This window comes from Rutidosis leptorrhynchoides, chromosome 1, assembly GCF_046630445.1.
Source record: "Rutidosis leptorrhynchoides isolate AG116_Rl617_1_P2 chromosome 1, CSIRO_AGI_Rlap_v1, whole genome shotgun sequence".
Lineage (NCBI taxonomy): Eukaryota > Viridiplantae > Streptophyta > Magnoliopsida > Asterales > Asteraceae > Rutidosis > Rutidosis leptorrhynchoides.
In genome coordinates, this window is record NC_092333.1 from 692,560,797 (window position 1) to 692,704,975 (window position 144,179).

General features: G+C 33.9%; 1 protein-coding gene and 1 pseudogene across 1 annotated transcript; both read right to left on the reverse strand.

Moving 5' to 3' along the window:
- Positions 1-51,299: 51,299 nt before the first annotated feature.
- LOC139852574 (exocyst complex component EXO84B-like) lies at positions 51,300-104,501 on the reverse strand (annotated as a pseudogene).
- Positions 104,502-137,632: 33,131 nt separating this feature from the next.
- LOC139852592 (uncharacterized) lies at positions 137,633-138,196 on the reverse strand. The gene has a single exon (XM_071841901.1). It carries the CDS (start codon positions 138,194-138,196, stop codon positions 137,633-137,635), a length of 564 nt encoding a protein of 187 aa, XP_071698002.1.
- Positions 138,197-144,179: the final 5,983 nt, after the last annotated feature.

Sequence of the window (144,179 nt, forward strand, 5' to 3'; positions counted from 1 at the left end):
AATTTCAATCAATAATGCATCAATAATAGAGGTTAATTCAGTTCACGGGCTAATTTAGCACAATAAATAAAAAAATATATTTATATAATAATAATAATAATATATTAATAAAAATCAAGAAATATAAACGTGTAAGTATCATTAGCTGTCACCTTTATCTTTTTAATACCTCTCCTGAATATTACTTATTTGTCAACATTATAAAATTTTCAAGATGTTAACAATGCAAATTATATAATCCTACTTTGTAAGGTTGTTTATGAGAATGAGTGTCAAACTGATAGACAAAATAATGAACATTTTACTTCATTTGGGCTTGAAAATTATCAAACGGGTGTTAGACTCCAACTCTCTAAAGTATATTTCAAAAAAAAAAAAAATTTGAAAACATGAGTATCAAATTGTTACATCCTCAAAAACACATTTTACCACTATGTTTATTCTATAAATTTGAATTTAACGTGCTTAAATAACTATCGAATAATGAACAAGTGCTAATATCGTTTACTAGATGAATTTAAGACCAAAAATATTAAATCGTATCAAAAGTTTGATTTAAAATTAGTCGAAATTTTTCGGGTCGTGACACCTGACGAGCCAGCTTTGGTATTTTGATATTTAAAAAGGAGTAGTTTGGTAATTTCACATTGTGGACGACTTTAAGACCCTAGATCAGTTTTGGTGAGCCTCATTACTCCACTTCCATCTACTTTATCTCCCTCCACTAAATTCTAGAGAGAGAGTGTATTTCAAGTGTGAGAAAGCTCAAATCGAAGAGGAAGAAGCTTGTTTCGGGTTATAGCTCGAGCATTAAAGTTTTTCATCTCCTCACTAGCTACGTTTTGATTGTGGTGGTAAGTCCTAAACTTAATTTCCTTAGTTTAATGTGTTTAAGGGTTAGGGTTTGGACTAGTGTTGAACTTAAAACCCATTTGTTAGTGATTTGGGGGTTTTTGGGTAAGTTTGAGTCATAAGGACTCAAAGATGACTAACCTAGGGTTTTGAAATGCTAAATGTGTTTATGAGTCTTAATTTGGTTAATAAACTACTAGCACACCTAGATGTTATGTAAATGGGCTATTTGGGTATGTGGTGACCCGAATGGGTGTGGAAACCTCGAATGGGTAAAACGGGTCTCTTGATGACCTAAGTTGTCTTGTTAGTATGAAAATGAGATAACATTGTGATTAAGTGTGTATTAAGACCAAAAATGGCTAGAGTTAGGGTTTTTGGTAAAGTTAACCCATTATTAGGGTTGAGTGTGCAAATGGGTCGGAATTGCACCATGGGTCAAAGTGACTCTAGGTTGTTAAATAAATTGGTTGACCAACTTGAGTTGTGATTGATAATATGAATAATGTAATAGGTACTTTACATTGAAGGTTCGTAGGCTCGGTTATCTTTCACAAGAGACTTTAAGGTGAGTGGGATAAGTATACATGTACGTATACGATGTGTTTATTTGTACGGATGGATATGTGTTGTCCAAGTTAGCAATATATGTGTTGTACGCTAACAGATTCATGAATGGATATGTGTTGTCAAAGTTAGTGTTATATGTGTTGTACGCTACGGTTTTAAGAGTAGATATGTGTTGTCCAAGTTAGTAATATATGTGTTGTACACTAACGGTATTATGAACGGATATGTGTTGTCCAAGGGGTTAGTGATATATGTGTTGTACACTAACGGTTGTTACGAACACCGATGGGAAATTCGAGTACCATTCCTCTTTACGATTGGTTAACCATGGTTGTGTGAATTGGGTATTAGCATATGTAATTGTGAACCATATGCTATTGTTATCGCTAGCTTATATTGTATTGCGGATATTGTTTTGTGCATGATGGTTGCATAAGTTGTTGAATTGCTAGAATTTGATGTAGTATATAATCGTGACGAGATACTCTGGAAATGAGAGAGAAAATGGTTTCTCGAACAGGTTCGCCGGTAAGTGCTTCAGGTTCATCGTCAAGAGGGCAATTTGGTGGATGGAAGGGATCACCTTCTTCTTGTCTCCAATGATTGAGGAGGCTACGAACCCATCCCCAATCCATCCAAAATAGATGATGACTGATTGGTTGATCCATTCCGATCACACTGCTTTCGGAGCTTGAGTGGTATTCCATATCGGAATCCGAGGGACTTCAACTAGTGACGAGTTCCATTTTGTATGATTGAATAAAGGATTTTTCGATATGAAATGATTTTCCGGCTATCGGGTGGTATTCTAATTATATAGAATATCCACATATATAGAACAAAAGATCTCATAGATTACGGAGGGATTTACGGAATATGTCAGACAAAGTTTACAGTAACAGATACGCGTAGATATGAATTAGCAAATACGCTAAGATATGAATTTTGTCTATACACCATTCATGCAATGAATGCAGTAAGACGCGTTTAGACTTAAGATGATAAGCAGGTAATTTCCTACAGATGATAAGTAGATGATTTTCGACACAAAATGATAAGCAAAATTTTGACATGCAGACACGGTCGAAGTCCAGACTCACTAATGCAACCTAACGACTTATCAGTTAAACACACTAATGCAGACCTGGTTTGCTAAGACCGCCGCTCTGATACCACATGTAACGACCCGACCTAATCCATAGGGACAAATACAATAACATATGATTACATCGCGAGGCATTTGACCTCTATATGATACGTTTTATAAACATTGCATTCTTTTGAAAAGATATACCATAAATGAATATTTAAAATTCAATGTTTTCGACATCTGATGATTTCTACATGTAGACAATCACCGTAAATAACAGTTTACAAGAATACTTCCGTTGACAATGCAGTCAAAATAAATACACGGTGATGATTTTGTGAATGCAATGCTTCCTCGAATAAAACATGTATGACTCCATGCACATGGTTTCTCTAACATATATTCAAACAGCGGAAGACTTCTAGGAACCTGAGAATAAACATGCTTTAAACGTCAACATAAAGTTGGTGAGATATAGGTTTAATGCTAGCAGCGTTATAAATATAGACCACAAGATTTCATATACATAAACGTTTTAATAAAAATATTCTAAGTGGTTGAGCACTTGATAACCATACTTAACATTTAATCAACGTCGCATATTCCCTTTATTATGAAATCTCACTACAATGTACCAAGTGTAGTCACCAAAACGAAGTACTGTGCAACTGTTGAATACTGGTCGTCCAGTCCGGTTGGGGTTGTCAGGCCCGATAGATCTATCAACATGATTCGTGTTTACAATACCACATGTAAATAGTAGTTACCAAGCTACAGGGAAGTATGCCAGTGGTACAACTCAACGTAGAATATATTTTTTTATCACTTGTGTCCATAACGTAAATCATAAAATGCATGTATTCTCATCCCGAAATATTTAGAGTTTAAAAGTGGGACTATATACTCACTTTTGCCTTGAAGGTATTTAACTCGACTTGGTCTTCGATAGATATCACGAACCTAACCACATATATATATATATATATATATAATATATCAACATATTTTTTTTTCAAGTAATCGTTACATATATATATATATATATATATATATATATATATATACATATATATATATATACATATATATATATATATATATATATATATATATATATATACATATATATATATATATATATATATATATATATATATATATATATATATATATATATATATATATATATATATATATACTTATAATACTTTTAATATTTTCTTAGTCCGTAGTTAGCAGTCCGATGTTAGTGGTCCACAATTAGTTGCTCAATAAAATAAATAAAGACCCCATCGTATTCGTATTTATCGGAATTAATCTCGACCCATGGTACCATGTTGTCAAATGACGTGTTGCGTACATAAAGTACCGTGTTGTCAAATGACGTGTTGCGTACAATCATGAGGTCTTATGATTAATCTTCTCGTGTTGTTTACGGGCGGTCCTGAAATATATAAAATCAAATCATAAGTAATTATATATAAAATATCATATTAATTAGAAAAGATATGATTAATTTACTTTATCTCCAAATATTTTCGTAGCTAAACTAGCTTCGGATACCCAATCTTGTTTTAGTCGTAGTTTTTTCATTACAACTCCGTTTTTGTTGGTTCAACTTGCCACTTCCTTGGATCGAGTCAAATTTTAAGAAGATGAACTGAAAATACCTTAGTTTGTATTCGAAATCACAGGTTATAGGTCAAACTTTGGTAAAACTTATGAAAGTGATCATTTTCCATCATAAAAACAACATTTAATGATCATTTTTCTAAAAATACTTACACTTTGAGTTAAACCATGAAATTTTTATGTGTTAACATATTCATAAGAAATATCATTTTTCCAGAACATGAACTTCCAATTCAAATTTCAAGATGGTTTTTAATTATCCAACCCAAAACAGCCCCCGGTTGCACTCCGACGACGTAGATTCAGTTTTTAAGGTGTTCTTTGTAAAACCAAGTTATATCTTGTTAAGTTAGCATATCATTATGATATATTACAGGTCTTGAAGTGTTTTAAAAGTTAAGTTAGAAGGATCTATTTAGTTTGCAAACAAGTTTGAAATCATTCAAACTATGTTCTTGTTGTTAAAATTTTACAACATAAAATAAGATAGCTATATAATTTTGAACCGAACAAGATTATGAACAAGGTTACTACCTCAAGTTACTTGGACAAAGTTACTGTAAGAGATAAGAAAAAATCTTGGAATCAAAGAGTGGTGGAGTTAGATCAAAAGGTTGGAAGTATACTTCTTCAAATGGGTGGTTATTTTGATATGTTCTTGAAAGAGTTTTCTTATGGTGTTTAAGGCTTGTAATTGAAGCTAAATGATGGGGAAAATGCTTGGAGATGATCAAGTATGAAGTTAGGAGTATTTTTAGAGAGAAATGAGGGTGTAGGTATGAGAAAATGGAGTGAAGAAATGGTGTTCATTCATAAAAATGTTTTTAGTTTATAAAGAAAGAAAAGGATTCCTAATTTTGTTTTCTTACTAATAATTCATGCTACTTGACAAATCCTAGTTACCTCATATCTAGGGCAGTAATAATGTTGATTAGGATGTTGATTTGATGTGTATATACCAATAGTAAATACATATAGAAGCTGGGTATGATACGGGTACATATACCCTAGATATACGTATAGAAATCTTGAGGAAACGGAATGAGAATTCAAATATAGCTATCTTTTGTGAATATACTTATATTGTTTTTTGTATTTAAGTCCTTAAAAAGTGATTAAATACATTATATATATGATACATGTATAATCATTATAGGTTATAAGTATATATATCAAAGAATGTTACGTATAGTTATCGTTTTGAAAACTTAAGTTAGTAGTTTCAAAATATACGTATAACTCAATGTCATTAGTACACAATGAGATGTTAAACCATCCTTAGATCATGTTAAATATATATAAATACATATATATATACACAAACGTATAATTATCGTATGTTATATAGTTCGTGATATCATCGGTTAAATTGGACGGTCAAACGTTGTGTAAAACTCTTTTCAAAAACACAAGTCTCAACAATTTGGATTGCTTATCATGTTGGTAAGGTTTAATTTATGTAAATATTAATCTCATAAGTATAAAACGATTGTAAAAATCCAGGTCGTTACAGTACCTACCCGTTAAATAAATTTCGTCCCGAAATTTGAATGGGATGGTCATGGCTGACAATAAGTATGTTTTCATGACGTATACGAGTTGGAAATTAGAGTTTTATTATCATCAAGTAATATTGATAAAGCAATTTGATTTTTGTGAAGAGTACGAGTGAGGCTATCACCAAAGGGTGAAATGAGTAGGTATAGATTCGTCATATCTTTTGACGTAGATAGGATTGATTTCCAAGTTCAAGAGATTTGGAGTAAAATCTTCATAATGAGATTTGATTCTTCGATAATCAAGGAAATTAGAATCCGCTTTAAATGTGATCATCTATTTTGATTACTCTGTCGGATCTTTTACTATAAATCCACCTCCCTTCATTTCCTTACAACTCATACCTTCTATTCTTCCTCCCTCAATTCATACTTTAAAACATTTATCAGTATGCTTCATCCAGTACTGATCCTGGATATACTCTTAACTTTCATCTCTGTCATTCTTCTTTTTCATCTACCTCCGGAGGATTTTATTTATTTCTACTATTACCTTGGGGTTATAGTATTGTTAATTCTCTCGTGCCTTTACGTTGTAATACGTATTGATATACACGGTTTGTAATTTATTTGTTGTTTTCGAGATTTATATTTTCTTTTATATTCAACAGTTCCATACTTCTGTTTCCTCTTCCCGACTTCGAGTCAAGCGAATAATGGTCCGGAATTCGTAGGTATGGATTTTGAAATAAACATAGTTAATGTTCTAAGAAGGAAATAGTAATTGCACGATCTTGATTTGGTAAGTTACCAGAATGTCCGAAAAGATAGAATTATCAAGGAGATATGTTCTTAATATGTTTGGAGATTGGGTAGAATGTAAGAGTTGTGTAACATGGCACATGATGACGTTATGATCTGTGAATCATTATGTTCCATTTAGAAACTCAGCATGAATTACTGTAATATAATCACGTTGATCAAGTGTCATTATATTATACTAATTCATGCTTCAGTTTCCAACACTACTTCAAAACATTCATATTTTAAACTCGAATTTTTCAGAATTTAGAAACTAACACAGTTTCTTTTATGTTGTAACGCAAATATTGTGAAGAGATAAATGATTTTTGATGAGGATAGTTGGGAATATATCTTCAGGAATATCGGAGATATTTATAATGAAAAATACGATGATATCTTAGAATATCTAAGATCAGGGAATGACGCGGAAAATCTGTCTGTGAAGGTTTAGAATAAGGAGTAAGGTTTACTAACGGTTTCAGCAGACACTGAATCATTTGAATCCTTTGAAGGTAGATTTCGTCATTGTGATTTGTCCACGACCTCCTTTATACTTTACTCAATCCGTTTTCCAGTACCAAATTTTTCGTTCGAGCTTTTCCAATCTATTATTCTTTATTGTCAAACTTCTGACCGTAATTGTTGTCTACTGTCTTTACCACTTTATCAGTCTTTTCCAAAACTTAATAGCACTAATTCGTAGACTGGAGCATTTTTCAGAAACTTCACATTTGAAAAATGTAATTCTTGGGGATAGACGTTGTATATATATATATATATATATATATATATATATATATATATATATATATATATAACTGCCGAAATAGAAATGCTGCGAGATTTCAAAATACCAATTGTTGATTCCGCCAAAGCGGTAACGAGTTGCTGGTACATTTGCTGATAATGTCGTGGAATATAAAAGGTTCCCTGGTAACAAAAGGGTAATCGTATGTATTACAGGTTATAATAAGGCTACTTCGAATGGAAAGTCGAGGTTGACTTGCTGAAACTGTGACAAAATTTGCTATTTTGAAAAGGAATCGCAAAGTTATTTTTGCTAATAAATGCTAAAAGATTTAACGCGGATACGTGTTAAATTATGTCCTTGGTTTCGAGAGCTTTTCAGGTGCAAGACTGCGGGTAATGTGTGGTTGGATCATCATCTCGATTGTCCATTATTTGAAGTGTCTTCAGGAATTTCGAAGGGTTTGATCATATATTGTAATCGTTAATATACATATGATGTTTTAGGACTTTGAATGATACAAATATTTTTCTGGGTTCCAAGAATCGAATGATGTTCTAGCATAGTTTTGAAGTCAAAGTATAGTTTTGAAAGATGTAAGAGTCCTAAGAGTGATGTCTTCTGTTAATTCTTGACTTGGATTTCGTTTTGTCGTAATCAAATTTGGATGAGAATGGTTGTTTTGATTTCTATGAAAGAATGTATATTATTGTGAAGGTAGTGAGTATAGTTGATGATTGTTGAATTAGAGTCGAAGAATATAATCATATTAATTGTGAATTTATATATCTCTCGGGTATTACCTACCCGTTAAATAAATTTCACAAGTAATGTTTTGTACCAGAGAATTTTATTACAATCTTTATGAAAATATATGTACATATATATCTTCTTCAGATGTAATCATGAATTTAATAAGTCAATATAATATTAGACTCATTTATCAACATATTTTTTTTTCAAGTAATCGTTACATATATATATATATATATATATATATATATATATATATATATATATATATATATATATATATATATATATATACTTATAATACTTTTAATATTTTCTTAGTCCGTAGTTAGTAGTCCGATGTTAGTGGTCCACAATTAGTTGCTCAATAAAATAAATAAAGACCCCATCGTATTCGTATTTATCGGAATTAATCTCGACCCATGGTACCATGTTGTCAAATGACGTGTTGCGTACATAAAGTACCGTGTTGTCAAATGACGTGTTGCGTACAATCATGAGGTCTTATGATTAATCTTCTCGTGTTGTTTACGGGTGGTCCTGAAATATATAAAATCAAATCATAAGTAATTATATATAAAATATCATATTAATTAGAAAAGATATGATTAATTTACTTTATCTCCAAATATTTTCGTAGCTAAACTAGCTTCGGATACCCAATCTTGTTTTAGTCGTAGTTTCTTCATTACAACTCCGTTTTTGGTGGTTCAACTTGCCACTTCCTTGGATCGAGTCAAATTTTAAGAAGATGAACTGAAAATACCTTAGTTTGTATTCAAAATCACAGGTTATAGGTCAAACTTTGGTAAAACTTATGAAAGTGATCATTTTCCATCATAAAAACAACATTTAATGATCATTTTTCTAAAAATACTTACACTTTGAGTTAAACCATGAAATTTTTATGTGTTAACATATTCATAAGAAATATCATTTTTCCAGAACATGAACTTCCAATTCAAATTTCAAGATGGTTTTTAATTATCCAACCCAAAACAGCCCCCGGTTGCACTCCGACGACGTAGATTCAGTTTTTAAGGTGTTCTTTGTAAAACCAAGTTATATCTTGTTAAGTTAGCATATCATTATGATATATTACAGGTCTTGAAGTGTTTTAAAAGTTAAGTTAGAAGGATCTATTTAGTTTGCAAACAAGTTTGAAATCATTCAAACTATGTTCTTGTTGTTAAAATTTTACAACATAAAATAAGATAGCTATATAATTTTGAACCGAACAAGATTATGAACAAGGTTACTACCTCAAGTTACTTGGACAAAGTTACTGTAAGAGATAAGAAAAAATCTTGGAATCAAAGAGTGGTGGAGTTAGATCAAAAGGTTGGAAGTATACTTCTTCAAATGGGTGGTTATTTTGATATGTTCTTGAAAGAGTTTTCTTATGGTGTTTAAGGCTTGTAATTGAAGCTAAATGATGGGGAAAATGCTTGGAGATGATCAAGTATGAAGTTAGGAGTATTTTTAGAGAGAAATGAGGGTGTAGGTATGAGAAAATGGAGTGAAGAAATGGTGTTCATTCATAAAAATGTTTTTAGTTTATAAAGAAAGAAAAGGATTCCTAATTTTGTTTTCTTACTAATAATTCATGCTACTTGACAAATCCTAGTTACCTCATATCTAGGGCAGTAATAATGTTGATTAGGATGTTGATTTGATGTGTATATACCAATAGTAAATACATATAGAAGCTGGGTATGATACGGGTACATATACCCTAGATATACGTATAGAAATCTTGAGGAAACGGAATGAGAATTCAAATATAGCTATCTTTTGTGAATATACTTATATTGTTTTTTGTATTTAAGTCCTTAAAAAGTGATTAAATACATTATATATATGATACATGTATAATCATTATAGGTTATAAGTATATATATCAAAGAATGTTACGTATAGTTATCGTTTTGAAAACTTAAGTTAGTAGTTTCAAAATATACGTATAACTCAATGTCATTAGTACACAATGAGATGTTAAACCATCCTTAGATCATGTTAAATATATATAAATACATATATATATACACAAACGTATAATTATCGTATGTTATATAGTTCGTGATATCATCGGTTAAATTGGACGGTCAAACGTTGTGTAAAACTCTTTTCAAAAACACAAGTCTCAACAATTTGGATTGCTTATCATGTTGGTAAGGTTTAATTTATGTAAATATTAATCTCATAAGTATAAAACGATTGTAAAAATCCGGGTCGTTACAGTACCTACCCGTTAAATAAATTTCGTCCCGAAATTTGAATGGGATGGTCATGGCTGACAATAAGTATGTTTTCATGACGTATACGAGTTGGAAATTAGAGTTTTATTATCATCAAGTAATATTGATAAAGCAATTTGATTTTTGTGAAGAGTACGAGTGAGGCTATCACCAAAGGGTGAAATGAGTAGGTATAGATTCGTCATATCTTTTGACGTAGATAGGATTGATTTCCAAGTTCAAGAGATTTGGAGTAAAATCTTCATAATGAGATTTGATTCTTCGATAATCAAGGAAATTAGAATCCGCTTTAAATGTGATCATCTATTTTGATTACTCTGTCGGATCTTTTACTATAAATCCACCTCCCTTCATTTCCTTACAACTCATACCTTCTATTCTTCCTCCCTCAATTCATACTTTAAAACATTTATCAGTATGCTTCATCCAGTACTGATCCTGGATATACTCTTAACTTTCATCTCTGTCATTCTTCTTTTTCATCTACCTCCGGAGGATTTTATTTATTTCTACTATTACCTTGGGGTTATAGTATTGTTAATTCTCTCGTGCCTTTACGTTGTAATACGTATTGATATACACGGTTTGTAATTTATTTGTTGTTTTCGAGATTTATATTTTCTTTTATATTCAACAGTTCCATACTTCTGTTTCCTCTTCCCGACTTCGAGTCAAGCGAATAATGGTCCGGAATTCGTAGGTATGGATTTTGAAATAAACATAGTTAATGTTCTAAGAAGGAAATAGTAATTGCACGATCTTGATTTGGTAAGTTACCAGAATGTCCGAAAAGATAGAATTATCAAGGAGATATGTTCTTAATATGTTTGGAGATTGGGTAGAATGTAAGAGTTGTGTAACATGGCACATGATGACGTTATGATCTGTGAATCATTATGTTCCATTTAGAAACTCAGCATGAATTACTGTAATATAATCACGTTGATCAAGTGTCATTATATTATACTAATTCATGCTTCAGTTTCCAACACTGCTTCAAAACATTCATATTTTAAACTCGAATTTTTCAGAATTTAGAAACTAACACAGTTTCTTTTATGTTGTAACGCAAATATTGTGAAGAGATAAATGATTTTTGATGAGGATAGTTGGGAATATATCTTCATGAATATCGGAGATATTTATAATGAAAAATACGATGATATCTTAGAATATCTAAGATCAGGGAATGACGCGGAAAATCTGTCTGTGAAGGTTTAGAATAAGGAGTAAGGTTTACTAACGGTTTCAGCAGACACTGAATCATTTGAATCCTTTGAAGGTAGATTTCGTCATTGTGATTTGTCCACGACCTCCTTTATACTTTACTCAATCCGTTTTCCAGTACCAAATTTTTCGTTCGAGCTTTTCCAATCTATTATTCTTTATTGTCAAACTTCTGACCGTAATTGTTGTCTACTGTCTTTACCACTTTATCAGTCTTTTCTAAAACTTAATAGCACTAATTCGTAGACTGGAGCATTTTTCAGAAACTTCACATTTGAAATATGTAATTCTTGGGGATAGACGTTGTATATATATATATATATATATATATATATATATATATATATATATATATATATATATATATATATATATATATATATATATATATATATATATATATATATATAACTGCCGAAATAGAAATGCTGCGAGATTTCAAAATACCAATTGTTGATTCCGCCAAAGCGGTAACGAGTTGCTGGTACATCTGCTGATAATGTCGTGGAATATAAAAGGTTCCCTGGTAACAAAAGGGTAATCGTATGTATTACAGGTTATAATAAGTCTACTTCGAATGGAAAGTCGAGGTTGACTTGCTGAAACTGTGACAAAATTTGCTATTTTGAAAAGGAATCGCAAAGTTATTTTTGCTAATAAATGCTAAAAGATTTAACGCGGATACGTGTTAAATTATGTCCTTGGTTTCGAGAGCTTTTCAGGTGCAAGACTGTGGGTAATGTGTGGTTGGATCATCATCTCGATTGTCCATTATTTGAAGTGTCTTCAGGAATTTCGAAGGGTTTGATCATATATTGTAATCTTTAATATACATATGATGTTTTAGGACTTTGAATGATACAAATATTTTTCTGGGTTCCAAGAATCGAATGATGTTCTAGCATAGTTTTGAAGTCAAAGTATAGTTTTGAAAGATGTAAGAGTCCTAAGAGTGATGTCTTCTGTTAATTCTTGACTTGGATTTCGTTTTGTCGTAATCAAATTTGGATGAGAATGGTTGTTTTGATTTCTATGAAAGAATGTATATTATTGTGAAGGTAGTGAGTATAGTTGATGATTGTTGAATCAGAGTCGAAGAATATAATCATATTAATTGTGAATTTATATATCTCTCGGGTATTACCTACCCGTTAAATAAATTTCACAAGTAATGTTTTGTACCAGAGAATTTTATTACAATCTTTATGAAAATATATGTACATATATATCTTCTTCAGATGTAATCATGAATTTAACAAGTCAATATAATATTAGACTCATTTGATTTTCGGTTTAAGCTAGAATAAGTAATCTCTAAAACGATTAGGAACCACATATTCTTCACAGAATATTAATGAAGTTATGGATCAATACTTCATTATTTATTCTTATATATATTTCCTTAGTGAATCATGCTGATACTCATTGAACTCTTGCTAACTTCGCAAGATATGAATGTTGTTTCCCAGTAAGCTTCGAGTACATTGAAGATGAAAGTGTAAAATCAAACATATTATTGAATAATACACTTGGTTTATTATAAAACGAAATTCATTGAATTGAAACATGGATTGTAGTTAACGATGATTAAGTTGCTGACGAAGGACGTACATCATTGCATATTTGTAATATGAATTTAAACGAGTAGTATCAACCCTTTTTCAATTCATACTTAATAGCTTAGTACGAAAAGATTTATTTTGGTTTCCGAATTCATATATATAAAATATTTATATAAATTCTTCAGAAGAATGAGTTAATACTTCATAACTCGTTGATGCAATATACGCGTTATTGATGATGTCCACGGTGATTCTTGAACTGGTGGAGCTTGTGATGTTAAAGTTGCTGACGATTCTAACGATGTTGACAGCACTGACTGTGTTGGTGAGGCTAAGGGTACTGCTGATGCTGTTGGTAAAACAAGTTTAGCTTGTACCTTACGCATCATTCTTATCAGGGTTTCTACTCTTCCTTTTATCATTTCTGTCCACTCATCTGATTTATGGTTAAGGCAGAAATAGGTAATCTCTATGTCTTTAGAGATTACATAATCACCATAGAATGTTTCTTTGATGAAGTTATGAATCAATACTTCATCATTTGTTGTTGTTGGTACTTCTTGGTATCTATCGTGCGTGTGACGTTGATATCCGAGGTACGGATGGTGATATTGAGGTGTGTGATGCGGATGTGATTGTTGGTGGTGGTAATGATCCTGTTGATGTTGATGATGGTGATAACGTTGATGCTGGTGATGCTGCTAGTGCTTAGGGTATTGAGGCTTGCGATGTTGATGTTATTGACGGTACTGGTTATGCTGCTGATACTGCTGATGGTGTTTGTAACCTTCGTAGCGTATTCTCCAAAGCCACTACCCGAGTGCGAAGCTCGTTGACTTCTTCTATTACACCGGGGTGATTGTCGGTTCGGACGAGCGGATAAATAAAATCTAGAATTTGATGTAGTATATAATCGTGATGAGATACTCTGGAAATGAGAGAGAAAATGGTTTCTCGAACAGGTTCGCCGGTAAGTGCTTCAGGTTCATCGTCAAGAGGGCAATTTGGTGGATGGAAGGGATCACCTTCTTCTTGTCTCCAATGATTGAGGAGGCTGCGAACCCATCCCCAATCCATCCAAAATACATGATGACTGATTGGTTGATCCATTCCGGTCACACTGCTTTCGGAGCTTGAGTGGTATTCCATATCAGAATCCGAGGGACTTCAACTAGTGACGAGTTCCATTTCGTATGATTGAATAAAGGATTTTTCGATATGAAATGATTTTCTGGCTATCGGGTGGTATTCTAATTATATAGAATATCCACATATATAGAACAAAAGATCTCATAGATTACGGAGGGATTTACGGAATATGTCAGACAAAGTTTACAGTAACAGATACGCGTAGATATGAATTAGCAAATACGCTAAGATATGAATTTTGTCTATACACCATTCATGCAATGAATGCAGTAAGACGCGTTTAGACTTAAGATGATAAGCAGGTAATTTCCTACAGATGATAAGTAGATGATTTTCGACACAAAATGATAAGCAAAATTTTGACATGCAGACACGGTCGAAGTCCAGACTCACTAATGCAACCTAACGACTTATCAGTTAGACACACTAATGCAGACCTGGTTCGCTAAGACCACCACTCTGATACCACATGTAACGACCCGACCCAATCCATAGGGACGAATACAATAACATATGATTACATCACGAGGCATTTGACCTCTATATGATACGTTTTATAAACATTGCATTCTTTTGAAAAGATATACCATAAATGAATATTTAAAATTCAATGTTTTCGACATCTGATGATTTCTACATGTAGACAATCACCCTAAATAACAATTTACAAGAATACTTCCGTTGACAATGCAGTCAAAATAAATACACGGTGATGATTTTGTGAATGCAATGCTTCCTCGAATAAAACATGTATGACTCCATGCACATGGTTTCTCTAACATATATTCAAACAGCGGAAGACTTCTAGGAACCTGAGAATAAACATGCTTTAAACGTCAACATAAAGTTGGTGAGATATAGGTTTAATGCTAGCAGCGTTATAAATATAGACCACAAGATTTCATATACATAAACGTTTTTATAAAAATATTCTAAGTGGTTGAGCACTTGATAACCATACTTAACATTTAATCAACGTCGCATATTCCCTTTATTATGAAATCTCACTACACTGTACCAAGTGTAGTCACCGAAACGAAGTACTGTGCAACCGTTGAATACTGGTCATCCAGTCTGGTTGGGGTTGTCAGGCCCGATAGATCTATCAACAGGATTCGCGTTTACAATACCACATGTAAATAGTAGTTACCAAGCTACAGGGAAGTATGCCAGTGGTACAACTCAACGTAGAATATATTTTTTTATCACTTGTGTCCATAACGTAAATCATAAAATGCATGTATTCTCATCCCGAAATATTTAGAGTTTAAAAGTGGGACTATATACTCACTTTTGCCTTGAAGGTATTTAACTCGACTTGGTCTCCGATAAATATCACGAACCTAACCACATATATATATATATATATAATATATCAACATATTTTCTTTTCAAGTAATCATTATATATATATATATATATATATATATATATATATATATATATATATATATATATATATATATATATATACTTATAATACTTTTAATATTTTCTTAGTCCGTAGTTAGCAGTCCGATGTTAGTGGTCCACAATTAGTTGCTCAATAAAATAAATAAAGACCCCAACGTATTCGTATTAATCAGAATTAATCTCGACCCATGGTACCATGTTGTCAAATGACGTGTTGCGTACATAAAGTACCGTGTTGTCAAATGACGTGTTGCGTACAATCATGAGGTCTTATGATTAATCTTCTCGTGTTGTTTACGGGTGGTCCTGAAATATATAAAATCAAATCACAAGTAATTATATATAAAATATCATATTAATTAGAAAAGATATGATTAATTTACTTTATCTCCAAATATTTTCGTAGCTAAACTAGCTTCGGATACCCAATCTTGTTTTAGTCGTACTCCGACGACGTAGATTCAGTTTTTAAGGTGTTCTTTGTAAAACCAAGTTATATCTTGTTAAGTTAGCATATCATTATAATATATTACAGGTCTTGAAGTGTTTTAAAAGTTAAGTTAGAAGGATCTATTTAGTTTGCAAACAAGTTTGAAATCATTCAAACTATGTTCTTGTTGTTAAAATTTTACAACATAAAATAAGATAGCTATATAATTATGAATCGAACAATATTATGAACAAGGTTACTACCTCAAGTTACTTGGACAAATTTACTGTAAGAGATAAGAAAAAATCTTGGAATCAAAGAGTGGTGGAGTTAGATCAAAAGGTTGGAAGTATACTTCTTCAAATGGGTGGTTATTTTGATATGTTCTTGAAAGAGTTTTCTTATGGTGTTTAAGGCTTGTAATTAAAGCTAAATGATGGGGAAAATGCTTGGAGATGATCAAGTATGAAGTTAGGAGTATTTTGAGAGAGAAATGAGGGTGTAGGTATGAGAAAATGGAGTGAAGAAATGGTGTTCATTCATAAAAACGTTTTTAGTTTATAAAGAAAGAAAAGGATTCCTAATTTTGTTTTCTTACTAATAATTCATGCTACTTGATAAATCCTAGTTACCTCATATCTAGGGCAGTAATAATGTTGATTAGGATGTTGATTTGATGTGTATATACCAATAGTAAATACATATAGAAGCTGGGTATGATACGGGTACATATACCCTAGATATACGTATAGAAATCTTGAGGAAACGGAATGAGAATTCAAATATAGCTATCTTTTGTGAATATACTTATATTGTTTTATGTATTTAAGTCCTTAAAAAGTGATTAAATACATTATATATACGATACATGTATAAGCATTATAGGTTATAAGTATATATATCAAAGAATGTTACGTATAGTTATCGTTTTGAAAACTTAAGTTAGTAGTTTCAAAATATACTTATAACTCATTGTCATTAGTACACAATGAGATGTTAAACCATCCTTAGATCATGTTAAATATATATAAATACATATATATACACAAACGTATAATTATCGTATGTTATATAGTTCGTGATATCATCAGTTAAATTGAACGGTCAAACGTTGTGTAAAACTCTTTTCAAAAACACAAGTCTCAACAATTTGGATTGCTTATCATGTTGGTAAGGTTTAATTTATGTAAATATTAATCTCATAAGTATAAAACGATTGGAAAAATCCGGGTCGTTACACTGTTGCCTCTACTGCTGCTGGCTCTACTAGAGACAATGTGGTTGCTGGTTCCACTGATCTTACTGTTCATGAGGAGGTAGCTACTGCTGATATATCTGCTACTCCTCCTACTGTCTCTGGTATTGCTGCCTCAACCAATGATTCTGAAGTGGTTGATGAGATGATAATGGAACCTCCTCCGGTACTTGAAAAGGTTATTGATAACATTGTTAAGGAGGTTCTTGATATTGATGATGCTGCCACTACCACTGTTACTACAACTGCTGTTACTACTGAAGTGGTTACTAGTGGTGGCTTGCATGCTGTTGATGATTCTTGGCCTTCGTTTCTTCAGGATGTTGGCTATGCTTCCAAAGAGCCAAAGGTGGATACTGCTACTACTAGTGTTATTCTGGATGTTTTTGATCTTCAATCGAGACAATTTATTACTGTAGATTCCACTGGTAATCTACAGGTTTCTGATTCAACACCGGATACTTTCTTTCAAAGTGCTGCAGATGCTGCTTCTTTACCTACTGCACAGTCACCTACTGCTGCTACTGGTTCTACGGAACCCATTATGGATGCTGGTAACTCTCCTACTGCCACTACTGATTCATCTCAGGCTACTGCTTCTGCTGTGCAGCAGCCATATGTGTGCCAGGTACCAGATCCTGATGAAGTTGTACCCAACTTCATCTATAGGGGAGCATCCATCACTCCCAGAGTTGCCTTGCTGGTGGATCAGCTGACTATTGATCCCCAAAGTGCTCTGGTGTCAGCCAGTAAACTACCTAGGGAAGAGCTGACTGAAATGTTGTCTCGGCTTGATCGACCAGCAAGAGAAGAGGTATATGAGAGGCTGGCTACTTTAGAACAGATCAACGAGCAGCCATACTATCACTATTTTGGTATGGCTCCAGATGCTTCCCCATGGCCTGGTACATGGAGGCCTCTCAAGTTCATCAGAGATCCCACTACTGGTAAGTTTATCATGCAACAACTTCCTGATTCGCCAGTACCTTCTGATTCGTCAGCTTCTTCCTCATCATCTTCTTCATCTGAAGGTGATGCTGATAAAGGTACTGGTAAGGAAGAGTCAGTCATTCATGATAAAGTGACTGGCTCCAAAGATAAACCAGTGGATCTCACTGATGATGCTGATAATGATACTGACAAAGATACCAGTGGTTCTAAACCTTCGGGTGAAGGTAAAAATGGTGGTGATCATGGTGACGAGTCAGATTCTGACCTTCCACCTCCACCACCCCACGGAGGTACTCCTGTGTTAGCTGCTAGTAATCACCCCTCAACTAGCTATACTACATTTAATGCTGATGAGGTGGCTGCCATCTCCACTTTGGCTGTCTATAAGACAATGGCTGAAGTCACACCGAATCTACAGAACACTATTCGATCTGCTATTGTTGACAGAGTGTCTAAAGCAGTACACACAGCTGGGGAGGCTACCACTTCTTCTATTGAGAACAAGCTCAAACAATTGTGTGCCTTTGCAGATCTAGCTGTGGAAGCCATTGTCAAACAACATGAAGAGGAGGAGGATTTAAAGAAGCGAATCATCTCTCACAATGAGTATACTGAGGACATTACCCGTCTTCAAGCTGATTTCTGTAGTGACCCGAACTTTTCCATGTTTATATATATTAATTGAGATTGATATTTACATGATTAAATGTTTCCAACATGTTAAGCAATCAAACTTGTTAAGACTTGATTAATTGAAATATGTTTCATATAGACAATTGACCACTCAAGTTGACCGGTGATTCACGAACGTTAAAACTTGTAAAAACTATATGATGACATATATATGGATATATATATATATAGTTAACATTATACTATGATAAGTAAACATATCATTAAGTATATTAACAATGAACTACATATGTAAAAACAAGACTACTAACTTAATGATTTTTAAACGAGACATATATGTAACGATTATCGTTGTAAAGACATTTAATGTATATATATCATATTAAGAGATATTTATACATGATAATATCATGATAATATAATAATTTAAAATCTCATTTGATATTATAAACATTGGGTTAACAACATTTAACAAGATCGTTAACCTAAAGGTTTCAAAACAACACTTACATGTAACGACTAACGTTGACTTAACGACTCAGTTAAAATGTATATACATGTAGTGTTTTAATATGTATTTATACACTTTTGAAAGACTTCAATACACTTATCAAAATACTTCTACTTAACAAAAATGCTTACAATTACATCCTCGTTCAGTTTCATCAACAATTCTACTCGTATGCACCCGTATTCGTACTCGTACAATACACAGCTTTTAGATGTATGTACTATTGGTATATACACTCCAATGATCAGCTCTTAGCAGCCCATGTGAGTCACCTAACATATGTGGGAACCATCATTTGGCAACTAGCATGAAATATCTCATAAAATTACAAAAATATGAGTAATCATTCATGATTTATTTACATGAAAACAAAATTACATATCCTTTATATCTAATCCATACACCAACGACCAAAAACACCTACAAACACTTTCATTCTTCAATTTTCTTCATCTAATTGATCTCTCTCAAGTTCTATCTTCAAGTTCTAAGTGTTCTTCATAAATTCTACAAGTTCTAGTTACATAAAATCAAGAATACTTTCAAGTTTGCTAGCTCACTTCCAATCTTGTAAGGTGATCATCCAACCTCAATAAATCTTTGTTTCTTACAGTAGGTTATCATTCTAATACAAGGTAATAATCATATTCAAACTTTGGTTCAATTTCTATAACTATAACAATCTTATTTCAAGTGATGATCTTACTTGAACTTGTTTTCGTGTCATGATTCTGCTTCAAGAACTTCGAGCCATCCAAGGATCCGTTGAAGCTAGATCCATTTTTCTCTTTTCTAGTAGGTTTATCCAAGGAACTTAAGGTAGTAATGATGTTCATAATATCATTCGATTCATACATATAAAGCTATCTTATTCGAAGGTTTAAACTTGTAATCACTAGAACATAGTTTAGTTAATTCTAAACTTGTTCGCAAATAAAAGTTAATCCTTCTAACTTGACTTTTAAAATCAACTAAACACATGTTCTATATCTATATGATATGCTAACTTAATGATTTAAAACCTGAAAACACGAAAAACACCGTAAAACCGGATTTACGCCGTCGTAGTAACACCGCGGGCTGTTTTGGGTTAGTTAATTAAACACTATGATAAACTTTGATTTAAAAGTTGTTATTCTGAGAAAATGATTTTTATTATGAACATGAAATTATATCCAAAAATTATGGTTAAACTCAAAGTGGAAGTATGTTTTCTAAAATGGTCATCTAGACGTCGTTCTTTCGACTGAAATGACTACCTTTACAAAAACGACTTGTAACTTATTTTTTCGACTATAAACCTATACTTTTTCTATTTAGATTCATAAAATAGAGTTCAATATGAAACCATAGCAATTTGATTCACTCAAAACGGATTTAAAATGAAGAAGTTATGGGTAAAACAAGATTGGATAATTTTTCTCATTTTAGCTACGTGAAAATTGGTAACAAATCTATTCCAACCATTACTTAATCAACTTGTATTGTATATTATGTAATCTTGAGATACCATAGACACGTATACAATGTTTCGACCTATCATGTCGACACATCTATATATATTTCGGAACAACCATAGACACTCTATATGTGAATGTTGGAGTTAGCTATACAGGGTTGAGGTTGATTCCAAAATATATATAGTTTGAGTTGTGATCAATACTGAGATATGTATACCACATATCTCTGGGTCGTGGATTGATTCAAGATAATATTTATCGATTTATTTCTGTACATCTAACTGTGGACAACTAGTTGTAGGTTACTAACGAGGACAGCTGACTTAATAAACTTAAAACATCAAAATATATTAAAAGTGTTGTAAATATATTTTGAACATACTTTGATATATATGTATATATTGTTATAGGTTCGTGAATCAACAGTGGCCAAGTCTTACTTCCCGACGAAGTAAAAATCTGTGAAAGTGAGTTATAGTCCCACTTTTAAAATCTAATATTTTTGGGATGAGAATACATGCAGGTTTTATAAATGATTTACAAAATAGACACAAGTACGTGAAACTACATTCTATGGTTGAATTATCGAAATCGAATATGCCCCTTTTTATTAAGTCTGGTAATCTAAGAATTAGGGAACAGACACCCTAATTGACGCGAATCCTAAAGATAGATCTATTGGGCCTAACAAACCCCATCCAAAGTACTGGATGCTTTAGTACTTCGAAATTTATATCATATCCGAAGGGTGTCCCGGAATGATGGGGATATTCTTATATATGCATCTTATTAATGTCGGTTACCAAGTGTTCACCATATGAATGATTTTTATCTCTATGTATGGGATGTGTATTGAAATATGAAATCTTGTGGTCTATTGTTACGATTTGATATATATAGGTTAAACCTATAACTCACCAACATTTTTGTTGACGTTTAAAGCATGTTTATTCTCAGGTGAATACTAAGAGCTTCCGCTGTTGCATACTAAAATAAGGACAAGATTTGGAGTCCATGTTTGTATGATATTGTGTAAAAACTGCATTCAAGAAACTGATTTCAATGTAACATATTTGTATTGTAAGCCATTATGTAATGGTCGTGTGTAAACAGGATATTTTAGATTATCATTATTTGATAATCTACGTAAAGCTTTTTAAACCTTTATTTATGAAATAAAGGTTATGGTTTGTTTTAAAAATGAATGCAGTCTTTGAAAAACGTCTCATATAGAGGTCAAAACCTCGCAACGAAATCAATTAATATAGAACGTTTTTAATCAATAAGAACGGGACATTTCAGTTGGTATCCGAGCGTTGGTCTTAGAGAACCAGAATTTTGCATTAGTGTGTCTTGTCGAGTTTGTTAGGATGCATTAGTGAGTCTGGACTTCGACCGTGTTTACTTGAAAAATGATTGCTTAACAAATTTTGTTGGAAACTATATATTTTTAACATGTGAATATTATGTGATATATTAATCTCTTAACGCTTTTGATATTATGTGATAGATGTCTACCTCTAGAACAAGTCCCATTGACTCACTTAATAATAATGAAGAGTCAAATGTAAATTGGAATGATTCGTGGACTGATTCACAAGTTCCCGAAGAGGAACCGGAAGAAGAGTCGGAACCGGAAGAAGAATCGGAACCAGAAGAAGAATCGGAACCGGATGAAGAAATAGAACCGGTGGGGGAAATAATAAAACGGTTAAGTAAAAGAAAATCCTTAACCAACCGACCAAGGTTAATTATGGTCAATGGTGTTTCCGCCAAGGAAGCAAAATATTGGGAGGATTACCAATTCTCCGATGAATCGGATTCCGACGAGAATTCCGATGATGTTATAGAAATTACCCCAACTGAATTTAAAAAGGCAAAAGAAAATAATAAGGGAAAGGGCATAAAAATAGAGAAATCTAATTCCAACCCCGATGAACTTTATATGTATCGTCAACCCCCGAAGTCCTTAAGTTGTAACAATGACCCGGGAACCTCTAAACCACCAGGTTTTTCTAAACCAATGTGGAAAACGACGGCTCGTATTAGGGGAACATCATATATCCCTAGAAACTTGGCAAAACGAATCAAAACCGAAGAAGAAGAAACAAGCGAGTCAGAATAAGATAGTTGTATTCGTGTGGTGTAATATATGTAATATAGTGTGCTTATGCTTTATGATATATGTAAAAATTGCTTGTATTAATAAGTATTTTTTTTATGAATCTAACTCTTGTCTATTTTACAGTATAAAAACACAAAATGGATAGACAACCCAATATTTTAAGAGACCTACCCGGAGACATGATTGATGAAATCTTGTCTAGAGTCGGTCAGAATTCTTCGGCACAACTATTTAAGGCGAGATCAGTTTGTAAGACATTCGAAGAACGTTCCAAGAATGCCTTGGTTTATAAAAGGCTTTTGTTCGAAAGATGGGGGATATCACATTGGGAAATCCATAAGTTACGATGTGTTTACTTTGACGCATATATTGCGGGGAACCCAAATGCTATTTTACGCAATGGGTTAAGAAATTATTTTGACTCAATATATCCGAATATTGGACTTCGTGATTTAGAAAAAGCGGCTAACATGCAACATAAAGAAGCATGTTATGCTTATGGATTAGTAATGTTCGCTTCTCACTAAAGTGAGAACAAGAACATCGGGCTACAACTATTAAACAAAACGTTCCCACAAGTGACGGAGTCGGTAATTGGGGTAAGAAATGAGGTTTTTAGATTGTTACGGGACTGTTGGACATTACGTAACCCTCGTCCCTTTGACGACGTTACAACACGCTGTCTTATCAACGGCCATAACGGTTATGTTCCACAAGACCAAGGATGGGAAGTAGTCCTAGTAAAACCAGAATGCATGACTTGTTTCTGGACGTATGAATTACGTGTCTTTATTGCCTTTACTGAACGACTTGTGTACTAGCTAGAATTATCTTCACAACTATCTTGTATCAAAGTTATTGTGTGCTATATTTCATGCTTTATGTAAAATAAGCGGTATTGTAAGTTTGTAAAATATTGTATAAAAGTTTGAACGTGAAATATTATTATAATCAGTTTTTCATATAGAATTGTAGTAGTTGAATTGTATATTAGCTACTAAGTATGAACTTAACGGGTAGGTACTACCCGAATTTAAACTTATAAAACGCTAATATGAAGAAAAAGCTTTTATAAATGAGTTCATATTATGCTACGAAATACTATTAACTACTCTTAATATTCTGTATGATTAATTGTTCCATTTGACTATTTTGAAGGAAATGGCACCGACTACTCGACACACCGTGAATATGAATGAAGAAGAATTCCGTACTTTTGTAGCTTCAAACATAGCCGCAGTACAGGCTGCGCTACATACCAACAATAACCTTGGATCTAGCAGTACAGGAAATCGTGTAGGATGCACCTACAAAGAATTCACTGCCTGCAAACCTTTGGAATTTGATGGAACTGAAGAACCGATCGGATTGAAACGGTGGACCGAGAAGGTCGAATCGGTGTTTGCCATAAGTAAGTGTACTGAAGAGGACAAAGTGAAGTACGCTACGCATACCTTCACAGGTTCTGCGTTAACATGGTGGAATACCTATCTAGAGCAAGTGGGACAAGACGATGCGTACGCACTACCGTGGTCAGCATTCAAGCACTTGATGAACGAGAAGTACCGTCCCAGAACCGAGGTCAATAAGCTCAAGACAGAACTTAGAGGGTTACGAACCCAAGGATTTGATATTACCACGTACGAAAGATGATTCACAGAATTGTGCCTATTGTGTCCGGGAGCATTCGAAGATGAGGAAGAGAAGATCGACGCATTTGTGAAAGGATTACCGGAAAGAATCCAAGAAGATATAAGTTCACACGAGCCCGCCTCCATACAACAGGCATGTGGAATGGCTCACAAACTAGTGAACCAGATTGAAGAAAGAATTAAAGAACAGACTGCTGAAGAGGCCAATGTGAAGCAAGTCAAAATAAAGTGGGAGGAAAACGGTGATAAGAATCACCAATACAACAACAACAGCAATTACAACAATAATCGCAACAATTATCCCAACAATCGCAACTACAACAAACGGCCCAACAACAACAACAACAACAACAACAACAACAACAACAACAACAACAACAACAACAACAACAACAACAACTACAACAATCATCCCAACAACAATAATAACCGCAACAACAACAACAATCAGAAGCAGCTATGCCAAAGGTGTGAAAAGTATCACTCGGGGTTCTGCACCAAATTTTGCAACAAGTGTAAAAGAAATGGTCATAGCGCGGTGAAGTGTGAGGTCTATGGACCAGGGGTTAATAGAACGAAAGGAACAAATGGTGTCGGAATGAGTAATGGCGGAGCAAGTAGTGTCGGAGCAAGTTATGCCAATGTAGTTTGTTATAAATGTGGAAAATCAGGGCCACATTATTAGAAATTGCCCGAACCAGGAGAACACGAATGGACAAGGCCGCAGAAGAGTTTTCAATATTAATGCGGCAGAGGCACAGGAAGAACCGAAGCTTGTTACGGGTACGTTTCTTATTGACAATAAATCTGCTTACGTTTTATTTGATTCGGGTGCGGATAGAAGCTATATGAGTAGAGATTTTTGTGCTAAATTAAGTTGTCCATTGACGCCTTTGGATAGTAAATTTTTACTCGAATTAGCAAATGGTAAATTAATTTCAGCAGATAATATATGTCGGAATCGAGAAATTAAACTGGTTAGCAAAACATTTAAGATTGACTTGATACCCGTAGAGTTAGGGAGTTTTGATGTGATAATCGGTATGGACTGGTTGAAAGAATTGAAAGCAGAGATCGTTTGTTACAAAAATGCAATTCGCATTATACGAGAAAAAGGAAAACCCTTAATGGTGTACGGAGAAAAGGGCAACACGAAGCTACATCTTATTAGTAATTTGAAGGCACAAAAACTAATAAGAAAAGGTTTCTATGTTGTTCTAGCACACGTCGAGAAAGTACAAACTGAAGAAAAGAGCATCAATGATGTTCCCGTCGCAAAAGAATTTCCCGATGTATTTCCGAAAGAATTACCGGGATTACCCCCACATCGATCCGTTGAATTTCAAATAGATCTTGTACCAGGAGCTGCACCAATAGCTCGTGCTCCTTACAGACTCGCACCCAGCGAGATGAAAGAACTGCAAAGCCAATTACAAGAACTTTTAGAGCGTGGTTTCATTCGACCAAGCACATCACCGTGGGGAGCTCCTGTTTTGTTTGTCAAGAAGAAAAATGGTACATTCAGGTTGTGTATCGACTACCGAGAGTTGAACAAACTTACCATCAAGAACCGCTACCCACTACCGAGAATCGACGACTTATTTGATCAACTACAAGGCTCGTCTGTTTATTCAAAGATTGACTTACGTTTCGGGTATCATCAAATGCGGGTGAAAGAAGATGATATTCCAAAGACTGCTTTCAGAACACGTTACGGTCATTACGAGTTTATGGTCATGCCGTTTGGTTTAACTAATGCACCAGCTGTGTTCATGGACCTTATGAACCAAGTGTATGGACCATACCTTGACAAGTTTGTCATTGTTTTCATTGATGACATACTTATTTACTCAAAGAATGACCAAGAACACGGTGAACATTTGAGAAAGGTGTTAGAAGTATTGAGGAAGGAAGAATTGTACGCTAAATTTTCAAAGTGTGCATTTTGGTTGGAAGAAGTTCAATTCCTCGGTCACATAGTGAACAAAAAAGGTATTAAGGTGGATCCGGCAAAGATAGAAACTGTTGAAAAGTGGGAAACCCCGAAAACTCTGAAACACATACGCCATTTTTTAGGACTAGCTGGTTACTACAGAAGGTTCATCCAAGACTTTTCCAGAATAGCAAAACCCTTGACTGCATTAACGCATAAAGGGAAGAAATTTGAATGAAAGGATGAACAAGAGAAAGCGTTTCAGTTATTGAAGAAAAAGCTAACTACGGCACCTATATTGTCATTGCCTGAAGGGAATGATGATTTTGTGATTGCTTATGCGTCTAGACAATTGAAGATTCACGAGCAAAATTATACTACGCATGATTTGGAATTACGCGCGGTTGTTTTTGCATTAAAGACTTGGAGGCACTACTTATATGGGGTCAAAAGTATTATATATACCGACCACAAAAGTCTTCAACACATATTTAATCAGAAACAACTGAATATGAGGCAGCGTAGGTGGATTGAATTGTTGAATGATTACGACTTTGAGATTCGTTACCACCCGGGGAAGGCAAATGTGGTAGCCGATGCCTTGAGCAGGAAGGACAGAGAACCCATTCGAGTAAAATCTATGAATATAATGATTCATAATAACCTTACTACTCAAATAAAGGAGGCGCAACAAGGAGTTTTAAAAGAGAGAAATTTAAAGGATGAAATACCTAAAGGATCGGAGCAGCATCTTAATATTCGGGAAGACGGAACCCGGTATAGGGCTGAAAGGATTTGGGTACCAAAATTTGGAGATATGAGAGAAATGGTACTTAGAGAAGCTCATAAAACCAGATACTCAATACATCCTGGAAAGGGGAAGATGTACAAGGATCTCAAGAAACATTTTTGGTGGCCGGGTATGAAAGCCGATGTTGCTAAATACGTAGGAGAATGTTTGACGTGTTCTAAGGTTAAAGTTGAGCATCAGAAACCATCAGGTCTACTTCAACAACCCGAAATCCCAGAATGGAAATGGGAAAACATTACCATGGATTTCATCACTAAATTGCCAAGGACTGCAAGTGGTTTTGATACTATTTGGTAATAGTTGATCGTCTCACCAAATCAGCATACTTCCTGCCAATAAGAGAAGATGACAATATGGAGAAGTTAGCACGACTGTATTTGAAGGAAGTCGTCTCCAGACATGGAATACCAATCCCTATTATCTCTGATAGGGATGGCAGATTTATTTCTAGATTCTGGCAGACATTACAGCAAGCATTAGGAACTCGTCTAGACATGAGTACTGCCTATCATCCACAAACTGATGGGCAGAGCGAAAGGACGATACAAACGCTTGAAGACATGCTACGAGCATGTGTTATTGATTTCGGAAACAGTTGGGATCGACATCTACCATTAGCAGAATTTTCCTACAACAACAGCTACCATTCAAGCATTAAGATGGTGCCGTTTGAAGCACTTTATGGTAGAAAGTGCAGGTCTCCGATTTGTTGGAGTGAAGTGGGGGATAGAGAGATTACAAGTCCGGAGATTATACAAGAAACTACCGAGAAGATCATCCAAATTCAACAACGGTTGAAAACCGCCCAAAGTCGACAAAAGAGCTACGCTGACATTAAAAGAAAAGATATTGAATTTGAAATTGAAGAGATGGTCATGCTTAAAGTTGCACCTTGGAAAGGCGTTGTTCGATTTGGTAAACGAGGGAAATTAAATCCAAGGTATATTGGACCATTCAAGATTATTGATCGTGTCGGACCAGTAGCTTACCGACTTGAGTTACCTCAACAACTCGCGGCTGTACATAACACTTTCCACGTCTCGAATTTGAAGAAATGTTTTGCTAAAGAAGATCTCACTATTCCATTAGATGAAATCCAAATCAACGAAAAACTCCAATTCATCGAAGAACCCGTCGAAATAATGGATCGTGAGGTTAAAAGACTTAAGCAAAACAAGATACCAATTGTTAAGGTTTAATGGAATGCTCGTAGAGGACCCGAGTTCACCTGGGAGCATGAAGATCAGATGAAGAAGAAATACCCGCATCTATTTCCAGAAGATTCGTCAACACCTTCAACAGCTTAAAATTTCGGGACAAAATTTATTTAACGGGTAGGTACTGTAGTGACCCGAACTTTTCCATGTTTATATATATTAATTGAGATTGATATTTACATGATTAAATGTTTCCAACATGTTAAGCAATCAAACTTGTTAAGACTTGATTAATTGAAATATGTTTCATATAGACAATTGACCACCCAAGTTGACCGGTGATTCACGAACGTTAAAACTTGTAAAAACTATATGATGACATATATATGGATATATATATAGTTAACATGATACTATGATAAGTAAACATATCATTAAGTATATTAACAATGAACTACATATGTAAAAACAAGACTACTAACTTAATGATTTTTAAACGAGACATATATGTAACGATTATCGTTGTAAAGACATTTAATGTATATATATCATATTAAGAGATATTCATACATGATAATATCATGATAATATAATAATTTAAAATCTCATTTGATATTATAAATATTGGGTTAACAACATTTAACAAGATCGTTAACCTAAAGGTTTCAAAACAACACTTACATGTAACGACTAACGATGACTTAACGACTCAGTTAAAATGTATATACATGTAGTGTTTTAATATGTATTTATACACTTTTGAAAGACTTCAATACACTTATCAAAATACTTCTACTTAACAAAAATGCTTACAATTACATCCTCGTTCAGCTTCATCAACAATTCTACTCGTATGCACTCGTATTAGTACTCGTACAATACACAGCTTTTAGATGTATGTACTATTGGTATATACACTCCAATGATCAGCTCTTAGCAGCCCATGTGAGTCACCTAACACATGTGGGAACCATCATTTGGCAACTAGCATGAAATATCTCATAAAATTACAAAAATATGAGTAATCATTCATGACTTATTTACATGAAAACAAAATTACATATCCTTTATATCTAATCCATACACCAACGACCAAAAACACCTACAAACACTTTCATTCTTCAATTTTCTTCATCTAATTGATCTCTCTCAAGTTCTATCTTCAAGTTCTAAGTGTTCTTCATAAATTCTACAAGTTCTAGTTACATAAAATCAAGAATACTTTCAAGTTTGCTAACTCACTTCCAATCTTGTAAGGTGATCATCCAACCTCAAGAAATCTTTGTTTCTTACAGTAGGTTATCATTCTAATACAAGGTAATAATCATATTCAAACTTTGGTTCAATTTCTATAACTATAACAATCTTATTTCAAGTGATGATCTTACTTGAACTTGTTTTCGTGTCATGATTCTGCTTCAAGAACTTCGAGCCATCCAAGGATCCGTTGAAGCTAGATCCATTTTTCTATTTTCCAGTAGGTTTATCCAAGGAACTTAAGGTAGTAATGATGTTCATAACATCATTCGATTCATACATATAAAGCTATCTTATTCGAAGGTTTAAACTTGTAATCTTTAGAACATAGTTTAGTTAATTCTAAACTTGTTCGCAAATAAAAGTTAATCCTTCTAACTTAACTTTTAAAATTAACTAAACACATGTTATATATCTATATTATATGCTAACTTAATGATTTAAAACCTGGAAACACGAAAAACACCGTAAAACCGGATTTACGCCGTCGTAGTAACACCGCGGGCTGTTTTGGGTTAGTTAATTAAAAACTATGATAAACTTTGATTTAAAAGTTGTTATTTTGAGAAAATGATTTTTATTATGAACATGAAACTATATCCAAAAATTATGGTTAAACTCAAAGTGGAAGTATGTTTTCTAAAATGGTCATCTTGACGTCGTTCTTTCGACTGAAATGACTACCTTTACAAAAACGACTTGTAACTTATTTTTCCGACTATAAACCTATACTTTTTCTGTTTAGATTCATAAAATAGAGTTAAATATGAAACCATAGCAATTTGATTCACTCAAAACGGATTTAAAATGAAGAAGTTGTGGGTAAAACAAGATTGGATAATATTTCTCAATTTTAGCTACGTGAAAATTGGTAACAAATCTATTCCAACCATAACTTAATCAACTTGTATTGTATATTATGTAATCTTGAGATACCATAGACACGTATACAATGTTTCGGCCTATCATGTCGACACATCTATATATATTTCGGAACAACCATAGACACTCTATATGTGAATGTTGGAGTTAGCTATACAGGGTTGAGGTTGATTCCAAAATATATATAGTTTGAGTTGTGATCAATACTGAGATACGTATACACTGGGTCGTGGATTGATTCAAGATAATATTTATCAATTTATTTCTGTACATCTAACTGTAGACAACTAGTTGTAGGTTACTAACGAGGACAGCTGACTTAATAAACTTAAAACATCAAAATATATTAAAAGTGTTGTAAATATATTTTGAACATACTTTGATATATATGTATATATTGTTATAGGTTCGTGAATCAACAGTGGCCAAGTCTTACTTCCCGACGAAGTAAAAATCTGTGAAAGTGAGTTATAGTCCCACTTTTAAAATCTAATATTTTTGGGATGAGAATACATGCAGGTTTTATAAATGATTTACAAAATAGACACAAGTACGTGAAACTACATTCTATGGTTGAATTATCGAAATCGAATATGCCCCTTTTTATTAAGTCTGGTAATCTAAGAATTAGGGAACAGACACCCTAATTGACGCGAATCCTAAAGATAGATCTATTGGGCCTAACAAACCCCATCCAAAGTACTGGATGCTTTAGTACTTCGAAATTTATATCATATCCGAAGGGTGTCCCGGAATGATGGGGATATTCTTATATATGCATCTTGTTAATGTCGGTTACCAGGTGTTCACCATATGAATGATTTTTATCTCTATGTATGGGATGTGTATTGAAATATGAAATCTTGTGGTCTATTGTTACGATTTGATATATATAGGTTAAACCTATAACTCACCAATATTTTTGTTGACGTTTAAATCATGTTTATTCTCAGGTGAATACTAAGAGCTTCCGCTGTTGCATACTAAAATAAGGACAAGATTTAGAGTCCATGTTTGTATGATATTGTGTAAAAACTGCATTCAAGAAACTGATTTCGATGTAACATATTTGTATTGTAAACCATTATGTAATGGTCATGTGTAAACAGGATATTTTAGATTATCATTATTTGATAATATACGTAAAGCTTTTTAAACCTTTATTTATGAAATAAAGGTTATGGTTTGTTTTAAAAATGAATGCAGTCTTTGAAAAACGTCTCATATAGAGGTCAAAACCTCGCAACGAAATCAATTAATATGGAACGTTTTTAATCAATAAGAACGGGACATTTCAATTTGGATGCTGCTAATCGCAGAATTCTTTTCCTTGATGAAGAAAACAGGGTATTAGAAGAGAGATTGGATTCGCAGGAACGGCAAATGGCCACTATGGTTCCTGCCTCAACTTATGTTCAAATGGTAGAGGTAATGCAACGCATGGCTGATCTTCAAGCTGGTGTTAGGGCTGATGTCCAAAACATGGCCATGGGTGTTGCTAGAAATGAAGTTCGTACTTCAAACCTCTGCCTAAGACAATATGGCGTTGATCCTGGTGCCCATCTTTCTCCTGCTGATGCTGACTAGAACAATTTTGCTTTCTCTGTTCCTCAGTCGGATAGTGACTTTGATGCACAGGTCTCCCCTGCTCACCCTTCTGCCCCTGATGATGACAAAAAGGGGGAGAAGAAGTCTAAGAAAAAGTCTAAAAAGAGAAAAAAATCTGAGGGGGAGCATGAGCATGAAAAGGCTCCTAAATAGCAAAGGAGAGATGGTGATGATGGTGGTGATGGTACTGGCACTAAGCCCATCAATGCTCATACTGAAGCTAGTGTACAGGCAGCTGGTGAATCTCAGCCCAGTGTGTCTGCCACATCAGTGGATGATATTGGTTCTGGCAGTAAACCCAGTGACGTGTCTGAATTGGCTATTGCTGAATCTTTTGCTGTCTCTCAAACCATTGAACGTAAATTGAAAAGAAAAATGGAGAGACATCAGAAGAGACAGTAGGAATTAGATGCTGCTTTTAACGCTAAGTTTGGGGCCTATGCTACTCTAAAAAGACTTAAAATGGAGCATAGGCGAACCCTCACTCCTGATAAGCGTGAAATTGATGATGATCTGATCAGCATTGAAGAATATAAAAGGGCAACACTGAAAAGAAATGTTAAGTTCATGATCAAGTATGATAAAAAGAAAGCCAAGCTGTATACTGAGCGAGCAGATAGAATAATGAATATGGCTCCTGAAGAGATGAAAGATTACTTAGCTTCTACTGGGTCAGGAGGAGTTAGAGCTGATGTATTTATGAAATGGCTGGATGCAATGTTAGAAACCAGCTCATCTTCTCGACCAATATCATCTACTCAGCCAGCTACACAACAACAGCCAGCAGATGTTGATATTCAGGGGGAGCATCTTGTTATTGTTCCCTACCTGCCACCACAAGAACCAGTATCAACACAAGAACCATCAGCTGAACCCATGCCAATTGACAAACAAAGGGTGAAATCTGCTCCTAGGGATAACCAGCCCCTAAGGAAAGGACCCCTATTTGAGGCAGCTGATGAAGATACTGAGGCAGTTGTGCCAACTGATACTAATCAGTCAGCTGGTACTGAAGACACAGCAAGGAGTGCTGTGAATGAAGACCCAGCTAGTAGTGTGCTGCTGGGTGAAACAAGTGTTGAAGACCCATCAAAGGTGGATGTGCTGGGTGATAATCAAGATGATGATACGGTTAATCCTGCTGACTTTACAGTCTGGGGTAGTGGAGATCACTTATTTGTTCAATCACCTATCTCTCCCCGGACCCTCACTTATTTTAACAGAACACAGGATAATCATGTTAATCAGTTTCAGTGAGTTCATCTAGCATAGGTGAATCAATCATGTATCCTCCATCTTCCCCAAAACATCATGGTAAACACAGAACTTGGGAAGATGATTCAGTTGCCCGTGGTGAGCCAGACTTATTTAAAATGAATCCAGATGAAAGAGATGCTTACAAGCTGGAGATCACTGTTCCAGAATTGCTTGAGCAAAGACAAGCTGCTATTAATGAAAGGATACGCCAAGTTAGATTGCTGCATCATCCTCTTGATCAGCGACTCTACATTACTGCCTTGACTTATGGCATTGAAATTGGTGTATATTTAAACAACAGTGGTCAAAGGCTCTCTACTGATGAGGAGAAAGCTCAATTTCAAGAGGCTCGCCAGCTGGGTTTGGATCTAAGGGAGTATCGAGCTGCCCTTAGAACTGAAGAGGGTAGAAAGATGATTGAAACAGCAAAGACCCTGAAAATTACTGCCGATGATTATTTGTTGGGCTTACAAGCTGAAATTCAAAGAAGGGAGGCTGCTGATGCTGAACTTGCTGAGAGGGTAAGGCTTCAGGAGATAGAATACAAATTGGCTACTGACAGAAAGCTAGAGGTTGAGTCCCTCAAATTAGCTAAAGCCATTGTCAAGGAACAGGATAAGGCCCTTGATGAACTAGAAGCTGCTAAGAAAGCACCTGCTATTGCTCCTATGGAAACTGCCCGTACCACAGAACTATCTGATCATTATTATAGGAGCAAGTATGGTGATGTGATGAATAGAAGATCAAATCCCAGCAAGATTATCAAGGTGCACAGAGGCTCAAAAAGAGCTTTCAATATCAGCAGGGAGAATAAAGTTCAAGAAAGGATAAATTATGATGAGTTGCGATCTTTAGGATTCAGTGAATGGATGGAGATATTGGAGTATTTCATTGGTAAAGCTGAAAGTGGTATTAAAAAGTCATTGAAGCCAGAACTCCAAGATCCCTTCAACAAAGCTACAAAATTTGGGAATGCACCAGTGGTAAACGTAGAATAAGTACTTTCTCAAAAACCTAAAGGAAAGAAATTCACTGGTAAAGGCCCACAAAGAAGAGATCGCATCATTCTACCTCCTCATATTCCTGTATTTGATCCTGATAATATACCTATCCTGTTTCCTGAAGTCTGGAGAATCAAACAAGAGGAGCCATCTGAAGAAGAATTTGATAAAGATAAAGATAGATAGCCCTCTAGTGCTTAAATTGTATATTTTGTTTATTTCATTTTTCATTATGATGTTCCTGTAATTACTGTATATACTCTGTTGTAATGAAAGTGAAATGAGTTTATCTTCAAAATCATATCAAATTATAAGATATGGATAACTCAGCAAAAGATCCCAAAAACAAACTTAAAAAGGGACAAATTTACTGTCAATTCTTCATTAGGTCCCTCGGTGCTGACTTTTGTGTTTTCTCTATATGTCATAGGTTTTGTCATCATCAAATAGGGAGAGATTGTTGAGTCTCCAAAATAATTAAGGATTTAATTATGACAAAACTGTAATTTATTTGCACTAATATGTTATGTGCAGTCAGCACAAGTCTGTTTATGTATAGTCAGCAGATATCGCTGTGTCGAGTGTTTAGTTTGCTGTTCAGTCTACCAGCACAAGGTAGATAGTGTTCTTCAATCAGCACAAGATGTGTACTCAGCAATTCAAGAATATCAAGTGACTCAGCAATGAAGAACCAGTACAGCTGGAATGCAGCTTACTACACAAGACAGCTATGCTCCATTATAAGCATAGTAGTTTTCCCGAGTGGTCTACATCAATGGTACTATTCAACAGAAGTCAAAGACAATGTTGAACAGAAAAGGATAGTCGGCGACTGACAAGTGACCTTACAAGACCACGTGGGAATGCAGAAGTTTAACGCATGTGCAGACATGGGTTATACTTTGTCAACACCTAGGGAACACAACATTCTATTTGTTTAATCAAATAGTGGTGCCAAACCAAATTGGGGTGTTCCTGCAAATAGCTACCAAAGAGGAAAGAGGAGAGCATGCTCTCTGATGTAGTTGTCCCCACAAGTACAGACATCCTATGTACCAGTGGATAATAGAACCATTACACGGTTAATAGGACTACTATAAATTGTTGTATCCACTATTGTAACAACTAGTGGTGTGGGTTTATTTTTCTAGAGTCAAAAACTTGTAATAGCTTTTAGTTCACCTCTTAGCTATAATCTAGGTAATCTCTATCAACCAACTATCATTCCGCCAAGGATAGTTGTGATTCTTTGTGATTCAATCAATAAAGAATAATCATTGATAATTACCTGTGACTCTTTTTACTCCATGTTTGAATACTAATCGAGTTTAACTGTTAAGTTAATTGAAAGAAATTGTATTCACCCCCCCCCCCCACAATACTCCTGTTGTTATTAAGGGACCAACATATATGTATACATATAACTGTTGATGTATAAACACTGCAAGATTCGAAATACTGATTGCTAATTACCGGTAGTTGGTATGGCAATTATTGTTACAAGATGTAGATGAGTACATGATAGGATTTCAATGAATATAATGATTTTTCGAAAAGTCAAAGATCAATGAAGTTGTTGGTAAGTTTACTGCTAATGTGGCGGAATATAAAAGGTTCCCCGGTAATAATGATAGAAAGGGTATTCGTATATATCAGGGTTATAATAGAGTTACTCTGGAGGAAAAGTCGAAGTTGTCTTGCTGGAGCTGTGACAAAATTTGCTACTTTGAAAGAGATTACCAAGTTATTTTGGGTAATAATAATGCTTTACAGAATCTGATACGGATTCGTGTTTACTTAGCTTCCGAAAGTTTTCCAGGTGCATGATTATTGCTTAAATCTTTCTTCTCGTAGATGAGGTGCGGTTGATTCATCCTCTCAATTAGGTGTTTTCAAGAATCATGAAAAGTTTGAACGCAGATTGAAATCGTCAAGATACAAATGAGGTTTAAGATGAAATTAAGTGGCAAACTTGAAGAAATGTTTAGTTTTATATGTTATAATCAATATTTTAATTCATTTTAATTGTCCAATGTTAGTAGTCCACAGTTAGTAGTCCACAGTTAGTAGTTCAATAATTCATATATAGTTTAATATATTATATTCAAATTAATTAATACGTATCGTGACCCATTGTATACATGTCTCAGACTCGATCACAACTCAAAGTATATATATTATTTTAGAATCAACCTCGACCCTTTATATGCTAACTCGAGCATTACCGCGATATAGAGTGACTTACGGTTATTCCAAATAATATATATATATATATATATATATATATATATATATATATATATATATATATATATATATATATATATATATAGATGATGTCGATATGATATGTCAAAACATTGTATGTGTCCCGATTTATCCGACGATATTTAAAGTGCGTAAAATAAATAACAGAAATTAAATGACGATAAATAAAATTGCGAGAATTAAAATTGCGATAAATAAATTGCAATAAATGTAATGAGGAATTAACAGTTAGCTAGGAACAGTTAGCTAGGATTTTGTTAGCGTGGATTCTTAACAGAATTTCTCATAGTTAATTTGTTTGTTTCTAACAAATTTTATTTTATCCAATGTTTTCTTCATTATGCCAATTGGTGGATTCTGATAGGTCAAAATCCAAATATGAAATTCACTGAAAATGGTTATTCTGCGGTGAACGGATATGTATATCTGTAGATTTAAGTATGATAGTAAATGACTTGTTGAATCAGATTCGAAGAATGTACAGTGTAACTTATTAATGAGAAATTTAAATATTCCTCGGGTATTACCTACCCGTTAAAATATTTTCATCATTAACAGTTTATACAAAAGAATTTTCAATTACAATCTTTATGAAAATATATATACATATATATTTTCTTCAGATGTAATCATGGATTTAATGAGTTAATATGATATTAAACTCATGTGATTTACCGTTAGAACAAGAATATATAATCTCTAAAACATTAGAGATTACATAATCGCCATGTCGAACGAAGATAAGTGATATAGAACGTCATGTAGAATGATGATTATGCTTGAGGTATGGATTGTGATGTTGAGGCATGTGATGCGGATGCGATTATTGGCGGTACTGTGCTAATGCTGATGGTGCTGGTACTGGTTGTGATGCCTGCAAATTGTGCATCATACCCTCTAAAGTCACTACTCAAGCGCGAAGCTCGTTGACTTCTTCTATGACTCCGGGATGATTGGCGGTTTGAACAAGCGGATGAATAAGGTTGAGAATTTTGGATATCATATAATCATTGCGAGATATCCTGGAAATGAGGGTGAATATAGTGTTTCGGACAGGTTCGCCGGTAAGTGCTCCAGATTCTTCACCAAGAGGTTAATTCAATTAGTGGAAGGGATCACTTCTTCGCGTCTCCATTGATTAAGTCGACTACGAACCCATCCCCAATTCATCCAGAATAGATGATGGCTAATTGGTTGATTCATTCCGGTCACACTGTTTTCGGAGCTCGAGTGAGTATCCATATCGGAATAGCTGTCGGAATCCGAGGAACTTGTACTAGTGGCGAGTTCCATTTCGTACGGTTGAATAAAGGATTTTTCGATATGAAATAATTTTCGGCTATCATATGGTATTCTAATTACATAGAATATCTATATATATAGAACAAAAGATTTCATAGATTACGGAGGAATTTACGGAATATGTTAGGCAAAGTTTACACTAACAGATACTGTGACGATCGCTCCAAATCCATATGGACGAACACGTCATTCATCGATTTCATTGCGAGGTATTTGACCTCTATATGATACGTTTTGTAAACATTGCATTCTTTTGAAAAGGCACACCATAAATGAATATTTAAATCAAAGGTTTTCGACATCTGATTATTTCTACATATAGACAATCACCGTAAATAATAGTTTACAATAGTACTTCCGTTGACAATGCAGTCAAAATAAGATACATGGTGATGATTTGGTGAATGCAACGTTTCCTTGAAAAATATGCCATGTAAGACTCCATGCACATAGCTTGTATAACATATAAGCAATCAGCGGAAGACTTCTAGGGAACCTGAGAATAAACATGCTAACAAGTGTCAACACAAAGGTTGGTGAGTTCATAGTTTTAATATTTTGCATAATCTGTACATAAAGGTGGATCACAAGATTTCAGTTGTTTCATCCAGAAACGTTTATCAAAATATTCTACAAGATTGAGCACCCTGGTAACTAAACTTAACGTATATATAATTTGTACCCTTTGTATAATCATCTTAATAATACATGCAAACCAACGTGTACGCTTCTCAAATAGCATACGTCCGTTAAAAGGCTAGTGCTCTAGCTCGGACGGGGATATCAAGCCCTATGGATCCATATACTACTACTCGCGCCCACCAGTTCTTATAACTGGCAGTTACTAGTTACCAAAGCTAAGGGATTTTCGGTTCAAACTCAGTGTAGAATTTAGTATGTACTTGTATCCATTGCGTTTAAAATAAAGTGCATGTATTCTCAGCCCAAAATATATATTGCAAAAGCAATTAAAAAGGGAGCAAATGAAACTCACCTTAGCAGCACATAAGGTCATTCATCAAAAAGTGACCGTAACTCGGAATGCAAAATTAACCGTAGATCTCAACCTAGAGAACATATGTTGGTCAATACATGTCTAATAAGCTAGGTTGGGTCATAGTGTATCACAATCCTAATGCTCGAGATCGACATACAAAAGTTATCCAAAGTCGTTTCAAAAAGTCAATTTTGACAAAAGTTTAACAAAACGAGACGTACCTTATATAAGGATTCATTTACTCGGTTGGTAATATTCAAAAATCCAATTTATCAATCTCGTAAACAAGTTGTTTAAATCTTAATTGCAGATTCAAAAGCAATTTCTATTAACGTCAATCATAATTCAGTTGATCATATCTTTTAATCCGTTCATCGAAATTATTCGATATCTAAATGAAAAGTTATTGATTTTTCGATAGCTTTCCAAAAACATGTATATCATATACCTTTTACCAGTAATATATGTATTTAATTCGTGATTCATTATAAACTGTTTAACGATGAAATTTAGCATACAAGCATACATAAACGTATATACTCGAGCACTAGACATGAATACACAGTTAATGTATAAAAGATAAGATATGAATGCTCACGTATCAATATTGTGATTCAATATTGCAGGAAAGTATGTAGACGCAACAGAGATAATAAATACTAGGTTTGACTTGCGAACAATACCCTTGAACATTACCCATAACCTCCATAGCTATAACCCATAATTTCCTTAGCTCTAGCTTGCTCGAAAACTTGTTTTGAAATCATTTGGACATAACCTCGTCGTAGTATTTTATGTATAATACTAATAATAATATAAATACTACTAATAATAATAAGATTAATAATAATATTAATCTTAATAATAATAATAATAATAATAATAATAATAATAATAATAATAATAATAAATAATAAATAATAATAAAATAAATACGGAGTAAAAATGAATTGGAGAAATAGACTGGAACCAGCTCGCCTTTTATAGTATGTGACTTGAAACAGTACCCCATGCGATCGCATGAGTTTTCAGTGTTTTTGTCATGCGATCGCATGGCCGCCTTATCCGTTTTTGTTTGCTAGTTCGTCGACATCAAATAGTGTTTACTGTAGCAAATAGTGTTAATGTAGCAAACAGTGTACTGTAGCAAATAGTGTTTAATGTAGTCGTTTTCACTGTAGCACTGTAGCAAAATACGGTTTCACTGTAGCAAATAGTGTTTACTGTAGCAAATAGTGTTTTACTGTAGCAAAGTCATTTTTAATGTAGCAAATAGCGTTTTACTGTAACAAAGTCATTTTTACTTGTACATATATATATATATACATACATATAATTGTTCATGAATCGTCGAGAACAATCTAAAGGTAATTGAATAGTTCAAGAATTTTGAGATTCAACTTTACAGACTTTGCTTATCGTGTCGGAAACGTTAAATCATTTAAAGATAAAGTTTAAATTTGGTCAAAAATTTCCGGGTTGTCACAGATACGCTAAGATATGAATTAACAGATATGCTAAGATATGAATTAACAGATACGCTAAGATATGAATTTTTGTCTATACACTATTTATGCAATCAATGCAGTAAGATGTGTCTAGACTAAGAACGATAAGAAGGTAATTTCCTAAGGATGATAAGCAGGTAATTTTCGACAAGAAATGATAAGCAAAACTTTTGACATGCAGACACGGTCGAAGTCCAGACTCACTAATGCATCTTAACAACTATCAGTTAGACACACTAATGCAAGACCTGGTTCGCTAAGACCACTGCTCTGATACCACATGAAGCGATCCGTTCTAATCCATAAGGACGAATACAATAACATATGGTACATTACGAGGTATTTGACCTCTATATGATACATTTTACAAACATTGCATTCGTTTTTAAAAGACAACTTTCATTATAACGATAGTTGACAATATGCATATCATTTCCCAATATATCCAAACTATAAATGACTTAATAATAATCTTGATGACTTCAACGACTCGAATGCAACGTCTTTTGAAATATGCCATGAATGACTCCAAGTAATATCTTTAAAATGAGCAAATGCACAGCGGGAGGTTTCTTTAATACCTGAGAATAAACATGCTTTCAAGTGTCAACTAAAATGTTGGTGAGTTCATTAGTTTATCATAATCAATCATTTTCATAATTTTAATAGACCACAAGATTTCATTTTCATAGTTAACTGCAGGAACACTCATCTGCAAAAATCATTCATATGGTGAACACCTGGTAACCGACATTAACAAATGCATCTAGAATATCCCCAAATATACAGGTACACTCATCTGTATATATAAAAATCGAAGTACTAAAGCATCCATAACCTGGATGGGATTTGTTAGGCCAATAGATCTATCTTCAGAATTCGCGTCAATTAGGGTGTCTATTCCCTAATTCTTAGGCTACCAAGCTAAAAGGGTAATATCCGGTATAATGATCCAGCCATAGAATGTAGTTTTAAGTACTTGTGTCTATATCGTCAAACATTTATAAAAACATTGCATGTATTCTCAGCCCAAAAATATATATTGTAAAAGCATTTAAAAAAGGGAGCAAATGAAATTCACGATACCGTATTTTGTAGTAAAAATACATATGACGGCATTGAACAGGATAGGGTTGGCCTCGGATTCACGAACCTATATCAAATATATATTAACACATGTAATTGTAATCGAATAAGTTTTATGTTATTATATATTATTTCAATTATTTATATTTTTATATATGTATACTTTTATATATGTTTTAAATACATATTTTAATAACAAATTCTATTGTAATAATAATAATATTACTAGTATCCTTGAAAATAATAATAATATAGGTATAATAATAATAATAATGATATTGATAATTTTAATAAAAATAACAGTTTTAAATAAAATGTTAATTTTAATAAGATAATAGTTTTAATAAAAATGATAGTTTACTTTAATAATATAATGTAATAGCAGTGTTAATAATAATCGGTTTTATCATAAACTTCGTTTTAAATTTTCTAACCTCATAACTACGGTTCCTATAATTTAAATTAATAAACATATTCATAATTTTACTATATCAACTTTTATTATAAATTTTATACTATAATTGCTATTGACATATTCCAAATCATGTTAATATTAATAACAATAATAATAATAATACAAATAATAATAATAATAATAATAATAATATTAGTAATGATAATACTAATAATTATAGAATGATATTAACACTAATATTTATGAAAATAAATAATAAATTTTATTATTTTCATAATAATAATAATAATAATAATAATAATAATAATAATAATAATAATAATAATAATAATAATAATAATAATAATAATAATAATAATAATAATAATAATAATAATAATAATAATAGCAATCATAATCATAATAATGATAATAATACAACAATGATAACATAATAATAGTAACATTAATAATATTTATAATAATAATAATAATTCTAATAATAATAATAATAATAATAATAATATTAATAATAATAATAATTCATAATGATAATAATAACAAATAGTCATTAATACTTATATTAGTAGTGATCATAATAACAATTATATTGTTAATAATAATAACAATAATAATAATAATAATAATAATTTTAATCAAGAAACTACCTCCAAAAGCTCTCCTAATTTTTTTTTGCCATGAACTGGACTCGAACCCGCAACCTCTCGAATACCCGCAAACACCTCTCACTACTCCTCCGTTTCCTTATTTCTGATTTAATTCATAACCTATTTCTATATAACCTATTTCGTGTGTTAAACTTCTTCTTCTTCTTTTTAACAAGTCGACCAGAGGTAATCAAACAGAGAAAACAACACCTAATCGATGTAAAATTTTCAATAGAAACACAAATAATTATCAATTGGTGTTTGTATAATTCTGAGAAAAAAATATATATATAATAAATGGAAAGAAAACTGATACTGCAGTTCGTGAAAACGAAAAAAAATTAATCGTGATTTCGAGATTAAGGCTGTTTTAATCCACAATTCCTACACAAAATAGTTTGTAAATCAATGTCAGAAACTTTCTAACTCATTAATTGAAACAGAAACATTAAATCGAACTTGGATTTTGCGAAGAACAAACTTGTTGACTTTTGATTTGAAAACTTTGACTCCAAAATTCGTGATCAAAATAAGGAATTGGATTATGAAACTTTGCAGATAGTTTGGTTAGAGGATTTCTAACATAACTGCAATTTTAGATTTTTAAAATTCGTTTGGATTCGAACTTTTGTCAAAATGAAAACGCGTACAGAGGAACTGGGTGTTTCTTCTTTGTTTTAATTTTGTTTTCTTCTTTTATTTTTGAGTTGCAGTATACAAGTGCAATATATAGACGATGATAACATGTGAATCGAATATTTGATGCAGTGAAATCAGTTGTTATTTAGTGACAATGGTCGACCAGGAAATTTTTGATCAAACAAGAAGGACGAATAAAATAAAAATTGATGTTGATAGATAAAAGATTGCAATTATATATATATATCTACTAACATATTAATAAATAAATATAAATATATTAATAATACTATTAATATTAATAATAATATCTAAAATAATAATAATGATAATAATAATTATTAATAATGATGTAAATATTAATAATAACAAGAATATTATTGATAAAGATACTAATAATAATAAATGATAAAAATAATAATATGATAATTTTAATGCTAACAAGAATGATAAAAAAATATAAGTTTAATAGTAATGGTAACTATAATAATAAAAATGATGATTTTTAATGATAATAGTTATAATAATTATAAAAGTAATAATAATAATAATAATGTAACAATTTACATGTAACATCTTTTTATATTAATATATTATAATTTTATTAATATTAATAATACTGATATTAATATTAATCTTAATGTTTATTTTAATGGAAGTATTAATATAATAACCATATTTCAAATTATAAATTCATATATTACAATTTATTAATTATATATTAGTTTAATAATTATTATATAATATATATAATTGAAAATTTATACTTTTTATATATTTTATACTATACACCTAATAATAAATATGTACAGAAATCTTATGTTATATGTATAGATTAATAACAACTTAATTATTATATCGTTTATTATTTTACAATTTAGTTCTTACAATTAATCATATATTATTTCAAATTATTATATATATATATATATATATATATATATATATATATATATATATATATATATATATATATATATATATATATATATATATTACAAACAATTGTTCGTGAATCATTGGGCACAGTCAAAGGTCAAATGGTTTCATGTAAACAGTTCAACATTTTTGAGACTCAACTTTACAGACTTTGCTTATCATGTTGGAAATATAAAAAGATTAAGTTTAAATTTGGTCGGAATTTTCCGGGTCGTCACAATAAGAGGATTATCAGACAAATCCAACCCGATTGAAGATGTGTACGACATAGAACTGTAATTCTTTAAAGAACTACCTTTTCGTTGTAGTATCTTTTCGATATCATGTAATGTAAGGTTCTCTAACATTTATCTGGTTGGTTCAATACCTGGATTATAAATATAAATTAAAAATAGTAAAAAATAAAACATAATTGAATATGAACAAATTGAAGATTCAAAAACATCACATAAGTTAAATGTTAACAACAACATATAATTAGTCGATGAGTTTAACAACATCTCAGCAGCAGTAATTAGTTTGCATGACATCAGTTTAGCAGCTGATCAATAGATTCACGGAGTAGATGTTAAAAGTTTAACATTCTGCATATGTAGAAATGGACCAGTTAACAACAACATTTAAGTCAGTTTAACATCATACAGCACTACAAAGTTTACATTGTGCATTATTAAAATTGATTTAACATTATGAAGCTGTACAAAAGTTTACATTATGCAACATTAAAATCGGTTTAACATTGTGAAGCAGTACTTAGTTTACCTTCATCGCTTTCGATTCAAGTTTAACAACAACATTACAGAAAGTAGACGCACACAATAACATATTTGTGCATAACAGATTAAGAGTGTAAAAAATAACAATATGACATTTAACATTTTTGCAGCATATTAGTATACGTTTAAGAGTTTAACAACATATTAGTAATAGTTTAACAGCATCTCAGAAGCAGTTTTTAGTTAACATCAGATAACAACTTACGAGGATATTAGTAACAATTTAACAACTTAACAACAACATAATTATTAACAATTTAATATAGTAGTTGCAGCTAATGAGTAATAAGTTAACAACAGCAGATGAGTTATTATTTTACAACATCCCATAGCATCACATTCAACACCTGGTTCTTATATGTATATAAGGTAAAAAAATATATAACAATATGTCACATATAATATTAACAATTTAAAGACTAAAGAAAAATAACTCTACCAGATATTCGCTGATGTATAATGTCGACAAACAAGTATTAAAAAGACTTACGAATTTTGGTCTACTTAGACTGTTAAATACAAGTAGCTGCGCAAATAAAGATCAAACAAAATTACCAGAACCCCAACCACTTGCCTCTTTTATACCGTCGATGTATACCTGATCATCTTCTAATAATCCCATTTCGTAGCACGCATCATTGCAAGTAGAACATTACTTGCCACCAACCGTCCGGATATCTTCATTTGAAGTTGGACCTCTAACCTTTTCAACAAAATCCTAAGATAAAAGAGTTTCACCTGCTGAAGGAGTGACGTGATGAATACGGCATACTAAACCGGTAAATTTTTCCTTGAAGTCAAAACTCACTTCTTCGTTTACTTCGTTACATCTCATCCACTCAAGATACTTAGAGGTATTAACTCAAGGCTTATCTAAAACATTTTCAATCAAATCCTCTTCATAAAAAACAATTGAATGCTGATCCTGCAAGTGAAAAGGTAGTCGTATACCAGTAAGATTTTTATGATGTAAATTATAAGTTAGTGTCCTTCATACGGCTCCGTACGATGAGACGTATCCGCGGTCATAATATTCTTAAATTTAACCTGTATCTTCATCACATACACCTGCAATGACCTATCATTCCCTTTGTTGATGTCTTTGGATAAATACCTAATTGCCCCAACTTTGTTACACCACTCCACATTGAGGTGAGGTTGATACTTTTTAAGTATTAAGGGATTGTAAGGTACAATGCTTCTATTATCAAAATCATGTCCCTGTGTATTGACCTTCCTGCCATCGTCTCTTCTTTTATATACGAGATATCCAACTTTATCAACACTTGTTATTGACCTTGCTGAATTGATTAATGTGTTACTAAAATTTGAACTAAACATATTATATAGATTTTTGTTAATGTCAGTCGTTGTTCACTTTTATTACAAAATACTAATCAAAGTAAATCTAGACAATTAAATAATTTTTGTTTTAAATTATTACCCTTGATTTAATTTGATTTAAACTTTTAATGCTTGATTAACTAAACGTAACCTAGCTAATTGATTATATGTGCTTATTAATTATATTAATTGAAATATTAAATACTGGAGAATGTTAAACGTAGCACTCACTCATGAGTAGGTTTAAACATACCATACTTAAATTTTAAAATGATCTTGAATTTACAAAGTATACATCTCTTTTTTTACTATCAACTTTCCTTATATAATTTTAATTTTAATATTAATGTTATTTATGCTAACCATTAATATATGAAGTTAATATATATATATATATATATATATATATATATATATATATATATATATATATATATATATATATATATATATATATATATATATATATATATATATATATATATATATATATATATATATATATAGTATCGTAATGCTTAAACGTAGCCGTTAAAGCTACGTTCATCGTTTTTCTAAAATGTTTTACATTTTAATTCCTTGAATTTGCGATTTATAATCTAGCTTAGTAATAAGAAAATGTGTAATTTGTGCTCTATGAACACAAGTTAAGGTGGATTAAATACATTTAACTTTTTACATATAATTGGTGGCTTCGTGGTAAGATGATTGGAAAGTTCCAAAGAGATCCAGGTTCAATCCTCACCTGCTACGTTTTGGTGGCTTACCTTTCAAAAAAAAAAAAAAAAAAAAAATAGTAAAAAATTATTAATTATTCTAGTTAATTTTTAGTTAACCATCTTCATTAATTATTAGTATAATTTATGTTTTATTTATTGCCTTGTGTCTTTTTTTTTTTTTTTTTTTTTTTTTTTTGTGTGCGCGCGCAAAAAACATAGAATAATATTAATGGCTAAACTCATTACATTACATTACATTACATTACAAGGCACGCTCAAGGTCCATTATAGACATAAACCAGGGGCGAGTTTATGTAGTGACTCGTGAAGTCACTGGACTCCGCTACTTTAAAAATTATTAGTAGAAAATATTCTGTAAATTGTATTGGACACCACTAAATTTAACAGGATGACCCCATATATTTTTCAAATTTATAAATTTTCTTTTAAAATGTATAGGACACTACTATATTTAACTACTCGAACTCAATATATTTTCTAAACTTGTGATTTTTTGAAAGTAAATAACCACTAAAATAGTTAACATCACCACTCACATAAACCAAGGGCCAATATACATTAGAAGAAACATATATAGGCAATTGGTGTGAGTAACAAAGCTTCGCGTTTGTACGTAGTTCATTCGAACGCTTTGTATTTGACCTCCTTCACAAAGCTTCGCCTTGTGTCTTTTCTTAATAATATTTAGCCTTTTAACTTAAAATGAAAATAATTACATTTAATGAATGTCTTAACTACAAATTCTAATATTCTAGTTTAGTACTTGTGATTTCTAACCTTTTAAATTGGTTTTAATTAACAATTTGTCATCTTGAAGAAGCAAATTAAGAATGGTGCAGTGGATTTGGATTGCATTGTTGAATTGTCTATGATGTTGAAATCGACATGTACAACTCACCACCTACTTGACGTTGGTATTTAAAATTTGGAGATAAGTCAAAAATATCAGATAATAATGGGAAACAGGTATGCACAACAGCACAAGTGGATTATGCACGTGAATGGAGGACCCAACATACTAAATACCATAATCAATAGATATCCGAAATTCAAATAAAAACAAATATAAGGAGTTAATCTTGGATCCAGTGAAACGAGGTTGGTGTCGTTGATATGTTTTGGAGACTTTATGACCGTTTTTTATTCGAAACATCATTTTAAATCATCAAACAATATTCCGGTCTTGAACCTTCGAATTGCCTTTACTAAAGTATTGGAATGACTTGATAAAACTCGTACACATAAAATGACAATGAAATGATCTCGAAGAATCCAGGTTCAACAACTTTTAAATGAGAGTTCAAGCCTCCAATTTATAGGTTTTTACATCTATGCAGTCTGCGCAATGATCTTAACAAATCTTGCGAATTGCGAATTAAGAAATCATGTGAATACATTTTATTTAAGCAACCTTTATTAGGCACTATATTGTTGCGCAACGCATGAAATATGTTTCATATGCATGACTATGCATATGATCAAAAAGTGACATTAAAAGTAGAATAATATGTATATTTTAAAGGTAAACTTTACGACTTTAAATTAAGTAATTAGATGTTCTGTAACGAAATTTTTTATAAAAATTGCTCTATTATTTTTTAGACAAAATTGCGCGGATGGCCCATGAACTTTGTAATAAAAAGCAAGGTAAATCGTTATCTTTTTTTTCGACCTAGATGACCTTAAACTATCAACAAATAGCACCGATGGCCCACAACCCAAACTCTGTTACTTTTGACCTCGTTAAGTTACCTCACGTGCCAAACACGTGAGGGCATTTTAGTCCAGTCACTTTATTATTGTTTACAAAACCGTTATTTATGGAAGTTAAATCTCTGTTTCTATCATAGTTGCCAAACCCTACGTACATTCTGGTACGTCTTTAAAAAAAAATAAAAATAAAAAAATCACCTGCTCATTCTGATCGATCATTGTTTCATCGGAGTTGCCAAACCCATCGACTTGGAATACGCCTGTAACAAAATAAAATCAAAAAACACACGATCAAACACAAAAACATGTTGATTGATTCATTCTATTTGATCAGAACTGATCTCATTTGATCAATTGGGTCATAAATGGTGTTATTTGGTAAAAAGAGGTCAATTGGTCATAACATGGCAGTTTTACAAGTAACATGACTTAAAAAGATGTTATTTGGTCATTTGCTCAAATCATTATCCACCATGGTAAAACATATGACAACTCACAATAACAAACTGTTCTCATTTTATCATTTACTCAAACTGTTTGACATTTGCTTTATTTGGCCATTTGGTCATACTCCACCATGTATGTGTAGTTTGTCATTTGCTCAAACTGTTATTTGGCCATTTGGTCATTACTCCACCATGTATGTAAAGTTTGTCATTTGCTCATACCAAAAAAAGTACAACTATAACAAACAACAATAGCTGACAACATTACATCAAATTACGACATCAAACTACAACTATAACAAAATACTACAGCAAATTAAAAAACAAAAGTGCATAAATAACTAGTGGTTTCATTGATCATTTATCACATTACATCAAAAACCTATTACAGAACCAAACTTGCACTAAAGATGATCAAAAGTAGAGTAACTATAGCAAACTTGAACCAATTAATCACAAAAAAAAAAAAAAAAAAAAAAAAAAAAAAAAAAAAAAAAAAAAATTATAATAATAACAAACAAATTCCAACTCATAATCAACACAAACTTCAAATTTCGAGCAAGATTCTCTGTATATTCAGCTTTGTCTTCAATTTCATTCTTTGCATACAATAACCCTAGAATTTATCAGTTTCAAACGTTCGGATCAAACCATCCAACACACCTGAAAGTTGAACCCTGAAATAGACTACATTGCAGGTCCATCACAAACAAACAAAAAAAAAAGTAAAAAACAACCTTATTGTTCGAATTAAATGGCATACCGCAATGGGACAGACATAAAATCGACGACACAAAAAACATATCACTTCCATATGTGCTAGTAGCTTTTGAACTTATCACTTCTTGCACCAAAAAAGATATCAACACACATGACAACCTATGATTCACCTTCATTAATAATGACAGTAGCTTTTGTACTTCCATATGTACTAGGATTCTAACATGTAAACACCTCCTACATTCTACATTCGGAATCGACTACTACGATATAATTCATACCATAAGACAAGAACAAAACCCTGGCAAGCTTTCACACTGACCAAGTGTAGATTCAGCAGGTTTCCATACAGATTGATCGCCAATAAGTGAATTTGAAAGTAGTGTATACATCACCGGTAAGTCAGAAACTGACAGCTCCATCGCACCTGATTCTACACAGAATGTAGACACAAAAAATCTATATAACGAATCAATTAGATGTGATACAAATATTAGAATTTATAATTTATAATTTATGCTAAATAAGAATAATAGAATGATCTTTTAAATGATTAGTTACTTACGTCTGGGGTTTATGGAGCAATTTGAAGAATATCGAATCGATTTAGAGATTGGGACAAAATAGAGAGTCGAGGATGACAAGTTCCAAAAGTAAGGAGTAACATTGGTTGCTTATGCTTGAGCAGTCCATGACGGGTACGCAAGATGATCGATTCGACCACACAAACACAAAACCACCTTAATTTGGATTTTGATTGATCTGCTTCTACTTGCTATGAAAATTAGGGTTTACAGTTTGGGAACTAACGATCGAATGAACTAGAAAATAGTGTGTTTAAAAGGACGTGCCTGGTCCGTGAATATCTCTGCAACTCATATAATGCATGTGACTAATTTGCCCTCATGTGCTTGGCACGTTATGAGTTTTAACGTCAACAAAGTAACATAGTTAAGTGGTTGGGCCATTGGTGCCAAAGCATGATAGTTTAGGGTCATCTACGCCAAAAAAAAAAAGAATAAGGTCTACCATGCTATTTAACACAAACATTATGGACCATTGGTTCAATTTTGTCTATTTTTTATAAACTTCTTATATTTTTATTTTGACTGTTAATTTTTACAGTAATTATCAAAATCGACGACTACTTTTTCTCCCCTTTCTTACATTATATACCGTAAATCTTCATGAATTAGTGGATTTTTCATCAAGGAAAATGACTAGTGACCATTATGCCGTCGTCGTCGTCGCCGCTAAAACCCTCGTCTCAATAGGGGTCTTTTTAGTTGCTTAGATCCCGTTCACTACTCACTAATCTTGGCTTCCTGCTCAAAATCTCTATTATTGCATCTTGAAATATATCAGCAAACCGCTTATCTTTAAGAAGTACACTGCCACAGAATCAATCATTTTCAAATTTCTAATACAATAATTTCAGAGGATCACATAAGCATGATTTAGTGTTGCAATAATCACTAACCTATTAGGATCCACTCCCGTAGCAGAGAAAGTTGCAAGCGCTTTATTAATATTATTGTTCACGACTTGATTCGACAACAAGCGTCGATTTATTGGCGACTTGGCTGACTCTTAGAGCCTAAATTAAATTTCAGGCATGATTTTAAACTCATGGAAATTTGATTTTACCATTTTCATGGCGTCTCAATTTTATTTTTTAAAATTTTTTTCCTATTTATTGGCCGGAGGTCCACTCTGAATCAATCTCTATATCTGTCGTCGAATAGAGAGAGGGATGACTATATCTACTTTTGAGAGTGTTTTCACTCTGGGTGGAGAAATGACTTGTCTTTATTCTCAGATAGTGGAAGGATTGTCTACATCTCACCTCCCTCATACACCACTTATGTGGTATTGGTTTTTGTTGTTGTTGTTGTTGTTCACGACTTGATTCAAATTTCGAGATAAGTAATGCCCTTGGGAAGCAAAGAAGATGACAAACTTCATATCTAAATAAAACTACAAATTCCCAAACTGAAATATGTCAAATGTGATATAGTAATACACTAGCCCAGCAAGAAGAAAGATAAGCCCACGTTTTCTCACATACCTGTTGAAGACCAGGTCCTTTTTTGATACCATCCCAAAAGGTTTGGCCTTCTGAAAGACATAAGATGACAGTTTATGTAAGTCTTATTGCCAACAAACATTTCTGCTGCTATAGCAGACATCCTGTAAAGTTTTGCATACACTTCCTAAAAATCAACAATAACGTTAATGATCTATTTCAACCAATATCAACACATATAATAACGCACATATAACCACTTAGGCAGTGCTCAAGTGGCCACCAAGACTCCGAGTGAAGTTGTAGGTCTCGGGTTCAATCCTTCGCAATGTCCTCTTGAGCTTAATTAAGTATTTACAGTGGAAGGTGCTATTACCTGACATCGGGGTGATGTCTGAGTTCCCGATGTCCGAGGTTTACCTGCTATGGGGGAAACCAATGTGCTCGTTCATAGGAGGGTTACTCGTTTACAAAAAAATAATAATATAATAATGCATATATCTAAAAGTAGAAATATTGGAGAAGGAAACCATTGTACATCTTCAACAAGCCGATCTATGTTTAAGTACATGTAAGCATGAGTTAGATGACTATCGATATCGCCATCTTCTGTAAGAAAGATATCTAGAGCGTGTTGTAGGCAGATGATATCTTTCAATCTATCTAATATGCTCGCAAGACGCCTCTTCCATTCCCTTTGTTGATTTTGTCGATTTCTACAAGGGTCATCCTTGTAAATAGTTTGAACTGTGGGGGTAAGTTTCATGGCTGCACAAGATAATAGTTCATCAGCTAACAAGGTTGCATTTGCAAACAATGCCATTTGATGGGCTTCAGCTTCAGCTATCCTAACTAGTTTATTCACAGAATCCTCATAGTTCACTTCTTCGGCTTCCAAGGAGCCTGGGAGTGCTCTTATGAGCATGCTAACGTACGAATTGTACACGTCAAATAACTCATCCAACATTTTACCTCCCAACTGCATGCTTATTAATAGTGGGTCTACATCCTCAATCAAATCCTACACATTAATTAGCATGCGACATGAGTAACAAACGCAGGTAATTATCAGAGGATATATGCAAGGTACCACGAAAATAAGAAGGATTTAATACAAGTGGTCGGTCGATCACCTAAACCATTGATGATTGTAGCGTGGTGTACGAAATAGTTATATATTTTTAATGCAGAATGCTACAAATTATGACAAGTTTTAATTATTTATTTATCGAGTGGGATATACCAAAACCTTGCTACAACACTATAGGCAGTGTACCTAGTCGCGGAGTAGTATAGTTTTTAGTAAGTCCGGTTCGTTCCACAGGGAGACGGGCTTATGAAACACTTATTTTTATATAAATATTTTTGTACAACAATATAAAAATATATATATAATAATATATAAAAGTGGGGTTTTACCGTTTAATGACCGGTTTGTCGATTTTATATTTTAAGTCACAATTAAAATCTAATACAAAATTTAAATGACGATAATTAAAGTGCGTAAAATAAATAAAATAAAATAATTATTATGCTTATTTAAACTTCCATAATCATGATATTGGCGTACCGATTTTAATTTAGTTCAATGGGTTAATTGTCCTTTGGCCTGGAATTATTTGAAAGCTATCCGGCTTTTGACCAAAATAGTTCATCGGTTATAATTATAAAATGCTCGGCAAATTACTCTCATACCCGAAGTCAAATAATTCCAACTAATTGGGGATTCAAACTGTAACAAGGTCTTAATTCTTTGTTTAATGAATACACCAGGTTAACGACTGCGTGTATTCCAAGGTTTTACTACTTTGTTAACAATTACACCAATTACCCTTGAATGTAATTTCACCCCTGTTTTAATTATTCTAGTGGCTATTAATCCATTCCCGTGTCCGGTTAAATGAACGATTATTCGTACATATAAATACCCCGCCCATCGTGTCCGATCGAGTGTATATGGTAATTTATAGGGACGCCCAATTGTAAATCTTTATATTAACATTAACAAACTATCATTTAGTTAAACAAATATAAAGCCCATTAATAGCCCATAGTCTAATTTCCACAAGTGTCGTTCTTTTGTCCAAACCCCAATTATGGTACAAAGTCCAATTACCCAATTTTAGTAATTAGCCCAACATCATGATTACTTCGTTTTAAATAGGCATAATAATAACTTAGCTACTAGACATTAAAATAAAAAGGAAGTACATAACTTACAGTGGGATTAATCAAAGGAGTGTTACACGGACAGAATTTTAACTTAGAATTCCATAAAACTGATTTTTACATTACCCAATCTAATCTAATATACATCTAATCTATTATTTATTATATATATATATATATTACATCTTGAACAGAGGGAGTAGATATATTTGTATGTGTGTGTTTTTTTTTTCTTCTTTACTCGGCAGAAAATGTTGCAATTTATAGAACCTGGCCTGAAATCTGGAGTCATGCGACTCGCATGGAAATGGCCTTCTGGCCATGCGACTCGCATGAGGACCAGGGACAGCTCACATTGTTTTGGCTCCTAGCTTGTCGACATAATATAAAATAAATATAAATATATAAATAATTAATATAATTATTTATATATTATATTTTATTCTTGTGCATAGTAGACTAGATATTTTTGGTCCGTTGCGTCGGGCGTTTCTTCTTGACTCGGGTCCCGGTTCCGGATTTTCAGACGTCCTTGCGTACTATTTTATATCGTGTACTTTGCGTTCCGCAACTTGTACTCTTGTCATTTTTAGACGTTCTTCATCAATAATTTGAACCTTTTTAATTGTATCTTGTACATTTGAGCATTTTGGACCTTTCCGTCTTCAATTCTTCGTTTTCGCCTTTTGTCTTCGCACTTATTAAATATAAACGAATATTACTTGAATATGGAACAATTACAACTAAAATCCTGTCTTTCTTGGGGGATAATGCTATGAAATATATGTTCCTTTTTAGCCTTATCAATATCCCCACACTTGAACGTTGCTTGTCCTCAAGCAATACAGTCTTGAAATAAAAACATACGAATCACTTCTTTATTCTTCACACTTTGTACATCAGTGATTTTGATAGAGCGGTATAAACAATGATAGTAACGATGTGGTTAAGGTGGGTGTGTCTTTTATAGTTGCCTCGGGTTTAGGTCAACGACACTGGCAATCAAATAGCCGATTTACTTTCGGTTTCCAAAGCAAAGTGCACATTTGAAAGGCGGTTTACAGTCCCACGTGACTATAAAAATTTAGATCCTTAAGGAAATTGGATCTTTATGAAAACATTTGATCTTTTGAAAATTCAAGCTAGATTTTACCCTAGACAAGTTTTCTGATTTGACCCACCATTCGGTGTTGCAAAATATATTTGTGGATCAATATTTTGGCTTAAAACTTTTAGGTTCGTGTAATCCACTGCTATCCCGGTATCGGAAGCACACATCCAGTTTACTTGTTCCGTATATTACCTTTTGGTAAACTACCGTCCGGTTGTAAAGGAAAGCGATGAACAAGAAACTGTTAAGGCAATGTCTAATGACATGCATTTGTTCATGGTCTAATTAACGTGTCGGATGCTAGAACTATCCTTGGTAGGAGCAATAGTAAAGATCATCCTTTGATTTTTCGGTCTGGCACAAGGTCCTGTCTTCGACCATGCTATGCAACCACCGTTCTTACGGTTGACACCTGATTTGGTTCAGGTGACCTAATGAATTCCAGGTGAATTCCTAGGATTTTACGTTCAATGGTAATGAACGCATTGAAAATGGGTTTTCAGAAAACAAATCGGTTTGTAATTTTTATCAAAATATTTTCTCGTTCAAGCTCGAGTTTAGATATCATCGAATTCCATGAGTTTGAATTCTCAATCTTTAAGGTCAATCTCAAGGATTGAGTAATATCAGGCTTAAAACCTGATTTTTGATCTTTAAAGGAGATTATCCTTTCTGGGGATCTGATTCATTAGTCTTATCAAGCTAATTTGCACGGTGCCCCCCATTGTACGAGATAAATCCTTCTCATGGTTAGGATAAATCTGACCACTTGGCGACCCTGTTTGATGCTAAGGTCCGTGGATTTCCAGCTGATTTTAGAGATGACTTTTCTAGATTTTTCGTCAACCTACAGCTGGTCTGGACGACAACTTCATGACCTAAATCAAGAAGCGCGTGTCTTTTTCGGAAGACTTTACTTCCTTTTAATGATGGAATTGATTCATCGTGTAGATCCATCTATTCTTTTTTTTCATCGGGTAAAATAGTTAATTTAGTTCAAAACAAAAACACCTGCAATAACTTTGTACAAACATGTGATAGATAGTTTTTTTAATTGAATAACTTGGTACATTCTCCCCACACTTAGTTTCTTTCTTTGCCTTTTTATTCTCCTTTATTCCATTTTAAATGAATTCAAGCGTTTTAGGTTGTTTCTCAATTTATGTCCTTTTAGAGGTAACGATAATTTCGGTATTAACACCTAATTTTCATCGTTCATAAATATGTATAAACATGATTTTGACTTCATTTAGTTGAAATTTTTTCAAATTTTCACAAAATTTGGCAAATAAACCAAGTGTAAAATCCGAGAGAATTTATAACCCTGTCATTTTTTGACCCCCATTTGAACTGGACCAACAGGTCATGCGACTCGCATGACCCTTCTGCATAAACCCATGCGAGTCGCATGAGGTCTTCTGACAGGCCACCATTCTACCCTAATTTCGCATTTATTACGGATTTTATTATTATTATTATTATTATAAACCCTAATCTATTTATTATTATTATATTTCAGTTTTTAATTAGTTATTATTACTTATAATTAGTTTTATTTTATTTAAAATTAATACTTTTATAATATAAATATAAAAATAATATTCTTATAAAAATATATAATTTTATCAACTTTTTATTTTCCTTTATATTTTGTATCTTTTATCTATTTTTAGCGTAATTTTTGTATTTTTATCATTCGTGCTTAGTTTTAAGTCTAGTTTTTGCCGTAGTTTCATTTTTATTTCTAGAATTTTTAGGCATTGCCGTAAAATCCCTTAAGTGCTTATTCCTTAGACTAAGATTTAGGTGCTTTAGAATTTTGCGACGCCGTTTTTCGCTTTAGTTTTAAATAGATTTTAGTGCCTTTAAGTAATTGCGGATTTCCTATAGAATTGCTTCTAAGCCTTAATACCTTTAGGCACAACTTTTTAGATTTAGTTTTTAGACTTTTAAGTTCCGACGTTTTATTTTCTTATTTTTATTTTTCGACGCCTATTTTTCTACCTTTTTATTTTTCGACACTTTTCGACGCGCAATCTATTTCTTTCTTATTTCTCGACGCTTTAGTTTTCTAGGACTTAGAAATTTTCTCTACTTCTTATCTAATTCTCAAACGGAAAGAAAAATTATTTAAGTGGTTAAATTAATGGACGTTGACATTTTTCTGGTTCGTAGTAATAGTTGGATTTGTTAGTGGCTAGTTGTGGGCTTCCGATTTAAAGGGTCCTGGCTACCTGCTGCATCTTTTGGCTATTCGAAACGTGGGCAAAAATCAGAAAAGTCTATTAATTGGACAACTTAGATAAGTTTTTCTATTTTTTTTATAACTAATAGGATAATTCGTGAATGCACCACATTGTAGCTAAAATTTGGCCATCGCAATAAAATGGAAAAATTTGAAAACAAAGCCTTGGAAACTCTTTTTGAACTCCGAAATCAATTAAATCAATACTCTCAAATGAGTGTTGATGACAATTCGGTCAGTCAATCTTGGATCGCGAACGACGAAACAATAACTGGTTGTGAAATCTGTGGAGATTATCACTCAACATGGGAATGTTACTATTATGTTCCTATGGAAAATTACGTACCCACAGAACCTGAATGGAGCGATTACGAAGAACGCAATTCAAACTGGGATTATTCCCAAGAATTTATCGAAACTCAACAACCAGAAGACGAGGAAAATTACGTGTCCGAAAATTCTTTAGATCATATGAAAATCAAACTCGAAGAACTCGATGCTCAAAATGAACAAATGAGCGAGTTTGTAAACCGGCAAGCTGAAACTCTATCAGACTACACACCTGTTGATCTGAGGAGTATTGTGCAAGAAAATCTCATATCATCGAATTTTGATGAATTCGAGAGCTCCGAAATCACCAACTATCCCGATGATACTTTTTATTCAATCTTACCAATTTCACAATATATCGACACATTAGCCTCTACTGACGAAAGCATCAATCCATCAACCAATAAAGATAAAGTAAGGGTGACAAATTGGTACTCTTGGGAAAACGATAACGTTGAAAATTTTACCCCCAAGGCCAAACCGAAATTCACCATTCCACAACCTTCCAACCCAATATTCTCAATAGACGAGTTATCTACCCAAGATGAACTACGAGCTGTAATAGATAATGACACCTCGGATTTCACCCAATTGGGTAATAGAGGTGAAAACTTTGATCCCGAGAATAAAAGGAAGAAAATATTAGGAATTGTCCGACCTATAGAATGTATGTCGGTGTATATCGATCCATTTGACCAAGAAACAGAAAAGAGACATATCCATTTACTAAAAGCTACACTTAAAAAAGAATTAAGTAGTGACGTTCGGGTGAGTCTAAACTTTAAACCCATTGATATATTATACACCACCCGAGATATAAATAACTGGCTCACTATTTTAATTCGTGGAACTTATTCCACCGACTTCACATATCGTCAGCTAAAGTGTGGGGAAGTCTAACCCCACTTAACGTTAAATTAGGGGTTCGGGTTAGTGCATAACTCGTTAATAAACATGCATGATAACTTAGGGTAAAATACGCATTTTCAAAAATTAGCAAACAGTTCAGAAAAGCAACCATTTTTGAAGAAAAACATGTGTGATAAAACAAGAAGGAATGAACGGTGAGGCGCGCCATCTATCATTCGACGAGCTTTGTAAGTACAAACTAGGTATTCTTAATCACTTTTCTACACTAATCACCCTCATGAATTTATAATTAGAGTCTGATTTCATGCAAATGAGGGCATTGCATGATCTTAAGTGTGGGGAAGGGTTATAAATTCTCTCGGATTTTACACTTGGTTTATTTGCCAAATTTTGTGAAAATTTGAAAAAATTTCAACTAAATGAAGTCAAAATCATGTTTATACATATTTATGAACGATGAAAATTAGGTGTTAATACCGAAATTATCGTTACCTCTAAAAGGACATAAATTGAGAAACAACCTAAAACGCTTGAATTCATTTAAAATGGAATAAAGGAGAATAAAAAGGCAAAGAAAGAAACTAAGTGTGGGGAGAATGTACCAAGTTATTCAATTAAAAAAACTATCTATCACATGTTTGTACAAAGTTATTGCAGGTGTTTTTGTTTTGAACTAAATTAACTATTTTACCCGATGAAAAAAAAGAATAGATGGATCTACACGATGAATCAATTCCATCATTAAAAGGAAGTAAAGTCTTCCGAAAAAGACACGCGCTTCTTGATTTAGGTCATGAAGTTGTCGTCCAGACCAGCTGTAGGTTGACGAAAAATCTAGAAAAGTCATCTCTAAAATCAGCTGGAAATCCACGGACCTCAGCATCAAACAGGGTCGCCAAGTGGTCAGATTTATCCTAACCATGAGAAGGATTTATCTCGTACAATGGGGGGGCACCGTGCAAATTAGCTTGATAAGACTAATGAATCAGATCCCCAGAAAGGATAATCTCCTTTAAAGATCAAAAATCAGCTTTTAAGCCTGATATTACTCAATCCTTGAGATTGACCTTAAAGATTGAGAATTCAAACTCATGGAATTCGATGATATCTAAACTCGAGCTTGAACGAGAAAATATTTTGATAAAAATTACAAACCGATTTGTTTTCTGAAAACCCATTTTCAATGCGTTCATTACCATTGAACGTAAAATCCTAGGAATTCACCTGGAATTCATTAGGTCACCTGAACCAAATCGGGTGTCAACCGTAAGAACGGTGGTTGCATAGCATGGTCGAAGACAGGACCTTGTGCCAGACCGAAAAATCAAAGGATGATCTTTACTATTGCTCCTACCAAGGATAGTTCTAGTATCCGACACGTTAATTAGACCATGAACAAATGCATATCATTAGACATTGCCTTAACAGTTTCTTGTTCATCGCTTTCCTTTACAACCGGACGGTAGTTTACCGAAAGGTAATATACGGAACAAGTAAACTGGATGTGTGCTTCCGATACCGGGATAGCAGTGGATTACACGAACCTAAAAGTTTTAAGCCAAAATATTGATCCACAAATATATTTTGCAGCACCGAATGGTGGGTCAAATCAGAAAACTTGTCTAGGGTAAAATCTAGCTTGAATTTTCAAAAGATCAAATATTTTCATAAAGATCCAATTTCCTTAAGGATCTAAATTTTTATAGTCATGTGGGACTGTAAACCGCCTTTCAAATGTGCACTTTGCTTTGGAAACCGAAAGTAAATCGGCTATTTGATTGCCAGTGTCGTTGACCTAAACCCGAGGCAACTATAAAAGACACACCCACCTTAACCACATCGTTACTATCATTGTTTATACCGCTCTATCAAAATCACTGATGTACAAAGTGTGAAGAATAAAGAAGTGATTCGTATGTTTTTATTTCAAGACTGTATTGCTTGAGGACAAGCAACGTTCAAGTGTGGGGATATTGATAAGGCTGAAAAGGAACATATATTTCATAGCATTATCCCCCAAGAAAGACAGGATTTTAGTTGTAATTGTTCCATATTCAAGTAATATTCGTTTATATTTAATAAGTGCGAAGACAAAAGGCGAAAACAAAGAATTGAAGACGGAAAGGTCCAAAATGCTCAAATGTACAAGATACAATTAAAAAGGTTCAAATTATTGATGAAGAACGTCTAAAAATGACAAGAGTACAAGTGGCGGAACGCAAAGTACACGATATAAAATAGTACGCAAGGACGTCTGAAAATCCGGAACCGGGACCCGAGTCAAGAAGAAACGCCCGACGCAACGGACCAAAAATATCTAGTCTACTATGCACAAGAATAAAATATAATATATAAATAATTATATTAATTATTTATATATTTATATTTATTTTATATTATGTCGACAAGCTAGGAGCCAAAACAATGTGAGCTGTCCCTAGTCCTCATGCGAGTCGCATGGCCAGAAGGCCATTTCCATGCGAGTCGCATGACTCTAGATTTCAGGCCAGGTTCTATAAATTGCAACATTTTCTGCCGAGTAAAGAAGAAAAAAAAAACACACACAAAAATATATATTACTCCCTCTGTTTAGTATAATATATATATATATATATATATATATATATATATATATATATATATATATATATATATATATATATATATATATATATATATATATATATATATATATATATATATATATATATATATATATATATATATATATAATATAGGTTAGTTTTATATTAGATTAGTTTTGGGTTATGCAAAGGTTATTTTACGGGTTTTAAAGTCGGAGCTCTGTCCGTGTAACACTACGCGATAAATAATCAATGTAAGCTATGTTCTCCTTTTTAAATTAATGTCTCGTACTTAAGTTATTATTATGCTTATTTAAGACGAAGTAATCATGATGTTGGGCTAAAAATATTAAAATTGGGTAATTGGGCTTTGTACCATAATTGGGGTTTGGACAAAAGAACGACACTTGTGAAAATTAGACTATGGGCTATTAATGGGCTTTATATTTGTTTAACTAAATGATAGTTTGTTAATTTAATATGAAGATTTACAATTGGATGTACCTATAAATAATCACATACACTCGATCGGACACGATGGGCGGGATATTTATATGTACGAATAATCGTTCATTTAACCGGACACGGGAATGGATTAATAGTCTATGGAATTATTAAAACAGGGGTGAAATTATGTACAAGGACACTTGGCGTAATTGTTAACAAAGCATTAAACCTTGGATTACACGCAGTCGATATCCTGGTGTAATTATTAAACAAAGTATTAAAACCTTGTTACAGTTTAAGTCCCCAATTAGTTGGAATATTTGACTTCGGATATAAGGATAATTTGACGAGGACACTCGCACTTTATATTTATGACTGATGGACTGTTATGGACAAAAACCAGACGGGCATATTAAATAATCCAGGACAAAGAACAATTAACCCATGGGAATAAACTAAAATCAACACGTCAAACATCATGATTACGGAAGTTTAAATAAGCATAATTTCTTTATTTTCATATTTAATTGCACTTTTAATTATCGTACTTTTTAATTATCGCAATTTTATTTATCGCAATTTCATTATCGTTATTTACTTTACGCTTTAAATTAAGTTGTATTTATTTTTAATATTTTACATTAGGTTTTAACTGTGACTAAAGTTTTAAAATCGACAAACCGGTCATTAAATGGTAAACCCCTTTTTTTATTATTATTATATATAAAAATATATATTTTGTACAAATATAGTTGTTTAAAATATAGTGTAAAATAAGTCGTCTCCCTGTGGAACGAACCGGACTTACTAAAAACTATACTACTCTACGATTAGGTACACTGCCTATAGTGTTGTAGCAAGGTTTAGGTATATCACATATTTTTGTACAAACAATTGAAAATACTTTTGTTTTGAACGATAATCAACTGTTTTATCCTATGAAACTATCAAAGAGAGATGGATCTACACGATGAATCAATTCCATCATTAAAAGGAAGTAAAGTCTTCCGAAAAAGACACGCGCTTCTTGATTTAGGTCATGAAGTTGTCGTCCAGACCAGCTGTAGGTTGACGAAAAATCTAGAAAAGTCATCTCTAAAATCAGCAGGAAATCCACGGACCTCAGCATTAAACAGGGTCGCCAAGAGGTCAGATTTATCCTAACCATGAGAAGGATTTATCTCGTACAATGGGGGGCACATGCAAATTAGCTGGATAAGACTAATGAATCAGATCCCCAGAAAGGATAATCTCCTTAAAGATTAAAAATCAGCTTTTAAGACTGATATTACTCAATCCTTGAGATTGACCTTAAAGATTGAGAATTCAAACTCATGGAATTCAATGATATCTAAACTCGAGCTTGAAAGAGAAAATATTTTGATCAAAATTACAAACCAATTTGTTTTCTGAAAATCCATTTTCAATGCGTTCATTACCATTGAACGTAAAATCCTAGGAATTCACCTGGAATTCATTAGGTCACCTGAACCAAATCGGGTGTCAACCGTAAGAACGGTGGTTGCATAGCATGGTCGGAGACAGGACCTTGTGCCAGACCGAAAAATTATAGGATGATCTTTACTATTGCTCCTACCAAGGATAGTTCTAGCATCCGACACGTTAAAAAGACCATAATCATCTGCATGTCACTGGACATTGCCTTAACAGTTTCTTGTTCATCGCTTTCCTTTACAACCGGACGGTAGTTTACCGAAAGGTAATATACGGAACAAGTAAACTGGATGTGTGCTTTCCGATACAGGGATAGCAGTGGATTACACGAGCCTAAAAGTTTTAGCCAAAATATTGATCCACAGATATATTTTGCAACACCGATGATGGATCAAATCAGAAAACTTGTCTAGGGTAAAATCTAGCTTGAATTTTCAAAAGATCAAATGTTTTCATAAAGATCCAATTTCCTTAAGGATCTAAATTTTTATAGTCATGTGGGACTGTAAACCACCTTTCAAATGTGCACTTTGCTTTGGAAACCGAAAGTAAATCGGCTATTTGATTGCAAGTGTCGTTGACCTAAACCCGAGGCAACTATAAAAGACACACCCACCTTTAAACCACATCGTTACTATCATTGTTTATACCGCTGTATTGAAGTCACTTATGTACAAAGTGTGAAGAATAAAGAAGTGATTCAAGTGTTTCAAGACTATATTGCTTGAGGACAAGCAACGCTTAAGTGTGGGAATATTGATAAGGCTAAAAATGAACACATATTTTACAGCATTATTCCCCAAGAAAGACAAAATTTTAGTTGATATTGTTCGATTTACAAGCACTATTCGTTTAAATATTAAAAAGTGAAGATAAAAGGCAGATTCGACAAATTGAAGACGGAAAGGTCCAAAAAGCTAAAAAGTACAAGATTCAATCAAAAAGGTTCAAATTATTGATGAGGAACGTCTCAAAATAACAAGAGTACAAGTTACAAGACGCAAAGTACACGATATAAAATAGTACGCGAGGACGTCCGAAAATCCGGAACCGGGACCTGAGCCAAGAAGAAACGCCCGACGCAACGGACCAAAAATATCTAGTCTACTATGCACAAGAATATAATATAATATATATATAATTATATATAATTATATATTATATATTATTATTATATTACGTCGGCAAGAAGAAAACAAAGCAATTTGGCTGGATCCAGGGTGGCCATGCGACTCGCATGGCCAGAGGCACAAAATCCATGCGAGTCGCATGGAGTGAAAATGCTGGTCAGGTCCTATATAAAGCCAGTTTTCTGCCGAGTTTTAAACACACAAAAAATATATCTCTTTCTCTCAATATATCGTATATATTTATATTTATATTTATAATTTATATTTTAATTTCAATTATAATTCTAATAATAAGGGTATGTTAGCAAATGTTGTAAGGGTGTAAGTCAAAATTCTGTCCGTGTAACGCTACGCTATTTTTAATCATTGTAAGTTATGTTCAACCTTTTTATATTAATGTCTCGTAGCTAAGTTATTATTATGCTTATTTAAAACGAAGTAATCATGATATTGGGCTAATTACTAAAATTGGGTAATTGGGCTTTGTACCATAATTGGGGTTTGGACAAAAGAACGACACTTGTGGAAATTAGACTATGGGCTATTAATGGGATTTATATTTGTTTAACTAAATGAAAGTTTGTTAATGTTAATATAAAGATTTACAATTGGGCGTCCCTATAAATTACCATATACACTCAATCGGACACGATGGGCGGGGTATTTATATGTACGAATAATCGTTCATTTAACCGGACACGGGAATGGATTAATCGCCACTAGAATAATTAAAACAGGGGTGAAATTACATTCAAGGGTAATTGGTGTAATTGTTAACAAAGTAGTAAAACCTTGGTTTACACGCAGTCGATAACCTGGTGTATTCATTAAACAAAGTATTAAAACCTTGTTACAATTCGAATCCCCAATTAGTTGGAATATTTAACTTCGGGTATAATAATAATTTGACGAGGACACTCGCATTTTATATTTATGACTGATGGACTGTTATGGACAAAAACCAGACGGACAGATTAAATAATCCAGGACAAAGGACAATTAACCCATGGGCATAAAACTAAAATCAACACGTCGAACATCATGATTACGGAAGTTTAAATAAGCATAATTCTTTTATTTCATATTTAATTTCCTTTATTTTATATTTAATTGCACTTCTAATTATCGCATTTTTATTGTTAATTTATTTTATCGCATTTTTAATTATCGTACTCTTTAATTATCGCAAGTTTATTTTATCGCACTTTTATTATTCGCAATTTCATTATTGTTATTTACTTTACGCTTTAATTTAAGTCTTTTATTTATTTAATATTTTACATTAGGTTTTAACTGCGACTAAAGTTTTAAAATCGACAAACCGGTCATTAAACGGTAAAAACCCCCTTTTTATAATAATAATATTACTTATATATATATTTGTATTTTTATAAAAGTAAACTAATATAGCGTTGAGCTTTGTTTAAAGATTTCCCTGTGGAACGAACCGGACTTACTAAAAACTACACTACTTTACGATTAGGTACACTGCCTATAAGTGTTGTAGCAAGGTTTAAGTATATCCATTCTATAAATAAATAAATATCTTGTGTAAAATTGTATCGTATTTAATAGTTTTTCCTTGTAAAAATTAATAGTATTTTTCTAATTTTTAAGTTTTCCAGTCGCTGGTATTCTGTCACAATAACACACACAAACACATACGAAAACCTCCCAAACTCTCTCAATTTTTCACCAATTTTCACCAAATTTCTTGCAAAAATTTCACAGTAATCATGCCTAGATTCAGTAGGTTCAACCCCTTCAGGAACACGGTAAAGATTTCACCCCTAATCTCTTTAAATTCGAATTATTGTGTTCTTGAGCTATAAATTTTATATTTTGATTTTGTTAAATTCTAGTGTAATTAGACTTAAATTGTTGTTATATTATGCATGAATATCCTAGATTGAAGCTATTTAACATGGATTGAAGCTAAAAACTTCAAATTTTTAAGAATCTAGGGTTTGTGTTCTTGAGTAATTTGGGGCTTTTTGATATAAACAGGTTATGGCCGATTTTTGTCATTAATTGTTGCTAAATTAAGTAGTGTAACATGTTTAGGTAGTTAATTGATCCAAACTTTGAGCCTAAACATGTTTTTGAGAATTAAAGTAGACTTTTTAAGTCTAAAAAAATTCATGAACTTGGATAATTTGATGTAAAGGCCAATTTAAACTTGTTTAATTGCTAGTAGTGATTAGTTTGGCATATAATTTGAGATGAATGATTAAAAACTTGATGAACATTTTCTTATGTACTTATTTGAAAAAGTGTAGACTTGACGAAATATGAAAATGAACATGAGTTTGATTTGAATGCCATGTAATAAGTGTTTAATTGCTATAATGATTATTGTTGACATGTTTAAGAGTTTAAATGTGATAAAACATTGTATACATTTTCGTATGTAAAAGTGTAGAATTATTATTGTTAGGAAAATATGTATAAAATGTGTTATGAATTGAACATGTCATCATAATTGTTTCAAGTTATTATTTTGCTAACACTAATGCATATTTGGATGCACAATTTTTGTGTTTAATGTGTTTTGCAGAGAAATACAGATACGGACGGTGCATCATCGTCCAGACAACCAGAGCCCGAACCGGAAATGTTTAATGAACAAGAACAACAAGTGCAAGAAGAAGAAGAACAACATGAGGATCAACATATTCCATATCACGATCAAGATCAATTATTCATGAATCAGTTTCGTCAATTCGCTCCACATCAAATGATTCTGAGCTCAGACATTAATGAAGATCAATTACACCCAAATCTGAGATTTGATCGATGTTGGATAGAGTATCCAGATTATCAAAAGAACATGCACATTCTCTACTTTAAGGGTGTTGAAATGCCCAAGGCAATTGACTGGGTACCTTTGGAAACAGTTGACCTTGCCGAACCAATTCGGGAATTATTGGTGCAAAGGTATGGTAATTCTCAGTTTAACGATTGGATGCGCCTATTTTCCATTCGTAGAACCATATATAGGGAATGGTGTATAGAATTACTTAGTACTATTAAGTTAAACAGTGCTGTTAAGAGGTTAGATGATAGAAGCTTTATTAGATTTCTATTAGGTGGACGCATGTACAGAATGTCCATGATAGATTTAGCCAGGGCCTTACAGATTTACACCCCTGCTGAACTTTTGAGCCCAGACTGTAATGGCCTGATTGCCCAAGGAGAAAGGGTAGATAGGGAATTTAATGTTAACGCCGTCTGGAGGCGTATGTCCCATTTTAATGAGTTTCAAGCTGGTGGGGGACATACATACTTAGATATTGATAGAGCTGAACTCCGGGTGATACATCGATTCTTAGCAAACACAATTACACAAAGGGGTAAGAATAAGGAGAAATTGACTTTAAATGATTTATTCTACCTTAAGTGTATTAGAGACCCGAGGAGTTTCGTTAACATTCCCTATTGTGTTGGTTATTATCTATCTAATGTAGTTGGGGGGATGAAATCGGGGAGTATTATAGGTGGTGGTATTTTCATTACTCTCATTGGAGAGTATTTAGGTGTTGACAAGAACCGAGGGGGTCCAATGGTAGAAATAGAGGACGAAGGTGAAACTATAAGTTCACACGTCTATCAGGGTGCAAAGGTTTTATTGATGAGACGTAATCGGGTATATCGATACGAGGGACCTCAGCGACAGGTGGAAAGAGGTTCGGATGACGAAATGGAGGAGGCGAACAACATTATGGAAGTTGTTCGGGAGACTGCTCTTGATTTAGGCGTTCGTATGGAGGAAGAATACATGACGAACGATGATAGGCATATGCAGTACGAGGCGTGGCAACGCCGGAATGATTACGAGCATTCCCGGCAACGAGAGCATCACCGATGGGATTATCATCAGCGCCAAATCATAAGCCGGCTGCAGCCTAATGAGATTTATTATCCGACCCGACCCGCATTCTATCCTGCACACCAGCCAGAAATGAGACCGCCCTATGACTTATATGATTATGACGCAGCATACCAGTTCACCTATCAACAGCCATGGAACCCTGATCCGAACATGAATTGGGATCCCTATCCTAATTATCCTCATAACCCACCTCCTGATCAGTAGAGATAAGTTGGTAATTTATATTTTTATTATTTTAAACACTTAACATTTTAATTACATTTATGTAATGTTTGATATTTCTATTATTATTGTGTACTAATATTTTTCTTATAGTTTGAAAGTGGGATGCCAAAGTTCCATTTCAAATTGCATGTATGATTATATTTGTATTGTATGTATTTTATGTTATGCACAAAACAGAATAAAACAACGCGTTTTCAAAGACTGGCATTAAGTTCAGCAAAAGCAAGTAATTTTGACGACAAGATGCAAAATATATGTGAAATAACAACAAGACGGAATGAACAAATGACGTGCACCATTTATCATTCAACAATCAAACGACAATATGTTTGAAACTTTGGTAAAATTTAATCATTTTTCTACGCTAATAACCCTCAATAATTTAAATAGTTTCTGATTTCTTGCAAATGAGGGCATTGCAAGATCTTAAGTGTGGGAAGGGGTTAAATTCTTTCGGATTTTAAAATTTTTATTTTATACACTTGGTTACCATTAAAAATACTAGTAAAGCAGTAGTTGTATTAGAATCTAGTGCTCTCCGATAACAAGGAACAGCCCTAGTCTTATATACTAACTACCCACTTCTAGTAAATTTTTCAAAATTTTTAACAAAATGAATTCAAAATCATGTTTATACATATTTATGAACGATGAAAACTAGGTCATTGAGCCGAAATTATCGTTACCTCGGAAAGGACATAAATTGAGAAACAACCAAAAATGTTAGAATTCATTTAATAAGAATAGAATAGAAGAGAAAAAGGCAAAGAAAAACATAAATAAAAGCCAAGTGTGGGAAAAGTTTACCAAGTCATTCAAAACATATATCACATATTTTTGTACAAACAATTGAAAATACTTTTGTTTTGAACGATAATCAACTGTTTTATCCAATGAAACTATCAAAGAGAGATGGATCTACACGATGAATCAATTCCATCATTAAAAGGAAGTAAAGTCTTCCGAAAAAGACACGCGCTTCTTGATTTAGGTCCTGAAGTTGTCGTCCAGACCAGCTGTAGGTTGACGAAAAATCTAGAAAAGTCATCTCTAAAATCAGCAGGAAATCCACGGACCTCAGCATTAAACAGGGTCGCCAAGTGGTCAGATTTATCCTAACCATGAGAAGGATTTATCTCGTACAATGGGGGGCACCATGCAAATTAGCTGGATAAGACTAATGAATCAGATCCCCAGAAAGGATAATCTCCTTAAAGATTAAAAATCATCTTTTAAGACTGATATTACTCAATCCTTGAGATTGACCTTAAAGATTGAGAATTCAAACTCATGGAATTCAATGATATCTAAACTCGAGCTTGAACGAGAAAATATTTTGATCAAAATTACAAACCAATTTGTTTTCTGAAAATCCATTTTCAATGCGTTCATTACCATTGAACGTAAAATCCTAGGAATTCACCTGGAATTCATTAGGTCACCTGAACCAAATCGGGTGTCAACCGTAAGAACGGTGGTTGCATAGCATGGTCGGAGACAGGACCTTGTGCCAGACCGAAAAATTATAGGATGATCTTTACTATTGCTCCTACCAAGGATAGTTCTAGCATCCGACACGTTAAAAAGACCATAATCATCTGCATGTCACTGGACATTGCCTTAACAGTTTCTTGTTCATCGCTTTCCTTTACAACCGGACGGTAGTTTACCGAAAGGTAATATACGGAACAAGTAAACTGGATGTGTGCTTTCCGATACAGGGATAGCAGTGGATTACACGAGCCTAAAAGTTTTAGCCAAAATATTGATCCACAGATATATTTTGCAACACCGATGATGGATCAAATCAGAAAACTTGTCTAGGGTAAAATCTAGCTTGAATTTTCAAAAGATCAAATGTTTTCATAAAGATCCAATTTCCTTAAGGATCTAAATTTTTATAGTCATGTGGGACTGTAAACCACCTTTCAAATGTGCACTTTGCTTTGGAAACCGAAAGTAAATCGGCTATTTGATTGCAAGTGTCGTTGACCTAAACCCGAGGCAACTATAAAAGACACACCCACCTTTAAACCACATCGTTACTATCATTGTTTATACCGCTGTATTGAAGTCACTTATGTACAAAGTGTGAAGAATAAAGAAGTGATTCAAGTGTTTCAAGACTATATTGCTTGAGGACAAGCAACGCTTAAGTGTGGGAATATTGATAAGGCTAAAAATGAACACATATTTTACAGCATTATTCCCCAAGAAAGACAAAATTTTAGTTGATATTGTTCGATTTACAAGCACTATTCCTTTAAATATTAAAAAGTGAAGATAAAAGGCAGATTCGACAAATTGAAGACGGAAAGGTCCAAAAAGCTAAAAAGTACAAGATTCAATCAAAAAGGTTCAAATTATTGATGAGGAACGTCTCAAAATAACAAGAGTACAAGTTACAAGACGCAAAGTACACGATATAAAATAGTACGCGAGGACGTCCGAAAATCCGGAACCGGGACCTGAGCCAAGAAGAAACGCCCGACGCAACGGACCAAAAATATCTAGTCTACTATGCACAAGAATATAATATAATATATATATAATTATATATAATTATATATTATATATTATTATTATATTACGTCGGCAAGAAGAAAACAAAGCAATTTGGCTGGATCCAGGGTGGCCATGCGACTCGCATGGCCAGAGGCACAAAATCCATGCGAGTCGCATGGAGTGAAAATGCTGGTCAGGTCCTATATAAAGCCAGTTTTCTGCCGAGTTTTAAACACACAAAAAATATATCTCTTTCTCTCAATATATCGTATATATTTATATTTATATTTATAATTTATATTTTAATTTCAATTATAATTCTAATAATAAGGGTATGTTAGCAAATGTTGTAAGGGTGTAAGTCAAAATTCTGTCCGTGTAACGCTACGCTATTTTTAATCATTGTAAGTTATGTTCAACCTTTTTATATTAATGTCTCGTAGCTAAGTTATTATTATGCTTATTTAAAACGAAGTAATCATGATATTGGGCTAATTACTAAAATTGGGTAATTGGGCTTTGTACCATAATTGGGGTTTGGACAAAAGAACGACACTTGTGGAAATTAGACTATGGGCTATTAATGGGCTTTATATTTGTTTAACTAAATGAAAGTTTGTTAATGTTAATATAAAGATTTACAATTGGGCGTCCCTATAAATTACCATATACACTCAATCGGACACGATGGGCGGGGTATTTATATGTACGAATAATCGTTCATTTAACCGGACACGGGAATGGATTAATAGCCACTAGAATAATTAAAACAGGGGTGAAATTACATTCAAGGGTAATTGGTGTAATTGTTAACAAAGTAGTAAAACCTTGGTTTACACGCAGTCGATAACCTGGTGTATTCATTAAACAAAGTATTAAAACCTTGTTACAATTCGAATCCCCAATTAGTTGGAATATTTAACTTCGGGTATAATAATAATTTGACGAGGACACTCGCATTTTATATTTATGACTGATGGACTGTTATGGACAAAAACCAGACGGACAGATTAAATAATCCAGGACAAAGGACAATTAACCCATGGGCATAAAACTAAAATCAATACGTCGAACATCATGATTACGGAAGTTTAAATAAGCATAATTCTTTTATTTCATATTTAATTTCCTTTATTTTATATTTAATTGCACTTCTAATTATCGCATTTTTATTGTTAATTTATTTTATCGCACTTTTAATTATCGTACTCTTTAATTATCGCAAGTTTATTTTATCGCACTTTTATTATTCGCAATTTCATTATTGTTATTTACTTTATGCTTTAATTTAAGTCTTTTATTTATTTAATATTTTACATTAGGTTTTAACTGCGACTAAAGATTTAAAATCGACAAACCGGTCATTAAACGGTAAAAACCCCCTTTTTATAATAATAATATTACTTATATATATATTTGTATTTTTATAAAAGTAAACTAATATAGCGTTGAGCTTTGTTTAAAGATTTCCCTGTGGAACGAACCGGACTTACTAAAAACTACACTACTTTACGATTAGGTACACTGCCTATAAGTGTTGTAGCAAGGTTTAAGTATATCCATTCTATAAATAAATAAATATCTTGTGTAAAATTGTATCGTATTTAATAGTTTTTCCTTGTAAAAATTAATAGTATTTTATATCCCTCTGCTTTGACATCAAGTTTTTATATCCCCACACTTGAACGTTGTAGTGACCCGAACTTTTCCATGTTTATATATATTAATTGAGATTGATATTTACATGATTAAATGTTTCCAACATGTTAAGCAATCAAACTTGTTAAGACTTGATTAATTGAAATAGGTTTCATATAGACAATTGACCACTCAAGTTGACCGGTGATTCACGAACGTTAAAACTTGTAAAAACTATATGATGACATATATATGGTTATATATATAGTTAACATGATATTATGATAAGTAAACATATCATTAATTATATTAACAATGAACTACATATGTAAAAACAAGACTACTAACTTAATGATTTTGAAACGAGACATATATGTAACGATTATCGTTGTAACGACATTTAATGTATATATATCATATTAAGAGATATTCGTACATCATAATATCATGATAATATAATAATTTAAAATCTCTTTTGATATTATAAACATTGGGTTAACAACATTTAACAAGATCGTTAACATAAAGGTTTCAAAACAACATTTACATGTAACGACTAACGATGACTTAACGACTCAGTTAAAATGTATATACATGTAGTGTTTTAATATGTATTTATACACTTTTGAAAGACTTCAATACACTTATCAAAATACTTCTACTTAACAAAAATGCTTACAATTACATCCTCGTTCAGTTTCATCAACAATTCTACTCGTATGCACCCGTATTCGTACTCGTACAATACACAGCTTTTAGATGTATGTACTATTGGTATATACACTCCAATGATCAGCTCTTAGCAGCCCATGTGAGTCACCTAACACATGTGGGAACCATCATTTGGCAACTAGCATGAAATATCTCATAAAATTACAAAAATATGAGTAATCATTCATGACTTATTTACATGAAAACAAAATAACATATCCTTTATATCTAATCCATACACCAACGACCAAAAACACCTACAAACACTTTCATTCTTCAATTTTCTTCATCTAATTGATCTCTCTCAAGTTCTATCTTCAAGTTCTAAGTGTTCTTCATAAATTCCAAAAGTTCTAGTTTCATAAAATCAAGAATACTTTCAAGTTTGCTAGCTCACTTCCAATCTTGTAAGGTGATCATCCAACCTCAAGAAATCTTTGTTTCTTACAGTAGGTTATCATTCTAATACAAGGTAATAATCATATTCAAACTTTGGTTCAATTTCTATAACTATAACAATCTTATTTCAAGTGATGATCTTACTTGAACTTGTTTTCGTGTCATGATTCTGCTTCAAGAACTTCGAGCCATCCAAGGATCCATTGAAGCTAGATCCATTTTTCTCTTTTCCAGTAGGTTTATCCAAGGAACTTAAGGTAGTAATGATGTTCATAACATCATTCGATTCATACATATAAAGCTATCTTATTCGAAGGTTTAAACTTGTAATCACTAGAACATAGTTTAGTTAATTCTAAACTTGTTCGCAAACAAAAGTTAATCCTTCTAACTTGACTTTTAAAATAAACTAAACACATGTTCTATATCTATATGATATGCTAACTTAATGATTTAAAACCTGGAAACACGAAAAACACCGTAAAACCGGATTTACGCCGTCGTAGTAACACCGCGGGCTGTTTTGGGTTAGTTAATTAAAAACTATGATAAACTTTGATTTAAAAGTTGTTATTCTGAGAAAATGATTTTTATTATGAACATGAAACTATATCCAAAAATTATGGTTAAACTCAAAGTGGAAGTATGTTTTCTAAAATGGTCATCTAGACGTCGTTCTTTCGACTGAAATGACTACCTTTACAAAAACGACTTGTAACTTATTTTTTCGACTATAAACCTATACTTTTTCTGTTTAGATTCATAAAATAGAGTTCAATATGAAACCATAGCAATTTGATTCACTCAAAACGGATTTAAAATGAAGAAGTTATGGGTAAAACAAGATTGGATAATTTTTCTCATTTTAGCTACGTAAAAATTGGTAACAAATCTATTCCAACCATAACTTAATCAACTTGTATTGTATATTATGTAATCTTGGGATACCATAGACACGTATACAACGTTTCGACCTATCATGTCGACACATCTATATATATTTCGGAACAACCATAGACACTCTATATGTGAATGTTGGAGTTAGCTATACAGGGTTGAGGTTGATTCCAAAATATATATAGTTTGAGTTGTGATCAATACTGAGATACGTATACACTGGGTCATGGATTGATTCAAGATAATATTTATCGATTTATTTTTCTGTACATCTAACTGTGGACAACTAGTTGTAGGTTACTAACGAGGACAGCTGACTTAATAAACTTAAAACATCAAAATATATTAAAAGTGTTGTAAATATATTTTGAACATACTTTGATATATATGTATATATTGTTATAGGTTCGTGAATCAACCAGTGGCCAAGTCTTACTTCCCGGCGAAGTAAAAATCTGTGAAAGTGAGTTATAGTCCCACTTTTAAAATCTAATATTTTTGGGATGAGAATACATGCAGGTTTTATAAATGATTTACAAAATAGACACAAGTACGTGAAACTACATTCTATGGTTGAATTATCGAAATCGAATATGCCCCTTTTTATTAAGTCTGGTAATCTAAGAATTAGGGAATAGACACCCTAATTGACGCGAATCCTAAAGATAGATCTATTGGGCCTAACAAACCCCATCCAAAGTACCGGATGCTTTAGTACTTTGAAATTTATATCATATCCGAAGGGTGTCCCGGAATGATGGGGATATTCTTATATATGCATCTTGTTATTGTCGGTTACCAGGTGTTCACCATATGAATGATTTTTATCTCTATGTATGGGATGTGTATTGAAATATGAAATCTTGTGGTCTATTGTTACGATTTGATATATATAGGTTAAACCTATAACTCACCAACATTTTTGTTGACGTTTAAAGCATGTTTATTCTCAGGTGAATATTAAGAGCTTCCGCTGTTGCATACTAAAATAAGGACAAGATTTGGAGTCCATGTTTGTATGATATTGTGTAAAAACTGCATTCAAGAAACTGATTTCGATGTAACATATTTGTATTGTAAACCATTATGTAATGGTCGTGTGTAAACAGGATATTTTAGATTATCATTATTTGATAATCTACGTAAAGCTTTTTAAACCTTTATTTATGAAATAAAGGTTATGGTTTGTTTTAAAAATGAATGCAGTCTTTGAAAAACGTCTCATATAGAGGTCAAAACCTCGCAACGAAATCAATTAATATGGAACGTTTTTAATCAATAAGAACGGGACATTTCAGTTGGTATCCGAGCGTTGGTCTTAGAGAACCAGAAAATTTGCATTAGTGTGTCTTATCGAGTTTGTTAGGATGCATTAGTGAGTCTGGACTTCGACCGTGTTTTCTTTAAAAATGATTGCTTAACATTTTTGTTGGAAACTATATATTTTTAACATATGAATATTATGTGATATATTAATCTCTTAACGTGTTTGATATTATGTGATAGATGTCTACCTCTAGAACAAGTCCCATTGACTGACCTAATAATAAAGAAGAGTCAAATGTAAATTGGAATGATTTGTGGACTGATTCACAAGTTCCCGAAGAGGAACCGGAAGAAGAGTCGGAACCGGAAGAAGAATCGGAACCGGAAGAAGAATCGGAACCGGATGAAGAAATAGAACCGGTGGGGGAAATAATAAAACGGTTAAGTAAAAGAAAATCCTCAACCAACCGACCAAAGTTAATTATGGTCAATGGTGTTTCCGCCAAGGAAGCAAAATATTGGGAGGATTACCAATTCTCCGATGAATCGGATTCCGACGAGAATTCCGATGATGTTATAGAAATTACCCCAACTGAATTTAAAAAGGCAAAAGAAAATAATAAGGGAAAGGGCATAAAAATAGAGAAATCTAATTCCAACCCCGATGAACTTTATATGTATCGTCAACCCCCGAAGTCCTTAAGTTGTAACAATGACCCGGGAACCTCTAAACCACCAGGTTTTTCTAAACCAATGTGGACAACGACGGCTCGTATTAGGGGAACATCATATATCCCTAGAAACTTGGCAAAACGAACCAAAACCGAAGAAGAAGAAATGAGCGAGTCGGAATAAGATAGTTGTATTCGTGTGGTGTAATATATGTAATATAGTGTTCTTATGCTTTATGATATATGTAAAAATTGCTTGTATTAATAAGTATTTTTTTATGAAACTAACTCTTGTCTATTTTACAGTTTAAAAACACAAAATGGATAGACAACCCAATATTTTAAGAGACCTACCCGGAGACATGATTGATGAAATCTTGTCTAGAGTCGGCCAGAATTCTTCGGCACAACTATTTAAGGCGAGATCAGTTTGTAAGACATTCGAAGAACGTTCCAAGAATGTCTTGGTTTATAAGAGACTTTCGTTTGAAAGATGGGGGATATCACATTGGGAAACCCATAAGTTACGATGTGATTACTTTGACGCATATATTGCGGGGAACCCAAATGCTATTTTACGTAATGGGTTAAGAAATTATTTTGACTCAATATATCCGAATATTGGACTTCGTGATTTAGAAAAAGCGGCTAACATGCAACATAAAGAAGCATGTTATGCTTACGGATTAGTAATGTTCGCTTCTCACCAAAGTGAGAACAAGAACATCGGGCTACAACTATTAAACAAAACGTTTCCACAAGTGACGGAGTCGGTAATTGGGGTAAGAAATGAGGTTTTTAGATTATTACGGGACTGTTGGACATTACGTAACCCTCGTCCCTTTGACGACGTTACAACACGCTGTCTTATCAACGGCCATAACGGTTATGTTGCACAAGACCAAGGATGGGAAGTAGTCCTAGTAAAACCAGAATGCATGACTTGTTTCTGGACGTATGAATTACGTGTCTTTATTGCCTTTGCCGAACGACTTGTGTACTAGCTAGAATTGTCTTCACAACTATCTTGTATCAAAGTTATTGTGTGCTATATTTCATGCTTTATGTAAAATAAGCGGTATTGTAAGTTTGTAAAATATTGTATAAAAGTTTGAACGCGAAATATTATTACAATCAGTTTTTCATATAGAATTGTAGTAGTTGAATTGTATATTAGCTACTAAGTATGAACTTAACGGGTAGGTACTACCCGAATTTAAACTTATAAAACGCTAATATGAAGAAAAAGCTTTTATAAATGAGTTCATATTATGCTACGAAATACTATTAACTACTCTTAATATTCTGTATGATTAACTTGTTCCATTTAACTATTTTGAAGGAAATGGCACCGACTACTCGACACACCGTGAATATGAATGAAGAGGAATTCCGTACTTTTCTAGCTTCAAACATAGCCGCAGTACAGGCTGCGCTACATACCAACCATAACCTTGGATCTAGCAGTACAGGAAATCGTGTAGGATGCACCTACAAAGAATTCACTGCCTGCAAACCTTTGGAATTTGATGGAACCGAAGGACCGATCGGATTGAAACGGTGGACCGAGAAGGTTGAATCGGTGTTTGCCATAAGTAAGTGTACTGAAGAGGACAAAGTGAAGTACGCTACGCATACCTTCACAGGTTCTGCGTTAACATGGTGGAATACCTATCTAGAGCAAGTGGGACAAGATGATGCGTACGCACTACCGTGGTCAGCATTCAAGCACTTGATGAACGAGAAGTACCGTCCCAGAACCGAGGTCAATAAGCTCAAGACAGAACTTAGAGGGTTACGAACCCAAGGATTTGATATTACCACGTACGAAAGACGATTAACAGAATTGTGCCTATTGTGTCCGGGAGCATTCGAAGATGAGGAAGAGAAGATCGACGCGTTTGTGAAAGGATTACCGGAAAGAATCCAAGAAGATATAAGTTCACACGAGCCCGCCTCCATACAACAGGCATGTAGAATGGCTCACAAACTAGTGAACCAGATTGAAGAAAGAATTAAAGAACAGACTGCTGAAGAGGCCAATGTGAAGCAAGTCAAAAGAAAGTGGGAGGAAAACGGTGATAAGAATCACCAATACAACAACAACAGCAATTACAACAATAATCGCAACAATTATCCCAACAATCGCAACATCAATCGCAACTACAACAAACGGCCCAACAACAACAACAACAACAACAACCACAGCAACTACAACAATCATCCCAACAACAATAATAACCGCAACAACAACAACAATCAGAAGCAACTATGCCAAAGGTGTGAAAAGAATCACTCGGGGTTCTGCACCAAATTTTGCAACAAGTGTAAAAGAAATGGTCATAGCGCGGCGAAGTGTGAGGTCTACGGACCAGGGGTTAATAGAACGAAAGGAACAAATGGTGTCGGAACGAGTAATGGCGGAGCAAGTAGTGTCGGAGCAAGTTACGCCAATGTAGTTTGTTATAAATGTGGAAAACCAGGCCACATTATTAGAAATTGCCCGAACCAGGAGAACACGAATGGACAAGGCCGTGGAAGAGTTTTCAATATTAATGCGGTAGAGGCACAGGAAGACCCGGAGCTTGTTACGGGTACGTTTCTTATTGACAATAAATCTGCTTACGTTTTATTTGATTCGGGTGCGGATAGAAGCTATATGAGTAGAGATTTTTGTGCTAAATTAAGTTGTCCATTGACGCCTTTGGATAGTAAATTTTTACTCGAATTAGCAAATGGTAAATTAATTTCAGCAGATAATATATGTCGGAATCGAGAAATTAAACTGGTTAGCGAAACATTTAAGATTGATTTGATACCAGTAGAGTTAGGGAGTTTTGATGTGATAATCGGTATGGACTGGTTGAAAGAAGTGAAAGCGGAGATCGTTTGTTACAAAAATGCAATTCGCATTATACGAGAAAAAGGAAAACCCTTAATGGTGTACGGAGAAAAGGGCAACACGAAGCTACATCTTATTAGTAATTTGAAGGCACAAAAACTAATAAGAAAAGGTTGCTATGCTGTTCTAGCACACGTCGAGAAAGTACAAACTGAAGAAAAGAGCATCAATGATGTTCCCATTGCAAAAGAATTTCCCGATGTATTTCCGAAAGAATTACCGGGATTACCCCCACATCGACCCGTTGAATTTCAAATAGATCTTGTACCAGGAGCTGCACCAATAGCTCGTGCTCCTTACAGACTCGCACCCAGCGAGATGAAAGAACTACAAAGCCAATTACAAGAACTTTTAGAGCGTGGTTTCATTCGACCAAGCACATCACCGTGGGGAGCTCCTGTTTTGTTTGTCAAGAAGAAAGATGGTACATTCAGGTTGTGTATCGACTACCGAGAGTTGAACAAACTTACCATCAAGAACCGCTACCCACTATCGAGAATCGATGACTTATTTGATCAACTACAAGGCTCGTCTGTTTATTCAAAGATTGACTTACGTTCCGGGTATCATCAAATGCGGGTGAAAGAAGATGATATTCCAAAGACTGCTTTCAGAACACGTTACGGTCATTACAAGTTTATGGTCATGCCGTTTGGTTTAACTAATGCACCAGCTGTGTTCATGGACCTTATGAACCGAGTGTGTGGACCATACCTTGACAAGTTTGTCATTGTTTTCATTGATGACATACTTATTTACTCAAAGAATGACCAAGAACACGGTGAACATTTGAGAAAGGTGTTAGAAGTATTGAGGAAGGAAGAATTGTACGCTAAGTTTTCAAAGTGTGCATTTTGGTTGGAAGAAGTTCAATTCCTCGGTCACATAGTGAACAAAGAAGGTATTAAGGTGGATCCGGCAAAGATAGAAACTGTTGAAAATTGGGAAACCCCGAAAACTCCGAAACACATACGCCAGTTTTTAGGACTAGCTGGTTACTACAGAAGGTTCATCCAAGACTTTTCCAGAATAGCAAAACCCTTGACTGCATTAACGCATAAAGGGAAGAAATTTGAATGGAATGATGAACAAGAGAAAGCGTTTCAGTTATTGAAGAAAAAGCTAACTACGGCACCTATATTGTCATTGCCTGAAGGGAATGATGATTTTGTGATTTATTGTGACGCATCAAAGCAAGGTCTCGGTTGTGTATTAATGCAACGAACGAAGGTGATTGCTTATGCGTCTAGACAATTGAAGATTCACGAACAAAATTATACGACGCATGATTTGGAATTAGGCGCGGTTGTTTTTGCATTAAAGACTTGGAGGCACTACTTATATGGGGTTAAAAGTATTATATATACCGACCACAAAAGTCTTCAACACATATTTAATCAGAAACAACTGAATATGAGGCAGCGTAGGTGGATTGAATTATTGAATGATTACGACTTTGAGATTCGTTACCACCCGGGGAAGGCAAATGTGGTAGCCGATGCCTTGAGCAGGAAGGACAGAGAACCCATTCGAGTAAAATCTATGAATATAATGATTCATAATAACATTACTACTCAAATAAAGGAGGCGCAACAAGGAGTTTTAAAAGAGGGAAATTTAAAGGATGAAATACCCAAAGGATCGGAGAAGCATCTTAATATTCGGGAAGACGGAATCCGGTATAGGGCTGAAAGGATTTGGGTACCAAAATTTGGAGATATGAGAGAAATGGTACTTAGAGAAGCTCATAAAACCAGATACTCAATACATCCTGGAACGGGGAAGATGTACAAGGATCTCAAGAAACATTTTTGGTGGCCGGGTATGAAAGCCGATGTTGCTAAATACGTAGGAGAATGTTTGACGTGTTCTAAGGTCAAAGCTGAGCATCAGAAACCATCAGGTCTACTTCAACAACCCGAAATCCCGGAATGGAAATGGGAAAACATTACCATGGATTTCATCACTAAATTGCCAAGGACTGCAAGTGGTTTTGATACTATTTGGGTAATAGTTGATCGTCTCACCAAATCAGCACACTTCCTACCAATAAGAGAAGATGACAAGATGGAGAAGTTAGCACGACTGTAGTTGAAGGAAGTCGTCTCCAGACATGGAATACCAATCTCTATTATCTCTGATAGGGATGGCAGATTTATTTCAAGATTCTGGCAGACATTACAGCAAGCATTAGGAACTCGTCTAGACATGAGTACTGCCTATCATCCACAAACTGATGGGCAGAGCGAAAGGACGATACAAACGCTTGAAGACATGCTACGAGCATGTGTTATTGATTTCGGAAACAGTTGGGATCGACATCTACCGTTAGCAGAATTTTCCTACAACAACAGCTACCATTCAAGCATTGAAATGGTGCCGTTTGAAGCACTTTATGGTAGAAAGTGCAGGTCTCCGATTTGTTGGAGTGAAGTGGGGGATAGACAGATTACGGGTCCGGAGATTATACAAGAAACTACCGAGAAGATCATCCAAATTCAACAACGGTTGAAAACCGCCCAAAGTCGACAAAAGAGCTACGCTGACATTAAAAGAAAAGATATAGAATTTGAAATTGGAGAGATGGTCATGCTTAAAGTTGCACCTTGGAAAGGCGTTGTTCGATTTGGTAAACGAGGGAAATTAAATCCAAGGTATATTGGACCATTCAAGATTATTGATCGTGTTGGACCAGTAGCTTACCGACTTGAGTTACCTCAACAACTCGCGGCTGTACATAACACTTTCCACGTCTCGAATTTGAAGAAATGTTTTGCTAAAGAAGATCTCACTATTCCGTTAGATGAAATCCAAATCAACGAAAAACTCCAATTCATCGAAGAACCCGTCGAAATAATGGATCGTGAGGTTAAAAGACTTAAGCAAAACAAGATACCAATTGTTAAGGTTCGATGGAATGCTCATAGAGGACCCGAGTTCACCTGGGAGCGTGAAGATCAGATGAAGAATAAATACCCGCATCTATTTTCAGAAGATTCGTCAACACCTTCAACAGCTTAAAATTTCGGGACGAAATTTATTTAACGGGTAGGTACTGTAGTGACCCGAACTTTTCCATGTTTATATATATTAATTGAGATTGATATTTACATGATTAAATGTTTCCAACATGTTAAGCAATCAAACTTGTTAAGACTTGATTAATTGAAATAGGTTTCATATAGACAATTGACCACTCAAGTTGACCGGTGATTCACGAACGTTAAAACTTGTAAAAACTATATGATGACATATATATGGTTATATATATAGTTAACATGATATTATGATAAGTAAACATATCATTAATTATATTAACAATGAACTACATATGTAAAAACAAGACTACTAACTTAATGATTTTGAAACGAGACATATATGTAACGATTATCGTTGTAACGACATTTAATGTATATATATCATATTAAGAGATATTCGTACATCATAATATCATGATAATATAATAATTTAAAATCTCTTTTGATATTATAAACATTGGGTTAACAACATTTAACAAGATCGTTAACATAAAGGTTTCAAAACAACATTTACATGTAACGACTAACGATGACTTAACGACTCAGTTAAAATGTATATACATGTAGTGTTTTAATATGTATTTATACACTTTTGAAAGACTTCAATACACTTATCAAAATACTTCTACTTAACAAAAATGCTTACAATTACATCCTCGTTCAGTTTCATCAACAATTCTACTCGTATGCACCCGTATTCGTACTCGTACAATACACAGCTTTTAGATGTATGTACTATTGGTATATACACTCCAATGATCAGCTCTTAGCAGCCCATGTGAGTCACCTAACACATGTGGGAACCATCATTTGGCAACTAGCATGAAATATCTCATAAAATTACAAAAATATGAGTAATCATTCATGACTTATTTACATGAAAACAAAATAACATATCCTTTATATCTAATCCATACACCAACGACCAAAAACACCTACAAACACTTTCATTCTTCAATTTTCTTCATCTAATTGATCTCTCTCAAGTTCTATCTTCAAGTTCTAAGTGTTCTTCATAAATTCCAAAAGTTCTAGTTTCATAAAATCAAGAATACTTTCAAGTTTGCTAGCTCACTTCCAATCTTGTAAGGTGATCATCCAACCTCAAGAAATCTTTGTTTCTTACAGTAGGTTATCATTCTAATACAAGGTAATAATCATATTCAAACTTTGGTTCAATTTCTATAACTATAACAATCTTATTTCAAGTGATGATCTTACTTGAACTTGTTTTCGTGTCATGATTCTGCTTCAAGAACTTCGAGCCATCCAAGGATCCATTGAAGCTAGATCCATTTTTCTCTTTTCCAGTAGGTTTATCCAAGGAACTTAAGGTAGTAATGATGTTCATAACATCATTCGATTCATACATATAAAGCTATCTTATTCGAAGGTTTAAACTTGTAATCACTAGAACATAGTTTAGTTAATTCTAAACTTGTTCGCAAACAAAAGTTAATCCTTCTAACTTGACTTTTAAAATAAACTAAACACATGTTCTATATCTATATGATATGCTAACTTAATGATTTAAAACCTGGAAACACGAAAAACACCGTAAAACCGGATTTACGCCGTCGTAGTAACACCGCGGGCTGTTTTGGGTTAGTTAATTAAAAACTATGATAAACTTTGATTTAAAAGTTGTTATTCTGAGAAAATGATTTTTATTATGAACATGAAACTATATCCAAAAATTATGGTTAAACTCAAAGTGGAAGTATGTTTTCTAAAATGGTCATCTAGACGTCGTTCTTTCGACTGAAATGACTACCTTTACAAAAACGACTTGTAACTTATTTTTTCGACTATAAACCTATACTTTTTCTGTTTAGATTCATAAAATAGAGTTCAATATGAAACCATAGCAATTTGATTCACTCAAAACGGATTTAAAATGAAGAAGTTATGGGTAAAACAAGATTGGATAATTTTTCTCATTTTAGCTACGTAAAAATTGGTAACAAATCTATTCCAACCATAACTTAATCAACTTGTATTGTATATTATGTAATCTTGAGATACCATAGACACGTATACAACGTTTCGACCTATCATGTCGACACATCTATATATATTTCGGAACAACCATAGACACTCTATATGTGAATGTTGGAGTTAGCTATACAGGGTTGAGGTTGATTCCAAAATATATATAGTTTGAGTTGTGATCAATACTGAGATACGTATACACTGGGTCGTGGATTGATTCAAGATAATATTTATCGATTTATTTTTCTGTACATCTAACTGTGGACAACTAGTTGTAGGTTACTAACGAGGACAGCTGACTTAATAAACTTAAAACATCAAAATATATTAAAAGTGTTGTAAATATATTTTGAACATACTTTGATATATATGTATATATTGTTATAGGTTCGTGAATCAACCAGTGGCCAAGTCATACTTCCCGGCGAAGTAAAAATCTGTGAAAGTGAGTTATAGTCCCACTTTTAAAATCTAATATTTTTGGGATGAGAATACATGCAGGTTTTATAAATGATTTACAAAATAGACACAAGTACGTGAAACTACATTCTATGGTTGAATTATCGAAATCGAATATGCCCCTTTTTATTAAGTCTGGTAATCTAAGAATTAGGGAACAGACACCCTAATTGACGCGAATCCTAAAGATAGATCTATTGGGCCTAACAAACCCCATCCAAAGTACCGGATGCTTTAGTACTTTGAAATTTATATCATATCCGAAGGGTGTCCCGGAATGATGGGGATATTCTTATATATGCATCTTGTTATTGTCGGTTACCAGGTGTTCACCATATGAATGATTTTTATCTCTATGTATGGGATGTGTATTGAAATATGAAATCTTGTGGTCTATTGTTACGATTTGATATATATAGGTTAAACCTATAACTCACCAACATTTTTGTTGACGTTTAAAGCATGTTTATTCTCAGGTGAATATTAAGAGCTTCCGCTGTTGCATACTAAAATAAGGACAAGATTTGGAGTCCATGTTTGTATGATATTGTGTAAAAACTGCATTCAAGAAACTGATTTCGATGTAACATATTTGTATTGTAAACCATTATGTAATGGTCGTGTGTAAACAGGATATTTTAGATTATCATTATTTGATAATCTACGTAAAGCTTTTTAAACCTTTATTTATGAAATAAAGGTTATGGTTTGTTTTAAAAATGAATGCAGTCTTTGAAAAACGTCTCATATAGAGGTCAAAACCTCGCAACGAAATCAATTAATATGGAACGTTTTTAATCAATAAGAACGGGACATTTCAAACGTTGCTTGTCCTCAAGCAATACAGTCTTGAAATAAAAACATACGAATCACTTCTTTATTCTTCACACTTTGTACATCAGTGATTTTGATAGAGCGGTATAAACAATGATAGTAACGATGTGGTTAAGGTGGGTGTGTCTTTTATAGTTGCCTCGGGTTTAGGTCAACGACACTGGCAATCAAATAGCCGATTTACTTTCGGTTTCCAAAGCAAAGTGCACATTTGAAAGGCGGTTTACAGTCCCACATGACTATAAAAATTTAGATCCTTAAGGAAATTGGATCTTTATGAAAACATTTGATCTTTTGAAAATTCAAGCTAGATTTTACCCTAGACAAGTTTTCTGATTTGACCCACCATTCGGTGTTGCAAAATATATTTGTGGATCAATATTTTGGCTTAAAACTTTTAGGTTCATGTAATCCACTGCTATCCCGGTATCGGAAGCACACATCCAGTTTACTTGTTCCGTATATTACCTTTTGGTAAACTACCGTCCGGTTGTAAAGGAAAGCGATGAACAAGAAACTGTTAAGGCAATGTCTAATGACATGCATTTGTTCATGGTCTAATTAACGTGTCGGATGCTAGAACTATCCTTGGTAGGAGCAATAGTAAAGATCATCCTTTGATTTTTCGGTCTGGCACAAGGTCCTGTCTTCGACCATGCTATGCAACCACCGTTCTTACGGTTGACACCCGATTTGGTTCAGGTGACCTAATGAATTCCAGGTGAATTCAAGGATTGAGTAATATCAGTCTTAAAAGTTGATTTTTAATCTTTAAGGAGATTATCCTTTCTGGGGATCTGATTCATTAGTCTTATCCAGCTAATTTGCATGTGCCCCCCATTGTACGAGATAAATCCTTCTCATGGTTAGGATAAATCTGACCTCTTGGCGACCCTGTTTAATGCTGAGGTCCGTGGATTTCCTGCTGATTTTAGAGATGACTTTTCTAGATTTTTCGTCAACCTACAGCTGGTCTGGACGACAACTTCATGACCTAAATCAAGAAGCGCGTGTCTTTTTCGGAAGACTTTACTTCCTTTTAATGATGGAATTGATTCATCGTGTAGATCCATCTCTCTTTGATAGTTTCATTGGATAAAACAGTTGATTATCGTTCAAAACAAAAGTATTTTCAATTGTTTGTACAAAAATATGTGATATACCTAAACCTTGCTACAACACTATAGGCAGTGTACCTAATCGTAGAGTAGTATAGTTTTTAGTAAGTCCGGTTCGTTCTACAGGGAGACGACTTATTTTACACTATATTTTAAACAACTATATTTGTACAAAATATATATTTTTATATATAATAATAATAAAAAAAGGGGTTTACCGTTTAATGACCGGTTTGTCGATTTTAAAACTTTAGTCACAGTTAAAACCTAATGTAAAATATTAAAAATAAATACAACTTAATTTAAAGCGTAAAGTAAATAACGATAATGAAATTGCGATAAATAAAATTGCGATAATTAAAAAGTACGATAATTAAAAGTGCAATTAAATATGAAAATAAAGAAATTATGCTTATTTAAACTTCCGTAATCATGATGTTTGACGTGTTGATTTTAGTTTATTCCCATGGGTTAATTGTTCTTTGTCCTGGATTATTTAATATGCCCGTCTGGTTTTTGTCCATAACAGTCCATCAGTCATAAATATAAAGTGCGAGTGTCCTCGTCAAATTATCCTTATATCCGAAGTCAAATATTCCAACTAATTGGGGACTTAAACTGTAACAAGGTTTTAATACTTTGTTTAATAATTACACCAGGATATCGACTGCGTGTAATCCAAGGTTTAATGCTTTGTTAACAATTACGCCAAGTGTCCTTGTACATAATTTCACCCCTGTTTTAATAATTCCATAGACTATTAATCCATTCCCGTGTCCGGTTAAATGAACGATTATTCGTACATATAAATATCCCGCCCATCGTGTCCGATCGAGTGTATGTGATTATTTATAGGTACGTCCAATTGTAAATCTTCATATTAAATTAACAAACTATCATTTAGTTAAACAAATATAAAGCCCATTAATAGCCCATAGTCTAATTTTCACAAGTGTCGTTCTTTTGTCCAAACCCCAATTATGGTACAAAGCCCAATTACCCAATTTTAATATTTTTAGCCCAACATCATGATTACTTCGTCTTAAATAAGCATAATAATAACTTAAGTACGAGACATTAATTTAAAAAGGAGAACATAGCTTACATTGATTATTTATCGCGTAGTGTTACACGGACAGAGCTCCGACTTTAAAACCCGTAAAATAACCTTTGCATAACCCAAAACTAATCTAATATAAAACTAACCTATATTATATATATATATATATATATATATATATATATATATATATATATATATATATATATATATATATATATATATATATATATATATATATATATATATATATATATATATATATATATATATTATACTAAACAGAGGGAGTAATATATATTTTTGTGTGTGTTTTTTTTTTCTTCTTTACTCGGCAGAAAATGTTGCAATTTATAGAACCTGGCCTGAAATCTAGAGTTATGCGACTCGCATGGAAATGGCCTTCTGGCCATGCGACTCGCATGAGGACCAGGGACAGCTCACATTGTTTTGGCTCCTAGCTTGTCGACATAATATAAAATAAATATAAATATATAAATAATTAATATAATTATTTATATATTATATTTTATTCTTGTGCATAGTAGACTAGATATTTTTGGTCCGTTGCGTCGGGCGTTTCTTCTTGACTCGGGTCCCGGTTCCGGATTTTCAGACGTCCTTGCGTACTATTTTATATCGTGTACTTTGCGTTCCGCAACTTGTACTCTTGTCATTTTTAGACGTTCTTCATCAATAATTTGAACCTTTTTAATTGTATCTTGTACATTTGAGCATTTTGGACCTTTCCGTCTTCAATTCTTTGTTTTCGCCTTTTGTCTTCGCACTTATTAAATATAAATGAATATTACTTGAATATGGAACAATTACAACTAAAATCCTGTCTTTCTTGGGGGATAATGCTATGAAATATATGTTCCTTTTTAGCCTTATCAATATCCCCACACTTGAACGTTGCTTGTCCTCAAGCAATACAGTCTTGAAATAAAAACATACGAATCACTTCTTTATTCTTCACACTTTGTACATCAGTGATTTTGATAGAGCGGTATAAACAATGATAGTAACGATGTGGTTAAGGTGGGTGTGTCTTTTATAGTTGCCTCGGGTTTAGGTCAACGACACTGGCAATCAAATAGCCGATTTACTTTCGGTTTCCAAAGCAAAGTGCACATTTGAAAGGCGGTTTACAGTCCCACATGACTATAAAAATTTAGATCCTTAAGGAAATTGGATCTTTATGAAAACATTTGATCTTTTGAAAATTCAAGCTAGATTTTACCCTAGACAAGTTTTCTGATTTGACCCACCATTCGGTGCTGCAAAATATATTTGTGGATCAATATTTTGGCTTAAAACTTTTAGGTTCGTGTAATCCACTGCTATCCCGGTATCGGAAGCACACATCCAGTTTACTTGTTCCGTATATTACCTTTCGGTAAACTACCGTCCGGTTGTAAAGGAAAGCGATGAACAAGAAACTGTTAAGGCAATGTCTAATGATATGCATTTGTTCATGGTCTAATTAACGTGTCGGATGCTAGAACTATCCTTGGTAGGAGCAATAGTAAAGATCATCCTTTGATTTTTCGGTCTGGCACAAGGTCCTGTCTTCGACCATGCTATGCAACCACCGTTCTTACGGTTGACACCCGATTTGGTTCAGGTGACCTAATGAATTCCAGGTGAATTCCTAGGATTTTACGTTCAATGGTAATGAACGCATTGAAAATGGGTTTTCAGAAAACAAATCGGTTTGTAATTTTTATCAAAATATTTTCTCGTTCAAGCTCGAGTTTAGATATCATCGAATTCCATGAGTTTGAATTCTCAATCTTTAAGGTCAATCTCAAGGATTGAGTAATATCAGGCTTAAAAGCTGATTTTTGATCTTTAAAGGAGATTATCCTTTCTGGGGATCTGATTCATTAGTCTTATCAAGCTAATTTGCACGGTGCCCCCCCATTGTACGAGATAAATCCTTCTCATGGTTAGGATAAATCTGACCACTTGGCGACCCTGTTTGATGCTGAGGTCCGTGGATTTCCAGCTGATTTTAGAGATGACTTTTCTAGATTTTTCGTCAACCTACAGCTGGTCTGGACGACAACTTCATGACCTAAATCAAGAAGCGCGTGTCTTTTTCGGAAGACTTTACTTCCTTTTAATGATGGAATTGATTCATCGTGTAGATCCATCTATTCTTTTTTTTCATCGGGTAAAATAGTTAATTTAGTTCAAAACAAAAACACCTGCAATAACTTTGTACAAACATGTGATAGATAGTTTTTTTAATTGAATAACTTGGTACATTCTCCCCACACTTAGTTTCTTTCTTTGCCTTTTTATTCTCCTTTATTCCATTCTAAATGAATTCAAGCATTTTAGGTTGTTTCTCAATTTATGTCCTTTTAGAGGTAACGATAATTTCGGTATTAACACCTAATTTTCATCGTTCATAAATATGTATAAACATGATTTTGACTTCATTTAGTTGAAATTTTTTCAAATTTTCACAAAATTTGGCAAATAAACCAAGTGTAAAATCCGAGAGAATTTATAACCCTTCCCCACACTTAAGATCATGCAATGCCCTCATTTGCATGAAATCAGACTCTAATTATAAATTCATGAGGGTGATTAGTGTAGAAAAGTGATTAAGAATACCTAGTTTGTACTTACAAAGCTCGTCGAATGATAGATGGCGCGCCTCACCGTTCATTCCTTCTTGTTTTATCACACATGTTTTTCTTCAAAAATGGTTGCTTTTCTGAACTGTTTGCTAATTTTTGAAAATGCGTATTTTACCCTAAGTTATCATGCATGTTTATTAACGAGTTATGCACTAACCCGAACCCCTAATTTAACGTTAAGTGGGGTTAGACTTCCCCACACTTTAGCTGACGATATGTGAAGTCGGTGGAATAAGTTCCACGAATTAAAATAGTGAGCCAGTTATTTATATCTCGGGTGGTGTATAATATATCAATGGGTTTAAAGTTTAGACTCACCCGAACGTCACTACTTAATTCTTTTTTAAGTGTAGCTTTTAGTAAATGGATATGTCTCTTTTCTGTTTCTTGGTCAAATGGATCGATATACACCGACATACATTCTATAGGGCGGACAATTCCTAATATTTTCTTCCTTTTATTCTCGGGATCAAAGTTTTCACCTCTATTACCCAATTGGGTGAAATCCGAGGTGTCATTATCTATTACAGCTCGTAGTTCATCTTGGGTAGATAACTCGTCTATTGAGAATATTGGGTTGGAAGGTTGTGGAATGGTGAATTTCGGTTTGGCCTCGGGGGTAAAATTTTCAACGTTATCGTTTTCCCAAGAGTACCAATTTGTCACCCTTACTTTATCTTTATTGGTTGATGGATTGATGCTTTCGTCAGTAGAGGCTAATGTGTCGATATATTGTGAAATTGGTAAGACTGAATAAAAAGTATCATCGGGATAGTTGGTGATTTCGGAGCTCTCGAATTCATCAAAATTCGATGATATGAGATTTTCTTGCACAATACTCCTCAGATCAACAGGTGTGTAGTCTGATAGAGTTTCAGCTTGCCGGTTTACAAACTCGCTCATTTGTTCATTTTGAGCATCGAGTTCTTCGAGTTTGATTTTCATATGATCTAAAGAATTTTCGGACACGTAATTTTCCTCGTCTTCTGGTTGTTGAGTTTCGATAAATTCTTGGGAATAATCCCAGTTTGAATTGCGTTCTTCGTAATCGCTCCATTCAGGTTCTGTGGGTACGTAATTTTCCATAGGAACATAATAGTAACATTCCCATGTTGAGTGATAATCTCCACAGATTTCACAACCAGTTATTGTTTCGTCGTTCGCGATCCAAGATTGACTGACCGAATTGTCATCAACACTCATTTGAGAGTATTGATTTAATTGATTTCGGAGTTCAAAAAGAGTTTCCAAGGCTTTGTTTTCAAATTTTTCCATTTTATTGCGATGGCCAAATTTTAGCTACAATGTGGTGCATTCACGAATTATCCTATTAGTTATAAAAAAAATAGAAAAACTTATCTAAGTTGTCCAATTAATAGACTTTTCTGATTTTTGCCCACGTTTCGAATAGCCAAAAGATGCAGCAGGTAGCCAGGACCCTTTAAATCGGAAGCCCACAACTAGCCACTAACAAATCCAACTATTACTACGAACCAGAAAAATGTCAACGTCCATTAATTTAACCACTTAAATAATTTTTCTTTCCGTTTGAGAATTAGATAAGAAGTAGAGAAAATTTCTAAGTCCTAGAAAACTAAAGCGTCGAGAAATAAGAAAGAAATAGATTGCGCGTCGAAAAGTGTCGAAAAATAAAAAGGTAGAAAAATAGGCGTCGAAAAATAAAAATAAGAAAATAAAACGTCGGAACTTAAAAGTCTAAAAACTAAATCTAAAAAGTTGTGCCTAAAGGTATTAAGGCTTAGAAGCAATTCTATAGGAAATCCGCAATTACTTAAAGGCACTAAAATCTATTTAAAACTAAAGCGAAAAACGGCGTCGCAAAATTCTAAAGCACCTAAATCTTAGTCTAAGGAATAAGCACTTAAGGGATTTTACGGCAATGCCTAAATATTCTAGAAATAAAAATGAAACTACGGCAAAAACTAGACTTAAAACTAAGCACGAATGATAAAAATACAAAAATTACGCTAAAAATAAATAAAAGATACAAAATATAAAGGAAAATAAAAAGTTGATAAAATTATATATTTTTATAAAAATATTATTTTTATATTTATATTATAAAAGTATTAATTTTAAATAAAATAAAACTAATTATAAGTAATAATAACTAATTAAAAACTGAAATATAATAATAATAAATAGATTAGGGTTTATAATAATAATAATAATAAAATCCGTAATAAATGCGAAATTAGGGTAGAATGGTGGCCTGTCAGAAGACCTCATGCGACTCGCATGGGTTTATGCAGAAGGGTCATGCGAGTCGCATGACCTGTTGGTCCAGTTCAAATGGGGGTAAAAAAATGACAGGTTCACGTTTTATTTATTATTTATTTTTATTTTCTGTTTTTCTAATTTTTAATTTTTCTGTTTTAAAAATATTTATATAAAATATATAAATTAAATAAAAACTTTATATTTTTATAAAACTAAAATAAAAATAGAGATAGTTTATAGTAAAAATCTTAAAAATAAATTTATATATAAAAATTTTTAAGTTTTTAAGTTTTTTAAATTTTTTTTTTTAAAGATTTTATATTGTTTTTCTAAAAACAAAATATAAAAATTTCGCCGACTCCCCGGCAGCGGCGCCAAAAACTTGATGATTGTAGCGTGGTGTACGAAATAGTTATATATTTTTAATGCAGAATGCTACAAATTATGACAAGTTTTAATTATTTATTTATCGAGTGGGATATACCAAAACCTTGCTACAACACTATAGGCAGTGTACCTAGTCGCGGAGTAGTATAGTTTTTAGTAAGTCCGGTTCGTTCCACAGGGAGACGGGCTTATGAAACACTTATTTTTATATAAATATTTTTGTACAACAATATAAAAATATATATATAATAATATATAAAAGTGGGGTTTTACCGTTTAATGACCGGTTTGTCGATTTTATATTTTAAGTCACAATTAAAATCTAATACAAAATTTAAATGACGATAATTAAAGTGCGTAAAATAAATAAAATAAAATAATTATTATGCTTATTTAAACTTCCATAATCATGATATTGGCGTACCGATTTTAATTTAGTTCAATGGGTTAATTGTCCTTTGGCCTGGAATTATTTGAAAGCTATCCGGCTTTTGACCAAAATAGTTCATCGGTTATAATTATAAAATGCTCGGCAAATTACTCTCATACCCGAAGTCAAATAATTCCAACTAATTGGGGATTCAAACTGTAACAAGGTCTTAATTCTTTGTTTAATGAATACACCAGGTTAACGACTGCGTGTATTCCAAGGTTTTACTACTTTGTTAACAATTACACCAATTACCCTTGAATGTAATTTCACCCCTGTTTTAATTATTCTAGTGGCTATTAATCCATTCCCGTGTCCGGTTAAATGAACGATTATTCGTACATATAAATACCCCGCCCATCGTGTCCGATCGAGTGTATATGGTAATTTATAGGGACGCCCAATTGTAAATCTTTATATTAACATTAACAAACTATCATTTAGTTAAACAAATATAAAGCCCATTAATAGCCCATAGTCTAATTTCCACAAGTGTCATTCTTTTGTCCAAACCCCAATTATGGTACAAAGCCCAATTACCCAATTTTAGTAATTAGCCCAACATCATGATTACTTCGTTTTAAATAGGCATAATAATAACTTAGCTACTAGACATTAAAATAAAAAGGAAGTACATAACTTACAGTGGGATTAATCAAAGGAGTGTTACACGGACAGAATTTTAACTTAGAATTCCATAAAACTGATTTTTACATTACCCAATCTAATCTAATATACATCTAATCTATTATTTATTATATATATATATATATTACATCTTGAACAGAGGGAGTAGATATATTTGTATGTGTGTGTTTTTTTTTTCTTCTTTACTCGGCAGAAAATGTTGCAATTTATAGAACCTGGCCTGAAATCTGGAGTCATGCGACTCGCATGGAAATGGCCTTCTGGCCATGCGACTCGCATGAGGACCAGGGACAGCTCACATTGTTTTGGCTCCTAGCTTGTCGACATAATATAAAATAAATATAAATATATAAATAATTAATATAATTATTTATATATTATATTTTATTCTTGTGCATAGTAGACTAGATATTTTTGGTCCGTTGCGTCGGGCGTTTCTTCTTGACTCGGGTCCCGGTTCCGGATTTTCAGACGTCCTTGCGTACTATTTTATATCGTGTACTTTGCGTTCCGCAACTTGTACTCTTGTCATTTTTAGACGTTCTTCATCAATAATTTGAACCTTTTTAATTGTATCTTGTACATTTGAGCATTTTGGACCTTTCCGTCTTCAATTCTTCGTTTTCGCCTTTTGTCTTCGCACTTATTAAATATAAACGAATATTACTTGAATATGGAACAATTACAACTAAAATCCTGTCTTTCTTGGGGGATAATGCTATGAAATATATGTTCCTTTTTAGCCTTATCAACCATCAAATTGAATCTTTGAACACTACTAGAGAGCTTAAGCTGATGAGAAGAAGAAAGATCCCAATCATCAGCTACAGTAAATGCAGCTGTACTCTCTTCGATTCATTTTAATTTGGCATCAATTGCTTATTCAACACTAGGTTTAAAAAGTTTCAAGAGAACAGGACAAAGTGCCAAACCACGAGCTTCCAACAAAAAGCAATGTCCCATAGCGATTTGAACACATTCAGCAGCAGGCCTCTGTTGGGAAGAGAGGATCGCCTGGACGTTGGGAGATATAAATTTGAGAGAAAATAACTCTATTACTCACAAGAATAGATTACACCAGTATTACAAAACTCTAAAAACTCTCAAACTCACACACACTATCTAGGTTGTGATTACACTTCTCTGAGTGATTTTGGGATGATTTACAATTGAAGTTTCAACCTCTATTTATACTAAAACTTTGGTGGCGGTGGAATGGGGTGAACGAGGAAGGTGTCGTGTGAACGGAGAAGGTGGGTGCCGTCATCGTATTCAAATTTTCTACTTCCGTATGAGTTGTTCAAAGATGGCAACATTGAACATCTAGATGGCAGCTGGAACATAGACATCTAGATGACGGCTGGAAACTCATCAATTCTCCCCCTACAGCCATATTCGGGAAAACATCCCGGCTATGTCTCTGCATAATACTAGCTTTTCTTTAACATATCCGCGAGATTCTCCTTTGTATAGATCTTCACTAGTATCAACAGTTGTCGATCAATTACCTCGCATATCCAATGATAGAGAATATCAATATGTTTTGTGCAAGAATGGTACATGGAGTTCTTGCTCAAATCTAGAGCACTCTGACTGTCATAATATACCTTTTACTCCTTTTGCTTGATTCCAAATTCGTGAAGATGACGCTTTAACCACAACATTTTTTTTCCAGCTTCTGCGGCAGCAATATACTCTGCTTCAGTTGTGGATAATGCAACACACTTCTGTAGTCTTGACTGCCATGAAACAGCTCCTCCTGCAAAAGTGTAAATGAATCCTGAAGTAGATTTCCTACTATCAGGATCTCCTGCCATATCCGCATCTGTATAGCCTTCCAAGATTGGATCAGCTCCCCCGTAACAAAGACATAGATTCGTTGTACCTTTAAGATATCTGAGAATCCATTTTACTGCATTCCAATGCTCTTTCCCGGGGTTGGAGAGAAAACGACTCACCTTTCCCACTGAATGAGCAATATCGGGCCTTGTACACACCATCGCATACATCAAACTTCCAACTGCTGAAGAATATGGTACTGAAGACATCTCCCCGATCTCTTCCTTGGATGAGGGACAAGAACTCTTGCTTAACTTGAAATGGTTGGTTAATGGAATGCTAACAGGTTTGGCATTGTTCATATTGAAACGTGAAAGCACTCGTTCAATATACTTCTCTTGAGATAGCCATAACCTTTTATTCTTCATGTCTCGGGTTATCTGCATTCCCAAAATCTGTTGAGCTTGTCCTAAGTCTTTCATGTCAAAAGACTTCGAGAGTTCCTTCTTCAGCTGGTTGATCTTCGTTGCGTCTTTCCCTACGATCAAAATATCGTCTACATATAGTAAAAGAGCAACGAAATTTCCTTTAGAAAACTTCTGAATGTAGACACACTCATCTGCTGCAGTTTTCTTGTACCCTTGACTCACCATGCACGAGTCAAACTTCTTGTACCACTGCCTAGGTGCCTGCTTCAAACCATATAAACTTTTCTTCAGCTTGCATACGAGGTTATCTCCTGAAACCTCAAAACCTTCCGGCTGCTCCATGTAAATTTCTTCTTGTAAATCTCCATGAAGAAAAGCTGTCTTTACATCCATCTGTTCAAGCTCCAATTTCATACGTGCGACCAATCCAAGTATGACTCTAATTGAAGTCATCTTGACTACTGGTGAAAATATCTCGTCAAAATCAATCCCTTTCTTCTGTTGGAATCCTTTGACTACAAGCCGTGCTTTGTATTTCACCACTTTTCCACTACCATCCTTTTTCAGCTTGAACACCCATATGTTTTTCAGTGCCTTCTTCCCGCGTGGAAGTTCTACAATATCATAAGTTTGATTTTTCTGCAGAGAATCCATCTCATCCTGCATTGCGAGCAACCATTTTTCTTTATCCTTTTGAGTTACTGCTTCATGAAAACTCTCTGGTTCTCCATCTTCAGTAAGTAGAAGGTACTCGAATTCTGGATATCTACTCAAAGGAATTCGACCTCGTTCAGATCTACGAACTTCTAGAACATTCTGAGGAGATCCACCATCATCTTGACCTTGTGATGGTGCTGGAACGTCTGGCAGATGGGGTTGTGGCTCCCCCTGCTCAGCACCGTCATTTTCATCGTTATCTTCTACTTCTGACATTCCTTCTTGCACTGAAAATTCATTTCTCATGAATGATTCCGTTATTGCCTCTGGCACCTGAGCAGCAACATTTATCTTCTGAGATATTGTGGGCTTTTCAATATCTTCTATTGTCTGGCTTTCATGGAACACCACGTCCATACTTCTGATCACCTTTTTCTCATTTGGATCCCATAATCTGTATCCAAATTCTTCATCTCCATAGCCTATGAATATGCATGGAGTGGTCCTTGCATCTAGCTTATGTCTGAGCTCTTTGGATACATGTGCATTCGCCAAACATCCAAATACTCTTAAGTGAGAGTATGATGGATCCTTTCCAGACCAAAGTTTCTCCGGAACTTCAAAATTCAGTGGTACTGATGGAGATCGGTTGATCAAGTAACATGCGGCTCTGACTACTTCTCCCCAGAATGGCTTTGGCAGTTTAGCCATACTGAGCATGCTCGAACACGTTCCATGATTGTTCGGTTCATTCTTTCTGTTATACCATTGTGTTGAGGGGTACGTGGAACTGTCTTCTCATGTCGGATGCCATATGATCTGTAATAGGCATCGAACTGCCTGGAAAAGTATTCACCGCCGTTGTCGGATCGAAGACACTTTAACTTCTTTCCTGTCTCACGTTCTACCATGACACGTAACTGTTTAAAGTAATCGAAAACTTGGTCCTTCGTCCGCAAGAAATATACCCACACCTTTCGAGAAGCATCATCGATAAACGTTAGAAAGTATCGGTTGCCACCAGTTGATTCAACCTCCAAGGGACCGCAAACATCAGAGTGTACCAGACTGAGTAACTCTGATCTTCTCGTTGAATAGGAATTAAACGAGACTCTATGCTGCTTACCAAACAAACAATGATTGCAAGGATCTAGCGCAACATCCTTATCTACATTGATAAGCTCCTTCTTTATTAGGGTAGACAACCCTTTCTCACTCATGTGACCGAGTCTCTGGTGCCATAAATTTTGTGAAGCCTCCTTTTCTGCAACATTAAGGCTGTCTGTGCAGATCTTCACATGAGTTTTGTATAGTGTGCCACAAATGTGTCCTCGAGCGACTATCATAGCGCCTCTTGACAATTTCCATGTGCCTCTACTGAAATGACTATCATAGCCCTGTTTGTCTAAAGCTACTCCAGAAAGTAGATTTAGCCGAAGATCTGGCATATGGCTGACATCCTTCAGAGTGATTGTGCTCCCAGAACTTGTCTTTATCTTGACATCACCAATTCCGATAATCTCAGCAAAACTGGAATTTTCCATCTTCACAGCTCCAAAGTCACTAGCTTTGTATGTTGTGAAGTATTCCTTATATGGAGTCACGTGGTAGGAAGCTGCAGTATCTACCACCCATTCTGTTTCTTCTCGTGAGCCGTGAAGGCATGTCTCATTATGAGTTGAACAATAAGCTACATCACTGGAGATAGTCACTAATGTTCTCCACCCTTATTCTTCGGCTGTGAACTGCTTTGACCTTGTTCCTCTTTCAATCTATAGCAGTTCTTTTTCATATGTCCCTCTAATCCACAATGATGGCATTTATATGTTGATTTTCTACCATCAGCTGACCTGCCCCTGCTCTTGCTTCTGCCTCTCCATTTATTTTTGCTACTCATTCGATGTCTCCCCCGATTCTCTGTGTCAAAGGAATGGGTCTGATCTGTGCCCATGTCGTTTCTCCTTGCCTCTTCACTGAATAGGGCATCATTGACCATTGATATGGTAAGTTTGCCATTCGGAGCTGAGTTGCTGAGTGTTACGACCAGCGTTTCCCAGCTATCGGGAAGAGAACTAAGTACCAATAGCGCCTGAACTTCATCGCCAAGAGGCATCTCTACAGACGATAACTGGTTGACCAAGCTCTGAAACTCACTGGTACGCTCGGCAACTGAAGTTTCACTTTTGAGCTTCATGTTGACTAAACGCCTCATCAACAAGGCTTTATTCCGAGCAGTCTTGGCCTGGTACATGTCCTCCAACTTTTTCTAGAGGACATATGCGTCTGTCTCTTGTGCAACATGGTGGAAGACACTATGATCAATCCATTGACGGATCTGACCAATAGTTTTTCGGTTTGATTTCTTCCACTCTTTCTATTTGGCAGAATCAGGGTTTATACCCTTCAATTCAATAGGATCGAACAAATCCTTACAGCTGAGAAGATCTTCCATCCGAGGTTTCCACAGCGTGTAGTTTGTGGCTGTGAGCATAATCATAGCTCCCGAAGATGATGTTGACCCTTATATGGACATTATCACCTTACAAATAATTTTTCAACACAAACGGGGTTGAATTGTAGAAAACAAAGATCACCGTTACGTCCGAAACAGTTGAAAATGGTGGAATAGACACTTCGCGGCTTAAATTCCACTTACGGGGCAAAATTATAATTTTTATAAACTTCAGGAATCAAAAAAATGAAATTCTGAAAATTTCAGGGACCAAATTGTAAAATTTCAGAATTGCTACAGTACTGCTACAGTACTGCTACAGGAAGGTGCTACAGTGCCGCCAGCTGCTACAGTGAATTGCTACAGTACTTTCTTCTCCGACGAAAATTCCGGCACCGGTCGTCTTCTCCAGCGAGATTCCGGCGAGTTGACCAAACTTTGACCGCGTTTTCTGGGCTCGTTATAACTCCGTTTAAGTCATCGTTTTTTGCGTTGGACTCGGTTCGACGAGACGAATCCAATCTCAAAATTGGATTTTGAGAAAACTTCAGAAGACCCAAAAACTCAACCAACGTCTCTAACCAAGCTTTGATACCACTTGTTGGGAAGAGAGGATCGCCTGGACGTTGGGAGATATAAATTTGAGAGAAAATAACTCTATTACTCACAAGAATAGATTACACCAGTATTACAAAACTCTAAAAACTCTCAAACTCACACACACTATCTAGGTTGTGATTACACTTCTCTGAGTGATTTTGGGATGATTTACAATTGAAGTTTCAACCTCTATTTATACTAAAACTTTGGTGGCGGTGGAATGGTGTGAACGAGGAAGGTGTCGTGTGAACGGAAAAGGTGGGCGGCCGTCATCGTATTCAACTTTTCTACTTCCGTATGAGTTGTTCAAAGCTGTCAACATTGAACATCTAGATGGCGGCTGGAACAGAGGCATCTAGATGACGGCTGGAAACTCATCAGCCTTAACCCACCAGCAGCAGCAGTAGATGAAGCAAATGCATGTCTTTTAATAAGAAGAGCAATCTCTTCAGTTTGTTTTGTAGCCCACATCACAAGCTCAGAGCTATAACAGGGTTCATTTCCGAATATAGCATTAGAATCGGCTGCTGCTTGAGCAAATACAGAAAACACCAGTTGAGAAATAGTTGATGTATATTCACTGAGTCCGCATATGACGTACGCGAATGGCGAATATTTTGCATGTTACTTTGAAGCCTCTGATAATGTGCTTGAAGCAGTAAACTATTGGCTCATGGACCATCTCCAACTTTTTTAAGAGCACTAATAACTGAAGGAAGCACACTGCCACATGTTGTAGGTTGAGATGCAGCATCAGCAAGCTGATTGGCTAATCTTTTTCAGCATTCGGTTAAGGTAGTTTTTAGAGACATTAAAACGACAGGAATCAGTGAATCCTTTTCTTTTGCTTCTGAAGCTATACGTTCACCTTCATCAAGGGTAGCCAAAGCTTCCTCCACCCTACTTTCAGCTAACAGAACATCAAGGATATCAGGAAACTCGACTAACCAGTTATCTAGGTCTGAAGGATGTTTGTCCAGGTCAGCAGATAAACCATTTGATAATGAACCACCCGGAACAGCAATAGATAAAGATTCCACGTGGACAGCCTCATTGAGTAGATAGTAAGTTTTTATGGAAAGTAGTTCAACTTCTAAACTTGATATCTCTTTTGATGTACTGAAAATTGTTAGCAGTCAATCCATATAAACTTACCATTTTGCGTCAGATATATCAAGTAAAAAATAATTGGCAATCTAACACACCCCAATATATGAATTATAGTTTTCCTAAATAACATTTATACAAAATTTAAAAAAAAAAAAAAAGAAGGCTTAATGGCACACCGCATGAATGCAGAATAATTAGCATATACACTTCTCCCAATTTCCTTTACGAAAGCTTTCTTGAGATCCAAAAGATATGAGGATAAAGTGTCGTATCTCCTGATAAGTGAATTAGGTATATATAAGTAAGTTATGTTAAAACAATCTATCAACACAAAGAAATATGCAATGAAAAGTAAATAATACTCCAACAGATGCTTTTAACAAATAAAAGAAAAAAAAAGATTTGTGACAGACAATGTATACAATGAGTGGCCGGAGGTCTACGGGTCACATTTGTGTAATTAGTGGCTAATATTTTAGTCTCTGTGATAAATACCTAAACAACCAACTGATTTAGAGCATCAGACCTGCATCACGTGCGAGATGCGGTGATGCTGAATGTGCACATCCATTTATGCATAAAATTATTTTGTTAGGGCTTAAGAAAAACATTGGTGCTTGACTGCATAGTGCTATTGCTATTTTTGGAGGTTTGGATTCTAAGGTCCCGTTTGGCTCGCGGAATTTCAAAGGAATTTGATGGAATTGGAATTGAATTCTTTAGACCACCCCGTTTGGTTGACATAATTTGGAAGGAATTATATTCCTTGGAATCTTGAGATTCTTTTATCTATGGAATGTTCATTTCTTCAAGATGTTGATGGATTTGAATTCCTTTCAACATTGAATTTTTCGGGTCGCGACTCTAGAGCACCTTTTTGGCGCTCATTTTCGATACACGTTTTCAGGGAGCTATTCGACGCGCGGTTTCGGGGCGCGTTTTCAGGGAGCGTTTTCGACGCGCATTTTGTGTCGCGTTTTCGGTCCGCGTTTTCGGGTCGCGTTTTCGGGTCGCGTTTTTATGCCGCGTTTCGTGGCGCGTTTCGAGTCGCGTTTTTGAGACGTTTTTTCGCGGATCAGGTCACTTTTTTGGTGCGCGTTTTCGCGTCGCGTTTTCAAAGCGTGTTTACGGGGCGCGTTTTCGGCTTAAGTTTTCGTGAAGCGTTTTCGTGAAGCGTTTTCGCAGGGCGCCCGGAAACGTGCGCTTTAGTAGGGCGCCCGGAAACGCGCGCTTTCGCGGGCCGCCCGGAAACGCGCGCTTTCGCGGGCCGCCCGAAAACGCGTGTTTCTGGATCCCCTGCTGAAACGCGCGTTTTCGCAGCGCGCCCGGAAACGCGCGTTTCTGGATCCCCTGCTGAAACGCGCGTTTTCGCAGGGCGTCCAGAAATTCGGATTTTCGGATCCCCTGCAAAAACGCGCGTTTTCGCAGCGCGTCCGGAAAAATGCATTTTCGCAGCGCATACGAAACGCACGATCTCGCAGCGCGTCCGAAAACGCGCGATCTTGCAACGCGCCCGAAAACGCTCTTTTTCCAGCAGAAAATGCGCGTTTTCGACACGCGTTCTCAAATCGCGAATGTAATTTTTTTTTTTTTTTTTAAAAGTGAGTCTGGAAATGAACACAAAATTTAGAAACTTAATTCTTTTTATAACTTTTTAATTATTTTATAAAATGAAATTCAATTCCATTCCATGTAAAATAGAACACATTTTTCACATTCCATGGAATTTATCAATTCTAATTCTTTCGGATTCTAATTCCTTTAACACATTCTATTCCATCCAAAAAAATTCCACGAGTCAAACGGGGACTAAGTAGTTATCGGTTCATGTTTCTAGGCACACGTAATTCCGAGTCAAAAGGGAAAACTAAAACTAGAACAAAGTTGGCCATCTTTTATGTATGAGACAATATACATGCAACATTGACTATAACTAAAACCTTGTAGTTTTTTGAACGGCTGAAGAACGAAATTCTAATGCCAGACATGAAACACCCGTAAACACTCGATTGGTCTTCCATTCTCGTTTTGACCATTTCATAAGTGCATTATAAACACATAAACACTTGCCATTAACTTTTTTTTTAATGAATGAATCATCGTTTCATGGTGTACATTTAACAAGCAAAAGTCATTACATTTCCTCGTCTAGTATGTATTCACATATTGGCAGGAATAATTCAACAAATGCAAAAGCAAATCTGGATAGATATAATATCAACTTCAAGCAACTTTATACTTCGAAATATACTTCCCAATAATACTAATAACGATACACATCGAATGTAGTCCATAAGCTTCACTTAGCTCATAGAGCCTAACAAATTAAGAGCATAAATGTGATTAAGCCATATAGTACGTCTCTTTTACAATGGCAAAATCGCACACCTACATGAGTTTTTTCACAAATATTTACAAATGTCCACGCCTAACTTCGAACACACAATCTCTTGGTTGGGCTCCTTTTCATAATGAGTCATGTCAAAGAAACTTATTGGAAGTGACTAAATAACCTCCTGCTATACGCTCAAACTAAGCATCACCAAACTTTAGTAAATTCATATAATGTAGCTAACAAACAAATAACATATGAGCACAGAGCACAGGGTAACGTAAACCTATTAGAGGTACAATAATCAAATAGCCCTACGAATGAGACAAATTTTAACTCTATGAGGGGAATCTACGTTGATCGAGCAGCAATCTTTACATCAAATTAAAATAATGCATATAACAAGCATAAATGAATCATTATTGAGACTATATATCTCTCTACACATTCTAAACTTGCACATAAACAGGCCAGATTAATAATTGTACAATCCTAAACCGCAACATAATGGCCGGATGTGCAATAATATTTACAATCTCCCACATTCCCTGCCACTTGTATAATTTGCTATTCCTCATTGACATTTCAAGACAGAATTTTTTTAATTTTAACCTAAAATTAAACGGATGTTAATGAACGGATTACGAACCTTTTGGTTAAGTGTAGCACACTTGGAGTGAACAAAACCATCGGCATCGAATTTATCGGACTTGAAGATATTGAAATCATCCTCAAAGCTTAGGCCCTACATGTGCACCGCCTCTTGACCTATGTGATATTTTCGAAGACATATTGCCGCCTAGTTGGTTACTATACGACTATAATTGTTTGTGCATGTCAACTTGAACAATTATGTGAAATCAAACACCACAATATGGATTTTATTAATTAAAACTCCAAATCCAAATCAAGATTATACAGATAACCGAATGATGATAAACAAGACAAGTGAAAGATAAGAACAAACAAAATTAGTGAATATCAAGAAGATAAACACTTGTGCTTGAAGCACTTAATCACTAACAGACTGAACAAGATAACAAGATCAGAATGATTGAAGAAGATCGGTCGTATTGAAGCAAGAGAAGAGCGTTCCCTTTTATATAGAACAGTGAAACCCTAGCAGACATCGATCATAAGCCAGCTCATATTCAGAAACACACTTTAGCCCCTTAAACTTTAGATAATACCAACACAGCACCAAGATACATCTTTATTCCAATAAGGACACCAAACTACAAAACAAGGGCAAGGATAGAAATAAGGATAAGATTGCAAATTAGGATATAATTTTAACACCCTCCCTCAATCTTATCTTTGTATACATTGATGATGCTCAACTTATCACTCAAAAATTTGTGTTGAGTTTTATTTAAAGCCTTTGTGAAAATGTCTGCTACTTGTTTACTAGTATCTATATATTCAGTTTTGATAACACCTGCCATACACTTTTCTCTAACAACATGAACATCAGTTTCAAAATGTTTAGACCTTTCATGAAACACAGGATTAGCAGCCAAAAGAAGGGCAGACTTATTATCACAAAAAAGTTTAACAGGTAGCAGGGTGTTTATTTTAAGATCAGATAGCAATTTTACAACCCATAGAATTTCACAAGTTGTAAAAGCTAGGGATCTATACTCAGATTCAGTTGAGGATCTTGAAACAGTAGGTTGTTTCTTACTTTTCCAGCTAATTAATGACCCTCCCAAAAATAAGCAATACCCTGAGACAGACCTTCTTGTTTTCAAACATTTTCCCCAGTCAGCATCAGAAAAGGCAACAATATTTAACATACCAGATTGTCTAGTAATGTGAATGCCTGCACCAGGACTCCCTTTCAAGTATCTCAATACTCTAAAAGCTGCTTTAGCATGTGATTCAAGTGGATCATGCATATATTGACTTAGGCATTGAACAGAATAGGAAATGTCTGGTCTGGTCAGGGTCAGATAGATTAACTTCCCAACAAGTTTCTGATAATCAGAGATGTTATCAAGTCTCTTATCATTTTCAGACTCATCAGATGCAAGCACAGAATTAGGTTCCAAAGGAGTAGCCATAGGTTTGGAATCAAGCATGCCAAATTCACTTAATAACTCAAGACAATATTTCCTTTGATTTAAGGATAACCCATCTTCAGTTTTAACTAACTCAATCCCAAGAAAGTACTTCAATTCCCCCAAGTCTTTTATTTTAAATTTGGACTTAAGAAAGTTTTTGACTTTATCAATTTCAGAATTATCATTTCCAGTGATAATGATATCATCAACATACACAAGTAGAGCTATAAAAATATCATCTTTTGAAAAAGTATAAAGAGAGTAGTCATTTGCACTTTGCACAAACCCATACTCAACAAGGAAAGAGTTCAACTTTTCATTCCATTGTCTTGGTGCTTGTTTAAGACCATATAATGACTTGGTTAACTTACACACTCTATTATCAGATTTATCAAAGTAACCATCAGGTAAAGTCATATAAACATCTTCCACAAGATCACCATAAAGGAAAGCATTATTGATATCAAGCTGGAACAGAGACCAATTATTTTTCACAGCTAAACTTAGAATACATCTAATAATGACCATTTTAATAACAGGAGAAAATGTCTCCTCATAGTCAATACCCTCCCTCTGGTCAAATCCCTTAGCAACTAACCTGGCCTTGTATCTTTCAATTTCACCATTTGATTTGTATTTTATTTTGTAAATCCATTTATTCCCAATGGGTTTTCTTCCAGGAGGAAGATCTGTTATAACCCAAGTGTTGTTTCTGTTTAGTGCCTCCATTTCATCATTCATAGCATTAACCCAACATTCATTTTGAGATGCTTCATAATAAGATGAAGGTTCAACAGTCTTATCAAGGTTTGAAATAAAACACTTAGTCACAGAATCCAGGTTATCATAGCAGACATAATTGCTTAAGGGATACAAACACTTAAAAGAAGCATAGTTATTTTGAGGGTAATTAACTTTGGTTTTAACTTCAAAATCTTTAAATTTAGCTGGAAAGGTTCTAGGTCTCTCTGACCTTCTCAGGGTTCCCTCATCATTATTATCATCATGGTCATTACCAAAATTACCAGAATTGCCCTCAGATATAGAAGTTTCATCTTCTTGTGTAGAGGTGGTATCACTACCTCCAGATGAAGACTCTTCATGACTGCTGTGATCATTATCACTGCTACCAAATGAAGAATCTTCATGGCTGTTATGATCAAGTCATCTCCTACATCATCATGTGTTCTCTCATCATCATTGGGGCTTATAGACTTGGGTTTTTAAGAAAAGGACTCAAAAAAATTTAAGTGATTTAGAACACTTTGACTCTCAGAAGTACTTTGATCTTTTGAGTTTAAATGAAGAGGAAAGACAGTTTCATAGAACTTGACATCCCTGGAGAACAAAATACTATTTAACTCTAAGCTAAGTAACTTATAACCCTTTTTGAAATTTGAGTATCCAATTAAGACACATTTTTCAGACATTTTTTCAAATTTATCACTACTATTTAAAATGGTTGCAAAACAAAGACACCTAAAGGCTTTTAAATGAGAGAAACTTGGTTTTCTTTCATAAGGGTGTATTCTTGAGTTTTTTTTATAATGGAAAGGAAAGAAAATGGAGGGATAAAATATTACTGAGTGATTCTCGAGTTTTTTTGTAAAAGAAAGGGATTGAAAGGAGAGGGTTTGAACTAATAAATCTTAGGCTTTTTAGAATGACTCCTATTCCGTCCAAAATTGGGGCGATAGTAGACGAAACCAAATCGTATATATGTATAATGACCATTGGGTCCTCAAAAGCTACAAGAGACAAATGTACTTGTTTGTCGTAATAGTTATCCGAAGTATTTTACAATACAAATGAGATCACTATGTGCATAGATTTCTCTTTTTTCTATATATTTTAGTGTACACTAAAATGGTTTTGTCATCTAGTATTACCGTATCATTCATGCTTTTGATTTTCGAAAGAGGAACTTGAAGACGACTGATGGTTATATCTATTTAATTACATCGTACAGATTTTTGTTATATCAATTTATTTACATCGTATAGATTTTTGTTAATTGATTATATTGTTGGTTAAATTTGGACTTTAAATTGATATTTTTTTTATTCGACTTCATTTTAGTTTGCGTTCGTTTAACTGATTTTAACAACTTAATTTCATGGTTGATGTATTTAAAGGGTATAATTGTAAAACTCATTATTTTGATTGGTTTGATTGTCTTTCCTTTTCTTGCAACTCAAAAATGCAGTTAACTATCTCTCTAATCTATAATAAGAAAAAAATTATGGTGTCATAGTTTTTTAAAAAAGTCTACATGGCTAAATTTCAACCCTTAGATGACTACTCAATTATTTAATCTCAACCCTTTAAATTAAGTATGACATAATTTAAGAAATTATAAGGCAGTTACATGTACTAATTACCCATATACCCTTAAAAGGGAAGAAAAATAAAGAATTGGCACGTTAAAATTGGGGAAAAGGTATTTTAGGAAATAATCCGTGCAATTGCTCTCATAAACTGCTCCTCATTCAAAACCGCTCTCAATAATCATCCATGACCATATGGATTCTGATAGATAAAATTCAATAGAAACCACGAAGCCTATTTCCCTCTCCGATCAAAATTAGGGTTCTTCAAATCAGATGCGTATCAATAATCTGAGATGCGGTTATGAAGACATGGCGAAATACGGGATGCGGAGATGAAGACACGTTGAATTATAGGATGCATATCGATAATCGATCTGTAATATGTAAGTCACGATTGTCGATTAGGCTAATCGATCAGTGAAAGACCTTCAATTCAGTTACTTTCAATTTGCTTAAATTTATGATCTTCCCTCTTCAGTTCAACATATCAGGTCGTTGTTTCATTGTAGGGAATGGAGACATGGCGCATGTCAAACATTGGGGAATGATATATCAAAAAATTTCGTCGTTTGAGGATAATTAAATGGTATTTGAGAAGTAGGAATATTCAGGTCAGATTTTTCTGAAATTATGGTGTATTTATTACATTGATTAACTTCAAGTTAAAGTTCAAGTTATGAAATTGCTTGAAGTGTTGATTTTAAATTAGGGCTTTTGATACAGATTTTGAAAGAAAAAAAAGAAATCAATATTCGTCTTACTCTTTCTGTGTCTCATGGTTGTTAATGGGTATTTTACTCTTGGGCATGTTGTGAATGAAAACGTTACTTTAATGTGAATATCTGTCCACATCTTATTATAATTCCCAATGTTTTTTTGTTGAAATTGAAAGGTTTGTCAACTTACATTGCATTTTGAATTGGTGTTTTTTACTACTTTATGTGTGGCTTTTAATGCACTCTATTAACTTCTTCAAATTGTTTCCAATTCCATAACTAATTTTAAAAGAGATACAATGAGAGTTTATACAATGATGGATTAATTATGTCATTCTCGTCTGAAGAAAATATGTAATGTTACAAATGGACATGAACCTGTTTGAGTGTTTTCTATATGTACCGTTATGAAGTTCAACAATATTAGGTTATGCTGCAAACCAAAATTGGGGTTTCCATAACAACAAGAAGATTATCGAGATAAAAAATTGTAGATTATCAGTTCTCGAACTATAATTGTAGAATTATGTTTTTGTGCTCAAATTTGATTATTTATTCTTAAATTTACATTTGTGAATTTGTAATGTGTTGCTAATAAAAAGTTCAATTACTGATTATGAACTACATCCTATGAAAATAGGTTCCTGTATCTTACATTACATTTGTGAATTTGTGAGTGCTTTTTATGTGTTGACCAGGAATGCCACAGGTAAGCAACTAACTATGGAGTTGCAGGGTCTACCTGAAGGACATAGTGAATCACATCGTTCAGTTATACAGATTTTGAAAGAAAAAAAAAAGAAATCAATATTCGTCTTACTCTTTCTGTGTCTCATGGTTGTTAATGGGTATTTTACTCTTGGGCATGTTGTGAATGAAAACGTTACTTTAATGTGAATATCTGTCCACATCTTATTATAATTCCCAATATTTTTTTGTTGAAATTAGAAGGTTTGTCAACTTACATTGCATTTTGAATTGGTGTTTTTTACTACTTTTTGTGTGGCTTTTAATGCACTCTATTAACTTCTTCAAATTGTTTCTAATTCCATAACTAATTTCAAAAGAGATACAATGAGAGTTTATACAATGATGGATTAATTATGTCATTCTCGTCTGAAGAAAATATGTAATGTTACAAATGGACATGAACCTGTTTGAGCGTTTTCTATATGTACCGTTATGAAGTTCAACAACATTAGGTTATGTTGCAAACCAAAATTGGGGTTTCCATAACAACAAGAAGATTATCGAGATAAAAAATTGTAGATTATCAGTTCTCGAACTATAATTGTAGAATTATGTTTTTGTGCTCAAATTTGATTATTTATTCTTAAATTTACATTTGTGAATTTGTAATGCGTTGATAATAAAAAGTTCAATTACTGATTATGAACTACATCCTATGAAAATAGGTTCTTGTATCTTACATTACATTTGTGAATTTGTGAGTGCTTTTTATGTGTTGACCAGGAATGCCACAGGTAAGCAACTAACTATGGAGTTGCAGGGTCTACCTGAAGGACATAGTGAATCACATAGTTCAGTTTAGGACAGACTATGTCTTAACTCTCTATATATGGTGTATATTCTACAACATAAATTGGTTATTCATGTATAACATGATTTTAATTTAATAACCCAGTTTGCGTTTTAGGCTAAAGCCAAATGGACAGAGGCATCGTACAGAGACCACACCTCTAGCTACTAATCAGCTGAAAAAACTTGTGTCTGCCTATGAGTGACCAGTAACTGAACCGGTAGCACCAAACTTGTTTTGTTATGGAAGGGATTGCATATGCTTTATCTTATACTCATCATTATCGTCAACAGCCTATTGCTCATCGAGAATTGTTATGTGGTAATCACTTTCCATTTAAACATACATAAGTAATTATCATTTTTACATATGCTTTATATATATGCAATGGTAAATGATTTGTAGATTACATCAATTATACAAAATTACATTTTTTTGCTCACTAATACATTCAAGGATTCTCATGTTCATTTTAAGAGTACTGATGTGACACACTATGCATTAGAAGAAGAGTTTTTAAAAGCCACTATTTCTTCGATACTCGGTACTTCCCCATATAGAAGCATACACACCATTACAAGGTATGTTATGTATGTTATGGTCATATATATATATATATATATATATATATATATATATATATATATATATATATATATATATATATATATATATATATATATATATATCTGTTATGGTCATATATATTTGTGAATTGCATGTGGTATGCTCCGAGTCCATTGTTAGCGTAAGTAAAAAAATTAACGAAAACACTATGCGTAAAGTTGGGAATGGACAAAAGTAAAGGTGTTGTACCTTTTAAAACATGGTATCATTAAATGCATAGTTGTGTTGTATTGAACTTCGCTATTATGAACAAAAAAATGTTAGTTTTTGTTATATGGCAACAAAGTTAAATGCTTTGAAAGACTAATCTAATACGGAGTATTCGTTTTGATTCTATTAATTGAAGTTCAAATTTTGGTATCAAGTTCAATAAAAAAATGTTAGTTTTTGTTATATGGCAACAAAGTTAAATGCTTTGAAAGACTAATCTAATACGGAGTATTCGTTTTGATTCTATTAATGTATATGGTATTAATATTATGCTAATCGTTAATATAACGATAGTTATTATCTAGGTTACATTTCAAAGCTTTCCTTTAGGCCACACAAAAAGAAAGAAAGATATGAAAATTCGAACGTGCACCAACAATCTCACTACATGGTATTGTTGCAATATCCATGTTCAAGGAAATTATCAAGAGATTTCTAAGGTAGGTCTTACACTCACAATCCCCACATATGTAACACGTGGTTTGGGCCAAGAAAATAATGGGTCGTTGCGCACATCTGAACCAAAGGTGCTAAACACATCACTGTTGAAGGTAAATTCTTGATCAAGCCACCTTCGCACCAGGTTAGTCATTAGCTTAATGAGGCCCCCTTATTTTGGAAAATATTTGCCAATTCATTGGTATAGAAGAAAAAAATTTAGAGTGTTGTTTTATTTATTAATAGTAGGCATATGCTAAATGTAGATTTATGATAAATGAAAGATGGGATTGGGTGTTAGTGTGATGATTTAGTTGCTAAGTGGTATGTATGGTGCACATGTAGCTACTTAAAATGGGTACAAATATTACCTTCGGACGTATTATATATGTTATATTCAAAAAATTTTATTGTAGCGAGTCAAAACATGTTGGTGGAGTTGACCGGTTCACTTTTTCTTTATGCAAAGTTTTAGCTATTTTTTGCTGAAAAGGTTGTTATAAAAGCCTAATTTTCAATTTCGAGATCTTTTAATTTTTCTAGATATGTTGACTCTACGAATTTATCTTGCTTGCTTTAGATCACATTCATGGTCAAGTCGTAAATCAATCAACACTATTTTTTTGTGTTTCTCTACCTTACTAATTGAAGTTTAAGATTTAAAAGCATAAAGTTGTATGGTAAGTGACACTTCTGCGGTTGCACTGGGTTGATGCTCCCTTTGTGCATAATTTTGTTTTTGATCTTTGTTATATGCACCTTTTATCATCATGTAGGTTTTAAATTCGTGCAAACGTAACAAGCTTTTATCTATGTAATCTACTGGACGTAGCGTACTTATGGACTAGATGATACTAACGTTCAATTAGTAGCAATGTGTAATATATATATATATATATATATATATATATATATATATATATATATATATATATATATATATATATATATATATAAGCAAATTTTTTTTTTTTTTTTTTTTTTTGTTTTTTGAAAAAACTTTGTTCACGAACATTATATATTGGTTGAAAATATGAACATTTAATAAAGACACTTTGTGATAAATGTTTTTATTTTGGCGGGAAAACGCTCGAAGAAGTAATATATAACAATTATCGTGTTTTTCAAGCGTATGTTGAGGTTTTAGATATTAGAGTTTAGATATTAGGGTTTATAGGGTATAAATATTAGGGTTTAGAAATTTAGGGTTTAGGGTTTAGATTTAGGATTTAGATTGAGTTTTTAACACGAACGGTTTAGAGTTTAGGGTTTAGGGTTTAGGATTTTTAAAATAAACCCAAAACACTAAACCCTAAACCCTAAACTCTAAATCAGGCTAAATTTTACTTCAGAAAACATGAAAAAAAAAAACGTTTACATTCTTCACGAACAATATTATCTTGAATGTTATTTTTGTCGATCGTTTTCCTGTCTAAATAATAACATTCATTACGAAGTGTCTTTTCTAAATGTTCATATTTTCGTGTGATCTTGATGCCGGAAAAAAAAAATTCCAAAAAAATGAAAAAAAAAAATTTCTTTCTCCCGCTTTCCCCCGATTGGTTACTTCCCCATTGATCCTGCCCCTATATATATATATATATATATATATATATTATTTAGACAGGAAAACAATCGACAAAAATAACATTCAAGATAATATTGTTCGTGAAGAATGTGAACGTTTTTTTTTTCATGTTTTGTGAAGTAAAATTTAGCCGATTTAGAGTTTAGGGTTTAGGGTTTGGTGTTTTGGGTTTATTCCATAAACTCAAAACACCAAACCCTAAACCCTAAACTCTAAACCGTTCGTGTTAAAAACTCAATCTAAATCCTAAATCTAAACCCTAAACCCTAATATCTAAACCCTATAAACCATAATATCTAAAACCTCAAAATACGCTCGAAAAAAACAATAATTGTTATATATTACTTCTTCAAGCGTTTTCCCACCAAAATAAAAACATTTATCACAAAGTGTCTTCATTAAATGTTCATATTTTCATCCAATCTATAATGTTCATGAACAAAGTTTTTTCAAAAAATGAAAAAAAAAAAATTTGCTTCCCCCCGCTTCCCCCCGATTGGTTACTTCCATCTTCATCCTACCACTATATATATATATATATATATATATATATATATATATATATATATATATCTTGAACCTGCATACTATATAAGAAATGGAATGGGGCCACACACTTTCTAATTTGGATTTGAACAGTTAATTGAAGAAATTGATACTTGATGTTTGTGTTACTGATATATGATGAATAACAGGTTTTCATAGCCATGGTCGATGGTGTGTTTTTATCTTGAGTGATCGTCAAGTTGTTCTTATAATTGAATGTCTTACTAAAATCATGGAGACTTCAAAACTTCAAAAGTAATTTTGGAAGGAGCTGATCTGAGAAAAAGATCAGGGTTGAAGCTGCAATAAAGGAAGCCACAGATAAAGAGACTGCTACTAAAAAGGAAAATTAAGAGCTTTTGGCATACAATAATGTTTTACAACTACAACTTCAAAGGTTTGTTAATCTTATTGAACCACATTGACACTGCTTATGGTTCAAAGTGGGTATGTTTTTGTACTGCTCTGTGTGGGTTTGACCTGAACCACTTTTTATGAATATTAGATTGTTTTGGGAAAAACTATTTGTGTCACAAATATGATCAGAATAAGTAAATGATTTTTATAATGCTTTAGTATTTTTGTGACCATTGGACCGGCATGAGTCGACTTACAAACATTACACCAACCAAACTGACTAGAACCTGATCCACTCATACCAGACTTATTTTTCTGTTTAAACCCACCTGACTTCTTACCACAAAATCCTGATTGCTTACTTGATTGCTGAACAGATTGACCACCCGATTGACTTTCTGATTTTCCTCCAAAAGATCCACTTTTCGAACTTTCTCTTTTCGCTGCCATTATATCACCTTCTGTAACTTTAGCCATCTCATGAGCCTGTGCCAATGTGGTTGAAAATCTCGCAACTGTTCTATATTCTGGCTTAATCACCCGCATAAAATGCTGAATCTAATCTTTCTCAGTTGGTACCCACTGTTGAACGAACCTTAGCTTAGATGTGAAATCTCTGAAAACCTCATCAATCGTCATGTTTTCGGTCATTTTCATACTCTGAAACTCAGTTTTTAATCTTTCCATCTCATACTCAGAACAATACTGCTCACGAACCTTAGCAGCGAACTGTTTCCAAGTTATCTGACTGATCTGTTCTTTGGGTAAATACGCAGTAATAGAATCCCACCACTCCATTGCTTCACCTTTGAGAAGCCTACTAGCAAACAGTACCATAGATTCAGGCTCACAAAAACATGCTTCCAACGCTCTCTCTACTTCTCTTAGCCAATTAAGGGTCATTGTAGGGTTTGTGTGACCACTGTACTCAGGAGGTTTGCAGTCCATAAACTGTTTATAGATACACTTCCTTCTTGTCTCAGAGACTTGAAATGGGTACATCATTTGATTAGGAAAAGTCTGGTTAAACGGAAATGGCATTTGATAGTTTTGATAGGTGGTTTGAGGAAATTGTGACTGAGAACTGCCACCCGCTTGAGTATAAAAGTTAGGAGGAAAGGTTGCATTCAACGCAGTGGTATTAGGGTTCCATTGCGCCCGTTCTTGTTCCAATTCCTTAATTTTCTCTTGAGCTTCTAGTAACCGACTTTGAAGTTCTATTACTTCTTGAGAAGTTTCTTCTTCTGAAGACACATGTCCATCTTCGTCAGGGGCTCTAAAAGTACCAGTTCCAGGGACAGTAGGGCCAGTAGCGTTAGCTTCGTTATCTGTTATTGCTGCACTACCACAACACTCACACCAAAGCTTAGTATAAATTCTATTAGTACTAACAACTAACACATATCCTGCCCTAATACTCACTTAACCCATCCCCAGCATGTTATGTTTGACATGACTCTTCTAAGTTTGAGAACATGACATATAGATCACAATGCACATGCTACCAAACTCAGCTCTGATACCAACTTGTGACACCGCTAAATTTTGTTTTTTTTTAAACGTACGTGGCGGAAGCATTATATTATTTAAATAAGATATCAACATTTGTACAAACCGATGTTACGTGTCATTACAACAAATTCCATACGTAACTGGAAAAGACGTAAATACATTAAGTTTTCCAAAGAACATAGTTCAAACTATAAAAGACCACATCAGAGTTAACCCAGTCAAACATAACATCATCATGCCCGTCTTCTCCCAAAAGCACTATCTACAAAAGCTAACAACCTGCAGGGAGGAGATGGAGGGGAATTAGCACGAAGCTAAGTGAGTACGACTAACTACAGGCCATAGCATACATAACTGTTATACTAATCATGTCACAATAGTCTAACACACAAACATCACCCAAGTGCCGTCTACAGAGACTCTGGCGGCTCGGCCAAACCATTAACCACCAGCTGATCGGACTGGGGCTTACCAGAAGTTCCTGCACCACCATATGTATATACATAATCCACACGCGATGGACGCGTCATTCACATATATATACACCACGGCTGTCTAGGCCACCACATGAGGAACCCAACCCGTAGGTTGATCTCTCCTACCGAGGCCACCACACAATAGGGACGCACTGGGCTCCAGCAGACAAGCATCAACCAACATGCAGTCATCACAATGTACTAACTATCCACAACAATAAGTATATCTAACAAGCATGGCAGTCATAATATAACATGCTACTATATACTATATTCTCCAGTTAGTCCCACTCACCAAATACCAGCAAACGAGAAGGTGTTCAGCTATCTAATCACTGAACCTTCTCTTTCTCCTTTTCTCCTGAGAAATACATATACACGAGTTAGTTTATGTCCATAAAAACCAAATAACACAATACAGAAAATTTTGTCAGAAAACTGTCCGCTAAAAATTTTCTGCGTAACACTTGTGCACTTTCAAAATTTACATCATAAACATCAAAATACAAACGGGCAGCATAACGGCTAAAAATCAACACTTAGGTAAAATATTCTGCCCTGGACACTCAGTCGGTCGACTGACTCTTACAGTCAGTCGACTGTCGACACAACCGGTCGACTGACCTTCCCAGTCGGTCGATTCATTTGGTATTACATCAATCGGCCGAAGGTAAATCTCAGTGGGTCGGTTCACTCAACAGTCGGTCGATTGTCTTCGTCAATCGGCCGGTTCAACCTTCAGTCGGTCGACTGTCGACCGACAGTCGGCCGAGTGTGTTCATCTTCATCAGAAACGGAACAAAGGCTACGGACTTCACGATGAAATCCTCAAATCTCGATCTAGAGCTCGTTTTAAACACCAAAATCGACCACAACTTGTTCACTACTTGTTATAGACTCAAAACCCACAACAATTTGACCATAACAACACTTAAATCACTTGTTTTGACACAAATTCAAGCTTTTTACAAAACTAACACAAAACCTTAAATTTCTCAAAGATTAGAGCATGGAAGCTTGTGATTCTTACCTTAAAAGTATCAGTGAATCACAAGGAACACAAAGATATGAACAATTTGAGCTCTAGCTAAAGATTAAGGATTAGGGTTTGATTGTAGGTGGAAGGGAAGGTACGGGAGTGTTTGGAAAGAAGGGTCTAGAAATGGAAAGAAAGAACACAGACTAGTTACTTAATTGTGGATAATTCCCACACTGTGTGACACACGGGTATTTATCAGTTATCTGATATCTTTCGTACATCATTTGGAGGCCCAAACGAAGTCCAAATTAAATAAACAAACCTGTTCTGTTACCCTTGTCACAAACTGGTCCTAACCACATCATTAAATAATAATAAATATTAAATAGAAATAAAAGCATATAATAACGCAATACAAACTTAAGGGCAAAATAGTAATCTTACAACTAGGCCCGATTGAGGATGTTACAAATCTACCCCCCTTAAGAAGATTCCGTCCTCGGAATCTGGTCAAGGTCAAACAAATGGGGATAGCGCGCTCTCATTAACTCCTCGGTTTCCCACGTCAAGTTAGAACCTAAACTGTGCCGCCATTCCACTAACACCGTAGGAATCTGTTTCTTTCTTAGCTTTGTGACTTTCTTTTCCACTATTCTAACCGGCTCTTCTACTAACTTCTTAGTTAAATCAACTTTCAAATCCTTCAATGGAAGAATCTGACTTTCATCGTCTACTTTACACTTTCTTAAATAACAAACATTGAACGTGTTGTATATTCCTGCTAACTCTGATGGAAGGTCTAAAACAACAGTCTGATCATTCAAAATTTCTTTTATCGGAAATGGCCCAATAAACCTCGGTGCTAGTTTGTGACGACCCCGTCAAAACACTTAACGGATCCGTCAGTTGGTCTCACAGCTTGATCGGACTTAAATGAATTAAATAAACAAAGTTGCATTCTTTTATTTCAAATGTTTCCCAAAAAGGAAACAAACCAAAATATGTAGTTTCAAAACAACCAACCATAGTAATAAACCAAAAGTTGACACAAAACCTTGCCAACCAACCCACAAGTTTAAATTATCCAAAAATAGAATGCAAGCTTAAGTTTCATAAATTGTTTCATAAAATCTGCCCAAATGCATGCAGACTCTTCTAAACACAACGGAAGCATCACAAAACTCAAGTACCTGTGAAAACATGCAAGTAAACTGTCAACATAAAGGTTGAGTGAATTATAGGTTTAAATAATAAGTAAACTTTAGACCACAAGATTTAAAAATGTTAGAAAACATTAAACATTATTCCATTAACAATGAGCCACCTGGTAACCACTTAACCCTTTATTTACCCTTGCCAAACACAATAAAAATATACACTTGGACAGTGTATCTACAACAAATTACGAAGTACCAAACATTCCGATTATAAATTGCTAGCGCGACTAGCTCGAAATGGGGTTGTCAAACACGATAGATCTATCCGTAGGATTCGCGTTTACCGGTAGAAACCAATGATTACAGTTACCAGACTAGGGAATGTTTTTGTTCAACTCACAATGAATAATTAAATTTAACTGTTACTTGTGTCTAAACGTAAATAAAAATGCATGTAATCACATCCCAAAAATATACTTTGAAAAGTATGTAAAAACGGGACTATAACTCACCTTAAAAGCAACTGAAGAAACCACACAAACAAGCGAACAGCAAATAGAGTAAAGTGATCAGGAATGATCACAACGCCGACCTATAAATAAAGCAGGTCGATATAAATAACTAACTTAGGTCAAGTCTTAGTATGATAGCTATTGTACATGTTGCAAGTAGACATAGAACAATACTCGGCAAGCATCGGTTTGACTAGAACAGCGTACGGACACATACTTTCTATTTATAGAAAGTTTATATTTTTAGCAGGTTTCCATTTTTGGAAAGTTTCTATTTTTGGAAAGTTTCTATTTTTGGAAAGTTTCTATTTTTGGAAAGTTTCCAAATTTAGAAAGTTCTATTTTTAGAAAGTTTTTAAATTAGGAAAGTTTCCTTATTTAGAAAGTCAACAAAAGTCAACTGAATGTCAAAGTCAACCGAAAGTCAACTCAAAAGTCAACCTTGGTCAAACATAGTCAACATTAATTTGAAAAGTGTAAATTATAATAATAACATAAGTTATAAGGTTTATTAAAGTTAAAAGTGTATAATTAAGTCATAACATAAGTTTAACTAAATAAAATGAATTATTAAAGTTAAAATATGTTGAAGTGATATAATTAATATATCATAAGTATTTAATTAATTAATTAAATATTAATCATAATATAAGTATTATTAATTAATAATAAATTTTTAGATCATATCATAAGTATTATTAATTAATAATGAATTATTAACCATATCATAAGTTTCTAATTATAATTATTAAATAATAAGTATATAATAATTAAATCGTAATTAAATAATAATTAAGTCTTATAATAATTAAATAATTATTTAATCTTTATTATAAGTCTTATATCTCATAAAATAAATTTAATACTTATCATGAGTATTTTCCAATAATAATAAAAGTATTATTAATCGTAAGTTAAATTAAAATGTTAATTAAATCATAAATAATAATTAAATGATATAATAAATATTTATATCATAAGTCTTAAATAATAATAATTACTTATTTTATCATAAGTAATTAATTAATAATGAAATTCATTATTTTTATCATAAGTTTTAGAATTAATCATAAGTTTTAATTCAAAAGTTCATCGGGTCGTATCTTGAGCCCCGGGTGTCGATTTCTGGCGAGCCTTATATGCATCTCCGCCTATTCAAACCACCCGACACAATGGTGCACTCAAGAACACACCAAGAACAGTCCAGAAATCTTGGTAATCAGCCATGACACCACTTGGACCTTCAATTTACTCAAAACCGTGTTTTAGTCATACCGGGTGAACCGTGGCTCGGATTTAGGTGACCCGAACATGAAAGTTCGTCCCACCGTCAGTCCTAATACACTAACACACCCTAAAGACTCCAAGGAAGGTCACAAAGTCGGACAAAACCTGGTTTCATGTCAATCCAAATTTCAATTTTAACAAAATACTAATTCGATCATAACAAGGGCTCCGGGAATCGAAACGACATGAATCCGGAGTCTAAAATTAATGTCTTGATGAGAGGAACTCATCTAAATAGTTTATTTTAACATTTATATCAGTCACAAACTCAGAATACACGAATTAGCTGCTATCCAGAATTTTACAAACCGAAAACATGTGATTTTGAGTACATCTATGCATACAAACACCATTACAATAATCCACAAACATCATACTACTAAAAAATCATCAAAATACAGAAAATAAATGAAAAATTGAAAGTTCTAGGGTTAGGGTTTATACCCTAATCGAGAAACGATTAATGTTATCTCGTAGAGAACGGAACGAGGAACGCGTTTATACTAATCAATCCTTGATACAAGCTTTAAATTTTGTGAAATGGTGGTGATGAAGGTGATGGTTGGCAACGGCACAAGGGGAAAGGAGAAGGGAGAGCACAAAATAAATCTTTAGGTTTTGATAAAATGAAACAAAAATTGTAAATGGAAAAATGGGAAACAAAATGCAAAGTGGAAAGGGGTTTACCCCTTTGGTTCGGCCGAAAATATTAGTGGGGTGGGCCCCACTTGGTCCATCTCACTCAAATGTAATTTCCTGATGGCCCGAAAGCCCGAACGAGTCCCGAAACGCGAAAACGCACTTACGCGATTAAAAATTCGGAAAGATAACAAACGCGCGATGAAAAATAAATATAAATACACTATATAATAATATGATTTTAAAATATCATATTTAAAATATTTAGGATTTAAATGTCCCAAAAACCCGACCGTTGGTTTGAAAACCAAAAAGATTCGCCGGATGGAAATCCGCGAGACGTAGAAACGTATAAATTTAAAATATGAATACAAATATTCACATAACACATAATAATTAATATATATATATATATATATATATATATATATATATATATATATATATATATATATATATATATATATATATATATATATATATTATTACAAAAATAATAATATAGGCCATTGAAATGACGTGGCACACTAATAGTTAACGGCCGTTAAATAATTAACCGAAAAAGATAACGGAAAAAGTAGGGTCGTGACAGTACCTTCCCGTTACGGAAATTTCGTCCCGAAATGTAAGCAGGCGCAGGGGTTGACTCGGCATCTGGGAACAAATGCGGGTATTTCTGCTTCATCTGGTCTTCACGCTCCCAAGTGAACTCGGGACCGCGTCTAGCGTTCCATCTGACCCGAACAATAGGAATTCTGCTCTGTTTAAGAGTCTTAACCTCTCGGTCCATGATTTCAACAGGCTCCTCAATAAAATGAAATTGCTTATCAACTTGAAGTTCCTCCAAAGGAATAGTCTGATCAAATTCAGCCAAGCACTTCTGTAAATTCGAAATATGGAAAACATCGTGAACAGCACTGAGTTCTTGTGGCAATTTCAAAAGATAAGCCACCGGTCCAACTCTTTCAATGATCTTAAAAGGTCTCACGAAATGAGGACTTAACTTTCCCCTTTTATCAAAACGGATTACGCCCTTCCAAGGCGAAACCTTTAACATAACACGATCACCAACTTGAAATTCAACATCTTTCCTTCCCTTATCGGCATAACTCTTTTGCCGACTTCTAGCAGTTCTCAACATTTCTTTAATTTGTACAATCTTCTCAGTAGTCTCGTGAATAATCTCTGGACCTGTAAGTTGAGCATCCCCAACCTCATTCCAACAAATAGGAGACCTACATTTCCTACCGTACAAAGCTTCAAACGGTGCGGCTTTAATACTTGCGTGGTAACTGTTGTTATAAGAAAACTCAGCTAGCGGCAAATATTTATCCCACCCATTTCCAAAATCAATGACGCACGCTCGCAACATATCTTCTAATGTCTGAATGGTCCTTTCACTTTGACCATCCGTTTGAGGATGATAAGCGGTGCTCATATCCAACCTAGTACCCAAGGCTTCCTGTAAAGATCGCCAGAACCTCGACACAAATCGACTATCTCGGTCGGAAATAATGGGCACGGGGATACCATGCCTAGAAACAATCTCTTTCAAATACAAACGGGTGAGTTTCTCCATCGAATCTGTTTCCCTAATCGGCAAAAAGTGAGCCGAGTTAGTGAGTCAATCTACAATCACCCAAATCGCATCATAGCCACCCGAAACTCTTGGTAACTTAGTAATAAAATCCATAGTGATACCTTCCCACTTCCACTCGGGAATTTCTGGTTGCACCAAAAGTCCAGACGGTTTTTGATGTTCAGCTTTGACCTTAGCACAGGTCAAACACTTAGTCACATACTTAGCTACATCACCTTTCAAATTATGCCACCAATACAGCTCCTTAAGATCCTGATACATCTTTCCTGAACTAGGATAAATAGAGTATCTAGACTTATGAGCCTCATCCAAAACAAGTTGTCGAAGACCGCCAAATTTTGGAACCCAAAGACGTCCCGCAAAATACCTAGTACCATCAGCTCGTACTTCAAACTTCTTAGCTACTTTTTCTACATTCTCCTTCACGAAATTCTCCTCCTTTAAGGCTTTTTGTTGTGCCTCAAGAATCTGCCTAACGAGGTTTGATCTAACTGTCATATTCAAGGCCCTAACCCTGCGAGGTTCAGTCCTTTCTTTACGACTCAATGCATCAGCCACAACATTGGCCTTACCCGGGTGATACAAAAGGTCACAATTATAATCATTCAACGTCTCAATCCATCTTCGTTGTCTCATGTTCAAATGTTTCTGATCGAGGATATGTTGAAGACTCTTGTGATCAGTGTACACAGTACTCTTAACACCATAAAGATAGTGTCTCCATATATTAAGCGCAAAAACAACAGCCCCCAACTCTAAATCATGAGTTGTATAGTTCTGTTCGTGAATCTTCAACTGTCGTGACGCATACGCAATAACCTTCTTTCGTTGCATCAAAACACAACCATAGCCTTGTCGCGATGCATCACAATAAACAACAAAATCGTCATTACCCTCCGGTAGTGACAAAATCAGAGCGGTAGTCAATTTCTTCTTCAAAATCTGAAAAGCATTCTCTTGTTCATCTTTCCACTCATACTTCTTCCCCTTATGCGTTAAAGCAGTCAGAGGTTTCACAATACGAGAGAAATCCTGAATGAACCTTCGATAGTAACCTGCCAACCCTAAGAACTGACGAATCTGAGTAGGAGTTTTCGGGGTTTCCCACTTTTCAATCGCCTCAATTTTAGCAGGATATTCCCTGTTTATTAACAATATGACCAAGGAACTGAACTTCTCTTAACCAAAAAGCACACTTAGAGAACTTAGCGTACAACTCTTCTTTCTTTAACAAATCAAGCACTAACCTCAAGTGTTCTTCGTGCTCTTCATCACTCTTAGAATAGATAAGGATGTCGTCGATGAAAACAATATCGAACTTGTCCAGATAGGGTCTACACACACGGTTCATGAGGTCCATGAACACAGTAGGTGCATTTATCAATCCGAACGGCATAACAAGAAATTCAAAGTGACCGTAACAGGTGCGAAAAGCAGTTTTTGAAACATCAGATTCTTTAACACGCAACTGATGATAGCCAGAACGAAGATCAATTTTTGAATAAACAGAAGAACCCTGAAGCTGATCGAACAGATCATCAATTCTCGGTAGAGGATAACGATTTTTAACAGTGAGCTTATTCAGTTCACGATAATCAATGCATAAACGAAAAGAACCATCCTTCTTCTTAACAAACAGAACGGGAGCTCCCCAAGGGGACGAACTAGGACGAATAAAACCTTTGTCTAATAACTCACGGAGTTGACTCGACAATTCTTGAAGTTCAGAAGGCGCAAGATGATAAGGAGCACGTGCTACAGGAGCAGCGCCGGGAACAAGATCAATTTGAAATTCTACCGCGCGTTGCGGCGGAAGGCCAGGTAAGTCATCGGGAAACACCTCGGGAAAATCCCTAACAATGTGAACGTCATCAACGTTCTTCACTTCCTTATTAGGATCAACAACATGAGCAAGAATAGCATGACAGCCTTTGCGGAGATGTTTACGAACTTTCATACAGCTAATAAGATTTAACTGTGTGCATTTCTTATCTCCAAAGACCATCAGTGGCTCTCCAATCACATCAGTAATACGAATAGCCTTATCATAACACACGATCTCAGCACGGTTCGCAGATAACCAATCCATACCAATAACAATATCAAAACTACCAAGTTCAATCGGTATCAAATCTATCTCAAAATCCCTACCACCCAGATTAATGTTACATTTATGATGTACAGTCTTAGCAGTAAGTTCTTTACCATTAGCTACTTCAACAACATAAGTATTGTCTAAGGGAGTTAACGGCGTTTTGATTCTCGGACTTAATTTACTCGACACGAAACTTAAATCAGCCCCTGAATCAAATAGTACATAAAATGATAAATCGTTGACTGAGAACGTACCAGTAACAAGCTTAGGATCTTCCTCCGCATCCTTAGCATTAATGTTGAACGCTCGACCGCGTGCAATTTCAGCAGTCTTCTTGTTGGGACAAGCATCTCGGAAATGCCCCGGCTTCCCACACTCATAACAAACCCTTTGATTACCTCCATTATTCGATTTCCCATTACCACTACCGTTACCACCTCTATTACCAACATTATTATTATTACCACCAGCCGCGGGAGTAGCAGAACCCGGCAAAAGCACTGTACAATCTTTAGCAATGTGCCCTTTCTTGGAGCACCTCTTATAAGTAACTGTGCAGTAACCATCATGAGCTTTATAGCAATGAGGACACACACGCTGATTTTTGTTGTTAGCACCTGAGGTATCCTGTTTCTTCTGCTGATTTTGGTTTTGATTGCGGTTGTTATCCCACTTTTGTTTCCCATTATCAGCCTTCTTGACAACCTCCTCACTAGTTTCAGTAACTGTAGTCTTGCTTCTTCTCAACACCTTGTCATTAAGTTTGTGGGCCATAGACATAGCCGCCTCAATAGTCTGGGGTTTACTAGACTTAACCCCGTGTTCAATCTTCTCGGACAAAACATCAATGTAAGCCTCAATTTTGCGGTCCTCATCCGCATAAACCCTAGGACACAGCAAAGTTAACTCGAAAAACCTTCGTTCATAGGCATCTAACTCGGTGCCATGCATTTTCAAATTCTTGAGCTCAACCTCTAGCTTCTTAAGCTCACCCCGAGGTCTATAGCGGGTGATCAATCTTTCCTTAAAATCATTCCAGGCCAAACCATAAGCTACATCGCTTCCCAAACTACTAACCAGATTGTTCCACCATGTCAAGGCACTATCTTTGAGAGTGCAACTAGCGAAACTAACTTTGTCCTCTTCACGGACCCGACTGACCCTGAAAATAGATTCGATCTTCTCGAACCAACGAGTAAGCCCTATTGGTCCTTCCGTACCACTGAATTCTTGGGGTCGACCAGCCATAAAAGTCTTGTGGGAGCATCCCACCTGGTTGTTGTTCACATTGGCGTTAACATTAGCATTTGCTGCCATAGCAGCAGCAATTCCTTCATTGATCAGGCGTTACATACGCGCTTCAGTGGACTCTCTTGGAGGCATGATCTTCAAAATAGAACAACACATCCGTTAGTACCAAGAATAATACTAGTGTCATAAAGGAATATATCAAAACACGAAAAGATTAACCATCATAAATAATAGTTAACAAATACTATGAGTAATAACATGACAGTTATGATTGTTATAGAAATAACCATCACATGCATACATATTTTATGATAACATCATACAACATACATAGCACCTAACATACATGAACATATATTACGCATAATATAACATGCCAAGAGCCACAACATCAGAAATAAAACATGATAATGATAATAGATGTCATAAAAATAACCATCCATACATAATGAAAAATATCCCATAACAAAATCTTAATAAAATCCTCGGCAAAACGCCGTACATAACCCAAAATGTATGTATAAAAAGGACATTAAGTCTGATGAAATAGATAATCAATATGAATAATCACATCACATTCGCTTAGAGCGGGTGTGATAAGCTGGTCCAGCTTGAGTCTCAGCAGGATCCTCATACTTACGCAACTTCCCTTTCACAACATCCAACTCTTCCTTCAACACACGAACAGTGCTCTCGAGAGCCTCGAACTTAGTATTAACTTCTCGATCACGCTTACGGTTCGCATCCTCAACCCTATGCTTGAAAGTGATAAAGTTACCCATGTCGGCACGGATCTCGTCCATAACTTCATTATGTGGCAAAGTGCGCAAACAATCACTAAGGGCGTTAATATGTGTCACCTCATTATAAGCCCGGTTCATATGAGTAATGGTAGAAAAATAGTAATGAACAGGATCATCGATCTCTGGTTGATTAGCACGACGTCTAGCAGGAGACGGTGGAGCAGGAGCAGCAACAGAGTTATCGCTCGAAGTCGACATCTGCAAACAGCAAAACCGCAAACCACATACCAAAAAGATATGAAAGCTAATAATATAACTTATACGAAATGAAATGCATAATAATGCTATAGCAAAAAGGTCAGGCTGTAGACTAGACTCTAATGCACCCTAATAACCACGGGTTGACCACATTAAGACCGCCTAGTTCCCTACAACCAACGCTCTGATACCACATGTGACGACCCCGTCAAAACACTTAACAGATCCGTCAGTTGGTCCCACAGCTTGATCGGACTTAAATGAATTAAATAAACAAAGTTGCATTCTTTTATTTCAAATGTTTCCCAAAAAGGAAACAAACCAAAATATGTAGTTTCAAAACAACCAACCATAGTAATAAACCAAAAGTTGACACAAAACCTTGCCAACCAACCCACAAGTTTAAATTATCCAAAAATAGAATGCAAGCTTAAGTTTCATAAATTGGTTCATAAAATCTGCCCAAATGCATGCAGACTCTTCTAAACACAGCGGAAGCATCACAAAACTCAAGTACCTGTGAAAACATGCAAGTAAACTGTCAACACAAAGGTTGAGTGAATTATAGGTTTAAATAATAAGTAAACTTTAGACCACAAGATTTAAAAATGTTAGAAAACATTAAACATTATTCCATTAACAATGAGCCACCTGGTAACCACTTAACCCTTTATTTACCCTTGCCAAACACAATAAAAATATACACTTGGAAAGTGTATCTACAACAAATTACGAAGTACTAAACATTCCAATTATAAATTGCTAGCGCGACTAGCTCGAAATGGGGTTGTCAAACCCGATAGATCTATCCGTAGGATTCGCGTTCACCGGTAGAAACCAATGATTACAGTTATCAGACTAGGAAATATTTTTGTTCAACTCACAATGAATAATTAAATTTAACTGTTACTTGTGTCTAAATGTAAATAAAAATGCATGTAATCACATCCCAAAAATATACTTTGAAAAGTATGTAAAAATGGGACTATAACTCACCTTAAAAGCAACTGAAGAAACCACACAAACAAGCGAACAGCAAATAGAGTAAAGTGATCAGGAATGATCACAACGCCGACCTATAAATAAAGCAGGTCGATATAAATAACTAACTTAGGTCAAGTCTTAGTATGATAGATATTGTACATGTTGCAAGTAGACATAGAACAATACTCGGCAAGCATCGGTTTGACTGGAATAGCGTACGGACACATACTTTCTATTTATAGAAAGTTTCTATTTTTAGCAGGTTTTCATTTTTGGAAAGTTTCTATTTTTGAAAAGTTTCTATTTTTGGAAAGTTTCTATTTTTGGAAAGTTTCTATTTTTGAAAGTTTCCAAATTTAGAAAGTTCTATTTTTAGAAAGTTTTTAAATTAGGAAAGTTTCCTTATTTAGAAAGTCAACAAAAGTCAACTGGAAGTCAAAGTCAACCGAAAGTCAACTCAAAAGTCAACCTTGGTCAAACATAGTCAACATTAATTTGAAAAGTGTAAATTATAATAATAACATAAGTTATAAGGTTTATTAAAGTTAAAAGTGTATAATTAAGTCATAACATAAGTTTAACTAAATAAAATGAATTATTAAACTTAAAATAAGTTGAAGTGATATAATTAATATATCATAAGTATTTAATTAATTAATTAAATATTAATTATAATATAAGTATTATTAATTAATAATAAATTTTTAGATCATATCATAAGTATTATTAATTAATAATGAATTATTAACCATATCATAAGTTTCTAATTATAATTATTAAATCATAAGTATTTAATAATTAAATCGTAATTAAATAATAATTAAGTCTTATAATAATTAAATAATTATTTAATCTTTATTATAAGTCTTATAATAATATTCTCATAAAATAAATTTAATACTTATCATGAGTATTTTCCAATAATAATAAAAGTATTATTAATCGTAAGTTAAATTAAAATGTTAATTAAATCATAAATAATAATTAAATGATATAATAAATATTTATATCATAAGTCTTAAATAATAATAATTACTTCTTTTATCATAAGTAATTAATTAATAATGAAATTCATTATTTTTATCATAAGTTTTAGAATTAATCATAAGTTTTAATTCAAAAGTTCATCGGGTCGTATCTTGAGCCCCGGGTGTCGATTTCTGGCGAGCCTTATATGCATCTCCGCCTATTCAAAAAACCCGACACAATGGTGCACTCAAGAACACACCAAGAACAGTCTACAAATCGTGGTTTCATGTCAATCCACATTTCAATTTTAACAAAATACTAATTCGATCATAACAATGGCTCCGGGAATCGAAACGACATGAATCCGGAGTCTAAAATTAATTTCTTGATGAGAGGAACTCATCTAAATAGTTTATTTTAACATTTATATCAGTCACAAACTCAGAATACACGAATTAGCTGCTGTCCAGAATTTTACAAACCGAAAACATGTGATTTTGAGTACATCTATGCATACAAACACCATTACAATAATCCACAAACATCATACTACTAAATATTCATCAAAATACAGAAAATAAATGAAAAATTGAAAGTTCTAGGGTTAGGGTTTATACCCTAATCGAGAAACGATTAATGTTATCGCGTAGAGAACGGAACGAGGAACGCGTTTATACTAATCAATCCTTGATCCAAGCTTTAAATTTTGTGAAATGGTGGTGATGAAGGTGATGGTTGGCGACGGCACAAGGGGAAGGGAGAAGGGAGAGCACAAAATAAATCTTTAGGTTTTGATAAAATGAAACAAAAATTGTAAATGGAATAATGGGAAACAAAATGCAAAATGGAAAGGGGTTTACCCTTTTGGTTCAGCCGAAAATATTAGTGGGGTGGGTCCCACTTGGTCCATCTCACTCAAATGTAATTTCCTGATGGCCCGAAAGCCCGAACGAGTCCCGAAACGCGAAAACGCACTTACGCGATTAAAAATTCGGAAAGATAACAAACGCGCGACGAAAAATAAATATAAATACACTATATAAAAATATGATCTTAAAATATCATATTTAAAATATTTAGGATTTAAATGTCCCAAAAACTCGACCGTTGGTTTGAAAACCAAAAAGATTCGCCGGATGGAAATCCGCGAGACGTAGAAACGTATAAATTTAAAATATGAATACAAATATTCACATAACACATAATAATTAATATATATATATATATATATATATATATATATATATATATATATATATATATATATATATATATATATATATATTATTACAAAAATAATAATATAGGTCATAGAAATGACGTGGCGCACTAACAGTTAACGGCCGTTAAATAATCAACCGAAAAAGATAACGAAAAAAGTAGGGTCGTGACATAGTTTACCACGTTTACCAAATCTGATCACCCCTTTCCACGGCGAACTTTCCGATAAACACGATCACCTACATTAAATGTCACCGGACGTCTGCGCGGATCAGCATACATCTTTTGTCTGTCTCTGGCTGCTTTTAACTTCTCACGTGCAATTTCGACCTTTTCTGCGGTTATCTGAACAATTTCGGGACCTGCAAATTGTTTCTCACCTACTTTTAACCAACAAGTAGGAGTTCTGCACTTGCAACCATACAACATTTCATACGGCGGCATTCCGATACTCGAATGATATGAATTGTTGTAAGCAAACTCTATTAATGGAAGATGCGAATCCCAAGAACCACCATATTCTAAGACACACTCTCTTAACATGTCTTCTAACGTTTGAATCACCCGTTCACTCTGACCGTCTGTTTGCGGATGATAAGCTGTACTTAAATTCACACGCGTACCCAGATTCTGTTGTAGACTGTTCCAGAAGTTCGACACAAATCTAGTATCTCTATCGGAAACTATAGACAACGGTATACCATGTCGACTAATGATCTCTTTCAAGTACAATTTTGCCAAATCACTTAACGAAGCTGTTTCACGAGTAGCTAAAAAGTGAGCACTCTTTGTTAAACGATCCACAATCACCCAGATCATGTCGTGTCCTCTCTGGGTTCGGGGGTAACTTGGTTACAAAATCCATCGTTATATGATCCCATTTCCACTGAGGAATTTCTAACTGTCTTAGAGATCCATTCGGTTTCTGATGTTCTGCCTTAACTTGCGCACAAATATGACATTTTTTGACAAAATTTGCAACATCTGTCTTCATTGTAGGCCACCAATACAATGTTTTCAAGTCTCTATACATCTTTGTACTACCTGGATGCACTGATAATCTCGATTTATGCGATTCTGTAAGGATTAAATCCCTCAAATCTCCAAGCATAGGCACCCAAATTCGATCTTTATAGGTCTTTAATCCTCTGGAATCATTGTATAGGTCAAATTTTCTTTTAGTCATTTGTTCAGTCTTTAGATTTTCGTCATTCAAAGCTACTAACTGTACGGTTTTTAATCGATCAATCAAATCTGAAACTATCTCAATTCTCATAAATCTAACGTTTTCGATGGTTTTCTTGAGACTCAAAGCATCTGCGACCGCATTTGCTTTACCCGGATGGTACTTAATCTCACAATCGTAGTCTTTAATCAATTCTAAACATCAACGTTGACGCATATTTAATTCTTTCTGCGAAAAGATATATTGAAGACTCTTATGATCTGTATAGATTTCACAATGTGTACCATACAAATAATGTCTCCAAAGCTTCAAAGCAAACACAACTGCAGTTAACTCTAAATTGTGAGTAGGGTAGTTTCGTTCATGATTCTTCAACTGTCGTGAAGCATATGCTATAACTTTATATCTCTGCATCAAACACAACCCAGACCTGCACGTGACGCATCGCAGTAGACCACAAAATCTTCTGTTCCCTCTGGTAAAGCTAAAACCGGCGCTTGGCATAAAAATTATTTCAGAGTCTGAAAATCCTTTTCTTGTTCATCAGTCCATCGAAAGGCTACATCTTTTCTAGTTAACTTATTCAACGGACCTGCTATTTTAAAGAAGTCTTTGATAAATCGACGGTAATAACCTGCTAAACCCAGAAAACTCTTAATTTCTGTCGGCGTTTTCGGTGAGTTCCAATTCATTACGGCCTCTATCTTAGACTATCTACTTTAATACCCTGTTCACAAATCACATGACCCAGAAACTGTACTTCTAGCAACCAAAATTCACATTTGGAAAACTTAGCGTACAACTGTTCCTGTTTAAGAAGTTCTAATACCAATCTCAAATGTGTAGCATGATCTTTCTCGGTTTTCGAATATATTAAGATATCATCTATGAAGACAATCACAAACTTGTCAAGATACTGCCGACACACCCTGTTCATTAAATCCATAAACACTGCTGGCGCATTTGTTAACCCAAATGGCATAACTAAAAATTCATAATGACCATATCTAGTTCTGAACGCTGTTTTCGGTATATCGTTCTCTGCAACACGTACCTGATGATACCCTGAACGCAAATCAATCTTTGAAAAGTAAGAAGCACCCTGTAACTGATCAAATAAATCATCTATTCTTGGTAACGGATACTTATTCTTGATTGTTCTCTTATTCAAATCGTGGTAATCTATACACATACGAAGCGACCCATCTTTCTTTTTCACAAACAAAGCAGGAGCACCCCACGGTGAAGAACTTGGTCGAATAAACCCCTTATCTAACAATTCCTGAATCTGAGACATCATTTCTCGGATTTCTGATGGAGCTAATCTGTAAGGAGCTTTTGCAACTGGCGTAGCACCGGAAACCAAATCAATTTTATACTCTACTTCACGTACTGGAGGTAACCCTGGTAAATCATCTGGAAATACTTCGGGAAATTCTGACACAACGGGAATATCGGTCACCTGCTTCTTCTCTTTCTTAACATCAATCATGTAGGCTAAGAATGAATCACACCCTTTCGTTATCGCCTTCTGAGCTTTCATTAGGGAAACCATAGGAAAATTAAATCCACTGCGCTCTCCCCTAGCTATCACTCGGGATCCATCAGCCAAACGGAAAGAAATCATCTTCTTATCACACTTAATATTAGCCCTATTAGCTCTTAACCAATTCATGCCTAAGACTACATCAAAGCAAGGTATAGGCATCAACAAACAGGTTAAAGGAAAGGAATGGCCGTCAATTTCGTTGGTAATTCCAGACACAGATGATGTGCATGGAACCATTTTATCATCAGCTACTTCTATTCCCAAAGGCTCATCTAACATCCTAACAGGCAACTTCAACTTATCACAGGAGCCTAAGGACATAAAAGAACGATTCGCTCCAGAATCAAATAACACAAGAGCTGGCAAGGAATTAACTAAGAACATACCGATAATGATGTCATCGGTAGTGGTTGCAGCGTCTACCGTCATCTAAAATGCCCTTGCCTCTGATGTTGAAGGATTCTTTCTTTTCTGCCCGACAGTAGAAGCAGAAGATCCCCCAGAAGTAACCGACCTCGCCCCTGACCCTGCCCCAGAACCAGCTTTCGACGCAGATGGAAAATTCGCTGATCTATGACCTACCTGATGACAAGTCCAACACACATCGGACTTAAAGGAACAAATTGTTGTTTCATGACCTAGTACTCCACATCTCAAGCATCTTCGGGTCATTGGAGAACATGGACCGGCATGAGTCGACTTACAAACATTACACCAACCAAACTGACTAGAACCCGATCCACTCATACCGGACTTACTTTTCTGTTTAAACCCACCTGACTTCTTACCACTAAATCCTAATTGCTTACTTGATTGCTGAACAGATTGACCACCCGATTGACTTTCTGATTTTCCTCCAAAAGATCCACTTTTTGAACTTTCTCTTTTCGCTGCCATTATATCACTTCTGTAACTTTAGCCATCTCATGAGCCTGTGCCAATATGGTTGCAAATCTCGCAACTGTTCTATATTCTGGCTTAATCACCTGCATAAAATGCTGAATCTTATCTTTCTCAGTTGGTACCCACTGTTGAACGAACCTTAGCTTAGATGTGAAATCTCTAAAAACCTCATCAATCGTCATGTTTTCGGTCATTTTCATACTCAGAAACTCAGTTTTTAATCTTTCCATCTCATACTCAGAACAATACTGCTCACGAACCTTAGCAGCGAACTGTTCCCAAGTTATCTGACTGATCTGTTCTTTGGGTAAATACGCAGTAATAGAATTTCACCACTCCATTGCTTCACCTTTGAGAAGCCTACTAGCAAACAGTACCATAGATTCAGGCTCACAAAAACATGCTTCCAACGCTCTCTCTACTTCTCTTAGCCAATTAAGGGTCATTGTAGGGTTTGTGTGACCACTGTACTCAGGAAGTTTGCAGTCCATAAACTGTTTATAGATACACTTCCTTCTTGTCTCATGGACTTGAAATGGGTACATCATTTGATTAGGAAAAGTCTGGTTAAACAGAAATGGCATTTGATAGTTTTGATAGGTGGTTTGAGGAAACTGTGACTGAGAACTGCCACCAGCTTGAGTATAAAAGTTAGGAGGAAAGGTTGCGTTCAACGCAGTGGTATTATGGTTCCATTGCGCCCGTTCTTGTTCCAATTCCTTAATTTTCTCTTGAGCTTCTAGTAACCGACTTTGAAGTTCTATTAGTTCTTGAGAAGTTTCTTCTTCTGAAGACACATGTCCATCTTCGTCAGGGGCTCTAAAAGTACCAGTTCCAGGGACAGTAGGGCCAGTAGCGTTAGCTTCGTTATCTGTCATTGCTGCACTACCACAACACTCACACCAAAGCTTAGTATAAATTCTGTTAGTACTAACAACTAACACATATCCTGCCCTAATACTCACTTAACCCATCCCCAGCATGTTATGTTTGACATGACTCTTCTAAGTTTGGGAACATGACATGTAGATCACAATGCACATGCTGCCAAACTCAGCTCTGATACCAACTTGTGACACCGCTAATTTTTTTTTTAAACGTACGTGGCGGAAGCATTATATTATTTAAATAAGATATCAACATTTGTACAAACCGATGTCACGTGTCATTACAACAAATTCCATACGTAACTGGAAAAGACGTAAGTACATTAAGTTTTCCAAAGAACATAGTTCAAACTATAAAAGACCACATCAGAGTTAACCCTGTCAAACATAACATCATCATGCCCGTCTTCTCCCAAAAGCACTATCTACAAAAGCTAACAACCTGCAGGGAGGAGATGGAGGGGAATTAGCACGAAGCTAAGTGAGTACGACTAAATACAGGCCATAGCATACATAAATGTTATACTAATCATGTCACAATAGTCTAACACACAAACATCACCCAAGTGCCGTCTACAGAGACTCTGGCGGCTCGGCCAAACCATTAACCACCAGCTGATCAGACTGGAGCTTACCAGAAGTTCCTCCACCACCGTATGTATATACATAATCCACACGCGACGGACGCGTCATTCACATATATATACACCACGGCTGTCTAGGCCACCACATGAGGAACCCAACCCGCAGGTTGATCTCTCCTACTGAGGCCACCACACAATAGGGACGCACTGGGCTCCAGCAGACAAGCATCAACCAACATGCAGTCATCACAATGTACTAACTATCCACAACAATAAGTATATCTAACAAGCATGGCAGTCATAATATAACATGCTACTATATACTATATTCTCCAGTTAGTCCCACTTACCAAATACCTGCAAACAAGAAGGTGTTCAGCTATCTAATCACTGAACCTTCTATTTCTCCTTTTCTCCTGAGAAATACATATACACGAGTTAGTTTATGTCCGTAAACACCAAATAACACAATACAGAAAATTTTGTCAGAAAACTGTCCGCTAAAAATTTTCTGCTTAACACTTGTGCACTTTCTAAATTTACATCATAAACATCAAAATACAAACGGGCAGCATAACGGCTAAAAATCAACACTTAGGTAAAATATTCTGCCCTGGACACTCAGTCGGTCGACTGACTCTTACAGTCGGTCGACTGTCGACACAACCGGTCGACTGTCGACACAACCGGTCGACTGACCTTCCCAGTCGGTCGATTCATTTGGTATTACATCAATCGGCCGAAGGTAAATCTCAGTGGGTCGGTTCACTCAACAGTCGGTCGATTGTCTTCATCAATCGGCCGGTTCAACCTTCAGTCGGTCGACTATCGACCGATAGTCAGCCGAGTGTATTCATCTTCATCAGAAACTGAACAAAGGCTACGGACTTCACGATGAAATCCTCAAATCTCGATCTAGAGCTTGTTTTAAACACCAAAATCGACCACAACTTGTTCACTACTTGTTATAGACTCAAAACCCACAACAATTTGACCATAACAACACTTAAATCACTTGTTTTGACACAAACTCAAGCTTTTTACAAAACTAACACAAAACTTTAAATTTCTCAAAGATTAGAGCATGGAAGCTTGTGATTCTTACCTTAAAAGAATCAGTGAATCACAAGGAACACAAAGATATGAACAATTTGAGCTCTAGCTAAAGATTAAGGATTAGGGTTTGATTGTAGGTGGAAGGGAAGGTACGGGAGTGTTTGGGAAGAAGGGTTTAGAAATGGAAAGAAAGAACACAGACTAGTCACTTAATTGTGGATAATTCCCACACTGTGTGACACACGGGTATTTATCAGTTATCTGATATCTTTCGTACATCATTTGGAGGCCCAAACGAAGTCCAAATTAAATAAACAAACCTGTTCTGTGACCCTTGTCACAAACTGGTCCTAACCACATCATTAAATAATAATAAATATTAAATAGAAATAAAAGCATATAATAACGCAATACAAACTTAAGGGCAAAATAGTAATCTTACAACTAGGCCCGATTGAGGATGTTACATCAACCACGGTAAGAAAGTACTTATACCCATCTCTAGAAGTGATCCTATATGGCCCCCACAAATCCAAATGTATAAGGTCACCTAAGGCAGTGGATTTGTGATCACTTAAGGGAAAAGGCTCCCTTGTTTGCTTTGCCTTATGGCAGGTATCACAGATGTGATTTTCAGAATCACCACTCCACTCAAGATCATGTTTTAATAGGTCAAGAACAGGCATGGCAGGGTGTCCAAGCCTGCAGTGCCAAAGATTAAAAGAGACATAGCATTTAGGCACATAATTAGAGTAATCACCTTCATCAACATCAAACAGATATAAACCATTCTTCATACTACCAGTCCCTACAATCCTCTTTTCCAACAAGTCCTGAATGTAGCATTTAGAATCATTGAATCCAACAAATATTCTTTTGTTTTTTGAGAGTTGATGAATAGAAAGCAGGTTAACACAATATCCAAGAACAACCAACACATTTGACAAAGTGATTTTGTTATTTAAAGTTAGGTCACCAATTTTGGTGATCAAGGCTTGAGTACCATTTGGATGACCAACAGTCATACCTAAGGCTGAGACATCAAAAATATTTTTCATGTTGGACAGACTACCAGTCATGTGTTGAGTTGCCCCATAGTCAATGATCCAACCAACACACTTATTAAGATTATTAGCAGAGTTGTTGGATTTAAAAAAAACTTTTAAAGTTGTTATTGAAAATGACATTCATATTTTTGAAGGTACCTGCAACATTGGCTTGAGCACTTCCAGTCACAGATGTATCATTGATCAGACTCTTAAGCTTATTAATTTGATCAGAAGTGAAAGGTGATCCCTGATTATTAGACACATCATTGTTACTAGTAACATTTTTATTTGTGTTGTTCCTTTTAACCCAACCAGGAGGATACCCCACAATTTCATAACACCTGTCAATGGTATGCCCATTCATATTGCACTTAGTGCACTTCAAGTTTGTATTAGGACCTCTACCAAATTTCTTTATATTGTCAAAAGTTTTTGACACAATAAAAGCAGACTGCTGAGACTTGAGAGCACTACCAGATGAAGTAGCAGGAGATTCTTCTCTTGACACAATAGAAAAAGCAGTTTGGACAGAGGGAAGAGTTTCTCTGGTCAAAATATTGCTTCTAACAGCATGATAACACTCATCCAAACCCATTAAAAATTGCATAAGTTAAATTAGATCATTATGACTTTTAAATTCAGTGTTGTCACACCCACAAGAAGGTAACTTAACAAGAGCATCAAACTGTTTCCACGAGGAATTTAATTTATGATAGTAATCAGATAAAGAGTCACCATTTTGAGAGATTGTATTAATCTTTTTGTGCAAATTGAAAGTAATTGACCCATCTATCTTATCATATGTTTCTTTTAACTCATCCCACACAGTTTTAGCATATTTAGAGAAAACTTGACCAGAAAATAATTCTTCACTAATAGAGTTAAGAATCCAAGAGAGAACTACAGAATTACATCTTTCCCATTGTAAAGCAAGAACATCATCAGTAGTACTTTTAATAACAGTTCCATCAATAAATCCAGTTTTATTTTTTGTTTGCAGAGCTAACAACATAGCTCTACTCCAGACATTATAGTTTTCAGTTCCTTTTAATTTCAAGGAAATGAGAGCATTAATACTAGTGTCACTACTATGCAAGTAAAGTGGATTACCAAAATCAAGGTTACTCACTTGAGTGATCGTGGTTCCACTACTTTCAGTTTCATCACCAGCCATTTAAACAACACAAAGAGACAACAAAAGCAGGAAACAAAGCAGACATAAACAGAACAAGTAATGAACAGAACTAAACAAGAACAGCAGAAAAGCACACAGTAGTGGTCAAGAATCAACTCTGTGCTTGATCAGGTATTCATGGATCTCAAGGATCCAGATCAAGAGTTGGGTACAGAGGATTCAGTCTAGGGTAATAAACAAACATGAATAAAAGCGAGACTCCCCTTTGAAGATAGGAGACACGGAGCAGATTCAGCGGAAGACTTGGATCAGACAAGCCCAAACCAGAAAACCCTAATCTTGTTGAAGATTTGGGGTTTTTAAAAAAAAACGCCTTCAGAGCAGAAGAACAGTCACCATAGATCCACCAACGAACCCAATAGAAACGAACAGGGATTTAGAAACTGAAAGAAGCGATCCAACCACAGATCACTTTGCTCGAATCGAATCACGAATCATTACCAATCAGCTCTGATACCATGAACAATTATGTGAAATCAAACACCACAATATGGATTTTATTGATTAACACTCCAAATCCAAATCAAGATTACACAGATAACCGAATGATGATAAACAAGACAAGTGAAAAATAAGAACAAACAAAATTAGTGAATATCAACAAGATAAACACTTGTGCTTGAAGCACTTAATCACTAACAGACTGAACAAGATAACAAGATCAGAATGATTGAAGAAGATCGGTCGTATTGAAGCAAGAGAGGAGCGTTCCCTTTTATATAGAATAGTGAAACCCTAGCAGACATCGATCATAAGCCAGCTCATATCCAGAAATACACTTTAGCCCCTTAAACTTTAGATAATACCAACACAACACCAAGATACATCTTTATTCCAATAAGGACACCAAACTACAAAATAAGGGCAATGATAGAAATAAGGATAAGATTGCAAATTAGGATATAATGTTAACACAACTATATAAATTAACTAGTTGCAATGCCCGTGCGTTGCACGAATATGTTTATAGTTTGTGTATGACACTTGAAAGTGAGATAGGTTGCTGCAGGTTTACCAACCGGCGTGATATGAAAGGCTTTAGCTGATGTCATCAAATTTCTTGTATGCAATTACAACAAAAACTGTGTATTATGCATATAAAATATAAAATAAGGATTATATGAAACAAATAGTTCTTTACATTAGATGGATATGGTAATACTTGTTACACATGATGTCATAACATACATATTTATAGGCTAGAAAAAAAAAAGTTATTTCAGTAAGAAGATAAAAGGTTCGTATATTTATTGTTTATTTTTGATTTTCGATTTATTTATTATTTATTTTACTATTATTTATTTATTTATTTACCATTTAATTGATATTAAATAAATAATAATAAATATATATTATATGTAAGTTACTAACATTGATTTAATCCGCTTCATAAAAATAATATTCAATCTTATATTCAATTTTTTAATATATATATATATATATATATATATATATATATATATATATTATTTCATTTATTTAATCTAATTTAATAGAAATTCTATTTAATACACCATATTTAATATTATGGATTAACTAAATAATAAATAAATAGTATTAAATGTTAAATTATATATTATTTAATTCTATTTATGTAATCTAATTTAATTGGAGTCATATTTAACAAATCATATTTATGATTATTGTACTCAAATTATATATATATATATATATATATATATATATATATATATATATATATATATATATATATATATATATATATATATATATATATATATATATAATTTTATTTTATTTCATTTATTTAATCTAATTTAATAGAAATTCTATTTAATACACCATATTTAATATTATGGATTAACTAAATAATAAATAAATAGTATTAAATGTTAAACTATATATTATTTAATTCTATTTATGTAATCTAATTTAATTGGAGTCATATTTAACAAATCATATTTATGATTATTGTACTCAAATTATATATATATATATATATATATATATATATATATATATATATATATATATATATATATATATATATATATATATATATATAGTAGTTGATTAACCGCTATAAGGAGTTATTGATGAGGAAAACTTATGAGTTTCTTAATATAAATGATAATATTAATAGCTTTTATTGAAATTTCATACGTTTCTTTTAAATGATTGTCATATATAGTTTTTTCTGTTTATAATTATGATGATGTGCATTAAAACCCGATCATATATTTATCGTAGATATTTATCCAAAACTAACTTATGAATTCAATGTATATAATTTCATCTTCATGCATTAAGTTTATAAAATTTTATTTTAACTCTTTAATTTAATTGATTCATTTATTTTTGGACTAATTTTAATTCTATTTTACCTTTTCAATTGCCCAGCTCTTTTTGAGAGAGACATCAAATTAGTTAGTTCACTTATTTTTAGACTATTTAAATTTTTTCGCACTCTATTTACTATGAAGATTAAGCAAGTAATTGAAGAGCCATCATTAAAGTGAGATCGTTAACTATGAACATCCTTAATTCATGCAAAATAAAAACTACAGATAAGTCACGAAACACTCATAAATTCGAGAATACTACAATAATTATTTGTAAAATTATTATTTCTAACAACATAAAGCAATTCATAGTTTATAATATACAAAAAGGAAACACTCGAAAACATGCAAAACACTTGTAGTAGGATTTCATAATATGTGAAGAACATTAACATTTACGGATTATAACAAGATAGCGAAACGTGTCAAAAGGAGATTAAAGATGAGCAAAACAAACATGTAGATGGCATAAGAGTGAAACATTATTTTTTAACAAACTAAAATTTTATTGATCTATAGTCAATCAAATTGTAGAAAATTATTTACAACAATTTTATTACTTCCCTAGTGTAAACTTAATAAGTGACATGTATAACATATCATTCGATGATAAAAATTGTGGACGCTCTTGTAAACATGCAAACCATAAACATGTAAAAAAATTAGATTTAATCATTTTACAACATACAATTATGATCTTTTTATTTTATTACAACTTTACTACATTATCATTTATCATTTCGTATATGATAACTAATCACAATTACACTAAATCAAAATTATTTCTTTTTTATAATAAATAATATCAACAATAATAATATGGTTCTTATTATCATATTTAATATAATATAATTATATATATATATATATATATATATATATATATATATATATATATATATATATATATATATATATATATATATATATATATTATACACACACACACGATTGTTACTTGACTTTTAATATATTATCTACTTAACTAAAATACAAATGTTGACAATATTACAATGAAATGTAAGAAAACATACCATTTACTTAGCTATAAAATGAATTGTACAAAAAATTATACATCTATAAATGAACTCTAAAGAATTATCATAGAAGATAAACAATTACAAAATTTAAAGAAAAACATTATATGAACAACAATAACATTATAATGAAGTGATATTACAATATAAATTCGATGTTATGTGATTGATAAAATCAACATAAAAAGAGCAAAGCGGCTTACAAAAATAGCGAATTACAAAAAAATGATGATGATGATTTACATATAGAAGATAAACAATTACAAAAATTGAAAGAAAAATATTATATGAACAACAATAACATCATAATGAAGTGATATTGCAATATACATTCGATATTATGTGCTTGATGAAATCAACATAAAAAGAGCAAAGCAACTTACAAAAATGATGATGATGAATTACATTTGCAAAATGTGAGTAATATGAAGATGAAAAGTGAGTATATATAAGGAAAAAACTAACAATTCAAGGAAAATGAAAGGATTAGAGAGAATGAGGCATTTAATTTAAGGAAAATGAAACTTTTTTAGTTATTGCTATTATTTAAGACATAACTTTATTAATATTAATCTTATTTAAGACATAACTTTAATATTAATCTTATTTAAGACATAACTTTATTAATATATATATATATATATATATATATATATATATATATATATATATATATATAGTAATAGTAATTCACGTTATGTAGATTTTTTTTTTACTTTTTACTAATATTAAATACTTATTGTGTAGTTACTTACATAAAAAAAAAAGCAAAACAACTTACAAAAATGATGATGATGAATTACATTTGCAAAATGTGAGTAATATGAAAATGAAAAGTGAGTATTTATAAGGAAAAAAGTAACAATTTAAGGAAAATGAAAGGATTGGAGAGAATGAGGCATTTACTTTAAGGAAAATGAAACAATTTTAGTTATTGCTATTATTTAAGACATAACTTTATTAATATTAGAATTATTTAAGACATAACTTTATTAATATATAGTAATTCACATTATGTAGATATATTTTTTTAACTTTTTACCATTATTAAATACTTAATGTGTAGTTATTTTTTTACTTTTTATTATTATTCATAAAAACCATACATATAATAACCAAATACTTATAATTTTTTGAGTATTTATTGTGTATAATTATGACTCAAGGAGTCACTATTTAGTTAGATATAGATAGATACCAACTCCGTCTCAAATCTATTTTCTCCAAACAAAAATTACATAGTTTAAGAAAAAGTACATGGCGAGACATGTACTTTTTTGTTAGCTTTTCAGTTTTGCCCTAACTTTTTACCTATTATTTTGTCTTACATGCATAAAGTAAGGACACAAATGAATTTTATAATATTATTATTTTTTATTTATGAAAGTAAACGATTAATTTGTAACATATAAAAAAAAGCAGATATATATGAAAAGGAGGGAGTAAGAGTTAAAAACTGACATTGTCACATTTTTACTTTTAGGCCCAAAAATAGACTGAGAAAAGACAAGATTAATATTATTCTTAGATTTAAGCAACTTCCAAGTTTGATCAACAACTTATATTTAATAGGGAGTAATAATATGTACACAACTTTTTTTTTTATTATGTACACAACTAAAATGTTAATATAATACTGTAAAACATGTTAATCGTGTACATAACAAAAAAAAAAATTATGTACATATCATCACCCTTATTTAATACCCATGTGTCCCTCACCATGACACTTGTCACAACTTCAGTCGATACACCTAAAAACTCATATGCACAGTCACTTGGCTTGACCAGAAGATAATATTATTTTTTAAAATGTGTGTCAACTTATTACACTATAAATAGCAAGCAAAATGCATACAACTTCATATCATATACAAACATACGTAGTAAAATACGCGTATACTACTATACTGTTGCTCGCTAAAACTTACGTACTTAATTGAAGATCAACTCGTGCATGCTTTTTGCACTTCTTATTTTGCTTGTTTCCTATACTTTGGCTGTCAGGTCATCCCTGCAACATACAACAGCTCAAAGTTAATTAGTTACTTAGTTATAAGTTTCTATGAACCATTTCTAATCTAATCTATCTAATTATAGTATATAACACCAAGTAAAATTAAGTGGTGAACGTAGTAGGGTGTACATCTTTTCTATCTTCTTACAAATTATTGAGTTCGTTACACATGTTATAACTATATTATTAGGTCGATATTTAGCTCATAATTAATCAACATTAACATGAAACGGTTATGATATTAATTTGTTATACTTTGTGAAGATTAAAAAGGACCTGAGGACGAGAATAAGGTAGGAGCCTACGACGGTGGAGGACATGGAAGTGGTACGGTTGACTAATAAATTGAGCTTTTTCTATCTTTGTACCTAAATTTTTTGAGTTTGTTACATTATATTAATTGCTGTATTAATTATTAATATTAACATTGATATTGTGAAGATGCAGAAGGACTTCATGAGAAAAAGAATAAGGGCAGCTGCCCCCTTCGGCGGTGGTGGTTGCTGTCATGGATGTTGTGTTCATGCAGTTAATGGTTGTGCAAGGTGTTGTAAATTGTACAAAATAACAATCTGATCACTAGATCTTAGAACAAAAACTCCAAC

Coding starts and splice junctions, on each gene's coding strand:
- LOC139852592 (XM_071841901.1), bottom strand. CDS start 138,196: ATGGCTGGTGATGAAACTGAAAGTAGTGGAACCACGATCACTCAAGTG.